Source organism: Neodiprion pinetum, chromosome 1, assembly GCF_021155775.2.
Source record: "Neodiprion pinetum isolate iyNeoPine1 chromosome 1, iyNeoPine1.2, whole genome shotgun sequence".
In the NCBI taxonomy this organism is placed as follows: Eukaryota; Metazoa; Arthropoda; class Insecta; order Hymenoptera; family Diprionidae; genus Neodiprion; species Neodiprion pinetum.
Genome location: NC_060232.1, coordinates 13,998,810 through 14,142,988, shown reverse-complemented (window position 1 = coordinate 14,142,988; position 144,179 = coordinate 13,998,810). Strand labels below are relative to the sequence as shown.

General features: G+C 38.1%; 4 protein-coding genes and 1 long non-coding RNA gene across 7 annotated transcripts; 2 read left to right on the top strand and 3 right to left on the bottom strand.

Moving 5' to 3' along the window:
- Positions 1-565: 565 nt before the first annotated feature.
- Positions 566-5,231, bottom strand: Pbgs (Porphobilinogen synthase). The gene is made up of 5 exons (XM_046624920.2): positions 4,763-5,231; positions 3,844-3,991; positions 3,541-3,760; positions 2,810-3,042; positions 566-1,086 (listed from the first exon to the last, which is right to left on the bottom strand). Exons 1-5 carry the CDS (start codon positions 4,882-4,884, stop codon positions 799-801), a joined length of 1,011 nt encoding a protein of 336 aa, XP_046480876.1. The 5' UTR covers positions 4,885-5,231; the 3' UTR covers positions 566-798.
- Positions 5,232-12,136: 6,905 nt separating this feature from the next.
- Idh3b (isocitrate dehydrogenase [NAD] subunit beta, mitochondrial) lies at positions 12,137-18,393 on the top strand. Its single transcript, XM_046624893.2, has 6 exons — positions 12,137-12,291; positions 12,695-12,757; positions 12,834-13,043; positions 16,074-16,465; positions 16,954-17,143; positions 17,618-18,393. Exons 1-6 carry the CDS (start codon positions 12,250-12,252, stop codon positions 17,846-17,848), a joined length of 1,128 nt encoding a protein of 375 aa, XP_046480849.1. The 5' UTR covers positions 12,137-12,249; the 3' UTR covers positions 17,849-18,393.
- tex (THO complex 3 homolog tex) lies at positions 18,104-23,051 on the bottom strand. The gene is made up of 2 exons (XM_046624765.2): positions 22,584-23,051; positions 18,104-21,966 (listed from the first exon to the last, which is right to left on the bottom strand). The coding sequence occupies exons 1-2, from the start codon at positions 23,034-23,036 to the stop codon at positions 21,184-21,186; spliced, it is 1,236 nt and encodes a 411-aa protein (XP_046480721.1). The 5' UTR covers positions 23,037-23,051; the 3' UTR covers positions 18,104-21,183.
- A 17,275-nt stretch (positions 23,052-40,326) lies between these two features.
- Positions 40,327-122,859, top strand: LOC124217875 (protein Star). Of its 2 annotated transcripts, XM_046624019.2 has the most exons (6): positions 40,328-41,406; positions 50,171-50,365; positions 62,290-62,500; positions 82,344-82,508; positions 102,174-102,365; positions 119,836-122,859. In XM_046624019.2, exons 1-6 carry the CDS (start codon positions 41,240-41,242, stop codon positions 120,019-120,021), a joined length of 1,116 nt encoding a protein of 371 aa, XP_046479975.1. In that variant the 5' UTR covers positions 40,328-41,239; the 3' UTR covers positions 120,022-122,859. The 2 variants fall into 2 exon arrangements, with proteins under 2 accessions (XP_068994275.1, XP_046479975.1); XM_069138174.1 differs by lacking the exons at positions 102,174-102,365; positions 119,836-122,859 and adding an exon at positions 83,891-85,368 and having other exon boundaries at positions 40,327-41,406.
- Positions 64,416-76,917, bottom strand: LOC124217882 (uncharacterized). Of its 2 annotated transcripts, none has more exons than XR_011177714.1 (3): positions 76,704-76,917; positions 76,010-76,250; positions 64,416-64,578 (listed from the first exon to the last, which is right to left on the bottom strand). It is a non-coding gene; the product is annotated as an uncharacterized lncRNA (long non-coding RNA). The 2 variants fall into 2 exon arrangements; XR_006882936.1 differs by lacking the exon at positions 64,416-64,578 and adding an exon at positions 75,820-75,989 and having other exon boundaries at positions 76,066-76,250.
- Positions 122,860-144,179: the final 21,320 nt, after the last annotated feature.

Below are 144,179 nucleotides of genomic sequence, written 5' to 3'. Positions count from 1 at the left end.
ACCGCGCGTTCTGGCATTTCTGTGTAGCGTCGTTGGTATGGGGGTGAGTTTCGGGTGTTGGGGGTCGAGCAACAAAATCGGAGATCCGACAGATTCACCTGATTCAGTGATTTATTGGTTGAAAATAAAATATACAGTACATTCAATCATATTTCAAGCGTATTGTTTTTACGTGACGACTTGGGGGTGGTTTCCGGAGCACGGGTTGATTCTTTCAGTTCGAAATGAGTGTATTGTTCGAGCAACTAATTAGCAACAAATTCTCATCATTTTTTCGTTAATGTTTCGTCATCCGTTTGCCTGGCTTTGCCAACTTTTTTTAAACTTGACATCGCCCTTAATTTCGGCGAAATTACTGGAGCAACAAAATCAAAATTTGGGGAACAAATTAGCAACTAAAGAGCACTAAATCTCCATATAGATCATTTTCGATTTTGATGAAGTGGTTATTCCAGCTTAAGAGACGTAAAACAAACACCGATTGTGAGAAGGAATAATCGAGTTTGGGAAAAATCTATTATACTCGATTAATCGGGAAGAAATAATGGATTGAATCGAAAATCGATTATTTTTGGTCATTCCTAATGCATGTCTGGCTGTATTATGCAATTCTCAGTCAATACTATCAGCTTAGAAACGCAACCTTGCTACAGCTGGTACAGAATCGAATTCAAATGCTTCTTGCATTCAAACTCACCAACTGTTGATAAAAATTAACAGTTCGTATTTTGGTATTTATTCAATCCTAACAAAATTACTGCCACATCGTATGAATAAACAGAATTTCACTAACAAGAACTAATATTTGCTTTTTGGTTTTAACATATCCAAAATCAGTGGCACAAAGTAAGTGATAATACAATCAGCACCGGCTCTCCGCATCGCTGTCAATACTTCATACAGTACACTTTCCAAATCAAGTGCTCCACTCTGAGCTCCATGGTAAAGCATTGCATATTCACCAGACACTTGGTAAACAAAAAGTGGGTACTCTGGATGCGCATCTTTAATTTTCCGAACTACATCCAAATAAGCTAAACCTGGCTTCACCATGAGCATATCAGCGCCTTCTGCTACATCTCTAGCCTGTGAAAAATATAATTAGATTTTAACCATTGTAAAAATGACACCAAGTGTGATTTACGTATACTTCGATCATTGGTCAAGTCGATGAGTACGAATGAAGGAACCATAAGGCAAATTACATAAACCAAAATTATGTTGTGGATCTGCACAAGAGGTATTCCACGTCAGATTAGTGAATGATTGACCATGACATTCTATATTTTTAATAATGATTTTTCCTGTAATAGTATACCTGAAAAACGTCTATGAAATTTTTTATATTTCTTCGATCACCAGTTTTCAGCCCACGAAATCTGAAACCCATCTCAAGAATGATCTAATTGATTTTCAAAAACCAAAGTTGGCAATATTCTGATGCAATTTGAAAATTTTCACAGACTTTTCACAATGGAAGTACGTTGTTTCCATTTTATAATCTTGAAAAATGGTTCAAAAAATACATATTTACAAATTTTACTTTGATGTTAAGTAATCGTCGTAAGTTACCTGCCATGAGACCGAAAGCACCAAGAGTGAACACCAATAGAACATGACGTCACCTAAATAACATGATATGACTGTAACGGTAACAGATTCTGGGCTCTATCATACAAAACATTCGCGTTGAAATATATTGAAATAATATTGAAAGCCTAAAGGAAAAAAAAATGATACTTTTACCCTACAATTTCATGTGAGAGTTTTAAATTACTAGGGATGTGCGGGTACTCGAACTCGGGTTTCGGTCGGGTTTTTTGGCAATCCTGAAATTTTTGGGTAGTCCGAAATCTTCGAGTACCCTAAATTTTCGCATATCTAACTCGAAAGTAATCCATTTTACCCGACCTAACCCGACCCAAAGAATTTCAGTACCCGCACCCCTACTGGTCGATAATAAAATTACAAACGCTCGTATTCGAGGATTAGTTCTCAACCCTATCAATAGTACCGCACAAAAAAGTGCAACTTTCGTATCTTTGTGCTCCATTTACGTACATACTAGGAAATCACTGAAGTAAGTATGTATGTATTTCACCAGCGGCACTGTTAAGAGAGAATGCGGAAAACGCCGGGCTGTAGTATGATAGTGGGGGAAGCGGCACTATTGGGAGTAGCGCCATTGAGACATTATACTGTATTTCATGATGATGTACTAATAAAGCAGGCAGGTATGAAAGAATTCAATAGTATATTCTTCGGTGAGCCGTTAGTCGGATTTTTTGAGAATAGAACCTCCAGAAATCATAATTCCAGCCGGCTACGAAATAGTCCTTCAAATCGTCCGGGATTTCGGAAGTGTCATATGTCCGAAATTTTGAAAATCGCTCTTTACTTTAGAAGTCCCTGTATTTTTGGAGAAGCGAAAACAGCCGTGACCAAAATTTTGTAAAACCCCGCAATTTTCGGCAAACCCGAGATTTTTGAGGAACTCGAGTTTTTGGGCAATCCGAAATTTTCGAGTACCCTCCCCAACCCGACCCAAAGAATAGTACCCGTACACCCCTAGAAATGACTAATCAAATATTTATATTTGATTTTTGAGAATTAATGGTCTTTTTTTCGGTTAAGTTTAAAAATTCATAATATAAAAACGGATAGCTGAAAAAAAATAATTCTCAGGGTTTACATTATCACAGGAAAAAGTCTTGGTAAAAATGAAAAATATCACGTTCATTCCTACACTCAATTGATATGGAATACTCGATAAGGATGTTTACAGTATAAACAACGAATATTATCTTACAGCTGCTCTTGCTGCAAGCCCATTACTACCTGGCGGTAGCTGGTAGCATTTTCTGTCCCCAAATTGCGGAGCAGACTTTGAGGCATCTCTGAAGGGCCCGTAAAAACCTGATGCAAATTTGACGGCGTAGGATAAAACTGTAACTTTATTTGGTAAATCAGCAGCGGCTAAAGCTTTCTTTATTGCTCCAATCCGACCATCCATCATGTCCGAAGGTGCCACGACATGTGCTCCTGTACAGTTTTGAAAATTGACCAAGTATTAATACGAATTCTTAATAAGAATTGATTCAAGGCTTGTCACGTTTACGAAATTTATTTTTCTTGTGAAATTTGTCATCCTATCATGAAATCAAATCAAATCGTTATTTCGGATTTTCAATTATAATTTTATGATCTCCTGAAGTATTTACTTACCGCCATAATCATGAATTATTATTTATGAGGAAATTACTTGCTGCCTGATAAATAGTTGAATATCTAAATTAATGCTTGATTACTAAATATTTTAAGGTTTCATCAACTGTACGAAACTACGAAAATTGCCTGACAGAATTCAGCAGTAGTGGCTTGTGTATAAAAAGGAACCATTCAGATAATTGTGATTATCGAATTTCATCAGTTGAAACATTTTGTACTTATAGCTCTCATATTTGAATTCCAGTTTTCAGCATATTACATACACTATTAATTTTTGAACAAGATTACTACGTTGAATATCTCATTCCTCACCAGCCTGACCATATTTGACAGCAATCTTGCTAATACGTTGGATGGAAGCTTCGTTGTTGATGCGACCGTCAGAGTGTAGTATTCCACAATGCCCGTGTTCAGTATAAGCACATAGGCAAACATCACAAGTGATTAACAAGTTAGGAAACCACTTTCGAAGTACTGGTATTGCTTGTATAACTGGATTTTCACTACTATCTGCATTGGAACCAGTTTTGTCCTATGGTTACAAATTTTCAAATGAGGATGAAAAGACACTTGTTATAATTTCTACCAGAATCATAGCATATCAGATCCTATAACCTTGATCAAGTGACTTGGAACACCGAACAACAGAACCGATTGCAACCCCTTTGCTATCAACGGCTCTAATATTTCTTTTAAAACATTAATTCCATACCGATATACTCCAGGCATACTTGGAATCAGCTCCTTAGCATTGGGTTCATCCCTGAAACAGGTAGTGAAAAATAGGTAAATTGGTGTTTACCTCAATGATGGTTGAGTTATTTAGGAAAATATAGAGGTGTTTTTGTCGTAGGAATGGGAAAATATTCAACTCAGTACAAGAGTTTTATTCAAGATTTCAACTCAAGTGGTCTCATTGTTTGGAAAACCAAAACTGTTCTACGCAACAGCAATACTTACTGGTATGATCAAACTATATTCTTGGTAATATTTTGTTAACTTTTTGTATACTGTAGATGATACTCTACGTAATGTTTCGTTCAATTTGTTTTGTACAGTGCCGAACATATATACTTATAAGTTCGAGTATGCTCTTTTGGAGGGGTAGTCGAATTTGGCACTGTTGTATATATCTCAAATTAATCAAGTCCACGTATTTCAAACGCAAAATAGGGCATAACAATTCCAGTCTACATACAATTCTGAACGAAACCACTGTAATGCATTTTCATTCAATGAAAGAATAAAGAAATTACATAATTACAACGAATTTACTATCTCGATTTTATGAAAATGTGGTAGAGTGGTTTTGTTCAAAATTACATGTAGAATAGCGCTGTTTTTTGCGTTTGAGATACAAGGATGATTCGAGATATGTACGACAACGTCGAAGTCGACTAGGGCACTCCATTAACGTGCCACATTTGAAGACAATTACAATTATGAAACTTTGTCCCGTTGGTGTTTTTAAAAAGGCACGCACGAGCAAAAACGCCATAATGAGTTGGTTTATAAAACTTAAGATTTTACTCACAATATAAAAATCGGATACATCAGATTCTTCGCTGTAATTTCGACGTTCTGTGATTGCCATTGTCGCAATAATGGGTGAAATATCCCACTATGTAGAGTGTGTTTAGCTTTAACTGTTGCCATTTGTTAGGTTTTTAATCATATACGTTTTCAAGTACCGTTGGGCTGGATACTGATATGAATAGTTACGAATGATCTACACTTGATGTTAAAACATACTTTAACATCTTAATGTAGTGTATTCAATGTTTTATTTATCTTTTTAGTTCGAATCGAGCTCCAATTAGATCCGTTCACACTTCAATTCCGGTGTTAACCTAGCTTTAACTATGAGAGGTCGAAACCGACTGTAAACTGTAAGTCGAATATGTAGCGCGAATTGGCATGACAATATGTTAAAATACAGAACTTCTCACAACCTCCGAACCGCAGTTTATACGACGTATTAATGTCGACACTTTATAGAGGGGAGGACACGGTGGGGAGAATATACTAGACTGCCAGCGCTGAGTTATTTTTCGCAACAGCTGCCGGGTCAGAAGCGGATTTGAGGGTATTAGCAGTTTCATGTATTATCAACCAAGTAACTGACCACGCCGGTTAAAGAAGTTCTTCATAACCAACACTGTCGCGTCCAATACGTTGGTAACATACCGTCGTCATTGGGAGATTAAGAAGTTGGGACATTCCACACAAAAAAGATCTACGCAGAAATTATGCAAGAAAAAAAAGAATGTCAATCAAATATGAGTGTCTCATTTAGAGGTGTCCACTTAAAAAATACGTCGATGCTTTTTATTCGATGCAATACATCGGAACCTTGCATGGATGTCTTTCGATACATCGCTTAAAGTCATCGATGTTTTTTCAACGTCGAATACTTTTATGTTTTTTAGCTCATCAAATACAAACGAAAAATATGCGTCAACAAATGTCATTTTATTTATCTCATACCTGTTTCTTTAAAATCGCCAAGAGAAAGTGTGACCATAGTTTACTATTCACCATTTCCAGCTGAATGCAGAAAGTTCGCTGTCTTTCTTTTGATCCGTATAAACGCAGAGCAGCCCCCTGACACCGGCCTGCTTTTCCTATACGATAAATTCAAACGCGTTTTATCTTGGAATCTGAAGTTCTTGAAATCGCCACCAGTAGCGCTGGCTGTTCTTGTGAAACACTGATCTCTATACCTATAACACAGAGATCAGTGCACTATACTAGTGCTGTGGGTAATGCTGTAGCTGTAATGATATGTTTAATTTTATGATACTGTTTGTTGGTTGAGTAGTATTGTATGAGACATGTAGCTTTGTAAGTGAAACAAAAAATTTATAGAAATATTTTATTACAATACCAACAAAAACATACATTTTGAAGTCTTTAATCACTTAACATCAATGCTGTTTAGACAGTCTTTGCAGAAACAAAAGTTTGTAACAATAAATTATTGGCCTAAAAACGGTTCTCTAGCGATACGTGACGGACTTTATTGAAAATATTGAATTTTATACACGATTGTCGGCTAGATACATGTAGAATTTTTTATTATTTTATTTCAAAAAATTGGTTCACTATCAAATAGTTCTAAATGTACTACAATCATCTACAGACGAACTATAAAGGATTCCGTTAATTAGATTACATTAGATTGATGGTATGTCGGCTAAACTCATATTAATTTATTGATGCGAGTGTGAAACCATATTACGAGATCCTCGCACTACCCTGCAGAACTACCATATAATATTATCGTTTTAGTACTATAATCGGGCTCCATATACTTAGCCCAAGCTCATCTACCCCGATTGGAATAATTCTTTCAGAAATCGTTTGTGAATCGTTAGTAGGCGTTTGATAGCGTATTCCCGGCGTCTGATTGTCAATAGTTTATGTATAATGATTGAAACAAATTTTCCTAGGGAATTTGAGTGACGATGGCCCCTAATTAACCGTATTTTTGATTAAACGCAATGTTATCAATATGCAATCGTTTGTACGTCGTTTGTCGGTGTTCGATAAAATATTCTCAACGTTTGGAATCCAGCAGTTTATTTGTAAAACAATAAACAATTCTGTTACAATAATATTTCTGGGGAGTTTTATCGATTGTGGGGAATTTCCCCAGTTCTAGGGAATTTCCCCAAGGCTGATTTTAGTAAGCTTCTATTTTTCATAAATTTTTATTTTTTTAATCCTCAACCGTTTGTAGATCGTTTGTAGGTGTTTGATAGTGCATCTCCGATGTTTGATAGTGCAACGTTCATGTATAAAAATGAAAACAAATTTATTTCGGATATTTGAGTGACGGTAGAATTTTGTCATTGAATAACATTTCATTTCGTTTGTAAGCGTATACGTTGTAACGTGGCGTTTCAGAGCCACCCGTCACAAGGGCACATAACGGAGAGAAATGTCTAGCAAACGCGTCCGTGGCGGGGTACTCCAACCGAACTCGATACGAAATAGGCAATAACTACTACTAACTAATTCATTCTTTGTAAATTCTGTATTTCGCACTCCAATGCACGCTAACAAGGTTCTTGGACGACGACAATCTCGACCACCGAGGGATCAACAGCTACCTATAGTATATACCTATGTGGTGATAAAAACAATTCAAATCAATATGACCGATAAAGAAGACTGATACCGATGGCTCCTCACACGGGTCCGAGTTTGCGTTTGGAGTACACGTTGAATTTTTTTAATTCTAATCTAGATGCGTTTTGGATTCGAAAACTTCTAGTACGGCTAAAATTTCAAAACCGTACTAAATTTGGCACCGTCGTACTAACGTACTGAACAGTAGACAGAAGTACTGAATTTAGTACAATTGTACTAACAGAGATGATTAGGGAGATGTCCAACGCTCGCGTTTTAGGTGATCCCACCAGAGTGGCGCTGAAACGTAGCGGTGAATCGAGAAGTAGAATTTTGTGATCATCGCTTCGGTCGATGCTGCAGAGTTCTTTTAGGGCTACACCAACATGATGATCATAAATATGCTTGGTGGATAATACAATCGCACGTTCTCTGATGTTTGCGTGTGTGCGGTGCTCGTAGGCGAGTTAGAACGTAGTTGCGCGGGCATACCCACACGGCAAAACGCTCGGCTCACGGACGCACGCACACCACACACCGTCGGCCACGAGCGACTAACCCCAACGTTCTAACACACACTGGGTGGATTGGGTGTATATATGGGGCATTTCATCCAAATTCAACATATTCATTCGTTATCGTATGATATAATCATTTATATCAAACATTATATCAATACGGTAACGAATGAATATGAAATATTTGGGCCTCCGGATTTTGTACGTAGGCTCGTAGTGAGTAAAATAATTAGCGGAATGAAAAGAAATATAAGAATGAAGATTTAATAGGGAAAATTTAACAGAGCCTCATTCTATTTTCCGATTTTTCCGATTTTTAATTATTGTGCAGCGGTGTACACTGACATAACAAGCCAGCAACAGCTACAGCTCCAAAGAAAACTAAATGCCTGCGTCCGGTATATTTGTAAACTATCTAAGTACGAACATGTCACTCCGTGCTTTGCTAGTCTCCGCTCGCTCACACTTTGGTCTAGAAGAGAATTTTTCCTGGTCTGTTTATTATACAAGGCTCTTGTGTTAAATCAAAAGCCACTCATCAAAAGAGATATGCGTATTCTTGAACCTCGCGTTCGCCGAGGGGATGTCAGGCAAGACTACTTTGAGCTTCCGCGCTGTCGTGGTGCCAAAGATCAATTGTTCATGATCGCGGCTGCCATGTCTTGGAACCTGCTGCCGGCCTACTGTACGACTCAGCCATCGTTCCAAGAATTTCGTAGAATCTGTTATAAGTATTTATTAAATATCGAATCGAGCTAGATCACTTGACATGTTGTTGTCGATGCTATCATTTTATTTTATCTTGTTACATGTCATTTTTATTTTTTATTTTTGAGTTATAATTGCTGGTAATGTGCGATGTGTGGGTGATGCGAGATATATTGTGTATGGAACACTATACTATATTTAAACCCTGTTTATTGTTTTACTTATGTCTGTCATTTATATATTTATATAAGTCTCGAAATCAGAGACTTGGTAATTTCGAGGAAAGGTGGAGAAATCACGACATGTGAAGTTGCAGTAAATAACTGTAATTAAAAAACACAAAGTAATAAAATGATGTTTACAATTGAATAATGTTACATTAACTAATATTGCAGATGAATATTACATTAACTTTAGCGCCGCACCTGAATCAATCACAATCGTCGGTATCTCGTAGTGATACTGTGATGATAATGTTCATATATTATTAACGGTACTTATCGGTATGTTGTATCCAAAGGTCATAACGAGGATCAGTAGATTGCGGAAAACGATATAAATGCGAATTCGTACTATACCGCCCATTTGTACAGTTCTTATAAGCACAGCGATCATAAATTCGCTCCTTCTTCACTTCATGCGACATGATCTCTTATTCTCAATTTAATTGTACTTTTATTTAACGCATACGAGCACGAACGTGTGGGCTCAACGTGTAAAGCACGAATTAAAACAAAGGTCCGGCGTTCTGGAAAGGGGTGACAGTCAAACAACAGTGTTGCGTTCAACACATGCAACCGAGTCCAATACATGTGTTTCTTTCTTTTTTATTAAAAGTCCATATACGTGCAGTCTAGCCAAGACTACATGATTTCTTTCGTTTGTTTAAGTTATTGCTTGTTGAAAATAAAATTATATTGTTATGTATGTTGTGTTGCTTGTTGTATTTAATATGTTGAATATTCTCGGATACGGCAGTACACACTCGAGTAAAATCAGTATTTCATACCTAATAATATATCGAAAAATATATGGATATTTTATTAAGGTCTTATGGGACGTATATTCTCAACCAAAAGTGAGTCTCGGTGAGAATATTTAATACTTCGCGATGAGATAAGAATCTGAAAAAAATCAATCATAACCAAGATGATAAGCAAATTCATTCTGAATAATAATAATGTCAAAAATTTGTTTATAAACTTTTGAAACAAAAATTTGTTCAACAAACCGCTAGTAAAATTTCTTTTTATTTCATGTGATATGAAGTCTTGATTTTTCTGAATACATATGAATTTTTTTATAATTTTCGTCAATTTTGAAAAACCCATTTTCGCGAATTTTTTCAATTTTTAAAAATGGGTCAAAAGTCCTGAATTTTGGATCGGTTCTCATCAAATGGTTATACATTACACTGAAAAAGTTTCAGAGGCATCAAACGAAGAGTTTCATAAATAGAGCCTTGAAAATTTTTTGAAAACGGAATATTCAAAATCGCCGGAAATTCTAAAAAAAAATTCACATGTATTCTGCAAAATCAATGAATTCATTTCATATGAAATAAAAAAAAATACTAGAGATTCGTTGAACAAATTTTTGCCTAAACAATTTATTACTTGGATAATGGAAAGGAATGAATAACAATAAATAAAAAACAAAATTCGTTTGTATTAGATAATAATAATAATAATAATAATAATAATAAAAATGTTTATTTAATCGGCCGTGGAGCCTAGACTCCTTGCGGCCGTCCAATAAGACAATACATAGAATAATGATGTACACTATAAATGTAAAATTGACACCTTATCAAACTTATTAGTCTCCCATTCAGGTACATCACGGATCTGTTATGTATACAACTAAAGGAGACGTCGAGTAAAAACACAGCGGAATCAACAGAGTCGCTCGTTAGCGGTCATACGGCATAGTTCAGGATAAAGCTATACATAATCACTACGAGATACCGACGATTGTGATTGATTCAGGTGCGGCGCTAAAGTTAAAGTAATATTCATCTGCAATATTAGTTAATGTAACATTATTCAATTGTAAACATCATTTTATTACTTTGTATTTTTTAATTACAGTTATTTACTGCAACTTCACATGTCGTGATTTCTCCACCTTTCCTCGAAATTACCAAGTCTCTGATTTCGAGACTTATATAAATATATAAATGACAGACATAAGTAAAACAATAAACAGGGTTTAAATATAGTATAGTGTTCCATACACAATATATCTCGCATCACCCACACATCGCACATTACCAGCAATTATAACTCAAAAATAAAAAATAAAAATGACATGTAACAAGATAAAATAAAATGATAGCATCGACAACAACATGTCAAGTGATCTAGCTCGATTCGATATTTAATAAATACTTATAACAGATTCTACGAAATTCTTGGAACGATGGCTGAGTCGTACAGTAGGCCGGCAGCAGGTTCCAAGACATGGCAGCCGCGATCATGAACAATTGATCTTTGGCACCACGACAGCGCGGAAGCTCAAAGTAGTCTTGCCTGACATCCCCTCGGCGAACGCGAGGTTCAAGAATACGCATATCTCTTTTGATGAGTGGCTTTTGATTTAACACAAGAGCCTTGTATAATAAACAGACCAGGAAAAATTCTCTTCTAGACCAAAGTGTGAGCGAGCGGAGACTAGCAAAGCACGGAGTGACATGTTCGTACTTAGATAGTTTACAAATATACCGGACGCAAGCATTTAGTTTTCTTTGGAGCTGTAGCTGTTGCTGGCTTGTTATGTCAGTGTACACCGCTGCACAATAATTAAAAATCGGAAAAATCGGAAAATAGAATGAGGCTCTGTTAAATTTTCCCTATTAAATCTTCATTCTTATATTTCTTTTCATTCCGCTAATTATTTTACTCACTACGAGCCTACGTACAAAATCCGGATGCCCAAATATTTCATATTCATTCGTTACCGTATTGATATAATGTTTGATATAAATGATTATATCATACGATAACGAATGAATATGTTGAATTTGGATGAAATGCCCCATATATACACCCAATCCACCCAGTGTGTGTTAGAACGTTGGGGTTAGTCGCTCGTGGCCGACGGTGTGTGGTGTGCGTGCGTCCGTGAGCCGAGCGTTTTGCCGTGTGGGTATGCCCGCGCAACTACGTTCTAACTCGCCTACGAGCACCGCACACACGCAAACATCAGAGAACGTGCGATTGTATTATCCACCAAGCATATTTATGATCATCATGTTGGTGTAGCCCTAAAAGAACTCTGCAGCATCGACCGAAGCGATGATCACAAAATTCTACTTCTCGATTCACCGCTCCGTTTCAGCGCCACTCTGGTGGGATCACCTAAGGCCGTGGTCGAAAATTGACTCACAGTACAGTCACCAATCTTTTAACTCTTTTGCGTTGCCGAGTTCATGGATAGCTCTGTCTCTGTCCTAGGGAATTTTTAGTACTGGCAGTCAATTTACGAACACGGCCTAAAACGCGAGCGTTGGACATCTCCCTACTCATCTCTGGTACTAACACTGGCAACACTGCTTTTGTTAGGTATATCGATAGCCGCTTTCGGAGTCGATAACATTGTCGATAACAGCAATAAAATTTTGTAGCGCAAGCCGTTCAGAGATTCGTCTCCTTCGTGAAAAATGGCGCTACTTGCGAGGAAGGTCTGCAAGGTTCTGGCTCAGGTATTTCTAACTTATTTTACATAACGATTGACAAGCATCGCTCAAAATGCAAACAAAGTTTTTAATTGATAAAGGGTTCACTGATTCCATAGATCACCGTGGAGAATCAATCGGACAATTTTATACGAATTTGGCATTAATCTGAAACTGATAATTCATTTTGCAGTCTACTTAAATAAATTAAAAATATAATTAAATTAAGACCAAATCAGCTCTATATCAATACTCGCTTCTGTCACAGTTTCGACCAACAACCTTGAAATAATTTTGCATCTTGATGCATTATATTTGCTACAATAACTTATTTTATTACATATCTATTTCTTCTCTTCCCCAATTCCAAACTGGTCCCTGATGTTGCTTTGAATGCATCAATTTTATGCATGGATTCTTGGTGCTTTAGGCTGCCCCAAAAGGCCCAGTAGCCAGAAAATTCCATCTGGGAGTTGTATATCAGCAGGACGTAGTAAGTAAATTATTTCACCATAGTGTAATTTAGCAATTTGAATATCACACATTAATTTTTCTGCTATTATTTTCAGGGTGTGCAAAAAGAATCAAGAACAAAATGTACGCTTATTCCCGGAGATGGAGTCGGACCAGAACTTGTCTATTCTGTTCAAGAAGTTTTCAAAGCTGCAAATGTGCCCATTGAATTTGAAACGTTCTTTTTGTCCGAAGTCAACCCAACATTGAGTGCTCCTCTTGAACGAGTCTCTGGTAGTATTGCTAAGAATCGTGTTTGTTTAAAGGTATTTACTTCATTACTTTTTATGAGATATTATTTGCTTGCTGACACTAAGTTTATTACAACCAGTGCTTTTTATTTGTCAGTTTTATTAACTTAAGCACAACTAACATTTCAGTTATGCTACTGCAAGTTGAATTCGCAACTTATATCAAATTTTTATTTTACATCAAGTAGAATTGTGTGTTCATCTTTTCTCTGTGATTTGAATCAGGAATAAGTTTCGTTTTTTTATATGTTAGCGTACTTTCAAGTTATTTATTATGCACATAATGAATGTCACAACTTGTCAATTCAGTATAATAAGAGCAGGTTCTTTTCAGTAGAAAGGTTACAAGTTCATGTTAAAATTGACAAAGTACGTTTTATTTGGATATCTATCATGTACTTTTCAATTTTCTGAAGCAATTTATATGCGAATTACAACAGTGATCCTATCTGATAAAATATGTGCCATTTTCATTCATATCAGTTATCTAGAGTATACGTAGACGCAATAAACTTTGGTATACCATATGAGTGGCAATACGGTGGCAACTGTTTTATGGCCAAGTGCTCCATTGTCGGCTCCTTATCTGATGTACTTTTTGTTTCATGTTTATGTTTTAACTCGCCATGATCATTTCCATTGCAATAATTTCTGCGTAACGTAGGACTTTCTTCGATAGAACTACTAAGGATACAGAAGACTGGGGAGAATTTTTTTATTCACCTCCTCTATAATGCTACACCAGGGAAAAACACTGGTAGATCTAATCAGAACGACAATTAACCCCTGACAGGCAATGATGGTAAAATTTCGGCCCTAAGAATCTTGTTGAACACCTTCAACGTTCATTTTTATTTGTTTAGTCCAACTTAATTAGTTTCATAATACAACCATTTCATACGGAATTGTTTGAACATTAATTTAAAAAAAGAAATCTTTCTAGCTTTATTAAAAAGTGAGATATTTGAAAGTAATTTCCATTGACTATTTTTTACACTCATTGCCACGAGAGGTATACGGTTTGGATATTTACCTGTCACGGGTTAAGGTTGTGAAAACGCAGAATTAGTCATTACATTTAAATACCTATTAATACAATAAAATGGTTTGTTACAGATGTAAGAGGCAACGAAACATGTATTTTATTAACTGATATTTAGTTGAAATAAAAAAGATCGGCGTCTTTCCACCTGCAACTACCATTTTGTTTGGTTCATCTACAGGGTATTTAAAGTGTGACAGAGCAATAGTAGTCAAACTATTGATGATACTCAAAAAAGTTTCAGATGGAAGTTACATTGTTCTAGAAGACTGTCATACTGGACCATCTTATTTCTTTTTTGGTGGAGGTGCTGAAGCTTCGTCAAGGTCAACACCACATTTTTTTTCTACGACATTATTACTGATTGAGGCAAATTCGGTGATCTACAACACAAGGTCATTCTAGGCATGCGAAGTGTGACAATAGTCGAAAAATCAAATCAAATCAAAAGAATTATTTTCAAAGGATTTACTAACCTTGGTTTGTATCTACCTACAGAAGATGCTCGAACTGACGACCCTCGACTTGTGAACAATTGTTAATTTACTGATGAAAAGACCATCTAACTTCAGCTAACATTTGTGGTGTAATTTCAGTACATGCTCGGTGTATTCTTCCTTTCATATCGTCAGGCGTGGTAGGTGCTACCGCCATTACACTTTCTCTGACAAAAGCCCATAAAAAGTAATCAAGTGATGTTGGGTTAAGCTAGGTATCTTCTGTGGGTAGACACGAACCAAGGTTAGTTAATCCGTTGACAATATTTATTTTGATTTGATTTGATTTTTTAACTATTTTCATACTTTATGTGCCTAGAATGCCCTTGTGTTGTAGATCACTGAATTTGCCTCAAAGTCAGCAATAACGTAGAAAAAAAATACATTGTTCCGTTTAAAAAAGTGGTGTTCACCTTGACGTAGCTTCAGTGTCTCCACCGAAAAAGAAATAAGATGGTCCAGTATGACGGCCTTCTCGAAGAATGTAACTTTCATCTCCAACTTTTTTGAGTTTCATCAATAGTTTGAGTACTATTGTGCTGTCACACTTTAAGCTTTAAGTGTAGCTATATTCTAGACTGTGAAAATTACTTGGGCAGAATTTCATTTGAGGATCTTGAAGTTTTCAGCATCCGAACAAACGTAAAATGTTACTCAATTCCTGAATTATTAATAAACAGTAAAAAAACGAAGAAAAGATTTTAAAATATGCATCAGCTAAATGTCTCCTGACAAATAATATTGTTTGTCATGGCTGCATGAAATTAAGGAAATATAGTATACCATTTAATTTCGACATGACACATTGTGTTGAATTTGGAAATTACGAAAAAATGGAATCAAAATAAAGAAGCAAAAAATTAGTACCCGTGCCTTCAATTTTGCAATGGACTTTAATACAAAAATGATTATGCAATGCATAATCCACTATCAAGATCATGAAGAAACATCTGGCTCTGACAAGGAATGTGTCTCAGGTCGATCTCTTTGATTTTGAGTTCATATATATTATAGTGCATCGAAAATTAAGCGACAGGAATTTTTATTTAATCGGCTGTAAAACACTTTGAGGGGGTAAAAATGAACCTCAAAGCTGGGCATCCAACAAGGTGATTTCTTGATGTGCTTGAATGAATCTAATGCTAAAATGTTTCATTCATCAATAGAATCATAAATCATTTTAAGGAGATGAAAATGACCTGCATAGATGGGCACTCAACAAGGTAATTTCTGGATAAAAAAAAATACGTCTTGCTGAGTTTTCGATGCACTACAGTATATATGAATAAAATCAAAATTGGAGAGATCGACCTGATATACCTTTGTTTTGAGATATTCGTATTTAATTTTCGAGTAGCAAGTGTATTCTTATTAAAAGATTCATTGGGATAGCATAAACTAGTACATTTTCGTCTAATTACTGGTAAAGAAATCAATTCATTTAGTGTTAATATTAAATTAAGAATAAAACGAAGACATTAAATAGTGTGAAATTTAATTTTTCAGGGTATTTTGGCAACGCCAGATCACTCTCATACTGGAGAGTTACAAACTTTGAATATGAAACTTAGGCGCAGCTTAGACCTGTATTCTAATGTTGTACACGTGAAGTCTTTGCCCGGTATTAAATCTCGTCATCAAAACGTGGACTGTGTTATAATAAGAGAACAAACTGAAGGTGAGTATTCTGCATTGGAACACGAAAGTGTCAAAGGAGTTGTTGAGTGTCTGAAGATCGTCACTGCCACGAAATCTCAGAGGATTGCTAAATTTGCGTTTGACTATGCAACCAGAAATAATCGCAAGAAGGTTACATGTGTACACAAAGCTAATATTATGAAGCTTGGTGATGGGCTCTTCTTGCGATCATGTGAAGAGATAGCTAAACTGTACCCAAGGTATACACACACACACACATATACATATATGTATATATTTTTTTTTTATCAATCTATGGAGCATAGACCATTTATATGAATATCTCAATATAGGATTGTATTATACGAGGTTGAAGTTCATAAGGAAAGTAACGAAATATTGAAAACTAAAAATGTTATGCTACTTTGGAATTAATTTGCAGAAGTTGTGCCTGCAGAATGAGTAATATTTTGCTTTATCCAAGCTGTAGTGTACAAGTTACTACGTTTTAACAATTTCGAGTTGCAAAACAGCGATTTTTTTAAAATATTTCATATCACCCACATTATGTACTTCAACATTATATTTAACTATCCTATTTAATTTTCTCTATTAATGTTGTTGTGTCAGATCACTCTATTTTTATCTAAAATAAAATAAGGTTTCGTCTATTTTTATCATAATTTTGTTCTGGATCTACTGATTTACATAATTTGTTCACAAAGAAAAATATGATTATTTTTTTCAGAATTCAATTTGAAAAGATGATTGTTGATAATTGTACAATGCAAATGGTGTCCAACCCACGACAGTTTGACGTTATGGTTACACCTAATTTGTACGGTAATATCGTCGATAATTTGGCATCCGGATTGGTTGGTGGTGCTGGAGTTGTTGCTGGCGCCAGCTTCAGTGCGGAGTGTGTTGTTTTCGAACCTGTAAGTATCTTTTACAGTACTACCTTGTTATAAGAGAATATTAGGGTGGTTAAGGGAATAGGATTCCAATAAATTCGTTATCGAAGTGTGTCCCAACTACTGCCTGGAGAGATTGGAAACCGCATGTGTGTGAATGTGTCGATGTTCATCACACTTCTCGTTATAAAAGAATCACAGATATGTACACGAATTCGGTGACTAAACACGTATCATTCGCGGAATCAAAAGTTAGGAGACCTCAGGTACACAGGTAGAGTGGGGGAAGCTATAAAACTAGCTCAAGGACAACGAAGGGGAACTTCTTTTACAACGAGGACTCTTATAATTGGTACTACTGTAACTGGTTCTGAAAAATTTATTATTCTGAACGCTTCTCATTCTCCAGCACAGGCATTTTATCACTGTGAAAACATTGCCATGATTAAAGAATTCATAATGAAATTGTCATTGATGTTCTTCACTTTTAATTTACAGGGTGCGCGTCACACGTATTCAGAGGCTGTGGGTAAAAATGTGGCAAATCCCACTGCCATGCTTTTATGTTCTGTCAAACTTCTAAATCACGTTAATTTACGAACTTATGCAGAACAGATCAGAGACGCTATTAATCGTGTATTGAACGATGGAAAAGTCCGCACCAAGGACTTGGGTGGACAAAGTTCTGCAACTGATTTCACAAAGGCGATTATTTACAGCCTCCGTTAGTTTGATATTAAATTTTGTTTAATATTACAGGACAACCTAGACCTCGCAGCACTTTACACGCATTTAAAGCTGCGAAAAGATATTGCAAGTTTGATATTGATCGAATATTAATGACATAGTTTGTGCATAGCATAAATATTCTCGCTTATATGTGTAACTTGTGCTCATTATTCAATAAATTAGGTCACTTTGTAAAGTATTATTGTAATATTAGAAAGGAATGTTGATAAGTCTAGGTTGATTATCAATATGCAATATTTGTATATAACTATCAACTGATTATGTGATATTCGGTCAAAAACATAGATCTTTGACTTGAAATATTCATGAGACAGAGAATGCATGATCAAGATCTTTGCTTCTATAGTGCATTATTCGATTAATACAGTATTGTCGATTACCTTGTGAATAATACTAGGAAAACCAGAAGTGATGGAGTAGTAATTTTGTCAATAGGTAAATAATTGGTATAGTCCAATTTTAGATGAACACTGTTAATATACGTGAATTGTACAAATAATAAATTATTGTATATCCGATTGAAATTACTGTTTGTTTGTCGGTACTTATGTACAAAACGTTGACAACTCGTACCTCAATGCTGAAAAAGCGATCCAATGTAAACAGTCTACTAGTTTTGCAATCCTTAGTATCCTTCCTTGCCAAAGTTGAAAGCTGAACACGCTCTAGGGAATATACAGCAATATATTTATTATATAATTATGCATAAAAGCAAAGGCCCGAGTATGAATTATATAGGTATGCAACACGTGACAAAATTTTCGATGGTATTTCATTTTGATTGTCACAATCTGCATTCTTTTCCACTCAATACCTATAAAATAGATCATTCACAAATTCTCAAAAGATCATTTTTCCAGTTGATCTAGTATCTTACCATGATTTACTGTAAGAAACGTCTTTGCCGAGTCCACTAAAACCACCAAGGATTTTTTACTTTATTGGTAAGGCAAGTCAAAACATCTGAGTAAATTTTCCTTTTCTAAATGATGAATTTGAGCATTATATCTTTAGAACATGTTTCAACTATTTTAGCTGTACTAGCAATTAGTGAGACTAGTTGATATTTTCCTAGTCTCATTCTTTGGTTCAATACTTTTATTATCTACTAATATTTTTTTGAATACTGTTGGAAAGTATCTCCCCTGCATATGCCATTTATTATTTTCACCAGTGGCCATGTGGTATAGATATGACTTTATACACATAGGGTTTTACCTAGTTTTAATTTCTCTATCATACTATATCCTAATACTACAATGAACACTAATTATTACTTCATTGCTAACAAGATCCAGTAACGTAAACTGCTCGACCTTGTCTTGTTTGACCGGCACTTCTCTTATCGATATTCTACCTTCAAGTTTTTGCACACATTCACAAAATATTTGCTACAGCTATCTGCAGTATTTTTTTTTCTACCACAGTTTTATGTTATCTAGAAATTGAAAGTTACTCCTAATATGAAATTTACTAATTACGTTCTTCCATAACACCCTACTTGTTCCAACTAGGTATGCGATCATTTTTGGATTTATTTTGTTTTTTTCTATAAATTAATTTACACGGTTTACAATTCTTTTGATTTTTTATTCAAACTGCACTATTCACGTTTATGGCATCCTTAAAAATCTTGTCCCTTACGTTAACTAACATCAGTATCCCTATGGTGACAGACTTTTTTTCTTTGTGTAGTGGGATTCAATGGCTTTCTAAATTTCTCTAAGTTCCTTTGCTTCTCCAATTACAAATGTCACATTTGTATTAACATCATTTTGTCATTTTATCTCTATTCTCTTGTCGCAGAAGTGTTCTGCTCTGTTCTTTTACCATCTGTTTCAAGGTTTTGTAAAAGTATTTAGTGCATCTTTCAGTTTTGAGAATATAGACAAATGTTTTGCAACGTGGATTTTTAATACCATGGCTAATATGTCACCAACATACTGCCTCATACAAACAAAGTAGTGATTGATGCAGGCGGAAGTTAGTTGTGTTACTCTTGTTGGCTCGTCCACCACGGGTATAAACCTCTGGCCACAAAGTACTTCCAAGTATTCTGGCAAAAGACTGTTTTGGTTCAACAAATTCATATTTATGTCACCCGTCAGTACTATTTCAGTGTTTTGTATTTTTTTTTTGGATCCTTCAGATCTGTGTCAAGACAGCCATGCTGTTCTTGTGTGAGTAGATTGCTATTCATCCGTGTTGATTTAGTTGATTTATAAAGTACAATTAATAGCATATTTTGGATTTTCACAACTTTTACTTAATATCACAATACGTTTTCGTTTATTGTATCTTGATTACAGCAGATTGAGTAATTGCTTAGGAAGTATGAACTCAGCGTTTCGATAATCAAGGTTTTACAGCAAATCATTATATCTAGGTGTTAATAGTTTTCGTACAGAAATCCCTCTGATTCTTCAAAATCTTTATCGATATTTCGAGTTTGTAGTTGCTGTGCTTCGAGCCATTCACTAGTTTGTAACAATTACAGCTCTCAGACCTGCTGGCATGCTTTTACGCATAGGAGTAGCACTATGATTGTATTCACTGTACTAGTAACATCTACTCATATTTATGTATTCGTATACTTAGTATCTATCTCACACAATGCAAGCAGAACTTTGTGTTAATTTTGTATACATTCCTGGTGAGACTACCGCAAACACAGGTGTAAAATACGGATGATGGAAAGACAGATTTTCAATTTTCTTCAATGTGACCCACCATCTGAATAAGCATATAAAAATAATGTGATACAGAACGTTGAGAGAGGGTGTTCAAAATTTTGTTGATTTGTCAGACTCATGTGTTTTCAAACTAATTTTTTATACATTCGAACTAGTGTAATCAATACTTTCTTGTGAGCTTCAAATTGTTTATAGTAAAAACTGAAAAGAAAAAAACAGTAAGCTTACAGAAGGATCAGTTTAGAGTAGAGGCAATATTCATATTCTTATCTGGCTTTGCATTTGTAAGAAAAGTAATTGACACGTCTCAAATTACAGAATATTCAGATATATGGAGAACATACAGGCATGTACAGTGCTATTGAAGTAATGAACATAGCATTAAACCAAAATAACCCACTACAAAAGCTTCCCTCTTCAACAAATATTGATCAAAATTGCATATGAATTTTAAAATCATCTTAGAGCATTAGGTGTAGAGAGTACTATTTTATCGTGCTATAATGTTATATGTATCATGTAAAGGTATCACACATGAGATCTAACAAAAACGTCATTGTCAAATAAAAATCCCATTTAAAGAAAGTTGACGAAAAGCAGTCAATATGGTAAAATCCAATTTTATTCGCTTGAAAACCCAAAAACTTTCAAGCTTCCAGCATCCCTTTTTCGATCGTAAGTGTCTTTATCGTCACACGCATATGCCAATAAATATTGTTTTGGATGCCACGCCACCGTAAATGTTGCAGCTTCGACCGGTATATCGGCAACTTTTTCTCCCGTTTCTACCTCTCCAATGTCTATGACCAAGTCTTCAGAAGCAGCTGCTAGGAGTTGCCCATCATGAGAGAATGAAATGGTTCTAACAGGCCATTCCAATCGAGAAAATGTCCTTAGGCAACATAATTCATCAGCATCCCACAGAGACACTAAAGCATCAGCTGACCCTGTTGCGAAGTAACGACCAGTAGGGTCAAATTCAATGCAAATGCATGTTCCTGGATGAGCTTTGATTACATGCAGTAGTTCTAGGTCCGGATAGCTTAGAATATGAACACATCCCTGACCATTTGTAAGATAAAATGTGTCCGAATCTTTGTTCCAAGATATTTCATTGACTTCAAAGTTGAATTGTTCCTCGGCACGAATTTTCATTACTCTTGCATCAATGAATGTCACTAAATCCTCCTTGTTGCCAACTGCTATTGTGTTACCATCAGGCGACCAAGATATATTGATGTTTTCACCCCGTGTCGCAATATTTGCTGTGCATTTTTGAGATCTTGTGTCCCAAATACGCATGGTTTTATCTCCACTTGCAGTTGATAGTAGCTCAGGGTGAAATGAGTGCCAACATAATTGATCCACGCTTCCTCCATGTCCGCGAAACGTTGTCTCTTGTTTCTAGAACAAAGGTTTTTGTATTTATACAAAATGCTTTTATATTGTTTTTAAGTGTGTATTGCATGGAGCTTGTATTTGTAAATTTTTTCACTTTATGGGTTCCATGGATCATAAATATACTTGTATAGTTAATTCCACAATTGATCACCTGCATTGAATAATAACTCTATATTGTAGTTAAATTGAATGCATATATTGCATCAAATTTATGAGATTGAAGGTGGTAACAAAATATTTCAGAAAAAATCGCTAGCTTGCAACTTTAGAATTGCTTAAAATGCGATGAATGGAAAATTTTATTTATTCATTTATCAACGACAGTAATTTGCAAATAACGAATTTCGAATCAGAAACGAAAACGTTTCTGTCACAGATTTTTATGAGAAATATATTGTTAGCCTATGAAGCAATAGTCGTGGATGACCCTGTATACCTAAAAACTTTCGATTTATATCAAAATGTTATAAAAATACTGACTCTAATGAGTCAAAATAAGATGACTCTTCATGCGGTCAGTGAAGAGTAAGCACAACATAGTCTTAAACTGCAGAGGTTCATTAAAGTATATCAAATTTATAATACATAAACACGTAAACGCACAGCGAGCTTTTACTCACCAAACGATCGGTTCCAAGAGAAAAAATACAAACACACTTGTCGAACGAGCCGGACGCCAGTAGTCTCCCGTCACAGCTCCAGCCAACGCTGTGTACCTTTGCTGAGTGGCTTTGTTGCTCTTTGATTTTGTTATGTGTTTTAAAATAACTTGTCAACTCGTCGACCCGGCTATTCGACGCTGCCATGTTTATTTGACACAGCTGACCGCACAGCATTGCCAACCTATCAGGCGAACAATTCTTTGAATGGCGCCAAAACAATTCTTTAAAATTCTTCGGGAACCCAGTAAACTTTGACTGAAGATTATAAAGACAGTTACCCCTGGGGTCCCTAAGTAAATTTTTGTGTATCAGTTTTCGGATGGCTTTCGGCGGGCAAGTGTGCCCAAGTGGGCCTGGGAGCGTAGGAGGTTTCTGCTCTATCGACTCTACGTAACGGGCTCGTACCGACATTTGTAGCAGCCAAAGTATGGTCGGTATGAAAGCTTAAGATTGAGACGGTACGAAGTGAGTACGTAAAACTACGTAGCGACTGTAAATGTTAGTACCATAACTTTATCGACACAGTCATTATTTTATTCCAATAATACGGACGGATATGCCTTCTCAATGTGACATAATTTGCCTAAAATCGCTTGCCCTCATTTCTCTGTATTCGACCATAATGTCTTGCAGAATTACATACAACGAATTATTTTAAGACATGAAAAGTTGTCATAATTATCGAAATAATTATATTTGTTACAATCATTATATAAAAACAACAGTTTCGATTCCTGGCTCCGTCGTTAATTTTTCAAATCACCAAAAATTTTCGAATTACATTCTCTAGCATTTTTCTTTCCGCTAAAATAGATATAACGTATTTTCATATCACTTCATAGACGGCCGGGACCGTCTTACGTGGCTTTTAACAAGTAGTGTCATATACTTGTAAACATGTCACATGTATACAAAGATCTATAATTGTGATTTTTGAGACGAATTTCATAATACATATTTATTATTAATTCCTTATTCATCAGAATTGTATGATAAAATAGATCATGCAATAGATTGTGACGTAAATACTTCAAACTTATAATTGTGATTACTGTTTTCTACATTGATGACGTACTTGTGTTGTCAGTTATTAGCTACGCATTTGCTCACAAGGATTTCCAGGGGACGCCACGAGGAGGCCAACTGACATTGCTCCCCCCCCCCCCCCCCCATAGGTCGATCAGCTCGATCATCCCCGTGAGGAGATGCGAAACCGCGACTTAATTAATAACATCGATCAGTTCGATCATCTTCGTAAAGAGACGCGAAACCGCGACTTGGTCAATCAGCTCGATCATCTCCGTGAGGAGATGCGAACCCGCGACATAGTAAATTTAGTCTATAGTTACAAAAATTCTATACGCGCTGCATAGGTTTCTCAACTTTTGAGTATAGATTTTAACGCGGATAAAGTTGTAAACAAGCTGTCGACGATGAAGATCGCATGTTTCGTGTTCAAACCACCCACTACACCTAATTTGGTTCACAGCGGCTTTCATGTAAGGGAAGAGCTCATCTTCGATATCATATTCTCCCCTGATTTTCGGATAACCTACATCGAAAGCCGCGTTTATCAAGTTGACACAAACGAAAATTCCGTTGTTGCTACGCGCAAGTTTCCGAAATCGTTTTCCTCCTTCGTTTCGTATTAATCGTTCTCGATTAATTCTCGATTAATTCTCGAGAAATTATATCAATTTATTAAGCTTAATTACTCGGAAACGGCTTGTCTGACAAAAATCTATAATCAGACCTTTTTTGTAGAAAATTTAATTTTATAAAGGGATAAGTGAACATAAATTTTTTCACTTCAATATTTCGACAGTTCTGACGTAAAACATGAAATTATTACTAACAATCAAAAATAGCGATGATAGACCTCTTAAAGTTAATATTAAGGGCTTAAAATTTGATGAAATTTTTTTTTTTTTGCCATACTGAATGATATGCTCAATATATTTTTCAAAAAAAAAAATAGTCAATTTTTTTGCCCAGTCTACTCTATATGAATGTAAGCGTAAAGAATATTTTGCGAAGTTAGCAGAAAAAATTAACGATGCTAGGAACACACAAGAATTTTGGAAAGCGCTAAATAAATACAGGGTTAAAAAATATGTACCACCAGAAATAACAGGTCAACAATGGATTAGTTTTTATGAGAATTTGCAAAAAAAGATTGAACCGAATAGTAATATGTATACGGGTGTATTAGATCCTTACCTGGACGCGGATTTTACTATAAAAGAATTAAACAAAGTACTAAATAAGTCGAAAAATGGTAAATCGCCTGGGGAAAATATAATTACAAATGAATTTTACCGGAGTTGCCCGCAAAACTGGAAATATTACTTACTTGGTCTTTTCAATAAAAGTTTGCGCGATGAAATTGTCCCTGAAAGCTGGTCAAGTATAATTATAAAAATGTTATTCAAAAAAGGTGATAAGGAAGATCCAGCGAATTACAGGAGAATTTCTCTGGTTAATCATATAACAAAACTTTTCACGTGTTTGTTGGCAGAAAGGCTATATACTTGGGCAGAAAACTGTAAAATATTACCTGAAGGTCAGACGGGTTTTAGGTCAAACCGAAGTTGTATGGACAACTTGTACGTATTGTTTGAAATAATCCATGCAAAACTAAGACAAAAAAAGGGTACATTATTTATCATATTCGTGGATTTAAAAAGAGCGTTTGACACAATAGTACATACGTATTTATGGGCGAAACTTTTAAACATGGGCGTTAGTGCAAAGTACATAAGGAGACTGAAGGACCTCTATGATAAAGCGCATATAAGAACAAAAACTCCAGAAGGTCCAACGGATAGGATAGATATAGCGGAAGGGGTACTACAAGGAGAAATCCTTAGTCCCCTTTTGTTTATTCTTTTTATCGCGGATATGGAGGAATACTTCCGGGAAGAAGGCCTCTACGGTACAAGTTTAAACATTCTAACTAATGTACTATTACTTCTGTATGCTGACGACCTAGCAATAATAGCAAATAATAAAGCTGATGTCGCGAAAAAACTTAAAGTTTTATACAAATACTGCGAAAAAAATGGGCTCACTGTAAATGTAGATAAATCTTACATTTTGTACTGTAGAAAAGCAGGAAAGATACCAAACAACCTTAAATTCTATTACAATACAAAAAATATAGAAATAGTGTCAAATTTTACATATCTTGGGATATCCATATCAGCGTCAGGACGGGGACGCTTGGCAATGACGAGTGCAATAAGTAAATCAAGAACCGCAATAGGCGCCGTAAACACAATTATCTATAAAGCTAGAATGTATGACTTTGAAAGTATTAACACACTATTTAATAGCATGATTTCCTCGATAGCACTATATGCAGCCCCTGTGCGGGCTCTCAGATATACAATCGAAATTGATAGCCTTACCACAGAATTCTATAAGAAGATATTATGCATAAAACGTACAACTCCGAATAATCTGGTAAAGTATGAGACAAACAGAATTGATTTAGCGTATAATATTTGGAAGCTTACTTGGGGCTGGATAGTAAAAGTGCTAAAGATGGAAGAAAACAGATATCCATTGATATGTCTCAAAAATAGATAGAGCTATATAAAAGCGGGTACGAATCTTCTGAATATAATTGGTTTACCGAGGTAGGCAAGTTTATAAAATCATTAGATGAAACGTATATGTGTGTTCTTGACTCGGTTGACGGTAACGAGTGGGAGAGAGTAGGTAAAATTCTATTAAGAAAGTACAAACAAACCTTAACAGACAAAATAAAAGCTCAAGTTAACAGAATTGCCTACATAGAAACTCCAGATCTATATAAGAAACTAAGTAATCAATACCTTCATAGTATGGCCCCGCTAAAGATTAAAAAAGTAATGGACAACTTAGAACGGAAAATAATTATGGTTTTAGTCTATATGTAAATAAAAAAGCAAATAAGTTTAACCCATTCGAGCCTTGTCCAACATATCAGGACGGAGCACACGATACTCTTAAGCATTTTCTAATAGAATGCCCTTTGCACCGGGATATAAGAGGCAAATTTGTGAATAATCTAAATGTAACAATCAATAATCTTAATGTCGTGGAAATATGTCAAACGGACAATCCAATACAACTTAACAAAATTTATCTTTATGTTGAACAATTATGTAGGCTAAGAGAATTACGCAAAACTACCGTTCGACCGCCCGCTCTCGTATGCCCTCCACCGCGTCCCCGCGCCGCCGTTTCACGTTGCCGCGCTGCTGGGATGCGACGCCTCGCGTTTGCCTCGATTCACTAATTAATTTTGATAAAAATAGAGCTCAAATCAGAATGAAAAAATTCATGGTAGACCCTTGAGGTATGGACGAGATATAGTATTTTTTTCAAATCTTAATATTATTAACATTGATAATAAATCGCAAATAAGTAAAACAAGTGTAACTCCGGTTATAATAAAGATGAAGAGGTTTTTTTTTCTCTAATTTTTCGTCTCAAAAACAGAAATAACAATATTAAAAAAAGTTTTTCGTGAGTCAATAATTTCAGCAATAATCCTATTTGTTAAGTAAGAAAAATTTTCTTTCCTTTTTTCCGACCTTTGTCGATGGAAGAAAATTTTTTTTCAATCACCTTAGTAATCTCCATATCTGTAAGTACTACGAGAAATTTTTTTTGCACGCTGTAACCCCATTATGTTGGATTCTATTGGTACCCAAAGTTTTTTCCAAAATCGCTATTTGTTGCCACAATGTACGAGATAATCGAATAATTTTTGGGCTGGTTTTTGAAGCACTAATTTCACACGCGACATGTGAGTTTCGAAGGTTTAAATTTATAATTAAGGAAACTGGATTGAAATTTAAAAAAAAAAAAAAAAATGGCTGGTTTTTTATATTTTGCGGCTAAACTAAATATTATTTTTTAAATGAAAATTTTTTTTTCCTATACACGAGGATGAAACCTACTACTTTTACACCAAACATTTTTTCCTCACGCCGATAGAAAAAAAATTCAAAATAGAAATTCGATTTTTTTATTCAACATTTTTATAAACAATCAGCTGTTAAATTGATATGGCGGCAAAATCAAGGGCTCATTGGTTGAGGTCAAATCTACTTACGAAAAAATCGGCAAAACTGTTCTCGAAAAGAATAGGAGTCAATGCTTACTCGGCTGGACGGTGGCCAGACTAGCAGTGAGCGCCGCTCCGCGGTGGCGCTTATAGATATAAGAAGTGGTTGGTCGTATCATCGAGCGTGCAGCAGTCGTTCGGTGACGTCACAATTCTGGGAATAACGGCTTGACAGATTATCTGCTCCCTTGCCGAATTATACTTTTAGGTGATCATTCGCTCATTGTAAGCGGAAGTGAATTCGATAGAATAAATTTATATATACAGAAATTTATTAGTTTAATCATAATAGAAGAAAACATATAATTGTAAGGTTACTAAACAATATTAAAAAAAAAAAAAATGTTCCTATAGTTGAAAAGTTGTCACGTGGTGGATGATATTGATCACGATGAGCGGCTATCGATGACCGCATCCACACCCAGCCACGATGTTATTATGGCCTATTTCGGGTTCGTAACCCGTCGACTACACGCACGAACGAAGAGCCAGAGGAAATGAGAGGAAGTTACATTGAGAAGTTGAATGTTTGAGTCTACAATTGATTTATTGTCAAATACATGGAGAGTGAAACGAGAGGAAGTGAAGGAGGAAAAAGAGAAGCGAGGTCTTTAAGAGTGAACCACTGTGGCCGCCATCTTTGTTGTCGACGGCAGAGTTGACCGGTGTTCAACGTAGGAACTTCCGCGGTCAGGAGCGTATATATACGCAAAATCATTTATGGTGCCTTCGGGGTCCCAAATTTAGGAAATTTTCTTTGACGAGAATATGTGCAGAACATTAATTCTTTGGTATCAAAAACTGATTCAGCTGTAACGATGTATCTTTTTTTTTACTTTTATTTCTGTGTTGTATTCCGGAACAGAAAACTACTTCACATCTAATCAACGCGATGATATAATAGCATGTGTACACAAAGATCACATCCAACAATTGTTAAATGCATTTAATCAATATCATCCACGGATTAAATTCACTCATGAAATAGAAGCAAACGACAAAATTAGCTTCCTTGACACCTGAATTATCAATTACAAAGGAGCAGTTTTGACTGACTGGTATAAGAAAGAAACATGGTCTGCCAGATATGTAAACGTTCATTCACACCATCCGCTTCAGTTCAAAAAAGTGTAGCAATAGGCTCAAGGTGCCTGTCCACATGAGAGTGAATTCTGAGAGTTACTCTCGAGAATAGTCTCACGACTGTTTCTACGTAAGAGTGTTTTCCGCGAGTTTCACTATCGAGAGCAGTCCAGACAGTGGCCGGAGAGTTACTGTCGCAAATTACTCTCAGGACCATGTCCACTGGAGAGCGTCTGCAACTTGCGAACTACGCGTCACGTCAGTCTTATCCGATATGGCTTCTTATAAACGAGTTGCAGCAGCGATGATAGTTGTGCTCGAAATTCGAGAAAGACTTGACAGAAAAAAAAGAAGTTACTGGGTTAAATCGTGGGTATCACGGAGGCTGCAACTCCGTGTAACTAATAATCTTGTGCGCAAATTGGAAATAGAAGATGCATGTCAGTTTCGAAATTTCCTCCGAATTGTATTTTTTAAATCTCTGTTACGGTATAGTTCAGATTTAATGTTCCAAAACGTCTCATTTTTTTCATACATTTCAATTAAAGCATATGTATCGTCTTTCGTCCAAGTGCGTCGTGCCATCGTAACACTTCTGAGAGCACTGTCACAGTACGAATCAGGTTCGAAATTCTGCGAGTAGCTATCCGATAGCGTGTTCGAACTTGCCCACTGGCGAGTATTGCTCTCGGGAGCGACTCTCGAGAGTTTTACTCTCATGTGGACAGGCACCTTTACTAGACAGATGCATCAAACTAGCTGACGTCCAATTCAGAAAGAAAAATTTTAAATTAGTACGGGAAACTCTAAGAAAAAACGGGTATCCAGGCAAATTGATCAGGCATTTACAAGAACAAAGAATCCACACACATTATAATAGTTGCACAGATGCCAAACCGGACAACATTGATGCCAGTGGACCAAAAAGGAAAAAAATGTCTTGGATCAATTCCTCTCATTGATGGCCTGTCACAAAACATTAAAAAGATACTATCGAAAGAGAACATTAATGTTTCGTATAAAATTACTAACATTTTGAATAATATATTTACATCTTTAAAGTTGAAAACAGCCATACTAGAACAAACTAACATTGTATAGAAAATTAAATGTAAAGATTGTGACAAATGTTACATAGGTCAATCCTCACAGTATTTCAAAAATAGAATAGCAAATCATAAATATGATCTGATTCTTTGGTTGACGGGCATAATTTCGTCTTTCAAAATGTAAAAATAATTGACAAAGAAACCAACTGGCACAAGAGGCTTATCAAGGAAATGATACACATATCCAAAAACAATACTGTCAACAGAAGTACTGACATTCAAAACCTGAGTCACCTCTATTCTGCCATCACTTAAAAATTGTCTTTATAAATTGGCATAAACTGTTATGAAAACAATTAGGCTAATCCACCAAAAAATATGTAAACAGACAGATGACATTCAACGTTTGTTGTTAATTTAAATATTAAGAAAACAGTTAGCTTAGTAAATGTAAGTTGGTATTCACTTCCATTTCGGACACTGTGCAATAAAAATCATACGTGTTAAGGAATGTCGATTTATGTGTGTGAAAATTTTTTTAAAATTTTCAAATTTTCCATTGTAGTTTAAATAATACGATCAATTATCACACTCGACATTTATGTATAATAACAGAATTGAAAAATACTTTGACACAATATTGATAAATAATTGCTAGCCGTTCGATGTTTTTAACGTGACAGTTATTGATCAAATGTGATTCATGTAAAAATATGTGACTTTTTGTATATTAAGGAAACCTGATAATGGTAGGCAGGGTCTGCCGAAACGCCGTATAGAACAATAAAATTGGGTGCTTAATTCGCATCATTTCAACCCCGACGTCATCCAACGAAATGAAATAGCCATAATTATCTACACGGGCACGAACTTCAAACTCATCAATAATCAGTCAAGGCAGGTTAGCAATGTAAGCGAAAGCAGAATGATATAGCGAGAGAATAGTATTATCACAGTGCAATGATTCGAATATACCTTAATAAGCACAACGAGAGCGGATGTGATTTGACCCATGGGGTGGGACACGTGGTGTGTGTCGTCGCCAATTTCGAATATAGTCAGAGAAAGCGGGGCTCCTAGTCAACGACTCTCTTGGACGAAGGAGGTGCGGAGGTTCGCGTCTCCCGTAATCGAACATCAGATACAGAAGATCGAGGAACGTCTTATCAAAGAAAAGTGATCATGGAGATAAACATTCGAAACTAAAAATTAAAAAAAACTCCAAAAACCACATAAAAATTAGAGATAGACGATTTAAAAGGAACAAATCAAATAAACCAAGTGAAACCTAAGAGTAAAGTGCATCGATGAGAGACGATTGTTTACAATTATTTACAATTTTAACAATATAAACTATTTCAAAAAATTTACACATGGAATGAATGAATCATAGAATGGATGAACGAATGAATTTTAAACTTAATGACGGCTCGTGTTTTAATCTATCGATAAAGAAATGAAATTATGCTATACTAGTCGTACCTTATGAAATTTGCGTAAAGTTTATCAATTAATTAAAAATAATTTTTAATTTCAATAAATTCTCATAACAGTAAAAAAATACAGTCAAGGTAATTTGCAGGGACAGCGGAAAATATTACAAATAATAAAGAAAGCAGGAAATATTACATATAATAAAGAAATTAAGAAATACTACAAGTGAAAGAAGGAAGCAAGAAATACAAGTCAATCAGATAATATCAAAATTGACGCGGAGGTTTAGAAATTCAAAGAAACAAGGTACTCGAAGAAATATTCAGGAATTAAATATTATGAAGTAAATATTTTCCCTGGTAACGACACCCAAGAAATTGTTTACGTTTCGGCCCGGGTGAGGATCCTCCTCAGAACGATTATATATTTACAGAACCATAATTAAAACCAAAGTAGGCTCAAAAACCAATGTGAGTTTTAAAAAAGCGATACGAATCTCCCACGCATTCATCTTAGTTTATAAATTAATTTAAACACAAAACCGAAATTTTCAACAGAGCTCGATTTGGTTTTAATTATTGTTTTCTTCGTGTTGTTCATCAAATTTGAAATATCCTATGTTATTACCAGGTAATATCCTTTCAATTATATCGGCACAAGTTGCTTTCGTTAATCTCATAATTCTCTGTACAAGATTAATTTTAAGCAATTCACTCCTATTACCTATTCTTCTTTTCTCGTGACAGATGGTTCCGTAAATATATAATCGTTCTGAGGAGGACCCCCACGCGGGCCGAAACGTAAACAATTTTTTGAGTGTTGGCACTGACCTTCATGTCCAAGGAAAATATTTACTTCGTCATTATTGAGGTCAAGAAATTATTCTTCATTAAATATTATAATAGAAAGTATAAAGAAATACGTAGCGTCTAGTTTGCGATATATGCGATAGATATGAGGAGAAATAACGGCAAGAGATTGAAAAGAAACAGGTAGTCTTAACGTATCAGGAACAGAGATTACAAAAAAAGGTATTATAATGCGATATATTACAAGATAAAGGGACTGCGGACAAATTACGTAACAGTGGTAATAGGGAAGAGAATTAAATAGAAAGATGTTATTCAGTACGGCGCAATACTCCGAATTCCAAGAACGATGTGTTACACTGTGCAGCGATAGAAGATCGCACACGGGGTATTCTTATTCCTTTGCAAATTCAGCAGCAACTGCTACATCTCTGGAGCCATTGAGCCGCCCATTTCACCTGGAAGACCCGTGCTAAGTTAATACACATTCATTCTTCCTCGTTCTATTATACTCACATGGTTAAATTTTGTCACAATACATTATAACAAATCATCTTTTTTGCTGTCATTTAGAGTTATTTATATAAAGTCGAGTCATTTCATAATTTAGTGGCATTCTCAACAGCAAGATGTCCCTTTTTGTCACTTTCAAATTGCTGTGTTAGGCGTATTTTAATTGGAGTGCGAGAGTGCGTGAATGATTTATTCTTACAATTTTGATTAATCCACGTTGACACTAACTTACCCGTTTATCTTCTCTCAGATTGATTCTGAATATACGTAATATTCTTGCTTGAACATATTTTTCCCTAATTTATATGCTTTATTTATTCAATATTCTCGACCTCTGTAAATATATTCTATTTTTTTAGTAGCCGAATAAGATTTCTGGCGTGAAAGGCAAAGGCCATTAAGTAACGTCACGAGTTGACCCAATTTCGGAAATACATAAAAAGATTCACTCAAATCAATACTTCACGCTATCACGACAAGAAAGGCACGACAAGATTTTGTCGAATTCAAGAATTCCCTTGATTGAATCATTTTGATAAAATAACTAAATCAAAATTTTTGAATTGACGTCATCGTATTTGGAACAAATAAGGGGATAATAGATCGAAGAGAATGGCTTCAAACAAAATCTATTTTGTTGGTTCAAGAATTCCTTTCACTCCGTGTATCTGCCTGGGGTCGAGTATTTTCAAAGGGCCTGGCCATGGGTAAAACCACCCCAATTCCCAATGCATTGGATAACCATACGTCCTCCCAGGCCTTTCTCCGAAGGTCCCAGCTCAGGTCGCTTTCTCTAAATTAGGGCAGCCATATTCGTCATCGACTCATTTTGCGACTTTATGATAACATGCCGAACGAATACGGATTCAGATTTATGCCAAATATTCCAGTCAAATTGGATCAAAATATAGCGGATAGAAAAAATAATTAGTAAAGGTCTATAAATTTGTGGAGACCGTTATCTTAGCTTACTCTTGAACATACTAAGAGTCCTGACCTCTAATTGGACGGCTCGATCCGCCATCTTGAATCAAAGGTGCTCCAATCTATTTTTTTTATCATATCTCGACAACTATTGATCCTATCGTCACAAAGATTATTAAAAAAAATAAAGCTCGGTAAATTATCCATGAAAAAAGATTACATTTTTTTCATATCCTTAACAGTTTTTGTATAATACAGGGTATTTGAAAGTATCGATATTTGTATTTCCCGTTCCAAGCTGCCGTGAAAATCACTTTTTCGGTCTAGAACCTTTTTTTTTTTATGTTTTCAATAGTTTTTTAAGATCATTTGTAATAAATTCTTTAGCTCCTCGGATCCGTTCGCCACCGATATCATCTCCATCCAAAACATATTGAGTCGATCGTCCTTACGCGAGAATGTTTGAAAGCTCTGTTTTACAGCAGCTTTGGAGCACAACTCTTTTAAACCTCGGTCAATTTTGTCGGCAGTTTGGCCATTCAGTCGGTTCAGTTTAACAAACTTTTCGAGAGTTACTTTCAGCCTTTGGAAGGAAACTTTCTCCGATTGCACGATAATTTGTGGATCACAAAATGTCAACGCTTTAACAATCCTATATTTGACAGGCGATTTTACTAAGATTTTCGATATAGTTTTTTGCTAAATCATCAAACACTCTTTTCCCAACAACAGTATATCTGTCGTGACGGAATGCCCTTCTTCCGTTGCAATACAAGAAATAAATTAAACATAATAAATAATTTTGTGTATCACCTTCGCAGTATCTCCGCGTCAACGTTTAATAAAAGAACAAGATAAAAGATAAAAACAGAATACATAAACAGTTGGTAAAATCGTTCGAACTATTACTTCTTATCGTGTATATCATAAAATCGTCATTATTTGTATAAAATGTATAGATTAAGTGTAAAAAGAATATAAATAGGTGTATAATGTAAACTTATCAATGTCGATCCGAGTATGATTTTATCCTCGTGTTTGTCCAGTTTCGTCCGTTAATTTATTCAATTTCCCTTACTGCCTTTCCGTAGTTTACTGATTACATATGTTTCTCTATTTTAATAATTCAGGTGCTTGTTTAAATTTGATATACTGGTGACTATGGTAGAAACATTTATTTTTCGAAGAGCTTACTCCACTTTTATACATCGATAAATGATATTTTTTTTTCCTTTACACGTGCCACCGTTTCGGTCATCGTCGAGGGAGTGAGAGCAAGGAATGGTGAGGACGAAACTTATAGGCCTAGCTACGACGGTCAAGCCTTTACATCCACCGACATTCAAATCTTATTATGATTTAGGCGGGCTTATTCGACTGTTACACTGTTTGACTGAGGTTTTTCGATTTTCTTACGGCATCTCGAGTGTCGTAACCAAGATCGATCTGTTTCACGTCAATAAGACTATTTTCATCCCACCAAATTAAGCAATATGTTTTGTGCTTAGTGAACAACCTCGATATTTTGGAGCCATCGAGCTGCACAGAACTTCTTCAGAAATTCGCGAGATCCTGAAAACCGAATGTAGTCCGCTCGAGGCGCTGGTACGTTATTAAACAAATTGTACATTGCTCTCAGAAAATCGATTATCTTCCATCCACTTGATTGATCCTCGACTTTGAATACATTACGCAACGTGTGAATGCCGCAACTTCCCATGTCCAAGAGCTGCGGTTCGTTAGGAGATTCGTTCATTTCGTTTTTCAAATCGGTCAAGAACTTAAGATTCACATTGGGACCACCCATCGATACTTGAATTATTTTTTTCAGATTGAATACAGCCAATTGCTCTTTAAAAGCTGCGAGAAAATCGATTGCTCTTGTGTGACCAAGAAACACCGACCCCAAATACCGGCATACTGCAATACTTACATATAATATTGCACCAATATCGCACGATAAAGCCCACCTGTTCTTCTTGGGCAATTTTGCTTAGAGATTCATCAAACGAAATTGCCAGGAATTCGCTTTCCGTTACATTGCTTCCGATTTTTTCTCGAAACAAAGGTCTCAGCCCGTACACAATGATGTAAGAAAGTTTATTACGCTGCAGCTTTATATCCTGTGCAATTTGGCTATCTGGAAACATCTCGCGAAACAGTTTCGTAGTCTGGCCAGCTGACAACATCGAGAAATGACTGCCTACGGTATTCAGAGCCCAGAGTATTTCGGCTCTTGTCGTACTATCGTTGAGTAAAAATGGGTTTGGATTCGCAGATACCACTTTCCGTAATGCACGTTCCTTTGCGATAATTCGATTCGATTCGTCGTTCTGATTCTCATTTGAGACGTCCGAGGCTTCGTAAAGGCCTGATCTTCAGTCTTCGTTGGCTTAGTGACCGTACCTTCAGTATAAAATCGGCCGCTGGGAGTAGAAATTTTAGACACCATAACCATACAATGTATTTTTCCAGCTATGCGACTCATCAGTGCCTGTACTCCCATGTTACTCAGAGCTACAGTCTTTTTGCAGGGAAAACAGAACGCTGAATGCAGGTCATTTTTACATTCCTGTAACCAGGGCAAATAGGCCTCATCTTTGAGCCAGTCAGAATTTAATACCGCCTTGGCCATTATTGCGTATTTCCACATGTATAAATTAAGTCAACAGTTGTTAATTCAATACGAAAATTTCACTGAACGTGTGATTTTCGTTAACCAGGTGTGAATAATATTCCATATCTCTTTAAGCAACATCATTTACAATAAATAAAATAATTTTTAATTCTGAAAAAATTCATAGCTTGGGAACCAGATCCCGGCCCATGATGAAGTTCACATAAGTTTTTGAACAGTAAGAAAGGATCATCCTCTGAAGTTTTTGTCGAAAAAAATGATGCAGCTTCTGAGAAATCGCAAAAACTAATATTCTTTGAGCTTTTACGGGCTCTCAGCGGCCCCGATAACTTTTTGCATAATTTGGCGTTGCAGTTCACTCAAAACTGAAACTTTTTCATATGCAACTTTTTTTTTATACAATCAATAGTTTCCGAGTAATACTTAATTACACTTCGGACGTTTCCGATTTCCGCACATATTATACCGAATGCTAACGTCTAAGCGTCGTCGAGTAAAAATATAAAAAAAGTCACAAACACTCTCGACAACTAACAGAAAGTTTTCACAAAGTTTAAACAAATTCGAAGAGGGTCAGGCTTTTGGGCAGGTCGATCTGACGTGGAAAGCCTCATATATATGAGGAGGCAAAAAGGTGTACAAAATGAAGATTTTTAGGCTAGCGAATTTATCACTATGCATGCTTGAGTTCCAGAGTTTTTAATTGAGAACAAATATTAATCTGTTGAATAATCTGATTCTAGTTTTTTTTCAAGTGATTTCAGTGTTTGCCTATATATCTGACACTCTACCACACCTGTACACTTTCACTACATTCTGTTATTTTAAAGAGTAATTTGGTAATACAAATATTCAGCAAGAGATTCTTCCTTGCTTTACAACATTTAGACATACCATACATATGCATAATGTTGTGTTCTTGCAAAAAAAGAAAGGGTGAAATTTTTTCACCGTAGTTTTCACTGTACACGTGTAAATAGCATAAAATAGACGGGTTTTTATTTTTATCTTCAGAAGTTCTTTCAACATTGAATGGGTGAAACGACTATGTAAATAATAAAATATGTGTGTCTCTACACCCTTCAATAAAAGTAAAAGCATGTAGATTTCCGACAAAATGTTAATTTCTGTTGACAATAGCGAGAATATAAATGACTTACCTTACTTTCTGGCAGTTCAAATCATTTATTTCTTTATTAATCTCCGTTGGATCGACAAAATACTTTTCTGTAACCTCTCGTTCTTATTCACACGAGCCGGCCGCTACAATACATGAGCCAATATTATTGTAGCAGTTCTGCGGCCGACAAGTAGAAGACAAAACAACGTGATGTCCACGTGAAGAAAGAAGAGGGAGAGTCGATCGGAGGAGTTCGCGTTATAGTACGGGTGTGACTTCACAATGTTGCGCGTTGAAGGTTATAATATTCGCGTCCATCGAAAGACGAAGTGCTCACAGACTAGTGAAAAAAATTTAAAAAAAAGGAAAACTATGCAATAAGTCCTTTTTGTCGAACACTCGAGTAAATTCTGGAAAAAATCCAAAGAATCAACCAAATTCCCTGATTTTTCCCTAATAATTCCAGAGAGTGAGAATTCCCTGAGTTTTCCAGGTTTTCCTTGTTTTCCATATGCGTAACAACTCTGATTTATCAATTGATCAGTGATCAAAATTAAAAATTAAAATTAATAATCAAAATTTCAGTGCGTTCATGTACATTCTACGTTAACGTCAGGCTACTAATTGTTAGTAACGTAAACGGCTGAGAAGCGCACCTTACTACCTCACTACTTGCGCCTGTTATACTTCTAGTCATGAACTACACATGTAATACTAATAAAGATGGATCGAATCGGTGATACGCGCATCTTACCCTCTTCCCTTGTCAGATGAATCCAGGCGATGACGCTACTACCAGTACTAGTCGTGTACTACAATTTTAAATTTTAAATCGTAAAAATCACCAAATTTTTATATTTACGCGAAATATCACGCACAAATTTGATATTTCTAGTCTATTTATATTTTTTTTATAGGTTCTATACCGAGAAAGTGATTTTCACGGCGGCTTGGAATGGGAAATACTAATATCGATACTTTCAACCCTGTATTATACAAAAACTATAGAAGATATGAAAAAAAATTATATAACCTTTCTAAGGATAATTTACTCAGCTTTATTTTTTATAATAATCTTTGTGACGACAGGATCAATAGTTGTCGAAATATGATGAAAAAACTAGATTGGAGCACCTTCGATTCAAGATGGCGGATCGTGCCGTCCAATTAGAGGTCAGGACTTTTAGTATGTTCAATAGTAGGCCAAGATAAAAGTCTCCACCAATTTATAAATCTTTACTAATTATTTTTTCTATTTATGCTAATTCGACTGGACTAAAATCAATAGTCGGCGAGATTTCGATACCAAATGTCTGTTTCAATCTTGAAGTCAATTGATAGCCGCGTTCGATCTAAATCGTGCGGCTGAGGCACTCTGGTGTGGAGAAGAAGAATACAAAGAAGAAAAATGTTGTTTTATCATTTTTGACAGTTAATATGTACTTAACCATTTGACTGATTTCGATCACGTTTTCACCCTGAGGTCATGTGGGCTGTGAATACTAGCCATGCAAGTCTTATTTGAACGGGTTTCTGAGACACGGTGAGATAGGGAAGTAGTTCGACCGGGTAAATAATTCCAGGCTAGCTCTCGCGTTTCATGTAACTTGGCATCGATTGCTGCCGCTAATCTTGATTTCTATAAATACAAATTTATTTCCCCATCATTTGGTGGACATATTACGCACGCGAAATAATATTTTGCTATTTTCTTCTCACGCTGCGCTCCTCCTGTGTGCAACACTGATCACACCAGGGTCTCTGGTATCCCTACTTATGTGCAAAAAATATAATAATTCGAACAACACAAGCTAATAAAAATTTCAGAAAGATTTTATAATTAGAACGTTTGCAATCATTCAACTGATTTTTTTGATCTGATTCTAATGTTGCTTGTATTTATTTTGATCACCCAACTGCGAATCTCCAAAGATTGTCTCAACATTTTACGAATACTAGCTACCCCTGGTTGAAATGACTTCTACGATTTTCTACGAATTTTTAGAGTAATTGGAACATTTCGTATAATCTTGTACGAAAAATTGTAAATACGCATAGTTTCTTATTAAGACTTACCAATTTTCATCAAAAGTTATATTTTTTCAGTAAAAAGTCTACAAGACACTATAATTTTTAAATAATACTAATATTTATATACAAACAATTTTGCATATTTACAATTTTGTACGAAATAATACGAAATGTTCCAATTTCTGTAAAAATTCTTAGTAATAGAAATTTTCACCAGGGACATTATCTCTAGTGCAAATGAAAATAGATGTGTGTAAGTACGGCACAATAGATGTTCGTTAACGATTGCATTTACGGATTATAAATATACTGTAATATCAGATTTCTTGAATATTTTTCAGATAATTTGTGGGGATCTGGTGAGCAAGCGAAATGAGCTTACAGTATTAGAACTGGATCAAAAATATTAGAATTGAATAATTTTAAACATTTCACCTATCAAACCTTTTCTCAAATAGTTGATATCTCAGCTTGGAATTTGTCCAAAATCATTTCCATCACAAGGTACGCATGTTGTTTCATTAGTGTTGACTATCGTTGGTGCAAAAATTCTTGCTGGAAGTTGGTAAATACCAACGGTTCTTTGTCTATACCCAACTTTGGATTCAGCCGATCTGGCTGATCCGTCGGATTCGTCCAGCCTACGAAACTGAAAACGGGCGCGTACATATAATTAGTTTGAGAACTGCTGACTTACAGTTTGAGAACTACTGACTTACCTGGCTTCGCCTCGACTTGGACAGCAGGAGAACCTCTTGCCTATAAACCCCTGGCAGAGCGAGATGCGGCGATCGGCACTGGGCTCCCCTTCTTGGGGCTAGAAAAGGACGAGGCTATCGGACGAAGGAGGATACACTGCGTGCGGTTGTATGCGGTGTATGGGTACACGACATAGTAACGCCAAGCAATAGGCGCACGTATACACACATCTGTGCGTTATACATCGTCGCTTAAATACGTAGAGGCGAAGGCATTGTACCGAGAGCAGCGTCGTCACGCGGCCCAGGTGCCGGGCAGTCGACATTCGAGCGAGCCAGAAGCCAGGTCTGAGTTGGTCTGAGTCGCAGAGCGATTGAAAAGCGGGAAGAACAGGATATTTCGCGGAAACGAAAAGGTGGAAATTCACGCTATAACGAATTGTAATAATGGGACAGGGGTGATTTCACACGCGGGTGAGTCACGCTGCGACGTACGCTAACCACATCCGCAACGTACGATTATAGGAACATCCGCACGTCGTGCAACCAAGTATGCCGAGGAAGCCAGCCAGCCAGCTAGGCGTGCAGGCTGCCGGCTCTCCATGTCAAGTTATGAATTAAAGACCGAGGAACGACGCGGGAGTCATTACGCTGCAGTGAAACACAGCCGGCACGACGCTGACTGATTTTATGGAGTGGTAGTTGTCCGATTATCAATCCACGCGGAGTTTTTTCATTCTCGTTTATCACCACCGGGACGTGTCTTGATTCGGTCCGTGACACTGTTACGCACGCGTTATTCATTGAGTGAGGAAGTGTAGAGTTTACGCGAAAGTGCAGTGTTGTGTACCTACCTAATTTTACTCTGGGTCGGGGGGCCAAAGATCAATGCCTCAATAATACAGCAAGTTTACGCATAGGTGTCGCCTAGCACATGTGACGTGCCTGAAACCTGCGTCTTTGTACGCCCAAAGAGTGAATTGGCTCAATATCCTGCTGCTGCACTCTCTTCTGCAAATGACCGATGCATCGGGGTGTTGAAACGACTGTGAAAATCTCTGCAAAAACGACCCCGCGACATTGTTGCCATTCTCTGAGTTTCTACTAGCGAGTGAAGATAAACCGCTAGAGGCTATCCAGGAATTGACAAGCTCCTCGGTGCCGCATCGCGCATACTTACTGCAGTAAATCGAATAATGGTAATTCCATTTTCGTCGTCAATGACCACGACCTCCGTACCGGCCGGAAATTCCGGCGTGGATCAAGATTCTAGAAATCAGATGACTCCCTCGTTGTACACCATACCGAAGGATTATCTTGACCTAGGAAAAATGCAGGCGGACTACAAAGAGAACAGGGCAAAGTAGGTATTCTGATACGACTCGACGCAGACGCTTGAATTCCTCAACATTTTTTACCATCTTCATGTGATAAAAACACATATTATTCTATAAATCCCTAGTCATACGTTCTGAAAATTATTCATCATTATTAAATGTACACATGATAGTATTTCATGTGGAAGTAACATCTGTTTCCGGCCTCACCTGAAAATCATATTTTACATAGCAAAAAAAAAAAAAAAAAAACCACTCGCCAAAAGATATCTTTTGAGTCCAATTTTGAAAGGTCGTTCTCGAAATGTGAAGTTTTCCCATTAAAGTAACATAAAAAAGATGTCCTTTTTCTAATCGTTCCATTTTAACCGCATTGCAAAATACAGATTTGATTCCGAAATAATTTTTAATAGAATGGAATCCCCTACAACAGTTAAGTTTTGTTCGAGTCATTTAAGGCTAGCTTACGCACTAGGCGGACTAGGCGATCACTCATAGGCCCACCACTAACAATGAGTGGGCTCCACGTGCTTCTTTAGTTGAATATGGTTTGAATTATTTCTATGGAATTCTAATCCTCAAATAATGCATATTGATGAAATTAAAACAAACACAAAATAATGATCTCAATGCTTTAAATCAAGAATATATGTGGAAGGGCCAAACGAATGTGAACAAAGTTTATCCCCGACCCTCACCAAATGAGTTACAGATTTTTTCACTGTTTCTGGTATGCGAAATAGACTTTTAGAAATTGTGTAGCACTCTTGTACCAGCCTTTTAGAATACTGAGAAGAATTTCTAGTTGTGGTAATTATACAACCTTTAACCATTGCCATTTGTTACTCTAACCGAAAAATATGTTTCTGGGTAAAAAATGAAAATGAGTTTCGTAACTAACATTAAAAACTCTGGTATGTGTTGTTATTATTTTTTATTGTGGATACTTATACTGTATAATCTTGTAACTATTGCAACACTTTTATGTTGGTGTATATCAATAAATTTATGTTCAGCTTTTATTCAATTTAAAAAAAGGGGTCAACTAAACAAACAGATTTAATGCTGTAATAATTAGAAACGTGTTCACAAAAATAGAAAAATATTAACAATTATAATCACACTAAACACTTGAGTTTGTCAAATTTTTTTGAAGTCCAACAATATTCAAGTCGATATTGTAACGATATCCACTTTACTAGAATTTTCTACTAACCATAAAAACTTATGAATTCTTCTCAGTGAACAAAATATTTGAAATTTTATCTCTCAAAAAACTGAATCCTTCGCTGCTTTTTGTTACCAAATTGAAAATACAGCAAAGTTTAATGTGCTACATGAATGGCTTGAAAAAAAAATTCTAAATTTCTCGAAATCATTAGGCGTTGCTTAAGGAGGTTGGTGAGCACTTCTCAAGGGTGAGTGTGAGAGGGCCTATCTTATACATGGGCCCGACCGATGGTTCTCAACGTCGTTTTCAACTAATAAAATTTTTAAAAATACTTCAAAGTAAAGGTTTTCGACAAATTATTAATGTAACATGCATCGTTTGTCATCACATCACTCTTTCCAAATTAACTGAATTATATTTCGCTACTATAGAATTCCGAAAAAGTATTTTACGCGCATATTTTCATATTTTTTACTGTTATTCGCAAACGATACGGACAAAGATCTTCACACTTTAAGAAAATTTTCTTGAGGGTACCATTTATATAGTTTTTCATTGGGATACCTACGTTGTTTGTCTGCGATTTTGACGTTCCGCGTCATTTCACCGTATACCCGTCATGTACCACTATAGCGCTCGTGTATAAGAAGTACACCTTCAACTATTAATTACTCGAAATCTATGTAGACCATTCAACGGAGGTTTTGCATAGTAATGTAATTAATATCAATCAATATTGTGTAAAAACATTCGAATTTTCCTAACCAACCTCCTTAAATTTGCTGTGAATTTTTATTAATTAAAATGAAAACGTTTTCACTTGACCGCAAGGTGTCACCACTTAGGAGTTACGATTTTTTTAAACGATAACATTCGTAAAATTATAACTTTTTTAGAATGCAAAATGTATAATAGGTCTTCATGTAACATCAGGTTGCATAACTTTGAATCGATATTCTTGCTAAATAAAAATTTTGCTATAAAACACTGTTTTCAGCCCGGCAGACGTTCCGAAATGAAACTGATAGTCATTTCAAGCCGTGTAGAGAGGTTTAACTTGAGTCAGAGAAAATTCAGAAATAATTTTGGTTAAAATAAAAATCGATTTCACGAGAACAATTCGTTGTCAGTGTTTGCTCTATTGTTTCTTCAAGATCAAAATAAAACGTACAGATTAAGAGATGATCTGGGTAGCATTTCAAGAAATTGCATACTGACTGTAAAAATGTTAGTTACATTTTTTTGGAATGATTCATAATAATATAAGAATTTTACATTAAAAGAATTACCGTATTTGCAAATCATTACATTAAATTTTGTAATGGCCTCGGATAACGAAAATTTTTATGGTGCTTTGAAAAGAGCGCTATAAGATCGTGCTGTGAGTGACACTGATTTACGACGCTATGATATTATGCCCATAGATAAATCAGTCTCATATACATGTGTATACATAGTCCAGTCGAGATAGACAAAAATAGCCTTAAATGGAAATAATTAAGGGGAGCGTTTTTTTTTTTAAACTTCGGCGGGGGCGGGGGGGAGATTTAATTTAATTTAATTTAATTTCCAACAACTTTGGATTCTACCATTTTTGCTCTAAAGTTGTAAATTAACGAGTTATTTTAGAAAAACTATAAAATTGAACTTTAAATCAAGATGGCGCCGAACGCAATGGTGGGATTTTCCCGAAAATCGAGATTTAGACTTCCAACCACCCCCCCAAAGTTAAAAAAAAAAAAAAAATCGCTTCCCCTAATTATTTCCATTTGAATGTCTATCTCGGCTGGACTAACAGGATTTTTGTAAAAGTGCCGACACACGCTCAATTTTTACGTAAGACGAGTGTAACGGACAAATGTTGCGAACAAAAATTTGTGCAGTGTTGGCGTTGTCGGTAATCGCGTAACTCGGAGTCGGTAACTTTCACCAGAGACTCCCGGTATATGATTATACATATATACAGGGTGTCACAGAACTAAGTGACCAAACTGACAGGGGTGCGAAATGCTGTCAAGCTGAGTAAATTAACTGGAGGCGCCCCTGAATTGGCTTGGAAATATACCGTGTGTCTATGAGGAAAGTGTGCACATTATGCGCGTGCGTCAAGTCGTTCGAATTTTATTGGCCGACAGTTACCGCCTGATTGAGCAGCCGACGCAATACCAATCGCGACTGTCAGAAACCGTCCCTAACTGCTGTCGGTGTTGTTACGAAAAACAGTTCGTCGATTCGGAACTGTTCCAAAGTAAAATAAATCAGACACACGTTAATCGTGTCAATCAAATCGTCGGATTCCTTCGACGGTCAATTGATTACTATAATCCGAAAATCATTATTGAATTCGCCGCTCGCGAATTGATGCTACACGAGTGTTAATGAAAGTGACGTGGAGCAAATAATTAACGGTGAAGACTCATTCATGTTTATCTGAATAATTGTAATTGGAATTCAACGGGATACATCAGCTCACGGCAACGATTTCATGAAGTGTGAAATGTGAAGGGCAATCTCTGTAACAAGCGAATTCAGTAAAAAGAAGCAATAAACCGTACTTTTCGCTTAGAACTCGATCTGAATTTCATCAAGTGAAAACAAGTCTGCTTTGATACGTAAATATTTTATTCGAGGTATTTTGATAAAAAAAAAACATGTGCAGTTCACACGTGGTAGAAGTGAAACCTTCAGAAACTAAACTGCGAGAGAATGAGGAGAATGCAGTATCAGGAGTGGAATAATTATTCGTTTCATCGATAGTCGTTCCATTTCATTTCATCGAGTTTCAAATCACTAACTACCGCGCTAATTAAGTTAAGTTTTGCATTTCTGTTTCATCGATATTTCCGTTACACGATAGTCGTTCCATTTCGATTCATCGAGTTTTCCCCCGTTTTTACTCCCGTGCTGAAGAAGTTTTCACTAACGGCGCTAAAGAAGTTTTCACTTCAAAAAACAGTGCAGAGTTACAGTTTATTATTAGTCGTAGCGAAACGTAGCGACAGATTATTGTCTCTGATGTTAATGTGTGTTGAACATAAGTATATGTTTCTAAAGTTTGTTCACTTATTGAAAACTAATCTCTGCAAACCAGCTCAAGAATTTACTGCTTTTTGTATTGCCACGTTCCCCTTCTAACTTCAACGTCGCTGCCTTATTGGTTTGTAAAACTCAATAGTAGTACCTGTTTGAGCAAAAGGTACCATCGCCAGGCTCATACAACACTACAGTATTTTGGACAGTACAAACTAGGCATACGAGGATTATTTTCAAAATCTATAAATAACTTGAAGACTGTAACCTACAGATGTTTGTGTAGAAAATGAGTTCTACGGCACAATTCGTTTATAAAAAGCCGAGACAAATGAATTCTCAACTTGATTAATTCTCATCAACTAGCATGATTGTGAAGCCAAAAGAAGATCTAGGAGCCTTAGCCCTCTTAAAATACGTTTACTGATGTAAATTTTGGTGAAATTTTGGTAGAAATCGATTTTCTGTTTTTTGAATAACTGAAAAAAGTTGAATAAAACGAATAATTCGACAAATATTTAGATTATCGTAGTATATAGGTATATTAAAACAAAAACCTAAACGTTTCTGCAATGAAATTGAATGTTAATTAGATATTTTTTTAGTCAGTTTTGGTCTTATGAAACTTTTGTAATATTACACATATTGTAATAATGGAACAGCTTGTTCATCCATGCTGCAATGAGTGCTCAATTTGATTTACTTGCGCATGGGTTTTTAGAATTTATGAAATTTTATAAATTACCTTTTTTCGTTGGAACCAGTCAATGAAATTTTGTTTCTGATTGTCGGCATCATTTTCATCGAACGGGTCTGAACCTCATCAGATATTATTTACTATCTTTGAAATGCATACTAGTTGTGGCAAGGCTACTGTTTTCAAAAACTGTATGATTGGATTTTGCGAACACGGTTTCCACTGAACTTTTGATTCAAAACTCCCTGGCTACAAATCAAATTCCCTGACTTTTTCTTTTTCCCTGACATTTTCAAGTTTTGCCTGCTTACAGGTTAAGAAGACACCCCGGTAAAACAGCAATGAAATTATTTGGATCTAAGAAAGTCTAAAAGAATAAAGTTACAATAAAAAGAGCACTGGTTCTGGATTCCTGTAAAAAAGAAAGTGCTGTAACTTGTATTTACGGTACTGAGAAATATTAATATTGCAGAAAATGCAGTGATAATTCATAAATAAATGGCGCCGTTGAAATAAGTCATTTAAATGTAGTATTTCTGAAACGTCCTGGCAGCTGCACCAGCCAAATCGGCCCACTAAAACAATCCGGACGGGAGATTTTCTTACTTTTTTATTACTAATTTATTACCACAATACTAAATTTATTACCCTTACTAGTTCAGCGTAATCGTCTTGTGGCGTAGCATTGGTCAAAGCTGCACCAGCCATATCGTAACTTACCTACATTTCACACCATCAAGGTCTACCTTACGTCTAAATTTTTTACTTTTTTATTACGTTTTGAGGATATCAACTAAACATAAGGAATACTAACCCTTGAGGGGGTAAACAGCCCTTATTCCCTTATTCCCTTATTTCATGAATAAATCATCTTTCAGGCTAAATACTGACCGAAATTAATTGCATTCGATGTTTGTTTGCACCTGCAAGCATATAGTCATGTGTCCTGGAGCATTTTCAGACATTAGGGGTGCGGTGGGTTGTTGTTATTAATATACAATTACGCGCTCCCCAAAAACGTCCGGCTACTAACCTAATTCCGTCGAGATCATGTTTTAATCACAAATTTAAGAAATGAAAACGTTAAAAATTCAAACAGAGCTACTAGAAAAACTTTTTTTTCAATGTTTCGATTGTTTCAATTATTCATTCCTGAAAAATTATAAAAACAATTGTTTTCAATCTTCTACTCTGATTGTTTAAAAAATCCTTATAAATTGTTTATGTCAGTATCAAAAATTTGTTTTTGACAATTGCATTGTCGGTAAAAACAATAATTTTCAAGATGAAAATTGTTTCTTCAAAGAAATTTCCTATGATATGAAAATGCGATTTTTCATTGAAAATTTTTTTTATTGCTCAAAATTAATATTAAGGAACCATTTTTTCTTTAAAAATCATGATTTTAAGAGCTTTCCATATTCTACCAAAACAAATGTCTTGGTTCCTTCCTTAGTTATTTATTTAATAAAAATCTGTTATAAACAAATGAACATCCGTACTATATTTTCTTTCAGACGCTCTCAGAAAAAATAAGCAACTACGCACGAATTTTTAATGAGAATATTTTTTCCTCATTTTTCATATAATTTCAAATAGTCCCATGTCTTCGAACTTGCCAGTTTCTGTGGATTATCCATCATTCCGGTGCGAATAACTTGTACATTATTACCAATTCGGCAAAGACACTCCAAATCTTTTCTATACACCATTAAATGACAAAAAAATATTTTCTTAATCAAGGCTTCAACTCGATTATTTTTTAACTTATTCGCGTTTATTTATAAAAAAACATGAAAACATTTTTTTCCGGCTTTTAAATTAAAATATCTTAGAAACTGTCACAAATATTACAAATATTACAAAAATGGCAAGCTCGAATACATGAGAATATTTGAAATTATGTAAAAAATCGGAAAAAAATATTTTCATCAGAAAGTCGTGCATGGCTGTTGTTATTTTTTTTTTTTGTACTATCCAAACAAAAGCATAGGACGGATGTTCATTTGTTTATAACAGATTTTTTATTGAATAAACAATTAAGAAATGAAGCGAAAAATTTTTTTGGCAGAATGTGAAAGAGCACTGCAAATGATGATTTTTGAAGAAGAAAAGGATTCTTAATATCAACATTTAGCGACGAAAAAAATCGGTAATTAAAAAATGCGTTTTCAAATTATAAGGAAATTGTTTAAAGAAAGGATTTTTTTCTCAAAAATCATTGTTTTTCCGACGATCTTACTGTCCGAAACAAATTTCTGATAATGTTATAAACAATGCGTTTGCTTATCAGGATTTTTTAAACATTCAGAGTAAGAGATTTGAAGAAATTGTTTTTATATATTTATCAGTAATAAAAAATGGAAACAATCGGAATATTGAAAAAAAAAATTTTCTGGTAGGGGGGCGTCCATTAATTACGTCAGGTAGTTTTGAGAATTTTTTGACCCCCCCTCCCCCTTTGGTGAGATATTGTAAGATTTTTCTCGACCCCCTCCCCCCTGCCCCAATCTCACGTGAGATTTTCCAAAATTTCTATTTTGGGTATAAAAGCGTTGAATTTATTTAAAAAAAAAAACACAATTTGCTTAATTATTTTTACTTAAGACTAGTATTGCATGAGAATATTGCTGTAATCTTAAATCACAGTGATAAAATTAGATAATAAATAATTAAACGAAAATTAATAAAATATTTATTCTAATTCAGTCCATGGAGACTCGTGCACGGTCTCAAGAGTGACTATTGGAACCAACATATCCAAGCGATTTTCAATGAAATCATCTGCTCCTTCAACTTCGCTCTGATTTAGCCACTCTCAGCCATTTTCGCTTGCACACAGAAGCTCATTTAAATGTATTTATAATTCAGATTAAGTTAGTGTACGATTTTTAAAATAACAGAAAATTTTAAGATACTGAACTATTGCGAAACAGAAATGAAAGAAAGAAAAAAAGGATTCAACCTACCTTATAAAGGAACGCTAAAGTATTTCGAGCCTTTCTCTCCGCCGCTTCTCTCAGAAGCTCGTGGATCTCATGTTGAACGTGCTGAACCAAATCTTCTTTCTTCGGAAAATTATGTTTTGCTGTGTTCCATAACTTTACCACCTGTTCCTGACAGCGCTTTTCTGTCTTTAAGACGTGTCTTTTGACGTGAGCATTATAATAATCTTGAAAACTCATTTTAAATTAATAAAAACGGCGGCTGAATTGTGTCAGATTTTGCCATATTTTATTCAAGACACGTTGTTTACTTTCATCTAGCTTTAGTTTAACTTAATTATAACGCAGTTTCACACCGTTTTCTGCTAGAAAAAATTTCGTGATATTTGCCAAGACCCCCCCTCTCCGCCAAGTGAGATGTAGTAAGATTCGGTTCGATCCCCTCCCCCCCCTGAACACCTCACGTAATTAATGGACGCCCCCTAGCTGTATTAGAATTTTTAAGGTTTTCATTTCTCAAATTCGTGATTAAAACATGATCTCGACGGAATAAGGTGTAACCGGACGTTAACGTTGGGGGACGCGTCATTTTATTACAACAACCCAGTGCACCCCAAACGACCAAAAATGGATCTCGACACAACTAAGTACTGCTAGGAAGAAGTTGCTTTGGTTTTTTAAACTTGAAAGATCATCAGAGGTGGGTAAAAAATATCAACTTTGCGAGATATCGACGGAATCGGGTGAAAACGGACGTTTTAGGGGTGAGTCATTTTATTACCACAACCCACTGCACCCCTAATGTCTGAAAATGCTCCAGGGCACATGACTGTATGCCTGCAGGTGCGAACAAACGTCGAATGGAATTAATTTCGGTTTCATGTGCTGATTGAAGGGCCTAAGATTTCGAAGATAACCCCCATCACTTTATTTTTATATGTTCGCAGGATGCAGCTATCAGGGACACAAGGCACAGCTGGTTCAGTAACGTCATTCGCAGCAGGGTCGTCTCTACCCAGTCCTTCTTCAGTGAGTGAAAAAAAATCTTGGTGTCGACGAGTGGCTCCTTGCCTCGCTTTTCTCGTTGCATTTTCCACGGCGATGGCTTTACTCCTAGTGTGGAGCGAAGATGCCGACAGGAGGTGCGTAATTCGTGGCTTCTTTAGATTATACGTTCTTGCAGCTGCTAAAATCGACATACGCTGGGAGGTGATGTGGGGAATTCTATTATCGAACTGTTTTAGAAATATTTAATCATTCATCTAGTAGATTTGCCTATTCAGCAAAATGTACCTAAACTTTGTTCACCAAGAAAGCTATGAGCGCTCGCATTTCACAATGATATCGAAAATCGATATGGATATTCATGCTCAAAAATGCTTTTTTCCATCGTATTTCCTGAAATTTTGCAATGATTCAGTCGAAACGATACAATTTTCACCGTAATGCTAAGAGTTGTTCACATAGATAACAAGAAAAATAATTTTTGAATTTCCTATGGCAGAAGAATAAATTTTAGAAAACCGTGTAACGATAATATAACCAGAATTGGTTAACAATTTTGATAAAATTCAAAACATCTGCGTCATTGAATGCTTTCTTCAGGTTACAGAAAAATGGAAAACAACAAAGCCGAGAAATAATTTGGATTTTCAAAGAAACATTGCCGTGTTCTTACAACCGCACTCCATAGTGTTTGTTACAGAGCCAACCTTGTATATTTTTTCGTTCTGAGATAGTTTACAAAAGATTATTCGCGTAAACGTTAACGTCAATGACCATACAAGCATAAGATTAATCTTCAACTATAATTTGATTTCCGCATTACCTGCGTTAATAACTCGACTACTTTTCAAATATTGAATACTTTATAAGCAATAGTGCTCATAAAAACTACAGAATATTCTCATTTTTAACAAGAGGTAGCTCAAAAAATAAAATTTGTGGCATGTGTGTATATAAGGACTTATTTACTAATATGAAATTCGCACTCGTCAAAAATGGTCTATTTCATGCACTTTTGCCACGAAAATAACTATTAGAGGTTTCTGGCAGATGCCACTCACAATTAGCTGCTGCATTGTTACAATTTCGCATGCTCACTCGGTTGGGACACACCCACGGTACAACGCGGCTTCATATATATTTTGCCCCCGGGCAATCTCTTGATACTGGTTGTTTTTTGGGCAGGGATACAGCAATTAGTTCATGTATGAGGAACCATGCTCCGAGAAAAAACCTTACACTCAACCACAACTCAACTGGCAGCTCGTTGAACCCATTGACCCTGATAGTTTATAATGGAGTGAGACAAAAGTCGAGTGCTTTGTAGATTCCTCCAGTTAGCGTTATATGATTCTATTTGAGGACTGTCAATCTGGAATCAGAATGGATGTAAGACTACGAAATGCGGCATTAGACTCGGTGAAATTCTACTCTACTTTTTGACCCTTTCTGAAGTGAAAATTTAACGAGTTTATTTTTTTGAGAAATTTCGTTGAAGGTAAACCTCTATAATCGCAAGCCGTGCTATCTGCGCTCCTTTCCACACAAAACAATGATCACCAGTAAACGTTCATTGCAGTACCTCGATGAAGGCTACTGCCGTCCATTGGGTATCTACAAATATTTGTATTCAAAACATGGAAGGTCGGAATGTTCGCAACAATACATTACATTGAACATCCAGTGGATATCAATATAGGGATCTTATAAACGGGCGCTGGATGTCTTGTGAACATTCATTGAATGCCAATAGGATATAAACTTGATCCCAGTGTGGATCCCATGGTCGTCCATGAAATATTAGTATAGTCAATGATGCACAGGCATATCATTTTTCATATGTCACGAATACGTATGCATGTTTCGACAGATTTTATGATATTAAAACACATTTATTGTCGTTTGAGAAACGACTTACTTCAGACAGCTTCAAGGATGTCCATGAGCCTCCATGAGACGTTCAATGTGGATATCCATGAACACACGCCGCATGGATACTACAGGGAAGTCCAAGAGTGTATATGCATGGGCATATCTTCTAAATATATAGAACGAATCTTCTGCAGAGGCGTACCATCAGCTTTTCTCAGGAAGACGACACCCTCTATTGTGCCACACGGAACGATGTCCGGCCTCTTTTGCAAATGACTTAGATGACGTTAAAAACTTATGAACGTGAGATGGGAGCATTTTGTTGACCTAGATGTTCCAGACATTGTCTAAAGGCACTAGGGAAAGCGCAGTAGTGAGAAAAGTGCCCCGTCGCATCTTAGCAGCAATGAATCGCGGCCGAGCTTCTGCAGTGCCGAACTTAACCAAAAGAGGTATTGGGCGATCACTTCGAGCTCTCATAGGAGGAATCAGAAAGCGAGAGGAGTCAATGTTACCTACAACCAAATTACCCGCAAGGGTCGTGGCAACCTGCTACACGGCTGCGGGATTAGAGTCAGAACAAGCGCAAGGGACGCTAGAGATTATGGCTTCGACATCTTCTCGAACAGGTACACAGGCGGGACAGCTTCTAGAAATTTTGGGGCGTCCAGATTGGCGTAGGCGGCGGAGTGCGGCGAGCTCATCACGGAGCTTCCGATTATCCCCTGCCAGCTGCAGAATTTTAACGACATCGGTATCGACGCGAGCTTAAAGAGCCGGTAAGTCCTGAAGCTGCGTGGAAATGTCACCAAAGCGAGCATTGATAAGCAGGTAAAGCTTATCAAGCTGGACAGCAAGTGTTTCATGAGGCAAAGGCAGCACGGTGGATTTTCCGCAGACGTAGTGGTGCCGACCGAGGCGATGGCTGCAACTGCTCGCTCTTGTGCGAGGTCAGGGAGCGGGCAATAAACCTTCTTCTTACACAGCCTGGATGATAGACAGCATGACAAGAGGCATAGCGGCGAGGAGAACGGTCCTCCTCCAAGCAAAGCAAGCGCGTGGAGACATGCCTGCAGTCACGCGTAGCCCATATCAAGATAGTACGGCACTGTAGATAGATAAACTCAGCCGGTAAAGTAGAGTGACTGACAGCAGCTGCACAGCCACTTATGCGGTCCAGCCCAGAGTTGACAGCGGCAATCAGTACGGACGGAAAGAGGTGTAGTCGACAGGAGAGAAGTTGTGATTACCGCAGCAATCCCAAGAAAACCAAGCCAGGAACACCAAAAAGGGCTAGACCATCCTTAGGCGACTTAGGGATGCTATTCTTTTGTCCGCTTTCCGGTCTGTCCTTTGTATACTATAATTCCAGAAGGTCATCTTTGTATTACGGTCACCTCCAGGTACTTGACTTGCTCTCCAGTTTCGTTGGTATACGTTTTCCGGTGAGAATCACCAGTTCTGTCTTTTCGTTGCCAGTTGCAGCCCGTAGTCAGGCATCCACCGTACGACTTGTCTCATCGTCTGGTTCAGTTTATGCTGTGCCAGTTCTGGAGAGCGCTCGACTATCACCGCCGCCAGATCATCCGCGTATGCGACTAGGCGTGCGCCAAGAGGGAGCTCCAGTCCGAGCTGGCTGCGTAGATACCGTTCTAGAAGTCTGGTCAATGTATGGATTCTTGGGCGACCCCTACGGTGATCTCTCGTGTCATTTGCTCTTCGATTGTCTCATATGTTAATCGTCTGTTTTGAAGGTAGTCTTCCCCAACCAGGAGCAAGTACAATAGAACCTCCGAAGTCGCCGCTCAGCGCCTCCAGGATGTCCACCCACCTGGCCGAGTTCAAGGTGTTCTTGACGTCTAATGTCGCCAGCAGCACGATAGGACACGCAGCGTAACAGTGTCTGTCTGTGTCTCAGAAAAAGTCTACCATCTCCTAGATTACTCCGATCGTTGATCGACCCCTTCGGAAGCCGAACTGCTGGTCCCAGAGGCTTCCTGCGTTCTGTATCGCGTCCTTGAGTCTTGGTCTCAGTAATTGTTCGTCCAGTTTCCCTGTCGTGTCCAGTAGGCTCAGCGGCCGGTAGGCCGACGGTGCAGAAGTCACTCTCATCGTTAGGGACAAGGACCAGCTTCGCCGCCTTCCACCGGCCGCTGAAGGTCCTTGTCATCACGCACGTGTTGTACAGGTCCAAGAGTATCTCAGGCTTCAGGTTAGCCATCAGCCAAATAACCTTCGCCGGTACCCCATCGGGGTCTGGCGCCTTATCCGTCCTCATCACGTTGGCTGCTGTGGCGAGCTCCTCCGCGGTAAAGACTAGAATATCACCGCCATCTCGTTGTTGTTGGTTGCATCCATATATGTCGGATGTGTCGCGAATAGTCTGTCGACGATTCGTCGCGGCGTCGTGCCATTTGAGCGTTTTTGAGTTCTCGCGGGATCCAGGCCCCTAGTCTACCGGTTACGATCTTGTAACCCGTACCCCACGGGTCCCGGTCCACCTTCTCGCAGAGCTTTTTCCAGCATCGTGCTTTACTACTCTGATAGTGTTTGTCAGTCGCTTCCGTTTCGTCTTGTATGCAGCTCGGAGGGTTTCCCTTTCGGGTCTCCCGCCAGCCCTCGCTATCCGTCTTCGTTTGGCAGCCATATCAAGCTGGAACCGCCACATTCGAAAATCGAAAAATTTCCTATGGAATAATTAAGGGCTAATTAGAGGCTAATTAAATGCTCTATTTTCGAATTAAATGCTCCGCGTCTTTTAAAAGAAACTTGTGGGGGTGCCAGCTTGATATACACCTGGAACAGCTACACCGGAAAAAAACGGAAAACACGTGAAATTTTGCAAAAGTGTTAGGGTCATAATTAAAGGCTAATTAAAGGCTCTTAGAATTCCTCATCTTTGAATTCGTTGCTCGGCGTAGAAAAATCGGTGTAACTTTTGGGCGCAACAACTTACAGAGTTCGTACGGGCGCTAGAATGACGCTAGAATTAGAGGCTCCCGGAATATCATCCGCTCGAATTAACTGCTCCACCCCCGAGGGGTGGAAACCACCCAAAAACTAGAAAAATCGGTGTAACTTTTGGACGCAACAACTTAAAGAGTTCGTACGGGCGCGAAAATTACTCTAGAATTAAAGGCTCCCGGAATATCATCCGCTCGAATTAACTGCTCTACCCCCGAGGAGTGGAAACCACCCAAAAACCAGAAAAATCGGTGTAACTTTTGGACGCAACAACTTACAGAGTTCGTACGCACGTCAAAATTACTCCAGAATTAAAGGCTCCCGGAAAACCACCCGCTCGAATTAACTGCTCCACCCCCGAGGGGTGGAAACCACCCAAAAACTAGAAAAATCGGTGTAACTTTTGGACGCAACAACTTACAGAGTTCGTACGCACGTCAAAATTACTCCAGAATTAAAGGCTCCCGGAATATCATCCGCTCGAATTAACTGCTCCACCCCCGAGGGGTGGAAACCACCCAAAAACTAGAAAAATTGGTGTAACTTTTGGACGCAACAACTTACAGAGATCGTACGGGCGCTCAAATTACTCCAGAATTGAAGGCTCCCGGAAAACCACCCGCTCGAATTAACTGCTCCACCCCCGAGGGGTGGAAACCACCCAAAAACTAGAAAAATTGGTGTAACTTTTGGACGCAACAACTTAAAGAATTCGTACGGGCGCTAAAATTACTCTAGAATTGAAGGCTCCCGGAATATCATCCGCTCGAATTAACTGCTCCACCCCCGAGGAGTGGAAACCACCCAAAAACCAGAAAAATCGGTGTAACTTTTGGACGCAACAACTTACAGAGATCGTACGGGCGCTCAAATTACTCCAGAATTGAAGGCTCCCGGAAAACCACCCGCTCGAATTAACTGCTCCACCCCCGAGGGGTGGAAACCACCCAAAAACTAGAAAAATTGGTGTAACTTTTGGACGCAACAACTTAAAGAATTCGTACGGGCGCTAAAATTACTCTAGAATTGAAGGCTCCCGGAATATCATCCGCTCGAATTAACTGCTCCACCCCCGAGGGGTGGAAACCACCCAACAACTAGAAAAATCGGTGTAACTTTTGGATGCAACAACTTACAGAATTCGTACGGGCGCTAAAATTGCTCCAGAATTAAAGGCTCCCGGAAAACTACCCGCTCGAATTAACTGCTCCACCCCCGAGAGGTGGAAACCACCCAAAAACTAGAAAAATTGGTGTAACTTTTGGACGCAACAACTTAAAGAATTCGTACGGGCGCTAAAATTACTCTAGAATTAAAGGCTCCCGGAATATCATCCGCTCGAATTAACTGCTCCACCCCCGAGGAGTGGAAACCACCCAAAAACCAGAAAAATCGGTGTAACTTTTGGACGCAACAACTTACAGAGATCGTACGGGCGCTAAAATTACTCCAGAATTAAAGGCTCCCGGAAAACCACCCGCTCGAATTAACTGCTCCACCCCCGAGGGGTGGAAACCACCCAAAAACTAGAAAAATTGGTGTAACTTTTGGACGCAACAACTTAAAGAATTCGTACGGGCGCTAAAATTACTCTAGAATTGAAGGCTCCCGGAATATCATCCGCTCGAATTAACTGCTCCACCCCTGAGGAGTGGAAACCACCCAAAAACCAGAAAAATCGGTGTAACTTTTGGACGCAACAACTTACAGAGTTCGTACGCACGTCAAAATTACTCCAGAATTAAAGGCTCCCGGAATATCATCCACTCGAATTAACTGCTCCACCCCCGAGGGGTGGAAACCACCCAAAAACTAGAAAAATCGGTGTTACTCTTGGACGGATTAAGTTACATGGTCTTTGGAGGCGTTACATTAATCTCTCAATCATAGGCTCTCCGCTGCACAGTTTAAAAGTTTGTGTTTCAGAAAATCCATATAAGTTGACGTAATCCGTTTCAATTTCCAGATTTCGGTCACTTCAAAACAATGCATTATTGAATTGTCTCTGATAACAGAAGAATTTTCAACAACACAAGCCCTACAAAAATCAGCAGAGAAATTTGAGTGAATTTCAGGGTACACAAAATTCTTAAGTGTTCAGTTGATTTCATGTTTTGTCAACGATCAAACCGATTATTCTGTTCTGTTAGTAGTACAAAAGAATTCAAGTTTCACGGGACCGTTTTGCAGTAAAGTTCACTAGTTCGTCGCTATCAGGAATCATGATACCCCGTTCCAATCCATGATTCCTGAGACTATTTTAAATATAGTAATTTCTAGTTTCGCCCGTAACTTCGTGCTGGTGTATAAATGTGGAGTGCTATTGGATCAGGTGTCAACATTGTTGAAAATTGTTCTTCGCTCACAACTTTGCTGCGATAATGTGTTCTGCCCGTATAAGTCAGTCACCGTCATCCAAACCATATTTCACTCTACGTTGACTTTGTTCATTTCCGACGTTATCGCCCCTGATCCATTGAATTGAATCCACCCATAAATCAGAATCGTAAATCAGTAATAATTAATAATAAAAATATTAATAATAAAATATGAGTTAATCATGATCACAAAAATGGAGGCGAACAGAGGGTATTTCGACAATTAGCAAAAAAAGCTTATCAATGCCTAAGCGCTTCGAGTAAATTCATTTAAATGACCTGTGTTAAATTCCATTATGTATCAAAAACTCATCAATTTTATTCGCCGGTAATTGGTTATAAGTACACATTGTTAATATTAAATCTCATCGGTAGGCAAAAATCATTTTTACTCAACAAAATAGCTATTGGTACTCACAGCATGTATGATTTCAGTAGAATGTGTATTGTGTGTAGGCGAACGTGATGTTAGCCATCATGGCATCGCACATCTCGGGAAATATTTCAATTACAAGAGTTTTTGAAATAATCAAAACTGCCATTTTTAACTTTTCTTCTGTGTTGGGAACATCAATCGACAATATATCGACATATTTGCATTCACATCATGTGCTGTAAAGCTATGTAAGCCCTCGCCCTGAAACCATACTCCGTTTTTTCGTACCTCACCACAGGTAAACATGAGCCGTTTGCATTCGCGGCACATTAAACCACTTAAAACTTTATAATACTCAAAATACTGGAAAAATATCTTCTTGTATCTTGAGGTCTTAACTATAAGTCAAATTCGTAATAATATCGAATAATCAATTTTACAACTATTTTGAATGTACAGCTAGATAGTTTAAAAAAAGTAATTTTTTTTACTTCCAAACAAGTTGAGAACTTCCATTTTAGCACGAAAATACGTCTTTCAAAATTTGAGCTCTCAATCTTAACATTAAGAGGTTGCGCATCGCACTTTTCCATTTTTCGTAAGGATTACATGGGAGAAAATTGTTTTTGGCTCATTCTGATTTTCATCACTAGCTAACGATGCGCCGTACAGAAAATTCATAGACATATTTTTGTAGAGAACTGAACGCTGTTCAAGAAAAGACATCTTATCATTTTCTGATAAAGCTACTCTTTCATAAGTGTTTGACGTTCTTACATGACTTTTGACCTCTAATAACTTTTCAACGAGTGAATTTATCAAAAAATAATGGAAGACCTTTTTTGTAGAGCGTTCAATTCTCTACGAAAATTTGTCTGTGAATTTTCTGTACGACGCATCGTAAGCCAGTTATAAAAATAGAAAGGGGCAAGAAGCATTTAGCCCATGTTTTTCTGATGGAAAAAAGAAAAGTACGGTGCGCACCCTCATAATGTTAATAATAAGAGTTCAAATTTTAACAGGCGTATTTTTATACACAAATGGAACATTTGAACCTGTTTGGAGGTAAATATATATATATATATATATATATATTTTTATCCCTGAATAAATGCCTTATACACACCCCGAGATCCGCGTAAGGGCTCTCTCCTGATAGTAATATGAACAACCTCCAACGCACCCTCACGACTGGAAGTTACGGGAAGGTTACAATTACAGCAAAAAAATTGACAAACAATATTTATAGCCGTATACGCGAAACTTATTGTACGCATTAATTGGAACATAAGAAACTTAGGAAAATATCATCTTCCGCCTGAATTCCACGACACGCTTGTCTTCCACCCACATAAGTGGTGAAATTTTGCGAATTTTACCAGTATGTTTGAGTCTCGATTCTTACGGTAAAAGATCTATTACAACTATCCGCCAGAGTTTGAATTTATTCACTGAGTAAACGTATAACATGGAAAAAACAGCTTCACGATGGTCTTCCAATCATTCAGAACACCAACGATCGTCTTTAAGGCAGGTAGAGATGCAGCGTTCTAACCTCGTCGCTCATGTGCCGCATGCCCAACGCAGTTTCACAGTCCTGGACGACCGTCGTTGTATCTTATAGGTGAAACGCTATTTTTTTCGTGTTTGTTATTATAAAAAAAAGCATCGCAATTAATTTCATCCTTGATAATACAAATTTTTTTAGATTTTTTTACGCCTGCTTATATGGGTGAAAGACGAGTCCAGTCGTGAAATTCAGGCGAAAAACGATATTTTGTGAAATTCTTATGTTCCAATCAATGTGTAAAAACACTTTCGCATATGCGTCTATGAATTTTTTTTGTTGACTTTTAATCGTGAATAAGGCTCTCCCGTAAGCCCTCGTCACGGTGGTGCGTTGGAGAATGTTCATATTACTATTATATGTTACACGGATGATTCATTAAATAAATTGATGTTGCCAAAACGACCCGGCTATCGTTGACTCCCAGGCCATAAAAAAGATTGGCAGCTTCTGAAGATTTGAAATTTGGAGTAGGAGTTTTCTTTATATAACGCACTCACTTTCTCAAGCCTGTAGCACAATTTAGACCATTGTGTCTATCTTTCTAGATAGTGTCTGAAAAGAGAAGAAAGGGCTAAGTTCCTGTGATGGTGCCGTCGGTGGCGGTGACGAATAATGTTTATAGTGTGGAGAAAGGTACATACAAAATAATCTCCATCACTCACCTGCAATCCAGACAAGTGAAATCAATAACTGCAAGAACAATGCTTCATTTGCGCTGGGATGACGTTCGTTGGTGACGATGTTGAAATCAAAGTACAAGACACAAAAATTGCGTAACGAATTCACGCGACACGAGCATTTTTTCGCATTGAAAATCCTGGTTCCTGTTTCATCCACCTGCTACGTTGATTCGTAAAGTTCGTGTGTCAATCACACTCTTGTGGGTGGACTGTGAAGCATTTGATTTGTAGGGGCAGTGTATCGAGAGTCGTTGACTGAAGAGTGATTTTGACGCCTTTAGAAACCCTGTAACTTGTTCCGTCCAAGAGTTACACGGATTTTTCTAGTTTTTGGGTGGTTTTCACCCCTCGGGGGTGAAGCAGTTAATTCGAGCGGATGATATTCCGGGAGCCTTTAATTCTAGAGTAATTTTAGCGCCCGTGCGAACTCTGTAAGTTGTTGCGTCCAAAAGTTACACCGATTTTTCTAGTTTTTGGGTGGTTTCCACCCCTCGGGGGTGAAGCAGTTAATTCGAGCGGATGATATTCCGGGAGCCTTTAATTCTAGAGTAATTTTAGCGCCCGTGCGAACTCTGTAAGTTGTTGCGTCCAAAAGTTACACCGATTTTTCTAGTTTTTGGGTGGTTTCCACCCCTCGGGGGTGGAGCACTTAATTCGAGCGGGTGGTTTTCCGGGAGCCTTCAATTCTGGAGTAATTTTGACACTCGTACGAGCTCTGTAAGTTGTTGCGTCCAAGAGTTACACCGATTTTTTGAGTTTTTTGGTGGTTTCCACCCCTCGGGGGTGGAGCAGTTAATTCGAGCGGATGATATTCCGGGAGCCTTTAATTCTAGAGTAATTTTGACGTGCGTACGAACTCTGTTAGTTGTTGCGTCCGAGAGTTACACCGATTTTTCGAGTTTTTTGGTGGTTTCCACCCCTCGGGGGTGGAGCAGTTAATTCGAGCGGATGATATTCCGGGAGCCTTTAATTCTAGAGTAATTTTGACGTGCGTACGAACTCTGTTAGTTGTTGCGTCCGAGAGTTACACCGATTTTTCGAGTTTTTTGGTGGTTTCCACCCCTCGGGGGTGGAGCAGTTAATTCGAGCGGGTGGTTTTCCGGGAGCCTTTAATCAGCCTCTAATTATGACCCTCACACTTTTTTGAAATTTAACCTCGTTCCCGTTTTTTTTTAAGTCTGGTTTATCTCGAGCTGGCACTGCCACAGGTTTTTTTTGAAAAACGCCGAGCAACGAATTCAAAGATGAGGAATTCCAAGAGCCTTTAATTAGCCTTTAATTATGACCCTAACACTTTTGCGAAATTTCACGTGTTTTCCGTTTTTTTTCGGTGTGGCAGTTCCAGGTTTATGTCAAGCTGGCACCACCACAGGTTTCTTTTAAAAAACGCGGAGCATTCAATTCGAAAATAGAGCATTTAATCAGCCTCTAATTAGCCCTCAATTATTCCATAGGAAATTTTTCGATTTTCGAATGTGGCGGTTCCAGCTTGATATGGCTCGTCTGTGGAGAAGCTCGGACGATGAACCGAAAAACTCGCGTCTGTAACCACGCTGCAATGGATTCAAACCTCGCATCAGCACAGAAACAGATAGACATAAACAGAGACTTTTGATTCGAAAGATACTAACTTCTAACTTCTGACTTTCCTTTCCAATGCGAAGCTCATTTACATATTTCACATAATAAATACACAACTTTGTTACTTCTTTAGGACAAAGACTTCCACTGGCGCGGTCTTTACAGGAGCGGATCGCTCGCAAAAAATCGTTAACGTCACAATATATACATAAAATGACTAAATTCTCAAATAAAGTGAATCTCGAAAAACTGTACAGTTTCGTGTAATAAAACAATTGAAATATAATAAAATATGCACGAAATTTTCGATTTCAATGAATATCAATTTGACCAGTTGTCAACTGCGTCATTACGTCAAGTACATTGTTTACGCACAATGAAAGAAAACACAGGCCAAGGAGGAAGAATCCTATTATCACTTCAAAACTTGTGTTCAATACTCTCCATACAACCTGCACTTTAGATAACTATAGCTCCCCGACTACTAAGCCGTTAGTGTATGGAATGTGAATCCGCAAATAGGTTGATCGCGGGCGACGAGTGACGCCATGAATAAAAATGTGTGCAATATGTTTATACTAGGGAATGGGTATCAGATACATCTACTAAAATCCAAATATATAAATTTACTGACGTGCAGGAGGAAGGCTTTCAACATCAATATGACGAAAGAGTACGTACACAGTGTTCCTATGGATAACTCTGAACTGGTAACATATATCAGGGAAGTTCATCTCTTGCCAACAACGCATCAGGATCCCCTTAATTCTACGCAGACGGAAGAGGAAAAGTATCTGTCAAATTTATTCCCGGGAAAACGGAACGGAATTTACCTCGAGTACATCAATAGGGTGAGTCTCGGTAAAATTTACAAACAGACTTCTTTACCTCCAGACCGGTAATATAGCTTTACAGCATTATCATTTATCATTTGCTTCGAGGTTGGTTGGTATATAATCAAGTGCTTGGTAGCTTTGGAAACTTCTTGAAAATAGCTTGAATTTCATTTCTGTAAAACAAAATAACTCATTCTTGTGCATCAAATCCCACGAATTTATTACACAGTTGGAGGCATTTAGTGAGTAATATAGTATTGATCATTTTCACAAATGCATTCAGAAATAATAAGTTGGTTGTTTAGCATTGAAAAGTGATGCTATCGATGTATGTTCATTGTACTTATTCTATATCTGAACTATGAAGTAATCTAGTCCCTTTATTATCGATGAAAGGAAACCCAGTTTGCAAATGATCCTTGGTTCACGAATTTTAGATTATTAGACTACATTACTACGTACACTTGGGGACAATGAATCTGACAATGGGACGGCTAATTTTTTATACTAGACAGTTATGTTGGCAAAACAGAGAAACCTACAGCGCCGTAGTGGCCCAGCGCGAAACAAACTCAATCTCAATAAACATAACGTAACCTATGACCGTCGAAACTAACCTTAAAATGCTTGATGATGTGTCAATCCAACAAGTAATTATCCCCGCGATATTCCAAGGTTGGAATGTCTGAGATGACATAATCACTGCGGTCCCTTTACGCTATCTGTCTTTAACATGATTACAATTAATTTCTGAAGTAGAGTGCCATCGTCAGATTAGTTTTTTGGATGTTCTAATCATTAATGATAACCAGCTTATCAAGACTGACTGGTTCCATAAGGTCACTTGGTTACAAAGGTACCTAAATTTTCATTCTCACCATCCCAGATGATACAGGATTGGAACGATTTATTGTCTGGTTGATAGAGCGATTAGACTATCTAGTATTGAATTTCATCACAAAAATTTGTCCTTGCTTCACCATGGACTACGTAATAACGACTATCCAACTCTGCTTCTTAACAAACTTATACATAGTAAATACAATTCCATGTTGTCGGTGATCAGTTCCAACAACAATAATGGTGTATCTGTTGCACAAGTTAATATAAAAAACTTTGTTTCTATCCCGTATGTTGCTGGCCTGTTCAAGTCTCTCAACAGAATTTTCTCTAAATATAATATCCAATTTTTGGGTAAAAATGCACATGATTTATCCTCTATGTTTGACTCTGGAAAGGGTCTAGTACCCTTGGATATGCGCTCTTGTGTAGTCTACAAAATTCCTTGCAACCAATGCAACATGTCCTACATAGGTCAAACAAGTAGGCAACTACATACGAGAATAACTGAACATAAACGTAATATACATGAGCATGATGATAATTATACAGCGCTGACTAGACACGTTATCGATTTTGGTCACACATTTAATTATTCTCAAGCCAGCATTTTAGATGTTGAACCAATGTTTTACAAAAGGTTATTGTTAGAAATGTGCAATATTGTTGCACATCTCAATTCTGTCGATCGAAGACAAGATATCGAACATCTGAGAACTGTTTACACCTCTGTGATATATCAAATATAACTATTAATTACCGACTGAGCTTGCTCTTGATTTTACCTTCCTAACATTTTCTTACATCTATTCAACTCGTTGAATCTGTGCTTGCACTGATAATGATTGAAGTCGTTCTCCTTTCATTACATTCGGGACGATTCACATGTTCAAAAGTGAGCTAGTCTCAGAATTTGTCGTTTGCGTGATTTTATTCAAATTTACCAACCAAGATGAATGCTTGGGAGTTTCGCGTCGCAGTAGTTGTGTTTTTGTAAAATGAACATTTTGAGTTTTTTCGATTATTCGACCGTTTATTTATTACTAGTACTTGTTGTTTCTTTTTCTTCGAAAATTGAAAGTGCCATGTCATCATCAGGTAATTTCTCTTAATAATATTAGCACAATCAGCCTTGCTTATGACATAAGTCTTCTACATATTAATTTTGTGATAATTAACTGTATTTCATAATTTTTTTCTCTTCGTGACGGATGTTCTTAAATAAATTGTTCTGAGGAGGGCCCCCATCCGGGCTGAAACGTTAACACAAAAAAAACTGTTTTAGTTATGCCCTTCATATCCAAGAATAATATTTACGCAACAATTTACCGAGGTCGAGAAATCGTTTTCGTCATTCATTAATTGTGTCTTGTAGTAAACAATAATTTGAATCTTTTGAAAGTTGTTACTATTAACACATTTATTTCTTTGTTCGTAAAAGAGACGAATAACCTCCACAAGTAATGAGAATAGAAGTGTTTATTTTTGTACTCAACGGTGCACCGTTGCGAGAATTCGCAAAAATTTCGATGTGCAAATTTTAAGAACAATGTTTAGGAAAAAACAATTTGCATGTTGTTGTGTGTATTTGTTGTGCTTGATATTAGTGTGAGGTATAAACTCTAGCGCTCAAGGAAGAATGTTGCGATTTGCGTACCCTTCCGTGACCGTATGTATGTGTGTCACGAGAATTAGCGGATCAGCTGTCCTCGGTGTCAGTCTTCGAGTGTACGTCTATCGCGATACAACGTTGTGTATCGTCTAGAGTCACTCTGTATTTATATAAAATAAATTCTATTTTCTGTTCACGTTTCACGCATCTATATAACGTGTGCAACATTTCTTTATAGAACGTCTCCTCTCGCGTTTTATCAAGGTTACAACTTTATATCGTAACAGGTTAGGAGTCCAGCGACGGTTTTCTAGCGAGAGAATTGAACGGAGAGAAAACGGTTGAGACAAAAGAAAAACGCGGGGTTGCGAGACGCAAGCCGTGGTAGTCGGCCATATTGTCAAAACGTTCGCGAAGGTGAGATCGAGTTTGAAGTTACAAAGAACAGTTGTAAAATGCCTGGCTATATTTCTGTGAGAATTGTAACGAAGTTTGATGGAAGGAATTTTTTCGCGTGGAAATTCCAATTCAAGGCACTTCTAGTGGAGTATGGCATCGATGATGTGGTATTAGAAGTACGTGTAAAGCTGAGTTACACGCAGGCGGAAGAAAACGCGAGAAATCAATCGATCAAGGACAATGCAAAGGCGATGGTTATTATATCATCTTCGCTTGAGGTTGATCGACTCGAGGGTCCTCTGGTTTGCGAAACGGCGAGGGAGATATGAACGAAATTGTCGGCCATCCATGAGCAAAATTCGGCGACAAATCGGCTCCTGTTGACGCAGAAATTTCACCAGTACTCAATGAGCGTAGGCGATACCGTATCGCAGCATATAACGAAAGTGCAGAATATGGCGAGGCAACGTATCGGACATTATCATAATGGCGAAGATTTTGCGGGATTGACGTCGAAATTCAGTACGCTACAGATTGCGTAGGACAGCGTGGACCCTACGAGACAAACGCTGAACAATCTGCGAGAACGTCTATTATTAACGAGGAGATACGTTTGAACGCGGAGAGTGACGGCGCGGATGGCATTGGTGGCGATGAGGATCAGCGGCGAGAAGGTCGGTAGCTCACAGAGGAAGGGAGACTCCAGAAACAAAGGCGTCAAGAAAAATGGTCGTGAGAAGAAGAAGAAAGACATCAAGTGTTACTGTTGGCAGGAGAAAGAACATTTTTGCAACAGTGTGCGTAAAATTCAATTTTACACCTCGATATTCGGGGTGTAAAATACTACTTTTTTCAACACTGTGCGTAAAAATCAATTTTACACCTTGCGGGCGTAATATATAAAATTCGTTTTTTTACGTTCAAACATCCTAATGATATAAAGGAAAGAAAATTAGAGGGCCCTAAAATTCGGGCGTAAAATAATAACTGTAATTTCTTACGCCTGCATTTGAAAATTAAGTTCATAATCGATTGGACACTTCAAATTCTACCTTACCGACTCTACCAATAATATATCCATGAATGTGTGTGTCACCCGCTTCCATGCGTAACCATATAATCAGTCCCGCTTTGATTATCCACGATACAACACGTGCCCAATCTTTCCATATAATCGTTAGTATATAATGAGTGATAGTGACTCTATTCCGGACGGTATTTTGGCAGCAGCTGAAGATGCGGTGAGCCAATTGCTTCCAGATAAATCGAAGATTATTTACCGTGTGTGTTACGATGATTTTCGAAAGTGGATGAAAAATAACAAAACAAACTCTTTCGATGAAAAAGTGTTTTTAGCATACTTTCACGGACTTTCACAAAACTTTGTATCTTCGACTCTATGGTCGAAATATTCAATGTTGAAAACAATTTTGAACATTGAACATACCATAGACATCAGCAGCTACAATAAGTTGCAAGCTTACTTGAAAAAATTGCAAAAAAGCCAAAGTTTTTTCACCAGCTGAAATAAAAACATTTCTAGAGGAAGCTTCTGACAAAGAATTTTTGGCTACAAAGGTAAGTTTTCAAATTTTCGTGTAAAAAAGAAAAGAAAAGAAAACATTCAATTACGGTGAATGAATATTTACATTATCCGTAGGCTGCTCTTATTCTTGGCATACATGGGGCATGCAGAGGTCAAGAGCTTCATGGTTTGACTATGGATAATATTAGAGGATCAAACGAACTTACCTTAAGTGATGTTAGATCGTGATTATGCTAGGCGTCTTGTCCGAATAGATCATTGGTAGTAACGTCAGCTGCTCGATCCGTCACAGATTTTTAAATTAAACCAAAAATTCGCGCCTACGCCTCTAGATGGCGGTGCCACTCTCCCCAGAAGCCCCTGCGCCTTATGATCCGATGCCATTAAATTTGAAAGCCAACAAATTGCATCTTGAATAGATCAAAAGGGGCGGGAGAAACAGGGAGGGTTTGATCTATTCGGACAAGACGCCCAGCATAATCACGATCGAACATCACTTGAGGTAAGTTCGTTTGATCATCTAATTATGCTACGTCGTCTTGTCCTCTAGATCAATGGTAGTTGTTCAAAATTTTATGCAATTTGTATTTAAGGATAATTTGGTGCGTACAATAATAATTATAAACTTTAAGTTGACATTGACAACATCTGTCTCACAGCCATTCTTGTATTTAAGTAATTATGGATTTGGATATCTTTATATTTTTTATCAGAGGTCGATTATAGAATCGCGCAAACACCCTCGATTTTTCCGTCCAACCCGCAGCTTTTCGGATTGTTTCGATGTCTACACCCCTGCGATATGCCGCGGAGGTAACCGCGTGTCTGGTACTGTGTGAACCGAAAGTATTTGTATCAATGCCACTTTTGGCCATCACTTCCTTTATCCACCTTCGTATAGATTGCGTTGTTGCCATACGGTGAGTTTTTTACATGTTATCAGTAAGAAATCTTCGTTATTAGGTCGCAAACCTGCCGAACGCTTGATGTAACAGTCTAAGACCGTAGTTACACACAACTTAGGTTGTTTTTCCAAAAACGGCAGACACAATAAGGGTTGCTTTCTCCCCAGACCCGAAGTTTTTATACGATCTATGATCTTGACTTTAATCTCTGTGTCAGTCTTGTCGATACAGCTTGATCTAATTTTTGACAGCGTTTGCACTCTTTGTGCTGTCACTAACGCCAATAACATGACTAGTTTCTTTGTCAAATCCTCAAACGACAGAGTGTCGTACGGCCAAAGAGTTTTTAGATAGCATAAAACTGGGTCAGGGTCGCAAATTTCTTCATATTTTGCTGATTGCGAGCGTAGCTGAGCCACACCTCGAAAGAATCTCTTTATAACGGCCTGTTGCCCTATATCGCCTATAACTATTAACGCTAAAGCTGATCTCTACGAGTTTAACGTCCCATAAGTTTTTACGTGGGATAAAGAGACGGTTAAAAACTCGAGAACAGATGAAACTGGAGCCTGAAAGGGGTTGGCTCTCTTCTTTTGATAAAAATCCCACCAGAGACTGTAACAGTTGAATTTAGCCGCCAAAGCAGTGACTACGGGACTCAGTAATAGGTAGGTCCGTAGGGAGGGGGGCTTTCACCTAAGCGGTTATATGAAACGGGAGAATCGATCGAGAAGTGTAAGCGAGGGACGACGGGTTCGAATCGATCGAGAAGTATAAGCGAGAGATGACGGATGAGCGGTCGATCGTTATCAGAGTGCGCTCTAAAATAAAGAATCATAACGAACGAAGAAATACAACCGACGAAAATGAAGTAAACGCATACGGATTCCCGATCAAGGAAAAACCACCGAGATATGACGGACGAGGGGATTCAAATTGGCCGGGCACGGAATTAGCGAGCGCAACCGAAGAAATGGGAACTGGGATATGAAGAATATCCTCAATGACATGCTTATGATAAGTTTTTATATATTCTGACCTGTACTATTTTATCTGTAATTTTATGAGTATGCCGTTTATGGAATTTTTGTTGTCCTAGATGTCCGCCGTGCCCATTTTATTTATACAATTTATTTATTATTTTCTGTTATATTTATACTTTTCTTTTATTCGGTTACCATTTATCGATGCATGTCATTCGGTCATACCGACATCCGAAATTCCGTTTTAAATAAAAACAATAAAAAACAATAAAAAAGTAAATTGGTAGCGGATGATTTTCGTTAATTGCGAGAGGCTCCGCAGTTGGAGTTAATCCTGGTCGAAGCAAACCGCGAAAACGAAAAGACCGTTACAAGACTTAATGGCTTCCGGTATTGCTTAATGGTTCCTTCGGACAACGATGCCATCACAACCGGTACGGACTCTTGAGGAACGCCTTTCATGACAAACGCTTGCCCGATAACTTCCCGACAACCAGGGAAAGCGAGGTTCGCAACGGATGGAATTGCCTGCAATTATCAATTAACAAATCATTTTCTGGATGACAAAGGATCGGTTGGCTCACAAACTATTTCTGAAACAGGGGGTACCACGACTGTGTTGGCCAGAAAGGCACAACCAACACCCCGTTTGCTTTCTCAGCAATTATTTTTCTAATTGTTCTGAGGATGACAGCGAATGGTGGAAAAGCGTAGAAATATAAATTTGTCCACAGTATGGTAAAAGCATCTACCGCGCACGCCTCTGGGTCTCTGTGCCATGAGACGAATTTTCTGCACTTTGCATTTACGTTCGATGCGAACAAATCTATGTCGAATTTCCCGAAGGTTGTATCTACTTGATTATATGCCCAGCTAGCTAATTCCTATTCGGTTTCGTTTTGTTTGACTCTCGATTCCTCGTCTGCGTCTTTATTGTCGCGAGAACTAATGTACGAAGCGAAAATCCACAAGTCGCGAATCTCGCACCATTGCCAGATTTCCTTTGACAAATTTGACAACTTTGGAAACTGAATGCTACCCATACGGTTTATGCACGATAACGCCGTCGTATTCTCGACACGAAGCAATATTTCACACGAATGTTTATCCTTGGCAAAGCATTTTAGTCCGTAAAACACCGCTTTTAATTCGAGATAATTAATATGTTCTTTTCGCTCTTCCATGTTCCAAAACCCATGTGACCGATTTCACTCGCAAGCTACTCCCCAGCCTGTTAACGAGGCATCGCTGAAGATTTCCATCTCAAAATGGTCTTCTCTTATCGGGTTGACGCACTCTTTTATATTTCTTGTCCACCACTCTAAGTCTGGGATTAGATTATCCGATATTTCCATGGTTTTATCGTAATTTCCATTTGTTTTTTGCAAAGCTAAAAATTTTTCTCTTTCAAAATTCTTAATGTATAAATTCTCATATCGAACCCCGGGACTGGCAGCTACTAAAATTCCAATAAATTCGGCAAATTTCCTGATTTGACAATGAATGATGGTCTGAAACTTTCTCGCGAGATCTTATATTTGATTTTTGTTGCTTTGTGGTAATCTAAGACAGAATTTTTCCGAATTAAAAAGGAAACCGAAAAGTTTCACTTCTTTCGATGGTTCAAGGACACATTTTTCCATGTTTAATATTAGTCCGGCTTTTTCAATTAACTTCCGAGTCTCTTGAATATTTTTTCGGCATTCTTGTGCTGACTCTCCAAATAACAAAATGTCGTCTAGATAGAAGACAGATTCAAATCCTTTGGACCTCAATTTTTGCGCTATTGGTTTCATGAGTTTCGTAAACACGTACGGTGCTGTACATAGCCCGAACAGCATACAATTAAACTCGTATAACGTGTTTTTATAAATGAATCTAAGATATTTTCTACTAGATTTGTCAACCGGAATCAAGAAATACGAATCCTTCAGGTCTATTGTCGCCATAAAAATGTCTCTTCGCAATAGTCGAATCGCTGTCTTTTTGTCCTCCATTTTAAAATACGGTGCTGAAATAAACATATTCAATTTTTTCAGGTTAAGAATAAAGCGCATATCACCGTTAGGTTTTGGCACGAGAAAGTATGACGAAACAAATTGTTTTTCGCACGGCTCGCATCTAGATATTGCGCCTTTTTTGAGTAATTTACCAATTTCTGCTTCACAAGCAATAATTTCTTGATTTGTTAATCTTGGCTGGCTGTATTCAACTTGTGAACCTGGTTCACTTACAAAAGGAATAACGTAACCCTGTACCAATTGTAAAATGGAGAGATCGTTGGTCAATTTTTTCCACACAGAGAAAAAATTTCGCACACGTCCTGCGATTCTCACCGGGTCTATTCCTTGTGTCGACGATTGTCCTTGTTCCGGAAGTCTTTCGGTTTTGGTCCCTTCCTCTGAGTGCCCCGGTGACTCGCTCCGGAGGGACGGCGCCAGTTTAACTTCTCCGACTGTTGTTCCCTCAAAAAATTGTTTGGTCTTGAGTAGGATGATGCAAACCTGCGATTTCCTTCGCGCGGTGCGTTCCCGAAGTTTCGTTGATATCCAGTCGGTTTAATCAGATCTTTAGATGATTTTTCCATGGATTTAGCCGCCTTGAGATTTTCTGCAAACTTTTCTCCAAATAGCCATGCATCACGTGGACTGTCGTTGGCAATATTTTTGACAATGGGATTTAATCCCGGAATCATGAAAGATTTTCTTGTTTTTGTCATCTCATGATGTAGGTCAGATAGAATTCTGCCTGCATCGGCCAGCTGTTTGATAAATTTTTGCATGTCAACTTCTCGGTCGGTACTCCCTTCCGCGTTCAGTACTTCTGTTAGCGCTGCGCCAATAGCGTTGATGCCAGCTCCGAGTTGATCTTGAGCGGCGTACTGATACGCGTCTTTCTTAATCGCCAACTGTGTCAAGGCCGATTTCATTTCTGGTTGAACTTTCGGCACTTTGGTAAAAGGACAGTTTCCAATTGTTGGATATTTTCCCTGGAGATCGCGCTTTTGGTCTATCGGCAGTCCATCTTGCAATATCTTTGTCCAGCGCTCTGCCACTGCCACATGGATGTCGGGACCCCGTTGATTGTATTTAGATGGGTCGTCTCTCAAAAGCCCCAGTGTCGCTTCGGCGAGCTCTGTTGGTAACTGCTCTTCTTTATTCTCGGCCTGTTTTACCGACATTTCCGTGTGGGGACTAGGACGTGACGAATCTCGCGGATTGCGCTCACCGCCCTCTTTGTCTAACCCTTGTACTGCCGCTACGGACCGTTCACGACTGGAGTGTGACGCATCTCGCAGATGGCGCTCACCACTCTTTCCGTCGGAATCATAGTTTATGGACCTCGAACCGCTTCTTGGATGCGAACGCTCATGCCGCGAATGTGACGTTCGTCTGTTCTCAACAGCGATACGCTCGCCATTCTCTTTGTCAGAGTCCCATGACTCGTTTCTTCTCGAATATCGCCCTGAACTTGATCACCCGTCCTGGTGACGCGGTCTTGAACGCCTGTCCCGATGACGCGATCTTGAAATCCCATGGCGCGAACGCGATCGCCTGATCTCTTCTTCCAGGCATCGTAGTTTTTCCATAAGTAGGTCCCTCGATGAATTTCTATATCTCGGAGAGCTCCCCGAATATGATTCTGACCACGAACTCATTTATGCAATAAAAGAAAACTTTTTAAAATGCACAACTGAAAAATTTTCCAACTCGTATTCTAACGTGACTGTCACGGATCGCACAGAAAAACGTAATGGCGTCGGGGCATAAGGCGGAGGGGCTTCTGGGGAGAGTGGCACCGCCATCTAGAGGCGTAGGCGCGAAATTTTGGTTTAATTTAAAAATCTGTGACGGATCGAGCAACTGACGTTACTACCATTGATCTAGAGGACAAGACGACGTAGCATAATTAAACTACACGACGCCTATCTCGTTGCGACAATACCCAATACGAAAACACATTCACCAAGAACCTTCGTGCTTGAAAGTAAATACCACAAGATCGTGACCGACTACATGCTATTAAGACCGAAACATACACCAATAACAAAACTTGTCATCGGTTACTGCAACGGCAAGTGCTGTAATCAACCAATGAGGAAGAATTTAATCGGTGGTATGCCGAAAAAAATTGCCACACGGTTAGAGTTATAAAATCCTGAATTGTATACAGGATAGAGTTTTAGGCGTTCTTCGGCCACCCTGCTCGTAGATTCGGGAGCTGACATCACGACGTTGAAAAGACATGGTAGATGTAAATCCACGCAAGTAGCCCAAGGGTACATCGAAAATTCCGTGAATAACAAAAGAAACATTGGAAAACAACTAACAGATGCGATTGATGAAGACTCTGATAAAAGTTCCAAGAAAAAATCAAAAAAACAAACTACCGTTATAACAGTTACCAAAAAAACGGTCCAAATAAAAGGTTAATACAAGCATCGAATTATGTTTCAACGTTTATGTAATTATGTTCGACTATAAGTCAAATAAATTTGTTAATTTTCATAATTTTTATACTTTGATTGTTAATTGTCAAAAGATTATTTGACATGGATTTGTTAATTTTTATAATTTTTATAATTTTTATAATTTGATTGTTAATCGACAAAAGATTATTAAACATAAATTTAATGATTTTTTAAACCATCCGATTTATAAACAAAAGTTCTGAAAACGATATTCTGATAAGATTCGATAATGTATCGATGTGATAAATGTTCAGAATAAAAAATGAATTACGTTTTTTGAACTAAAAAATTCGAACTGAAATATTTTACGTGAATAGAAAGTTTTCGTCTCTTAAGCACCCGATGTAAGAATGTATGTAAGGAATGTTTACATGTTGGAATCTTACGCTTCTGATGGGAAACACGTAAGACGGTCAAAGACCGTCTAATAATTGAAATGCGGATATGCATTATCATTAGTTACGAGACAATTCATTGTTGAAGATATAAATTTGATGAATAGGTGAATTCGAAAAATTAACGACGGAGCCAGGAATCGAACCTGGTATCTAGAGATGCTTGACCGGAGCCTTACTCCACTAGACCACCTAGCCGCCCTGACTCTGATGTCGTTAATTCCTCTCATCACCAGTTAGTTCAAATTTGTATGTGTGAATAGAAAGTTTAGATAGAAAAATTTGAACTAAACTGGTGATGAGAAGAATTAACGACAACAGAGTCAGGGCGGCTAGGTGGTCTAGTGGAGTAAGGCTCCGGTCAAGCATCTCTAGATACCAGGTTCGATTCCTGACTCCGTCGTTAATTTTTCGAATTCACCAGTTCATCAAATTTATATCTTCAACAATGAAATATTTTACGTTGAGAGGGACTTCGCCCCCCTCGACCCCCCGGCGGGGGCTTCGCCCCTAGACCCCACCGCGCAGCAAAGTGGTCTGTCAAAGGTCGGCTTTTCCAAGATCTTTGGACACGGGGACTACATTACTAATATTTGACCGAATTTTCCGCACACTGTTGTAAAAAATATCGTATGCACCACAGGCGTACGATTTACCCCCTCGTGTGATCGGCGCAGCCCTCGGGCCGGCTTTGCCGGCCCTCGCGCGCGGCGATCAGCACTCAGGTGTAAAACCGTCATTTACGCCCTAGGCACATAATATACTATTTGCGCGGAATTGCCCAACGCGAAGAAGCACCAGCAAAGGTGACCGTGATAGAGACGAGTCGCGAAGTAGTCCAGACGAATAAGCTATAAAATTGACTGAAAAATATATGTGGGAATTTTGAACATTTTGAAAATTCACAGCTCGTTAACAACTTCGACTCCTAGCTGGAAATTTTCAGCGTTGTTTGGGGATAGAATGAAGTATATTCCCTGAAGATTTCAAGCGATTTCGAGTTGATAGAAAAAAGTTACAGCTATCTGAACACAGCGATTTTTCAGAAATCAGTTAATTTTGCGAGGCCGTATATAAAAAGGAACGTGGTAATTAATAATAATTCGTGTAGGTAGTGATAAAGTACACCTAGACGAAAAATTTTAGCGGTCGATTGGCCGTCTACTTGGAAAATTCTTGACTTGGCAGCGTTTCAAATTTATGCGAAATTTTGCTAGAATAGTAGTTCATGAAAAGGGTCCTAATTAAACTGGATCTTGCTTTGGAGTAAAAAACTATTTTTTTCTTAAAAATACAAGGTCAACGAAGGGGAATGCCGTTTGATTTGAGTCTTCAAGTCCCATAGAGCTCCCATGAAAAAATCGTGAAAATAACTAAAAAATTGAATTATTAAAAACTTCAAAAGTTTCCACTATTAAATGAAGACACCTTACAAGGGATTGCGCCTCTATCTCATTTTCGCAGTCCTCATTTCCTTGTATTTCTCGCGACAAATCATCTACGAAATCAAAGTCTTGCCGACGCACAGGCGGACCACTGTACAGTGTCTCGCATTTTAGTTTAAATTATTACTCGATTCTGGATACGTATTCGCGATTGGAGCGTTTGTGTACTTCGAGGTCCATGGAGGCGGAACCCTCGTGTCAAGTAATTTAAACGAGTTTGGATTGTTATTATTATTTCGCTAGTAATTCGCACGTGAGTTACTATATCCTGTGTGATTGTCGTATCTTTCCCGTTGAGCTCTCCCCCCTTCGTAATATTTTTTTTGATAACCCGAATCGCGTATATTGATTTGTTTCACCGATTGCTTTTGATGACGATTATCTCCGTTATTGTAATACGATTTATTTTCGCGAGATTTTTCTCTCTCTTTCTGAATAGCGTCGAGGCTCCCGAGAATTTGACCTATCGCGGCCCCATCGCTACAATCAACCGTGACTAAATTCTCTCTTACCCAAAGTGGATATAGCTATATTATGTTATAGTATACTTCATATTCCATGATTTGAGGTATAAAAAATCGCGCTTCTTTGACTTGACGATAATAATAGGTCTGTAAGGATTCATTTAGCGCGTAATATCGTCGATCATTCCATTTATTTTTCAATTGAACTCGTATAGGGACAGAATAAAACTCTTCCAAAAAGATTCTTTTAAATTGCTCGTAATCAATCCCATCTGCTTTAGTCTCGAACCATAAACTCGCTCTTCCCTCCAGCGACTGCTCTATCACCACTATTTTTCATTCATTTGATATATTTTTTATTTTAAAAAATCTCTCCACCTCCTCCAAGAACTCTACCGGATTTCTATCGACCTGATCGTGAAATTTCGGAATTTTAAGATCAACCTGAAAGTTTTGTACATTACTTATAATTGCCGTTATTTCCTCAGCACTCGTTGAACGTTGACCTTGATTAGCAGACCTTTGTTGTTGTGCGGTCTCTCGGGCGCTAAGCTCATTGCGTAGCTTCTCAAGCTCGCGCCGTTGTCGATCCAAATCCGCTCGTTCTTCTTCCATCTCCCTACGCCGGGTTCTGTCGTTCTCTCTCTCCTCTGGTATTATCCGCATGTTTTTTTTTGTAGGATATTCTTCGATCTCTCGTCGAATCTATAATTCAAAAATGTTTGTTTTGATTTTCGACCGGACTGTGTCATATATATCCTATCTTCCTTTGCCATACACTACCGACAACGACCGATTTTGTTTACACTTTAATTTTATATCGAGCCTATTAGTTGGGCGCCAAATGTAAGAAATCTTCGTTTAATGATTACTGTTTAATATTCTCACTATACATATGTATATATATATATACGTGTATATTTCAATGAATGACCCCAACGAGATGCGGATATCATTAGTCAAAACCCTCGCGTTATTATTTTATTTCACACATTATTTCGATCTGAAACACTGAAGAATAACTAAATAACAAAATACAGAATCAACTGGTCTTCCGAAAGAAGAATTACATTTCGTCTAAATATTTTACTCCCTTTATAGACCCTCTCATTCACCCCGCACCCTTTCACAACATTGCATTGGATTTCGTGGTCTTACAAAATGGCTCCTTTTACTCATCTAGTGTTGGTGGTTAGATGATTCCCCGTTGGCTCTTTCGGTATCTCTGGAGTGATGATGTCTGTTGATTAGATATATATTTCGTCGACAATGGTCGCTGGCCAAACCACCGATCCCGACGATGTTCGTTGAATCTGGTCACGTTCCCTTGGACTAGGCGGAGAGAGACGAGATCTTGCGAAGTCACAGATGTCGTTCGGCTGGTGTCCCCGGAGCGAAAGAGGTCGATTTATTCCATGATCCGTCCCACTTGGAATCGATAATTTCGAAAGGGAGGGGCGGGCTCGCGACATGCGCCTTCAGCCCCCATCGCCATCATGATCAACTGATACTACTTTCCCGCCTACGCATCGCAAGCGCTCTTGGAGGGCCGGGAATCTTTAAACCTCGTCTGTAATCTTACGAACTTCATATCGCAACACATGTAAAGTTCCTACTTTATTTGAATGTGAATAATAGTTTCTTGATCTCGATAATTTTGAAGTAAATATTTTTCTTGGAAATGAAGGTTAGTAATGACAACTAAAAGATTCTTTACATTTCGGCTCGGGTGGGGGCCCTCCTCAGAACGATTATATATTCACAGAACCATCTGTCACGACAAAAGAATAATAGGTAACACGAGTGAATTGCTTGAAATTAATCTTGTATAGAGAATTATGATACAAACAAAGACAACCTGTGCCGATATAACTGAAAAGAAATTACCTAGTAATAACGTGGAATTTTTCAAATTTGATGAACAACATGATGAAAACAATAATTAAAATCAAATTAGACTAAAAAACTAATGTTAATTTAAAAAAAAGAGGGATACGAAACCCTACGCATTCATCTCAGTCAATAAATTAATTTAAACACACGACCGAAATTTTCAACGGAGATTGATTTTTGAACTTGTAGATCCTCCAGCGTGCAAACGGAAAGAGAACGAAATCAGCAAGTAGTAAGACGCATAGACTATGAGACAACGGGTTAAATAGATACGAAAATATCATAAGAAGATGAGGTCAAGAGCAAGTACAGTCGATAATTAGAAGTTATGGTTGATGTATCACAGGCGTGTAAATAGCGCTGAGATGTTCGATATCTTGTCTTAGATGGACAGCATTGGGATGTACAACTATCTTGCACATTTCTAACAACAACCTGTTGTAATAAATTGTTGTTGTTTCAAAGAATTTTCAAATGTATGCGTTGTAATATTCAAGTTTTATTGAAGTAAATATGGATACCAATTTTCGTAGAGATGGCGGGTATTGTGATGATTTTCTAACGCCGTTTTGAATTCGTCGCTTCGAATTTCGAATTTTCATGGTCAGATCCATGATCAGTGACCTCGAAAATATCTTCCACCGACTTTCGGTGAAAATCGATGGATTTTTCGTTATTGACGTCGGCTATGCTGAATCTGCCATTTTGAACTTTCAAATTTGGACTTCAGATTTGGAAAGAGCACCATCAGAAACATCTAGAAATTAAGTTTCCCTACAATCTGTACATTAGGCCCTATTATGCAATATATTAGAAATTGTAAAAAATGGCATTTCAGGGGGATAGTTCACCTCCTTGAAATTAATTTCAGCCGATATGAAAAAATATGCATCTGTTTGATATAAACGTTTGGCTCAAATGAATCGGTTAAAGGACCAAACTGAGTCTGCGGGAAGAAAAGATATATTGTAAAGAGAATTATAATAACTGAAGTAAGATAAGAAAATTGATGCAAATTGGAAGAGTAGGCGTGGTGTTATAACGTAGCGTGAGTAGTTCTGTATTGGAAGAATCTGAAAAGTAAAGAAACAGTATTAGTTCGTTGTTGATTGAGGAGCTAGTCCAGAAATGTAGGCACAAGTTGGTTAATTTTCAAAGGTGAGTAGACAATATCCAGACTTTAAGGAAATAGTACACATAATGCGTTTCATGATTGTAAACGAACGAGTCGTCTAGAGAATATAGCGCGAACTAGGCGCTGCGGACAAGATTGCACGAACTAGGTGCAATCAAGTACAGTGCATGAATTAAATGCTCTCAAGAAGGTTGCACGAACTAGGTGCCTGAACAAACAACGCACGAACTCGGTGCGGTAAAGTAAAGGAGGGTACTCATTGTCAACCTGTGATTTAACTAAGATATGCGGTCTTGCGAAACTCAAAGCTGATGTCAACTCGGCGGTAGTCAAACTAGCAGTAAGCGTCGCTCCGCGGTGGCGCTTTTATAAGAAGTGGTTGGTCGTATCATCGAGCGTCCAGCCGTCCTTCGGTGGCGTCACAATTCTGGGAATAGCGACTTGACAGATTATCTGCTCCCTTGCCGAATTATAATCTTAGGTGATCATTCACTCATTGAAGGCGGAAGCGAATTCGACAGCGTAAATCCACACATACAGAAATTTATTAGTTCAATCATAATAGAAGGAAACATACAACTGTAAGGTTACTAAACAGCATCTTTTATTTTAGCATACTTAACATTTCTACCAAGTTTCATCAAAATCAGAAGCGGACACTTCGCGGATGTTTCTTGTCAGTTGTTGTAGCATGACTGTCTTTGCTACTAAAGAAAATTTCAGTTTATCTCTGAAATAAAGCTTGGAGAGTGAGTACAAGATGTTTCGGAGAACATTACAAGCTAGAACGTGCTGCTTGTCTTTTTATGTGTGAACCCTGAGATTAGAAAAGGTACTTTTGATCTTGAAGTATTGTCCTGCACCATCCGTGGAATAAAAATATTTTGGTTACCTGGAAATGGGCTCACAGATAATTTATTATTATCTTGTGATATTCGAAAATAGCCCTGTGTCATTAACTAGGTTTTGAGATGTCACTACGAGACTTTACTGACTTTACTTTACTGTGAATAAAACATATGACCGTTCTGATAACAGCGTGTAATATTATTCGAGATGAGAAATTATGAGGATTGTATTGTCGAAGCTCCTTCGTTGCGAAGTTGCCTCGTAGTTTTGTATATATATCTTTTTGGGATATGAGGCATGAAGGGTAAGAATTTTTTTGAATTAAAAATAATAAAAACGTCCCGCATTTAAGCCATCGGATTTTCTATGTTTATTGGCTCTTGTGGGAAAAGCCTTGCGGCATAAAAGCCCACGACGATTTGACAATTGTGTATTTGCATATGTAAGAATGTATAGAGCCCGCTAGCTCGTGCCACTGCGATCTCGCGCGTTTTACGTGTGTTGCTCGTATTGAATTTCGTTTCATTTGCGTATTATTTTCGATTGAATGTTTGTAATGCCCTTTACCGAGGGTTCGTCAGCTGTTGCTGTCCTTTTTGGTAAAGGGCGTATGGTCAAGGGTCAGAGAATCTAGAACCTTACGGCCGCTCACCTCGGCTATTGACCATCGAATGCGTATGGTTTTACTCAGCAGAGCCGTATATGAAGGGATCCAGGGCCCTTTCGGCTGAGCACCACCGACGATCGTCGTTCGATGGACGACCGTGATAAACTAATTCAAAATGCACATTGCGCGCTCGGCTCCTTGTCCAGACGAGATTTGGCATCCCCCGCTGACGCAAGTTGAGCGAGCGCGATTAGCTAGGAGATCACAATGGCCCGAACACATATTATTCTCAGTCACTGAACAAGGATGTTTCAGGAAGCTTACCAGCGTGCACGCATTGATTGAGGGCCGCGCTGCTTCTACTCCGCCGGAGCATCTGATTACTGGTCGGTCAATTGTTCGAACTCTAATGAATTTTCCTCTCTGAAAAGGGGCGACCCTTTAGGAAAAAAGCTCACATTTCTTTTGAAATTATACAAAAAAGTATCGAACTTTGAAGCAAAATGAAATTAATTTTTAGTTTCCAAATATAGACGTCACAAACCTTTTTCCATCCAAATAGTTATGATGTACTAAAAATTGGAGAAGAACCCTATCGAAAACATTTTAGGTGAAATTTTGTACTTTGCATCAGGAAAAAAGTTACAAGTGTTTGAGAATAAGGCATAGCCACAAAAGTCCATAAATTGTATTCCCTCTACCTCAGTCAATATTTAATGAAATCAATTAATTTTTAGTGTGTGAACTACTATCCAATAGGATTACAATAAGCCCACTTATCAGCGCTATCGGATAACTTTGTTTTTTGGGGCTGGTACACTCGAGAAATTCTGCCCCATAATGATGAAATATTTATACTGATTAAGTTTTGAAAGCGGTTTTATTTCACCTTAAAAGCGTTAGGGTGTGCTCTGGCATGCTTTCATTTTCGCACGGAAAAATTGAAACAATTTAGTTATTCATAAAAAAAATTCACACAAGTCTTAGATCTCGTAAGTATTTGAACCAATTCAGTTATGATTCCATTTCCATCCAATTCAGAAAACTTCAGACTATACTTTTAAACTGTTCTATTTTTTGGAAAAAGAAAAAAACATCTCATTTTGGACTATCACTTTGAAATCTAAAAAAGAGGATTTGAGGTACTTTCTGTGTTAGAGATGTAGGTATCACTTCGTACTGTGTCTGTAGATTCGCGAGTATTCACGAACTTGTACGAGTGCTCGCGAATCTCAGTTCTGACCACCGACTTAGAAAATGGACTGCAAGAGCAGGCCAAAAATAATGTCTACCGAGTAGAAAGAGACAAGTAGCAGAACGCGTCTGTTCGTGTCCTTGTTTGAGCTATGTCCATGGGATATTTGATCAATAGCTGTCTTAGAAAGAGACAGCGACTGGCACTAACGATGCTCTATCCTGCTCGCACAACGGCGGCCATATTCTGTGCATTGCTTAGATAAGAAACACGCCGCACATTCTCTGTCGATGGTTCTGACTACCATGTTAGTAGTATAAACACAAATGTGATCGTACTTCAACTGTCGTTATTGAAATGCAAAAAAGACCCTTAAAATCCCTAATAAGAAATATTAAGACAAATAGGGATCAAACAGAGATGGAAGGATCTACCTTAAAGAAGTGCTAATAATTTTAAGCAAACGCTTAATTCTAAAAGGTGGTGTCCATTACCTACGTGAGATTTTTCTATTTTTATTTTGGACCAACCCCACTTCTCTCTTGGCGAATTTTGGTATGATGTGGTGGGACCTTCCCTCCCCCTCACATGAGATTTATACTGTTATTTTTAAATAATTAAATTTATTTGATATGCTCATGTTCTTTGCTTCGTACCACTATATACCTAATATTTAATATCTTCTGTGCCTGGGATTGATTTTGTATTACAAAATGTTATCTGTTATTATAGTGTATATTTTCTGAATTAAAATGTTGACGTGAGATTTTCATACCCCCCGCCCCTTCCTTTAAATAAGATTTGGTGAGATTTTCCTGGACCCCTCCCCCCTACTTTGAGCTCATATAATTAATGGATGCCTCTAAAAAATATGATCAACGGGTTCGTTATACGCAGTGCAGATTGAACATCTACGAATAAAAAGATTTTCATACCTGAGCGTACACTATATCATATCAAAATCTTAGCGAATCGAAATTCTTACCCTAAAATCTGCAAAGGTTCCAAAATGTTCGTAGATCGGTACATGTATTTTCCTGTTAAAATACGATCCTAATGATGGGACGTTTCGACATTCGTCGGCCAACTAACTGATCCATTCATAACCTTCATATTTAGGTGGGAGCTATTTCAACTACGACGTGGTTGGAGTCAAATATGAACTGGAGAGGAGTTCTGGTTCTGACGGATCCGCGGAGCTTCTTCGAGGCACACAGAAGCACTAGAAATACGAAGACAAGAGTTCTACATGCTTGTCTCAGCACAGATAAGGATACCAAAGAGGTGAGACCGTACTTTAAGTACGCCATCTTTCTTGCTGGTACGTGGAATTTGAGTCATGCCATCCATTTCGTCTTCTATAGCACTGGGTAGATTGAATCAGTGATTTTAAATTCATCGCCCAGTTTTCTACTTTGTTTTTATATTTCTTAGATGTATCAAATTATCTCTGCGATGCGGCTTTACATTAATTTAGAATTCCTTACTAAATCTGTTCAACTCGCGTTATTTAAGGGCAGGGGATACTGACACTTGACAGTACAATTTCCAAAAAAATCGAGCTTTGGTTTTTCACAGAAAAGTTATCTTTGAACCCTTATCTATATGTACACAAAGCGTTAACCCAAAAAAAAAAATTATTACTCTCTGTATACTCAATAAAGCGTATATTGTTGCAGCAGGACATATAAAAAACGTACTTTGACTGAGGGCGTATAAAATAGGAAAAAAAAACCATCACATAGGACATGAACACAAGCTATGGAATTAAGGTTCCATAGGTACCTATAGCCACTGCGCTACCGGGTTACTCAAAAACGCTCAGAGCGAGCAGTGTGCTGAAGCACGTCGAAACGTTCGACCGTCCTTTTCTCGGAAATAGTCGAGCGTTTACATAAAAGTTAAAATACTTGTTTACTTATTTTTACAGCTCTTTTATAATGCAAAGTCTCCTGTAAATCGGAGGAGCGATGCACCTTTGCGAGTTCCCCTCTGTAGCAGTAACAAATTTTTTAACGCATATTTTTTGAATGACGGCGTGAAATGGCGATTATCTTGTTTAGGAATACTACAAAATTCCATCATTGAGAATGAAATCGATGTGTGCCTTCACAAGCAAATTTGTGCAGTTTTGAACAAAATATATACAATTATTTGACGTTGGTGACAGCTAAAAGGAAGAAGTAAGGCCTGGCAGTAGCATGCGAGAGATGCTCGGAGGATCCTGATCGAAAAACAGGCAGCAGTAGCAGAGCCACGAGCAGGGCGTAGTGGTTGCCTTGCCTTGCCTAATCACGCTTAAAATGCACCTGTCGAGCACTTGTTGTAGCAGGTGATTTTATGTTGATTACTTCTTCGTGTTTTCAAAGTGTAATGAAAACCGTGAAGTGTACCAATTGTAAAAAGTAAAAGGCGTTCGTGCAAGTGCGTAATGGAACTTATTACTAAATTGCAGTGATTGTGGATTTGTGCTTGTTGAATCTTATTCAAGTCCACGAGTCAAAAATAATAAAAGTTCAAGCTCACCTTCTGCTGTGACCCAAGATATAGTTGAGGAAATCACTTTGGTTGGATTGGGATACGGAGCTCTGGAAATGTGCATCGCCGCAGATATCTCCGTTATGATCGCCTGAACCTACTAATAATATCTGTAATTTCTGTCACAGGAAGCTCATAAGCTTGAGGCACAAGACTTAGGCGAGGCGAGAGAAAATATCGCTCTACACATATCGCAATACATCAAGAGCTACAAGATCAGCCCGTGACAGACATCAGCGTCATCTTTGATGGTACATGCCAGAGCGAGGTCACCCGTCTATGTACGAAATTGGAATCGCGTTGGACGTCGTAACAGGACTTGTACTTCGTTTTGAAATTCTATCGAAGTATTGCTAAATGTGTATGACGGCTTGTATCGAGTTTGGCGAAGATTCACCTCGTTATGCTCTCTGGCTAGAGAGACATAAATCTAGCAAAGAGTGCAACAAGAACTTCACTGGTGCATGAGGCCTCATGGAGGTGATGGCTGCGGAAAAAGTTTGGTCGAGACCCATTGACAAAAATTAAATGAGATTTATAATGTGCTAGGTGCTGCACACACGCTAAAGCGCGCGTCTGACAGTCTATCGGTGCTGCAGCACTCACGTTCATTCTATCACACAACTTGTGAGCTTCCTTCACCTTTTTATGATATGATGATAAACTCTCATTATTATTTTCAATTTTGGGTTATACAGATGGATAAGCATAACACCGTGCCAACTGTCAAACTGACACCACATGCAGTAAGGCACGACGACGATGACTAAATACCGCTATATTCCTTGAAAGCATAATGGTGTGCCCACTGTCAAACTTACATACGACACACCGACCAATCAGACGAGATTCGATCGTCACATCATATTTTTAAGAGAGGACTGGCACCTGTGTTGTATGCAACGTATATGCATGAGGCAAGAAGCGGGCGAGCTTGTTAAAAGAAGCAGAATTGTTTTGATCGCAGACTTGGGCACTAGTGTAGTACCGCTACTATTCAGACATTACTGACTGTATTCTTTACTTGTATAAGCATTATATTTTATAAGCAAGTCCGATGGAGATGCGAGAACTAGGTTACGCTTAGGCGTAAAGGAGATGGGACCTTATGAAGACACTCCTGTTGAAAAGGAAAAATGCATCAACCATGTCGCTAAGAGGCTGGGAACTGCACTTCCTAAGCTGTTTCAAGAAAAGAAAGATGGCAAGGGTACTGGAGCACTGACTGTGACGAAGATCAACACATTGAAAAATTATTACCAAACAGGAATTGTGGACCACTTGGATGACATCGAGGAAATGAAAAGAGCTATTTTGTAACACTTTATCATGCCTTACCAACGGATTAAAAGCCTCAACATATACAATGCCCAACTAGTACAAATTGTTGGTTTTTTACATGAGATCGACGGCTAAACACGAAGTACCAGGACGCCACAAGAATGTGAAATTGATTAACTTCAAATAAGTTACAATTTACACACAGTCTATATTTTGAGATGGAAAATACATGTGTGAAATCTCATTTGGAAACATCAATGGCCCATCAATAAAAATATTCCTGAACTTTATTTTATCCAATTATTACATTCTAAGAGGAAGTTGAGAGTTGATTCCGATTTGCTGCGTGATTTAGTTCTTCCTTGACTTTATAAGATTATTTGAAAATTAAAAATTATGCGAAATCAATATTAAAAATCTTTTATAAACTATGAATAGTAGAGTGAAAAATTTAATTTATTTATAAATACATCCACACATGAGCCGTCATTAGGTTTAAAATTCATTCATTCATACATTCCACAATTCATTCATTCCAAGTGTATATTGTTTAAAACAGTGTATATGGTTAAAACTGGTGGATATTATTGAGATTATAAATAATTGTCAATAACCGTTTTTCGTCAAGGCACTATATTTTTTTTATTGCACTTTTATTATTTCTTCGTTCTATATCGTCTCTTTTTAAATTTGGGCTTGGCTTTTGGAGTGTTTAATTTGTAATTTGAAAGGTATGTCCTCGTAGTTTAGATTTACTTTATTATTTTTAATTGGTCGATTTGGGATCGATTACGATTTCTTTTCAGAGAGCAACACCTCCACACCTCCTTCCTCCTTGAGAGACGTAGACCAAGCCACCTAATTTTCTTCTTAAATTTGCAACCAGGTGCCCCACTCCCTGGGTCTAACCTAATCCGATCGTGCCATGTACAATGAGCGGTTATATTTGAATCATTACAACTTACGTATTTCGATGTACATGAATCTCGGAAATCTGCTGATCAGCTACTCAGGTTTTCTCGTTCAGCTCCCCAATTCCTATGAGTTTATTAGATTTGAGTTATGCCAACTATCACTATGCATGATTGAAATAATTATTCCGATGAGGAATTGGTTGGGGAAGGTCAAGGAAGAAATCAATGCCTGATTATCATTTGATCACGGCGACGTTTCAGCATCGGCCTAGCTAGCCGTCTTTAGGCTCTTTTTTAGAAATACTTTAAAAAAAATTTTGATGTTTACCCACGTGGGTTGGAGGTTGTAACTGCTGTTGAACAGCGCGTTGATATAGAAGTTAGAGTTCGTCTGCTATTGCACATAAAGTGACTATTGAATAGTAACTACATCGACCCAGTCTAGGCGAGTTTACGTAATTTGACATTTTTGCAGGAGTTTAAGAGTTACGATATAATATAAACAGCACACGTACGGCCGTCTTTTCCAGAATACCTGGACGATAAATGAACACTTCATAACCTTTTAACTATTTCAGCATCATCATTAACAAGATTAGGAAAACTGGAGATAAGCTTTCGAGAGTGAAAAACAGGAAGGTATTCCTCCTTAAATGCAAACAGAAATGTATTATTCCTTCGATTCTGAACGTTAAATTTAATTACTTTCCTCATTTAATCAATGAAAAGTCGTTTGAGAATTCAGTAGGTCAATTTCAGCGAACTGTTGTTAACCTAGAAATAGCACATACATATCGGCAAGTGGTTTCTCTTGCACGACAATTAGATGAACAAATCGTTCAATTTCATGAATTAAACCATAAATCTCATAATCTGCTCAGGTTCAATTTGGACATTAACAGTTCTGAGAACAAGTTCCAATTCATAACACAAAAAAACATCAATAAATTGCGGTGGTTAGAACATAACCACCAAAAGAGTGTCGACACTCCGAAGGAATGATGTGTCAATTTAACTAACCAGGTCATACCTACTGAAATCCGGAACTATCTATCTCTGTGTTCAAAATACGGAATACCGTATAATAACAAATGCATTCCCATTAACGATATTATTTGCTTTGTTGAGACAGCACCGGCACATCCTCTGCTATTGCACGTAAAGTGAATATTTGATATTACATCGTGCCAGACTAGACGAGTTTACATAGTTTTACATTTATACAGGAGTTTCAGAGTTAAGATATAATATAAACAAGAATAACCTAATTAACTTACATGAATTGACATTCCCAAGCACTTGAGACGTTCGGTTGTTCGGCGTTTTACGAAAAACATAACGCACAGAATTGTTGAGCGCAACAGAAATTTTCCTATCTAGGCCTTCAGAAAGGTTAGTGAACACTCCTGCACAGTAGTCACTTATCGGTAGGACAAGAGACGTGACCAGGCGCCTCTTAAGCGCAACATCCACGTCATAGGTTGTCATCCTCAACTGATATAGAGTAAACGCGCTACGTTTACACACTTCAGTAATGTGTTCCGTCCATGATAGTGTTCTATCTATTATAACCCCAAGATACTTAAAACTGGTTACAAAATCAATAGGATGACCCCCCAGACTGAGAGAAGGCAGCTGCGTTGCACAGACCACGTTTACATATTTAGAGCTGCCAATAACCATGGCTTTAGTTTTATCTACATTCGGTCTAAGACGGTTCTCTACACTCCATAACCAGATACTCTCAATATCAGCATTAACTAAGGCTAATGTTTCGTTCACTTTAGACGGCAAGCAACTGAGATATATCACAAGATCATCTGCGTAAAGTAGATGGTGACATCGCGAGAGGCAATGGGGGAGATCATTTGTGAAAAGTGAAAATAGTAACGGTCCGAGAACACTGCCTTGCGGTACACCTGTCAGGAGAGGACGTACCCGCGAGGTCGTACCATTAGAATCACGAACCACTTCAAACGCTTTAGAGAAGTTCAAAAACACCACCAAAGTAACCATGCGATCATCAATCGCAATCCTACAGTCATCCACCAAACGCAAGACGGCTGATTGCGTTCCCATACCCCCACGAAATCCAGTCTGACGTGGATCGAGATAATTACCGCGCGCAAGATGCACTGCGAGTTGATCATATACTATCCTTTCAAGCACTTTAGAGAGCGAGCAGAGAAGCGATATTGGCCTAAAATCTGACGGGCCAGTGGGATCGCGAACCTTCGCTATAGGCATGACAATTGAGGATTTCCACAACAAAGGAACCGATGCCGTTGTTAATAGAGAATTCAGAAAATATACAATCAGCGGCATCAGTAGATCTTTTAATGTCTTAAACGCCTGTACCGGAAGGTTATCAGGGTCACATGCACGGGTTGTAATACGTGACAGCGCACTGTTGACACATCTGTTCGTGATCGGTGAGAAAATGAAGGATTCTATCTGCCTCTCGGCAAGGTTCTGGACCACTGGGCAATCATACCGCACAGTCACAGTACTAGACAGAAAGTGTTCATTAAGATCATCGACAGTAATCCCACTAGGTAAAGCAGCCGGTGGTTTTTTACACTTGGCAAGACCAAGGTTCTCCATCTCACGCCAAAACGATCGCGCACCACCACAAGTATTGAACCGCTCTTGTATGTAAGTAGTCTTGGCGGCTGCTAAAGCACGCTTCACATCTCTACGGTACGCGACATATTCGGCGAAAACTTCCACACTGCGAGATCTCTTAAAGGACCGTTAAAAGGCATTGCGCTTTTTCATCAGACTTCTGATATCAAGCGATATCCAAAGCGCGGGTGATCGCCGCAAAGTAAATTCCCTGACAGGAACAGCACAATCCAGTACCTTATTCATAAGGTTATTGAATATTGACAACCGTTCATCCATTGAGGGCAGCAACGCAAACTGTGAGAAGTCCAACGTAGATAGGGCAGTAGAAGCAGCATCAAAATCGACACGATCCCACGGCCGGTATCGAATAACACGTGCCTCTTGCTTGGGCACACCATACCTGACAGCAGCATATATAAGATCATGCCCTGTATCCCCTGTAGAGAGAGAAAAGAAAATATAACAACAAAAAAAAAAAAAGTGAAATAAGATAAAAAAACATATAATAATATATAAAATATTTAAATCAAATCTATACTTATTAAATAACACACGCTGATCAGGATGATATTACTAAAACTAGTCGGCTTAAAACTAATTACACGACCGCGCAGGGCCTTTTATCTATCTCTGACGACACGTGATTTAGTTCTCCGGAAAGCTTTGTAGACAGCATTCCACTCTCTCATGAGCGTCTTAATATTGTCATTCAGTTACGGAACTGGAGTCTTAGCTGGGCTCTGCGAATAGGAGCATGTTTATTTATCGTCTCTAGTACAAAAGTGTTGAGTAAATCAACCTTGGAATCCATCGAGGTAGCAGTAAATACCTGCAACCAGTCGCAGGCTTCAATATCAAGTTTAAAAGCTTGGGAGTTAAAGAGCTTGAAGTTTCTATATGTGATTTCACGTGGTTCAATTCTATGAGAAATAAACAGAAAACTGATACTAATCAGGTCATGACTTGATACAAAGGCGACAGGTGATTGTGGAGAACCCGAGACTTTGGAGAGGTCATTAACCGCGAAGACGTCAAGCCATGTACTCATTGTAGCAGTGTGATGCGTTGGGCGGTCAGGAACAATATTCATACTCACACTAGAAAGGAATGACTTCAGATTATTAGCATCAAAGCTATTCGAACACAAGTCTGCATTGAAGTCACCCATGACAATATTACTTTTATAGGCTTGACTGTACTGCAAGAAAGCTTCCTCAAAATCTGACATGTAGCCAATCTTAGACGGACAATATACTACGGAGAAGGCCATCTCAGATCTACCAGCGCCGGAAATTTCAGCAATTAAAAACTCAGGCCTCGCCGATTAGGCAGAAGTGGAGGTTACAAGAACTTTCGTCTTCAATGATCTATGGACTGTGACGTGGATTTTTCCCGCTTCTCGATCACTCGGAGAAAATGACCGAGAACTTACCGCGTGCACAATAATTTGGCGTCCACGCTGTACCCTGGACCTAAAAACAATCTCGCGAAGTTTGGTTGGGCGCCTGGCGTGATTAACACGTCTCGAAATCGTTAATGCGCTATGCAGCGACGATAAGCTCGGTAGCTCATTACCGCGGAGAGGGGAGGGGTAATTTTTAGGTAACGGGAGAGAGCGAGATACGCAACACCAACACGTTATTTTACAGAGCAATGATAGAATCCACTGATACATTCTCGGCCAACGATGATACAAAAAAAAATATACAAAAAGAAAAATAATTATTTAAACATCGCTCATTGCGACTCAAAATTCACAAAACAAAAAAAAATAATAATTGAAACGCGCTATTCGCAAGTCGTACTCAATACTTAGTTTAACTAACCAAAAAAAAATAATATAACAGAGAAGAAGAAAGAAAATTAAATGGCTAAATCTGGATAACCTCTTATTCCTTCTTGCGCTAGTCGCTGCCTCAATAATAAACAATATCTCCAAAACAGGAAAAAAAAAAAATTTTATTCGACGCGTTTACCGCGTTCGTCCTCTACTAGCTCCAGCGCTAATCGCCAACTTAAGAATAAACCTCTAGATAAAAACTAAACCGAAAGCATAATCGACGCGCTAACCGCGATTGTGGATAAACCCAGAAAATTCCTTGTGCTACAGGCGCTAGCCGCCACCTTACTAATTAACAATAATTCTACGTGCGCCAATCGCCACTTTATCAATAAACAATAATTCATAAACTAAAACCAGAATTTGCCTCGACGCGCTAACCGCGACCAATTAATGAATTTCGGAAGCTTCTTATTCGTGCCTAATTATAACGTATTATTCCGCATCCGAGCTCCAGTTGCAGTCGTCATCCCCGAAAAGTTCGCAAACCGCCCCGCTATTCCGAGCGTCTACGCACGATAATACGCGACCTACGCGAAAGGTGACACTTTTTTTTTATACGCAGACTCGACGCGACCCTATGTAGCGGAATTCGGCCACACTCAATTCAAAACCGAAATCGACTCAGCTCAAAACCGTGACTCTACGCGAGACTTTACTGGAACAAAATTGACTCTACGCATTATCGCGAAACTCAGGCTACGGCCATCAACAAGGAGATCAGCAAACAAATTTCGAGTGCTACTCTAACTCAACGAGGAACTGGCCAACCGTTGCCCGGTGCGCCGATTTAAATTGCACTCGAAAGCGTCCGCAAGGAATTAAAAACGCTTACCGCTTCGTAGCCACACCAAGAACTTGCCTACACCAGTCTCAGCCATTACGCACTCAACTTAATTAATTTTTCTAGATCTCGAACGTGACTTTCGCGAAATGTCGCCAGGACTCAAGTGTCGAACTCCGCAAGTCGGAGCCGTAATACGAACATGCCTCGAACATAGGCGCTATCCGTTGTCCGAAATTCTCCCGCTCTAATTGGCGTTTTCGTTACGAAATTCTTATACGCTAACTTATCGCTATCGTTGACTCCCGCTGTCGCGGGGTGTTGATTGGTTGTTCAATCTCCGGTATCCCGTAGTTCGACAGTGGCGTGGTGACGACTTCGCGAGGTTGCCTGACGTCAGTGTGGTGAGGGGGAGGCTACGGCTCGCCGGGCACCAACGGGAATCTCGTCCGCCTTGGGTTCCCTCGCGGCAGAGCTCTACATTGTCGCTCTCTCCGTAGCCTCGCGCGAGGCCCTCCTGTCATCGCGATCCGTCGCGACTGCAATTCTGTAACGTCGTTCGAATTTGCCGCCGATCCCGTGTATGATGCCGCATGTACTCGAAACCAAAAAAAAACAAAAATCCTGACAAATCGTCTTTGCCAAACCGAAAATTGTCCCCCCTCGGAGTATCGAATGCGTGACTTTTGTCCTGGCGCTCTTTTTCGAAATGATTCGCGGTCTGATCCGCGGGATCCCGAATTTCGAGCTCCATCTAGGGTTCGGGGAACCGTTTGGGACGCGCATCGAAAATGCCACGTTTTAGTACATACGACGCTACACCTCCTCCACGAATACCAGTGCGATCGCAGCGAAGAATATTGTAACCTGGCAAGTGAACAGCCTGATCAGCTATGTGAGATTTCAGCCAGGTTTCCAATACAGCAATGAAACGATAGTGTTTTGAAGAGAAATAGCTCCGAAACTCATCAACATGAAATACCAACGACTAGGCGTTCACGTGAAGGCATGAATAGACTTACACATAGCGATTGATAATATAACACATAGCAAGAAAATGAAAACAAATCGATGAGACATAGCTCACCCCAGCGCAGCTAGATAGACTGGCATAGGTACACATAGTGATAATACATATACATAGATTAAAGACAGAAGCCAGAAAGCCTCAAAGTATTAGCGCGCAACGTAAGTAACGTAAGTACAAGGAGAAAAGCATATTTAATCGGTAAAGCAAATTTTCTAATACGAGCAGGTAAGCGAACAAGTTAGAAGAAACAGAAGTGAGCAAGACTAGTTGCTATGAAGTGTGACGTGGATTTTTCCCGCTCTTCGGTCACTCGGAGAAAATGACCGAGAACTTACCTCGTGCACAATAAATCGGCGTCCACGATGTACCCTGGACCTAAAACAATATCGCGAGATTTGTTGGGCGCCTGGCGTGATTGACACGCCTCGAAATCGGTAATGCGAAATACCGTGACCATATACTCGATAGCTCAGTACCGCGGAGAGGGGAGGGGTAATTTTTTTTTGGGTAGAGAGAAATGCAACACAAGTAAGCCAACGCGTGGTGTGGCCAAATCACTATAAAATTCCAATAATATATTTCTCGTCAGCGATATTACAAAAAAAAATAAAAATAAAAATAATAATACGACTGCGCAAGTCGTCCTTCGCGATTCCAAATACAAAGGTTTAAATTTAATCCAAAAGAAATAAGACAGGGAGAAACAAACCAAATAATAGAAAAAAAGGTGAATAAATCTAGGAGACCTCTACGGCCTACGTGCGCTAGTCGCCGTCTTAATAATACCCTAACTCGCAAAAACCAAAAACAAAATCGGACTCGATGCGCTGCCCGCGATCGTCCTCGACTACGACGCTACTCGTCACTTAAGGACGTTGCCTATGCCTCGAAGAGCGCGCGCAAACAGAGACTCACGATTTTCCTTCTCATTTCCTCATTTTTGAAGATAATTAGGTTCTTAGGGGGTCATTTTGAAGGTAAAGGATAGATCTGTGTCGCCTTTTTTGCCGAATTTTCGATTTCGCTTTCAGATTTGCGTAAAACGTACTTGAAAGTACGTTATGTTTGAAGTGAAACACAGCGGACAGTGAATTTTTTTTCGCAATTCGGCGAAAAAGGCGACACAGATCTATTCCTTATCTTCAAAATGACTCCCTAAGAACCTAAGTATCTTCAAAAATGAGGAAATGAGAAGGAAAATCACGAAGCATAAAACAGCAAATTTTTCGCGCAAAAGGCGGGCGGCTGCTAGCGCCACGACTGCGTTGGCGGGCGACCATGCGAATTACAGGCGAGGAGAGTAGACTCAACACCCCCCACTACAATTCCCCTCCTTCGAATCCTCGTCGCTCGGCACGTGGATAGTGTTCCGCGCTTTCATTTTTGCTTGTGTTTTTCTACAGTGTTTTTTATTATTTCGAATCAGTATTTATTCCCGCGATGGCTAAGAAGAGAGGGAATGTGTCTTTGGAGAAGAAGAAACGACCCGGCATAAAGATTTTGGCTAAATTTCAGGAAAAAATGAGGTAAATCGAATTATTTATATGATTGATGGTGCACCCTCTCTGACTTCGAGATTCAATCACTTGAGTACGAACAATCGCAGGGCTTTAATTTAAGAAGGTACTTTCAAGAGCCGATAGTGCTGTTCATAATAGCAGTATACATTCATTCTCTAGTTTTTTTATACATACGAAAATATAAACTGGAATGCATTGTGACGTGTGGTACTAGCCCGGTTTGCATTAGTCGCTAAAATATGTCATCAATTTGTTACGTGTTCAGGTTAAATGATCGAAATCGATATTCGGCAATTGGCATGAGTGTTTACACTTTGTCGATCATAAGGAATATTCTTATCACTTATTGTGACTACCTAAGTATCCAAGGTAAAATTACAATGTACCTGGCAGAATTTTCCATACAAAGTAAATACGGCGCGTACGTATTAGGCCACTAAAATACGCGCGTTTTGTTTTTAGAAATAAACTTGACGTAATTCTGGGGTAATCATACATGCACACATTACTTACAAATCAGCCACCTACAAAACTGTCATCAAATCAGATACTACTGCCAAGTATAATTTATTTAGAAACTAATGATGATTTGGATATACTATAACTAATGATGACGAAAAAAAAAAAAATTGAAATCAAAATTGAAATTCTAAAAAAAAAACATAAATTTGGATAAAAAAAAAAAAAAAAATTGGAGTACGTGGTACTTGGCGGGCCCATGCTTATATTGCCATTACAAAATTGATATAGCTCGACTTGTATTTTCTTGTGCTTGTTTTAAAAAAGCCCGCCTTTACCACTATCTCCAGTTTTTTTTTTTTCAATAAAAATTATTTTTTTTTTCAATTTCAATTTTGATTTCAATTTTTTTTTTTGTCGTTATAGTATATCAAAATCATCATTAGCTTCTAAATAAATTATACTTGGCAGCAGTATCTGATTTGATGACAGTTTTGTAGGTGGCTGTTTTGTGGGTGGCTGTCAAATTAATATACTTGGCGAAAGGTTTTTGCAACAGAGGTGCTTTTTGGGGATATCAGTACTTTTTGTGGGATTTCGCTTGAACATTTAAAAATTTTGCTCGCTCGCTGCGCTCGCTCGATAGATTTTTGGGATACAGAATTAATATTTGAGACGAAAATAATCGGTGGAAAAGCCAAGTTAGAGCTTTCTCATAATTACATGTATCAGGTCCAAGGTCTTCTACACATTACGAATAGGAAGTGGTGCTATTTTATAGTTTGGACGTCAAAGGGATTGATTTTTGATAAAATAAAACGTGACGATAAATTCTGGACCGAAAAAATGGAGAATAAATGAGCAGATTTCTTTTACTTTTGTTTGTAACCCGAAATCGTAGATTCTAGACGCGCCCGACAACGCTCAATCCGCGAACCCCCTCAAATCATCGAAGCCCAGATAAGGCCGCGCGTAAGAAACAGTAAATTCACGACCGACAGACGACAAAACACTGTAATCTAAATATATGTACATATGTACATAAATATAATAGCTTTGTATATAGCTTACGTGCAATATTTCTGTGATTTATGTTTAGTTAGTTATATGTATTACTGTGCTAAAAATTTGCTAGTCATATCGTTATAATTATATATCTGATTATTCATTCCAGGAATACTTTCTACTTTCCGTACTACTTTCCATAGTTTGCGCTTTCTATAGAATTTATTTAGCCATATAATGTATACAATGCTCGATGCTTTGTTATATCAATTTTCTTTATCAAGATTACTGTCATGTTTCACTTATACTGTTTCAATTTAATTTCTATGAGATCCTTCTCATACAGATTTCGTGATTATGTTTATTAAGTTTAAACGAGTTCAATTTTACTTTTACCATTTTATATTATTTTTCATCATTTTGTATTTGTTTGGTGCAAACCCGATCATGGTTGGGAGGTAGGGACGGATTAGGCGGGTCTCTGTTTGATAGCGACCTCCACGTGGTGAGACCTGGGAGATTGATGATATTTTCGTTGCTATATCATGAATTTGCTCACAGCTATTCGTTGCATTTTCAATTTAAAATGACCTGTGACGACGTCTGGCCGGTATTCGTAAATAGTTACGTATTATTTTCGAGACTGTATTAGGAACAGCTCTCAGCCGATCAAGCTATGCTTTGAGCTGCCTCAAGACAGTCCTGCAAATCGAACCTGACTATGAATACCGGCTATTAGACTATTACCAGTCACGTGATCGCATAGCGTAGAAATACGGACGCCGGTGAATATAATTTTCGTTGAAATATGAAGAATGTATATCTATATCAACATACGTATAAGGAATTCTACGTCACGTCAATCAAAAAATGACCTCGTATTTTTTCAATCTATTCATACTTTTTTTCACATGAAATAAAGGTAAAAAGAATCGACACGCATTTTGGTGTTCGTCCGAATTATGTTTGTTTTCGAAAGTTACAAGACAATCATTCAATTCTGATCCAAAAGGAGCTCGGATATATCCGGTTCTATTCGACGTAAAGACATCATTTACAGTGCATTCGGAAGGTGAACGAATAAGCTTTCATAAAAAAAATGCAATGTTGAACATTATTGAAAATCCCAATTTTTATAAACAATTCAAATATTTGACGATTTTTACCTCATTAATGACAAGTTTTCGAATTATAAAAAAAATAGTTTCGGGTTCCTTATTAAATTCTGTATTACTAGTAAATTTTTCAAGCGGAATCTGAAAGGAGTCTACTTTTTTTTTCTATTATTCATCAGGCGCTGCGTCGTGCCGAGCGCGATACACTGGGCTGTTTAAAAGTATTTGAAACCGAATGCCCGTGAGGGGTGGAAGAGGATAGCCGCGTCACCCGCCCCACTCCGGCGACAGCTCGGCTGCTCCGTCTCACTTGTTTCTTTACCCTCTCTCTCGCCACGGTTAACGCGGGAAGCGGAGTAGCCCGCGCTTTCTAGCTAGGCAACGCCCTTAATTATAAACCGCTAAATAAAACGTGATCTAGATCATATCCGACGCGCTAATCGCAATCGTGATTAAATCTCGCTGATATCTTATTTCTACGGGCGCTAGTCGCCACCTTACTGATGCACAAGAATTCGTAAACTAAATCAAAAAGACGTGACTCGACGCGCTAATCGCGACCAAATTAATAACTCTAGGAAGCTTTTCTGATCGTGCGAGTGTGTAGCGTATTATGACGCATCCGAGCTCCAGTCGTAGTCCCTATTTCCCCAAAGTTCACAACCCTTCCCGCTAAACCAAGCATCTACGCACGGTAACACGCGACCCCCCCCCCGAGAGGTGACCCTTTTTACGTACGCAGACTCGACGAGACCCCGTGCAGCGGAATTTGGCCGCACTCAATTTCGAACCGAGATTGTTCCCCACTCGAAACCGTGACTCTACGCGAGACTTTACAGGGATCCACTTGACTCTACGCGTTATCGCGAAAACTCAGGCTACGGTCATCATCAAGGAGATCGGCAAACGAATTTCGAGTACTACTCTAACTCAACAAGGGCTAGGCCAACCGGGTGACGGTGCGCCGATCTACTTGCACTCGAAATGGGTTCGCAAAGAATTAATAGCGCTTACCGCTTCGCCACCACACCAAGAACTCGCCAACTCTTGTTTCGGCCATGGCACACACACTTCAAAGAGGTTTTTTTTTTTTTTGTAAATTTCTATCCTACTCGACTGTCGCGAAATGTCGCCAGGACTCAAGTGACGAGTCCTGCAAATCGGAGCCGCAATTCGAACATGCCCCGAACATAGGCGCCATCCATAGTCAAAATTTTCCCGATCGAATTGGGGTTCTCGTTACGCAATTCTTACAATCTAGCGTATCGCTATCGTTGAATTCCGCTGTCGCGGGGTGTTGATTGGCTGGCCAGTCTCGGGTACCACGTAGCTTGGCAGTGGCGTGGTGACGACTTCGCGAGGGTACCTGTCGTCAGTTGGGCGACGGAGGGGGGGGGCTACGGCTCGCCGGCCACCAACGGGAATCTCGTCCGCCTTGGATTCCCTCGCGGCAGAGCTCTCCGTTGACGCTCTCTCCGTAGCCTCGTGCGAGGCCCTCCATTCGTCGCGATCCGCCGCGATTGCCATCCAGTAACGTCGTTCGGATTTGCTGCCGATCCCCTGTCTGAAGCCGCATTTACTCGCCACCCAAAAAAAATTTCTGTAAACTATTATTGCCTGATTTATTAACTATCGCTATCGTTGCCATCTAACTTGGCTGACTTGAATCTGGTAACGTAATCGATAATATATAGGACTGATTGACCCGTTAATTTCCCCTGATTTAGGTTTATTCTTTATATTCTTAATTCTTTAATTATCGTGAGCTGCCTTGAATACCGCAACTCTACCAGTTCGTGTGAGTACCTGAGCCTAGCCAGCCGTACAACGGGTTCTCTAGTTATTTTTCGTATTGTTTCGTGTCGTTGTTTGAAATTTAACGCTTAAGCGTCTGGCGCCCAACGTATATGATTTTGTTATAGTTTAGTAGTTTTGAGTAATTTGAGAATCGCGACAAAGTTTCAACGGTGAATCCTCATCTGAGGGTAACAGAAATTAGCGTCACAGTATACATCTGCATACCTATGCAGATTCAACCCTTTCTCCTACGTTTATGCCTATATAGCTATGAAGATTTAACCTTTCATCCGACGTATGTACCATTATACCTGTGAAGATTGAACCCTTCACCCTGCGAATCTATGCCCTTATAGCTATGAAGATTCAACCCTTCACCCTACGTATATACTGTTATACCTTTAATGATTCAACCCCTTACCCTACATATAGTATACCGCAACACGTATGAAGACTTGACCCTTCACCATCTGTATATACATCCATATAGGAATCAGGGATTCAACCATACACATCCCTATACCTACAAAAATCTGACCTCTTACCTTTCCTCCTTTCTTTTTTTCAACCTTTCTTATCTTTCCGCCCCCTGCCAATAAAACTCGAAAATAGGGGTTGGCGCCCGGAGCCCCCCTAGTATACAGGGTGAATCACTTAAAACGTCCAGAATGAGAGGAGCTGAGTCGACGGATCAGGCCGTACCCCTTAGCCAATCTGGAGTGAGTCAATTGAAACAGCGAGAATGGAAGGAGATTTGTTGACGGATTAGGGCGTAGCCCGCGTGTTGATATCAAAGTAAAGTTCGCAGTCTGCGTACAGGTATTCAGTGGTAATACGAAATAAAGTCACGATATGACAACAAGTGAGGGATCATAATAAGAGTTTATTAGCAATTGAATTGTATCATTTCAGAAAGTTTTCGAACTGCTCCCCTCCCTTTCAACACATAGGTGCAGTCGGCTTTGCGTGAACTGTTGCACGGCTTGTAATGTCGCCGGAGTGATCGAGCGACATGCTGCGGTAATTCTATTTTTCAAATCCTCCAAGTTTCGTGGTTGAGTTTTGTAAACCTTGCTTTTAACGTATCCCCAGAGGAAGAATCCAGTGGGGTGAGATCTGGAGATCTTGCTGGCCACGGCGTAATGCTGCCTCTCCCAATCCATCGCTGTGGAAAAGTGGCTTTAAACAAGGAAAATAATTTTTTTTACCCAATTTTTCATACATTTCTGAAACTACGTCTAGTTGAATATCTAATAAATCAATTTTTTTTTGTTCAATGTTTATTTATTTGCTTTTGTCCGTCTTGTACGTATAGGTATAAATAAACGAAAAGTAACATAAAACGTTTAAATAATAATAGATATAAGGCTATTTTTGCGGAAATGTATGGCTGTTGTTAGCAGCATCTCGCATTTCTTATATCTCTGTAAAAATTTGTATGATTGTTTTACTTCTTATTAATTACCGTCTAATTAGTGAGAACTGCAATATTAGTTTAGTCCTGTCTATCTCTAATCATTGCGCGTGGAAAAAAAAAAAAATTTTCTAACAAAAAACCACTACATCTGTCTCTTGGAGCGAACTTAAACCTAACTTAGGACTAAGGTGTATATTATTGTATAGGTGTATACCTACACATATATCTATGTATAGGTATGCCCCAACTCTCTACGGAGTTATAACGTTCTCACTTTCTTCTCTCTAAGAAAGAAAGACAAACTATACAGTTTATTTTATACCTGCGGGACGGCAGGTAACAGATTTAGAACCCGAATTTTTTCAATATGTTTTTAAAATTGTTCCTATCGATTGCTTGTATGTAACATTAATTATTTTTATTAAGGTTTCGTAGGCGCAGAATTTTTTATTTGTGGCTTAGCGCGAGCGTAGAGTTAAAAAAAAATAATTTATATTCAAATGGTCTGCCTTTGGAAAATCAGGGGTCTGGATGTCTGCCTCTGGATTTTCAACGTTTTGATGATGATTCTAAGCATCAGTCCAAGAGGCAGACACGAACAAATGATTTAACACACCTTTTTTTTTACATTTTTTAAGCGCTGTCAATTGACAACTCAGCGCTACCATGGTGGCAGACCATTTTTCTGTGGCCCTTCACATTGTTTTTAATCGAACAATTCAGGTCTGCCGGGCGAACATTTCCTATACACGTTTTTAAATCATAAAAAAAACTTAAAAAATTTACTAGTACAAAAGTCAGAGGTCCGGATGTCTGCCTCTGGATTTTGATCGTTTTCAGGATAATTCTGACCATCAGTCCAAGAGGCAGACACGAACAAATTATTTAGCACACCCTTTTTTTAAATTTTTTAAGCGCTGTCAATTGACAACGCAGGCCTGTCATGGTGACAAACGCGGTCCTTAATGTTTCTTATGGTACAAAATTTGATATTAATAATGTCTGCCTGACGATCAAATCATTTAGAAATTTTGGCACCCAGCTCCCTAGCTATTAGACTACGGTCATCAAGCAAAAGAATCCGCAAAAACAAATTTTGAATACTTTCCGACAACGCAAATTCAAAATGGTTATTCGTCATTCAGCAATCGTTTTCTCTATTACTTTAGAAATCCGATCGCAAGAATATTAGTAACGCTTACCGTCCCACATTCACGCCACAAATTCGTCAACCCCTTCGTGATTTTTCGGCAGCATCATATTTCTCTAGACCACAAAAAAAAAAACTCGCCGACGACAACGTACTCGAGCCACTATCTCGGTCAATCGGCAGAACTAGAGTGATTTCAAAATCGCCGACCTGCCACAACACCGATTTCGTACGCAAAAATTGATCTGCCATGGATTTCGTAGATTGCACAACTCGACGCGTGCCTGTTGGGGCATCGCGATGCAGAACTCAATGCTAGATCGCAATTTTGCCCTCCACGTAGTTCAATGATTTCTTGGGGGTGAGCGGTGTAGTGCTCTTTCATCCCTAGTCGGTAAACAGGCGAGATTGCTACGCGCCGTTCACCAGCGGGAATCGCGTCCGCTTTGGATTCCCGCCATGCAGGGATCTTCGTTGGCTCCCCCTCCGCAGCCTCGACATTCTTCCTTCTAGATCGTCGCTATTCCGCCACTCTGCAATTTCCTCGAATTCGTTCCTAACTTCCTGCTTGATGCCATTGAAACTCAAAAAACAAAAAGCCCTAAATATCGTATTCGCTACTCGCTACAGTGTCCCCTCTCGGAATCTCGGAAGCGTGACTCCGGTTCTGGCACTCTTTTTCAAATCCTTCGGCAATCGATATCGAAAAACCTCTAATCTTAGTTGCGCCTAGGATTCAGGGAGCCGTTTATAACGAGCATCAAAAATGCCACGTTACAATATATACATATATTACATACAATGGGTAGATATGGCGACTCACAATGTTAAAACAGGCTCTTTCAGTTTTCGAAGAACCGGGAATATAACGGGACTAGTCAATTGGGCAATTTGAATGGCTTCCGAAACGTCTTCTGTCAAATCTGATGATCAGTAATTCATATTCACCTTGTTATAAATGGCATCATCCTCTGGTATCACAGCGGACAGATGTTACAGCGCGGAAAGGCATGCCCTAGAATTGAACGGCGTAAACCGTTAATTGTAATATTTACAAAGTACGATATAATGGCTGTCAAAAATGGTAACAAAATGAGGCTGATTAAATACAGATAACTAACCCTGTAAGGACTAGTGAATTTATGTCATCCATAATGCTGATAGTTGTACGTAAACTTGAATATGCAGTATGATGAGCGAACTTAGCGGCCTTCTCGCTCAGATTTAATTGTTAAGAGAGACGTATGGACAGTGTTCATCCATAAACGTGACAAATGTACATAGATCTTCCATTATCGACTTAAGAGATACCTCGATCCGTTACAGAACGAATCAAAATTCGCAACCCTGTAATTTTGTTTTAATTACTGATATTTTGTGGAGAAGTGGCGGGTAATGGATCCGCATCCGTCTACTACTTTCCCCGTTATGAGTTACAGTTTTTAACTTTCTGTTTACTTCTCTGTCGCAGATAACCTATCACCAGGAGCCAGAGGTGCAAGTTACCAAACTGGGCGAAGGTCCAAACAGCCTAGTGAGTCCAGATGAAAGTCTGCCACCAACGAGACTAAAGTGTTTTCCACTGTACAGTGTCTTACTGGCATATAATTGTACAAATCTGGACTACTTAAGTTTAGACAGCCTAGATGCTCAAGACGTACAGGTAAGCAAAGATGTCGTATACTGAGAGAAAATGGTAAAACTCAGTAAATGCGAAAGATAATGGAACTTTATTCATTGGCGACATCGTACCGCGACAATATTCTCGTTTGCGATGCAGGAGAGCCTACTTACTTCTAACAGATCATTAGGTATCGAATCTTTCCGCATCGGATTAAAAATTGGGATTATGTTGTCATGCTGACTCCTTGCAACGGTGTAAGACAGGGACGTAATGCAACGATGGCTCCACAAGTGAAATTTCACAGAAGTTTGGCTATTCTCCACTACTTGCGCTAGTGAGTAATGTGGGCGATTATGTGTGTACGTGTAGCATTGAAATTCGTGCTCATTATCTGTGTTAGTGATTCTTTAATTGCACGAATTTGATATAAATTCTAATCACGCATACTTGAAATGATTCAATTCAAAGATTTTAGTACAATGAAAAATATTTTTACTGTCGTTAAAATAATGCATTATGATCATTTCCGGTGAAATTCAACCCATACTTAACTTGGCAATTTTTTTCTTTGTCTCGGAAAACTTTTTTATTTTGTTGTTTAGCAAATTTCCACATACTTAAGTGATATAATACTGAATACAGTAGCTCAAAATGCCTGCTTTGTGAATTTAACCCGGGAATTCTAATGTCACATTATCACAAAATACCCATTCATAATTGAATTCTAGACGTCAAACGATGATCCAATTGTTCTTTGACTTCAAGGGAAGGTAGAAACCTTTATGGGATGAAAAAGTAGTCCTGAATTCCTTGATTGTCGAACGCGGTATGAAGTTATTGTTGTCTGTTTCTTGCAAATATTGCAGTTTTCAAACTTTGGATACTTTAGCAATTTATGTAGTCATATACATATACAACAAGTAACTTAATTGGGCTAGCGGGAAACGAAAAAATAATCATGGATATACTTGAATTGCAAAGGAAACACGCATTTCTGCACAGTCGATTGGCTGCACACGGTTTACTGTAAGTTTTGGACAAACTATCAGACCTCCAGGATTATACATATTTACCTCATATAATTTTTCATAATTTTGCCATTCAAGTTCGTCCCCATTCATCAAGAAAGATGATCATTTTGAATGAAAAGTACAATAAAAATGCCTGATGGTAGCGCAACTATTAATGAAATTTAATTAAGTGCGGTGTATCAGACAAAGCGTAAGTTATCTTAAAAGGAATAACTTAATTTATTCTTCTTACCTGAAATATTAAATTGTCCCCATATTCTCCGAATGGTACTACCTCCATTAGAAACTATTGTGCGCACACACCCGCCAGCCTTTTCTACTTTCAGTATAGCCTTGAGCACTAAAGACGTCAAGATTCGAAAAGGTGCAGCACCTTTCAAAGCAAACATTGCAGCGGGCTGATGAAAATTTAACATCAGCGGTGAAAATTGAACTACTGAAGCACTACTTGCTTGATTATTCGTCACATCGTCCAAAGTTTTTCACCATAATGAACTTCACAGTCGAATTAATATTTCTTGAGCTGATTTCGATGCTGATTCTTACGCGTATTTCATTAAACATTGAAATACCATTTCACGCTGTTTTCCGAAATGCCCAGTTTTTTTTTTTTTTGTAGAACACTTCATAAAGTTATTGATAGAAACCGCAGCATTCATGAGTTGCCCGTGAATATTTGATTAGTCGTATTGCTATTTCTCAAAATATTATAAGCTGCACTGGTACGAATGTACAATACAAACAAATTAGTAAACATCATTCCCTGTTATATCTGTTACTTTTTTTTTGGAGCACTTGGTTTCTGCATTGCGTATGTATTCCTTGATAAAAATAATCTATATTAACAAAAAATGTCATATTGTGCAAAATTAAATAATCAAAAACATCAATATCAATTCTATCATATTTTCTTACTGTGCTTCACACGATTGAGAATGATAAGACATAAAAAATATTCTCATGACTTGATTGTAAATAGTGTAGGCTATCAATTGGATATTGTCATACCCTTAACGCTCGCAAGATGATTGTGACTATTGTGGGCTATTGAGGAATATTATCGTAGTCTTAACGCTCATATGATAGTTTTTTACCAGTAGCAAAACAAGGGGAATTCTTGACACAGATTCCTACTAGCGACACTTACCGATATTCTAGCCATATTCAAACCCTTTTCTGTGATAACCTTACTACCTCTGTCACCGCGATCGACCCTTGCTGCTCCAACGTTTTATCAACCACAGGTCAAAATCGTGCTGCCTTACCAACAATCTGCTGACATTTTTTGTTAACAATAGATCAAAATCATGCTGTCTCACCAACAATTCGTTCAGTCTTACTATCATTCCCTACCGACAGTCGAGGTATAGCGGAGACGCAAACCCTTCTCTCTGGGAGGTTTCACGTGCAATCGCGCTGCCAATATTAGGGATGTCCTGATCGACATTAAGTGGCTTCCGGTATGATATCAAACATCCTACATTCCACAATTTATAGTTCCACGAACTGTTGGTCGGTCAAGATTATGGTGTGTCATGAACAACGTGACATTCTTTCCCCACGATAATAGTCCAAGTACTGTCTGTCGGTTCTGATATGATATCAACCCTGTGACATTCTTTCCCATCAAGTTCCAATTCCAAATGAATGTGATGGAAAGCTCATGCTATAAAAGGTAGAAAGCTGAAAACTTCAGCATCAGTCCGAAGTTGTTCTTCCGACAACTGAACAAGTATTTTACAAGAAGCGACCAGAACTGTCGATAAAAAAATATTACCGCATGTGCGGCAAATCAAGTTTAAATTTCATGGTCTTTCAAATAACTTTGACGATATACGTATTTAACTCAACCATCAGAACCATTGATTTGTCTAAAGTGAATGAAGTTGCATGATTGGAGATATTCACCCGTCGCAAAAGCTAGCAGATCTTGAAGCTAACTCCGGTTACCAAGTCATTGAACCCTTAGCGGCCACATGGGGTAACACATCACCCCACGCTGAAAAACCTAGTTGTACAAGACATGTGGGTGTTTCAAGACTTCTAACCGATTGTTTCATATTTGTTGAACAGTTCTTCAACATTTCTAATGATTTTTATCGGTCAATTTATAGATGGCGTTCTAAAAACTGGTCATATACGTGAATATTCAGCAAAAATGGTTGTGGCCACACTGGGGTGACTAGTTACCCCACGCTGAGAAAACGAACGCTCAAAGCGCCGCCACGCGTTTTTTCGGCTTCCTATGTAACGGAGTCACATTTCACACTTGTCTACTACCGGTAGATGTCGTTACTTGTATCAATTTCAAAGGTTTTAGACCTCTAATTTTACTTTTTCTGAACCTGGGGTAACTAGTTACCCCGTGTGGCCGCTAAGGGTTAAATTCGTCGAGTCAAGATGAAATTTTGAGACAAAATAGTGATGGATCGGGCAGACGCGTTACGGTTTTCATCCCAAATCGACTAACGAAAGCTTTACACGAAGACTGAGAATTCTTCTAGAAGATGACGGCGTCTAGCAACCAGAGTTGGTTGCTTCTGGCAAGGAACATCCGCGAAATGTCCACCTCCGATTTTGATGAACCTCGGTACGAATGTTAAGTACGCTAAAACAAGAGATACGTATTTTTTTATATCGGCTGAAATTAATTTTTAGGGGGTGAATTACCCCCCAGAAATGCTATTTTGGACAATTCCTAACATATTGCATAATAGGGTCTACTGTACAGATTGCAGGAAAACTTGATTTCTAAGGGTTTTCGATGTTACTCTTTCCAAATCTGAAGGCCAAATTAGAAAGTTCAAAATAGCGGATCCAACATGGCCAACGTCAATGACGAAAAATCGATCGATTTTCACCGAAAGTCGGTGGAAGCTGTCTGACCACGAAAATTAGAAATTCGAAGCGACGAATTTAAAACGGCGGTAGAAAATCATCACAATATCTGCCATCTCTACGAAAATTGGTATCCATATTTATTTCAATCGAACCTGAATATTACAACGCATACATTTGAAAATTCTTCGAAACAGCGAAATAAGAATGAATAATTGATGTGTGTGAAGTTGGCCCAGCACTTTTCGAAAATAATGACTATAAAAATTGTGCTAACTTGTGCCGTCAATCCGCTTTTCCTAACTTCAAAGGATTCCCGAAAAATCACAAAAATCGAAAATCTGATAAGCCCAGCACTTTTGAGATAAAAAAAAAAAAAATTGTGCCGGGTTGTGCTACATTTGTGCTAACTTGTGCCGTACTTAATTTCTTCGAAAAGTCCATGATTCACTAAGAAAAAAAAAACAATTAATCAGGTTGCGAGAAATGGTGCGGGGTTGTGCCGCATTTGTGACAACTTATGCCATACTCTATTTTCCCAAACATTCGAGAAAAGTTGAAAGAATGCAGAAAAATCATCGAGAAAATTGAAAAATTGTCACACGGCTCGGATCTTTCAAGATTTTTGAATTTTTTTGATTGTGCTAGATAGTGCCATATTCGTGCCAACTTATGCAGTGCTCTATTTTCCGAAAAATTCTAGAAAAGTTGAGGAAATCCAGAAAAATCATCGAGAAAATTGAAAAATTGACACACGGCTCGGGTCTTTCGAGATTTTTGAATTTTTCCGATTGTGCTAGATTGTGCCGTGTTTGTACCAACTTGTGCCGCCCTTTTTTAATGAGATTCAGTTTGATTCAATCAAAGACCAATCGATATGATCTATCCCATTCGTATTTCATGAAAGGAAAGAATTTAGCTTAACGTTTTTTCCAATCTCAGTTCTGTTAAAATTCTCATGTCATGTACACGTAGTTGTCGAATAAGTAAATTCATTTACAAACGTTATAAAGATATTGAAAGGAGTTTTTGATTGCTGTAATCGACTCAAATTTACAGTAAGCACATTAAAAATTTAGAAACCATTAGAGAATTGATTCCAATTTCAAACAAATTATTCAAAAGTATTTATCGCATCGGAACTCAGAAACAATTCGAAATTTATTGGGCGCTAGATAATTTAAAATTAAAATAAATCCTCAATTCATCTATCATCCAGAAGAAACTAACCATGAGTCGAATGAAATTCTTTCCGGATAAAACTACGAAAAAGACCTGTGGCAACGTCTTTCAACAATTTCACATTAATTAGTGAACGCTACCCAGGAAATTTTAATTAATAGGGACGAAACTACCAAATATTTTCAACGGAATTCAAAATAAAGTAAAAGGAGGAAGCATGTTGAGAGTGAACAGAAAAAGGATTTATTAGAAAAATAGTGTCACTTGAAATTACACGTGAGACATAAGATTTGTATCTCGTTCAAAATTCAGATCAACAACAAGTTTCGAACGATTCTGAGATTCAGGCCTGTAGAAGTTTGTATCCCTTTTGAATAAAATGTATACGGAATAAACTCCATTGGGGTCAGAATAAAGAACGTCACAATATCAGAAAATTTACCTTCGCACGTATGCAAAATATCGAACGCGCTCAACGACTAAATGAGAGAAGAAGACAAACAGTTAAATTTGGATTTTCAATACAGGGAACATTCGTGGAAGAATCACCTCTGAATAACTTATATCTACATTTTCCTGAATGAAAACGAATAAAAAATTAACTTCATCAAGATTTATTTCCAACCTTGTTTCATAATTTGAGCTCTCTGTAAACGTTATGCTTTTCGGAGGCTAGATTTTTAAGGCAACAGAATTTTCAGGATTGTTAAAAATTATTTTATTCCATTCGTCATACTGATTCAAAGTTATCGTGTCTTAATATCACACATCTTGTCTGGAAAACGCGGCTTACGCGTTGATCATACTTTCCTACCCGCTATGTATGTGCCCCGAGGCGCTCGTCATCTAGCGCAGCGCTTGGCTACTTCGTAGGCGAGATTTCGATTGACGCCACTAGGCGGCGTCTTTTCCCGCGGTTAAAGCTATATGAGAAAGTGATTAGGTGTCGACGCGACTCGAAGTTTGTAGATACCGGTGTTGTATGTTGTTGGTTGGCAAGGTTGTAAGAAAAAAAATAGGGTCGTTAAAAAAAAAGAACGGTTGTCATACTTCATCTGATAAACCTCGTGATTTCAACAAATTCGTAGAATATTTGTTATTTCAGTCTATGGGTTGTCGATGAATATAGTTTTCAATTCGTATTAGACTTAGCGAGAATGGCTCCTGTAAAGGAATTGTTGAAACAGCTCCTGAGTCCTGAATCAGACACATCCTCAATGATGACGGAAGACCCGTTCCCCCTAAAGCTTATGTGTATACGGAAATCAGTAAATTATTAGGAGAAGCAATGTTACTGAAGTACATATACACTGTGATACTTCTAAACAGATACGGCATTCGTGACGCACTTCTTCAGTATCATAATTTACAACGGTAAATAAATATAACATCATCATCTATCGAGGATGATGAATCTTTCAATCGGAAGAAAAAAGAGACAGACATTAACTTTGTCATTAAAATACCGCTCAAAGTGTGGCACGATCTAGACTCTGAAAGAATTATATACAAATCGATCGCTAAGGTCCAACGTAAGTATTCCACTTAGCGTCATGGTAGATGAACAAACGCGGTATTTGAACTGGTGTTTAAAGTAACTAAACTACCTTGTCCCTTCATGTTTAAGCGGTGCACGGTTTCCGAAACGGGAATCTACGTTACGGTGTACGCTTACTGCCCACAGTGTAAGTGTACTTTGATAGGCATTATTGCTAATAAGCCTCCAAAAAATGCTGATGTTCAGATAGAATGCTGTGTATCAGCGTTCGATCCATCGATCGAACATGTTAAAAAACGCCTTCTGAACGGTGAAAAAAGAATCGAAGTGACAGAATCATTGGCAACTGGGTCGGCTACGATTTGGCGCAGAAATTATGCTAGTGATAACATGGATATGTATGACGGCGAACCTCCGAACCTCTATCGGCCAGCGACGTTGCGAAAAGGAAGGCAGGAAAGACGGGATAAATTTTTAAAAGTAAAAGGCACGTGTGCAATCGCAAGTTTGACTAACATGAAATACACTGACTATGTGGGGTCTATACATGTTATAGGTCACGATCCATTCTTTGTCCACTATTGGACCCCCACACAAATGGCGGTGTATATAGATAACCATGATGTTGTATACATCGATGCCACGGGTTCATTGGTGAAGAAATTACTATTACCAAGTGGAGAACAAAGTCCACACATTTATCTTTACCAGGCACTGGTCGATACTGGGACGTATAAAATGCCAGCCTTTCGAATGTTGAGCGCCGCCCAAAATGTAAATGCCATTCAGTATTGGCTTTTTGAATTTTTAAGAATTGGTGAAAAACAGAAATCCGGATTCCCTCTTCCATCAACAGTAGTATGCGACTTCAATAAAGCTTTGCTCAATGCCATTGCAAAGGCATTTGGTCAAAGCTCAAGTCTCAAGGCTTACTTGTCGACGTGCTATGCTCTACTTTCAAATAAATCTGGAATGAAGGTCCCTAAATGTTTCATACGGTTGGATATATGCCATTACATGCATTTCTTGTCACGGTGGGAATTTTGTTCAACACTGAAAAACCCGAAAGTTAAAAAGTTTTATCTTTTTGCCCTAGCATTGCTCATCAAACAAACAATCCTCGCTCGATTCGTGGAATTGGCGAAAAGTATTGCCATTCTGTTCCTTAGCGTAGACGTAGGAAAAGATAGCCTAGGAGAGGAGTTGCCAGCTGAACGTGCCCGCTGTATGATTACCGGGAAGATCAAAGGTCTCGTTGATTCAGAAATCCCCAAAGAACTTCCCGACAACGACGATTGTATTGACGAGTGTGAAACAACATTAGACGATTGTAACGTTGTGACCTGGGCTCATGGTTTAATAGATGATTGTCGCAATACGGTAGCATCGTCAAGCACAGGAGATCAGCCAAACCCATATTATGTCCCAGAAATATGCAAAAAATTAAAGACTCTACTATACTACTTCCCATTGTATACAGGCGTAATGATAGGAGTTTTTGGATACGGTAAAATAAATCTGAGCTCAGCACCTGTGGAATCCGAAATGAACGATGTGAAGCACATTATGTTGCGTAACGAATCTCGACCGATGAGGGCGGACAAGTATGTCGCTACTCATTTGTTGTCGTTCGACGGTCGAGCAAAGCTAGCTGTTGCATCTCAGGATTGGGCAATTCAAGATGACTGCCCGAAGAAAGGTGCATCTAGCTCCATCCAGAGTATAAGAGAATCTGCGACGAGTTCAACTCCAATTCCCCTTGATGACTACAAAGAGCTGGTGGATAAGGTGCCGGCGGAGACTACAGCAGATACGAATGACAACTGCACATCATACACCAGCACTACTCTTGACATAAACGCGGCCACAATCGGACAAAAAATAAGCCATGACTCTTCTCTCCTCGTTGATGAAAAACATGAATTGAATATCGAACACAACCGGAAGGATAAAAATCAATCACGTGGGGTGAAGCGAAAAACGTACCTAGATGCATGTCCAGAATTCGAACTAACCAACTTTTCAAAGAAAAGTCGTCTTGGCCCGGCTAATCTGGAAAATGGCAATATCTGCCCATCGATAAAGCAGAAAGAAAATAGACTTATTATCACAAATACTTGCGGCTTTGACAGCATAACATCTATACTGGCTGGAGCATGCGTAAACGAAACGTTTCACACAGAAATATCAAAATCCGAATCCAAGTTCATGCGTTTACGAAATTTTCTGAAAGATGGTTCCAGTGACAAAATTTACAAAGAAAGAGCTCTGCTGCTGAGTAAAGTGCAACAATTTGAAGCTACGCTTAAAGAAAACATGTTAACTATTGATTGTTATTCAAGCATTGGTAACGTAGCGCAGTACATACTAGTAGATGATCCCAGCTACACGGAAATAAAAATATGCCATATTTGTTCTAACAAAACGATAACGAAATCTATTATTGTGCCTTTAAATGTGAATATAATAGTGAATCATGGTTTGTGCAGGCTGGGCGATGCGATAGTAAACGGTATGCCGAATCACAAATCAGTGTGCTGTAACTAGGAGAAAGAAATAATTTTGACGTACGGATCGCAAATTGTAGTGGAATGTGATCCCACCGAGCTTGGTCTAAAAAAGAAATGCAACCTTGCTGACTTTGAAAAATGTATACAACTGAAGGGGAAGTCATTTTCGCTAGCCGGAGTGGTTGTACGTTATGGAGGACAGGGTAGAAGATCCGGGCATTACGTAGAATATTCATTTCAGGGAACAAAATGGCTTGAATTTGACAAGACAAAACGTAAAATTGCGTCAAAATCTGAGTCATTTCCAGTTGACCCATTCCTAATTGTTTACACTTCAGCCTAATGCAACTCGTGCTCATACATTTCTTTGGCGGCCTTTAAAGATTTTACAGACAGTACTTCAGCGTAGTTGATGGTCATGTTCGAAAATAAGAACGATAACTGATCGGTCAGTTGAACATTGTAAAGAGTTGAGGAGTGCACATGAAATGTGATCTCTGACCGATGGAAGAAATGAGTAGGAAGTGTCGATAAATTTTCATGCACATGGAAATTAAATCTAAAACTTTTCATATTTCCTTTTGTATGTCTATGGTTGTAATATACGGCAGGCGATACGTGACCAATATTTTTCAACTCATATTTCGATTTTTAGTTTTTATATCTCATTCTGTTGACAAGTAATCTCCGCTACGAATAATTACCGGTATTATACTTGGAGTTTTTCTCAAAAATAAATACGTAAAATGAAGCAACCGAAATTCCGAATAAATGATTATTGTTATTACTGGTAGGTACTATTTTACTACTTACAATAGGTTATTCGTGTCAAAGCGATAATATGATATTTAAAATATTTTTAACAAACAAGTTGTGGAATCCTAAATAAGCAACAAGTATTAAATATTCGTATACACTAATGGTTGTATAAAAAAGCCTCGGGATTTTATAATGTGGCAGATTGTCTCATACCTATAATATCATGTATCGGTATATCATTAGACAGCATCTCCAGAGATAACATGAGACAAATTGAAATACAAAGGGTCAGTAAAGACTTTGTCGAAATGACAAAAAAAATACAAAAAAATAGAAAAAAAAAAAGACGGAAAAAACAGTGCTTTTTTGTGTTACTTTTGAACACCTCACAGCCGTTTTGAATTATGCTATAAATTCGAAGTTAATACACAAAAAAATGAACTGAATTTTTTTGCTATCCTATAATTGAGAAACCTACCTAATGTTACTGTTTTGGACTCCCAGGAAAAAAATCTTTCCTTTGGAAGAAGAAAAAAGTGTAAATTGTGTCAAAAAAATTGAAAGATGATTTTTTTCCGCTAGGAGCGAACGAATTAAAAGACAACGAATTGCTATGATAAATATAGCACCCATGGTTTCCATGGTGAAGCAAGCCATGTAATGGAGCTATTCTGCCACTCCAGCCAGCCATTCGCAAAATGCCTTCGTCCTCAAATTTTGTGAGAATCGGATCGCATACATACAGCAATTTACCCGAGTTTGCCCAACCGAGTTGATTCAAAATTTCCACGAGAGGACAAATCAGAATTTCTTTTTTCTTGTACCTACTTTTCATCACGCACGCGATAGAAAAGTATTTGTTTCACATCGAAAACTACCTTCTCCAGTTCATAAATTTTCGATTTTTGGACCCTTTAGCTGACATCATACATGATTCTGAACGGAGGTACATACGTTGGTCTGTCTGTCTGTCTATGTCTCTGTCTGTCGGTTTGTCATAAATACAATTAGGCTTGGTGTTTTGGAGAACAGCTGGACGGATGAAATTATAAAGGATTATAGCTTGTGTTCTGACAGCGAAGAATTATGTTCAATCAAGATCGACTAACTGGTTGGGCGGTAAAGAAAATGAATGGTAATGAAAAGTCTAGGGAAACCTGGTTGACCAAATTTTCGTTTTAGAAATTAAATCAAAATTTTCTGTCAGGGGCATCAAGCGGATCCCCGCCATTCATAGGTTCTGGCAATTTCCAGTATATCATTGCAAAATCCATTCTGTACAACAACGAACATCTTCGAATTTTTTTCGAATTCTTTGGAAAATGGAGCACGGCACAAGTTGGCACAAACATGGCACAATCTAGCACAATCGAAAAAATTCAAAAATTTCGAAAAATCCGAGCCGTGTGTCAATTTTTCAATTTTCTCGATGATTTTTCTGGATTTCTTCAACTTTTTTCGGATGTTTGGGAAAATAGAGCACGGCACAAGTCGGCACAAACATGGCACAATCTAGCACGATCGAAAAAATTCAAAAATCTCGAAAGATCCGAGCCGTGTGTAAATTTTTCAATTTTCTCGATGATTTTTCTGGATTTTCTCAACTTTTCTTAAATGTTTGGCAAATAGAGCACGGCACAAGTTGGCACAAATGCGGTAGAACCTAGCACCATTTCTCTCAACCTGAGTAATTTTTTATTTTTTTTTTCCTCTTGTGAATCATGGACTTTTCGAAAAAATAAAGTACGGTGCAAGTTAGCACAAATGTAGCACAACCCGTTACAATTTTTTTTTTTTTTTTATCTCAAAAGTGCTGGGCTTATCAGATTTTCGATTTTTGTGATTTTTCGGGAATCCTTTGAAGTTAGGAAAGGCGGATTGACGGCACAAGTTAGCACACCCTTAGCACAACTCAGCACAATTTTTATAATTATTGTTTTCGAAAAGTGCTGCGCCAACTTCACACACATGAATAATTAATGTAACTTAAACTGACTACTGATAAAATAATTTGTGCGATGAAGTCATCACTATATAGCCTTCGAATTAGTTATTCATTGTCAGGTAATCAAAGTTGGGTAATCCTATTAACAATAAGCACAGATGTCGTAACCGCACGTTGTAAATTAATAGCGTGATGGTAAAATATTTCGCGGTATTTAATTAAGAATGCACCTGAAGGGTTCAGAGCTAGCGTTAACTAACTCATGACGTTGATAAGGCTCATTCTTCAATACCGTGAGATCTTGAAAATCAACCTTATTAACAATGAGCGTTAGGATCCTCTAGCTCTAAACTCTTCGTATAAGCATTCAATCAAACTGTCATTTATTGATTGCATACATGACATGCGAGATTAAGGATATCCTTTCTATATACACTTATGTTGCGATAATATGTACGTGTTATATGTTTTGCATGTCAGTATGTGTAGGCGATAACTTGCTCAGACTGTATAAAATTACCTGGACGTTGGAAATAGGTATCATCGTCTTTCGTCAATTGACTGTTCTGTTTGGTTGACCAATGGCAATAATTAATGTAATCAGCGTATTAACCCTGCTGCTGGTAGAATTTGGTGGCGTTACGTCCGTGAAGGGGGTGTAAACCCTTACTCCCGAGCGGTAAGAATAAATAGATTCGGCTTCGCTTTTATGTACTGGGACAACCGGAAGTTAGGATGAGTGTTGAATAAACTTGGGTATATTTGATATATCGATTATGTGTTTATTGCATAGCAGTTGTGATAGCGGTAGGAATGAAGGAGTGAAGTGTGTGAAAAATATATAAAAGGTCTAGATGTGACGTTGTTGAGAGTTAGAATAGGAGTGTCTCCAGAGACGAAACGTACGGGTGCAGAAAAGGTGTGAGGATGTGGAAGAAAGGGAATGGAATTAGATGAGTAACGGCGATAGTGAGTAGCGGGACACTGGGTAGGGATAAGAAGACAGGGCAGAGACCAGGATATTAATATAAGAACTGTGGGAGAGTTAGCGAGTAGGAAAATAGTGAGAGGTGGTACAACGGACGTAACATTGGTCCAGGCAACGAGATTATAAGACTCAACCCAACGGAATTGCACCTCAAAGAATTACTACACACAATCATCACCAATTTTCTCGATGATTTATCTTTCCTCGTTCTGCATGAAACGAGATTAGAACTAGAGGACCCTGTTGGAGCAAGTGAAGCAGCAGCGACTGATATTGTTTGGCTTACGGTAGGTATAGCAAGCATACCAGTGCCAGAAAGCTGTACACCCGCTAAAAAACCGCAGTGCATACCCGAAAAGAATTAATATATTTCGAGTATAAACAAGGAACTGTCGATTACTGGCAAAGCGAAAAAAGAAAACATCGAACTTTTGCAGTAGTTCAAAACAGGTTCAAGCGACTCAAGTCTGAACGGCAATTACGAAGATGGGCAGCACAAGTCGGAGCTGGTGGAACGCGTAAGGATAAGTTGATTCGGATTGCAAAATATACGTTTGTTTGATATGTTCGTGGCAGCAATGGAATCGAGATTAACAGTTCATGATGTGGATCTCCGACGTTGGATATTACAAGCAAGGATCAAAGAAAACATGCCATGATTTTTACCCAGACATTCGTGGTTATGGATATTCAAACGAGCGCACCGAATTGTTTCCCGTAAGATCACAAAGCATATAACAAGGGCGAGCATCGCCCAAGAGCAGAACTTGAATGAGCAGTGCGAAACTTTCGTAAAGCGACTTATCGAACAATATGGACCACAAAATGTATTCAACGCGAATCAAAGTGGCTTCCATTTGGAGATACATTCCGGGCGAACGTTAGCTCCTGTCGGCCACAAAAAGATTGAAACTGTGGTACAATCGGTATCTTCGACGACTCACAGTTATACTACACACAGCCTGCTATATCTGCTGATGGAACGCTGCTATCTCCTCTTCTTGTAGTATTGGAGGAATCGAGTGGGGTATTAGGACCCAGAGTGAGAGAAACTATGTTCAGATCACCTAATATTTACATTATGGCTTCCAAGTCTGGAAAGCTTACGAAAGATCATAAGCAAACTTAGCTTCGGGAAGTGTATCTTCCCAATACAGGTAATGCAAGCATCCTATTACTTGATTCATGGAGTGGACAATCCGAGTGCAGTGTTCAGGAAGCAGTACCGGATGATGGATACTTGAAGCTGATGACCATTCCAAAAGGGACTACAGGGCACATTCAACCCTTGGACGTATATGGGTTTCGTGTGTGGAAAAATTTCGAAAGACGTCTTTACGACATGGTGACCGTTCTAGGCTATGATATCAATCTTCACCTACGAGATAATATTCTCAAGATACAATCTCTGACGCATAACCAATTTTCGTCTCCGCGATTTTTAAACTTATTCAAATATTCATGGCACAAAAGTGGATACGTAGATACTAGACCGCCCCGTTTTCAAAGTCCATCAGAATTCTGTTTCGAAACAGACTCGACATTACAGTGTCATGTATGTGGCGAGGTCGCAATAATCAAGTGCGCTTGGTGTAGAAAACTACTTTGTTTGAAACACTTTTTTAGAGAATTTCATTATTGCCGTGACTTTATTCCGTAGCGGAGCTATTCATATCAACAAGGGTTGTTACGATGAAAACAACAAAATATAACCATCATTGTATATGTAGGAATTCACTATGGTTGTACCGTTCAAATAAAATTATATACGATTACCATTTCGATACAATGTTACAGGTGGTACGAATAAAGAAATTCGGAATCATGATACTCCTGCTATCGTTTCATCCCGCCATTGAACCAGAAATGGATGAGTTCTGAAGTACTCCAGAAACAGATATGACTACCAATTTTCGTAGAGATGGCGAATATTGTAATGATTTTTTAAAGCTGTTTTGAATTCGTCGCTTTGAATTTCGAATTTTAGGGTTCAGATCCATGATCAGCGACCTCGAAAACAGCTTTCACCGACTTCCGTTGAAAATTGATCGATTTTTCGTTACGACGTCGGCCGTGTTGGATCCGCTATTATGAACTTTCAAATTTGATCTTCAGATTTGGAAAGAGCAGCGTCAGAAACCCCTAAAAATCAAGTTTCCCTGCAATCTGTACATCGATCGATTTTTCGTTATTGACGTCGGCCATGTTGGATTCGACATTTTGAACTCTCAAATTAGGCCTTAAGATTTGGAAAGAGCAACGTCAAAAACCTAAGCGGATACTTTGCGGATGTTCCTTGTGGGTAGACATTATAGTCAACTTGAATTCATCTACATGTAGAGAAATTAAAAAAAAATCTTATACGACTTCTGTATTCAAACATACTTCTTGTATGAAATAAACGATTACAATTATATGCGTTTGTTACAAAGTGTTAAGATTTGCTATCACCACACTCTTAGCTTACGATACGTATAAAAAAACAGGTAAAAATTACATTCATACATTTGATTTTTATCTCAAGCCTTGATTGACTGTACGTTATGAAAAGAATTATGGGTTTACATTACTAAAAGACCTCTTATGTAAATAAATAATTCAATCAATAAGGGTATGTAGGTACATTCCTTTTCGTCGTAATTGAACATTTCTTTTTTCACATAATGGCACATTTCATATCAATTTGTAATATAAAATGACCCCTTTTGATTTTTGTACTTCTCTACATAATACAAATACGTATTGAACAGATGAACAATAATCTTTTAAATGTTGAAACCAAGTGTTACCTTGTGACACGTATCCGAGAAATGGGATTTCAGCAGTAGTGGTACATTGATTTTTGCGATTCACACAAACTCAAATCTGATAGATCTATGAGACGAAGTTTTTGTATACCTAATCGCTTATCTATTTTCTATGAAATTTACCACACCCAGTCTGAAAAAAATGGGTTTCTCCGATGAAGTGCAATTTTTACTGGTCATACGCGTGAGATATTCGTCACACACAAGTACCTGAGTCGATTTGTCTAAAATTTGTGCACAGTATGCCTTTTTCAATCCTAAAGATCGTCCATAAATTCCAAAGTGAGCTGATTCGCAGTTCTGAATTTACAAGTGACAATGTACATGTCACTATGAAATTTTTTGACCACGCAAACTGTATCTTGGCGATACAGCCATAATAGAAACATTATGATAGATATCATGATATGCAATAGAACCCAATACGCTGATGACGACAATGACAAACACGATGACAAAGACGATAATGACTGCCAACACCCGCCATACCTGTCCCCACAACCCTTTTTGGCTTATGCTGGGTAAGAGGGAGTGGATGAATCAGTAATCATCGTTATGCGGCTGCAGCAGACTTAAAACTAAACTATTTCTCGATAGCTGTATCGAAGTAAATTTTAAACCGAAGAGAAATATCAAAGAAAAAGGTGTATTGAATCAATGCATTTCACGAGAGGATACTTCAGTGCGACCATTTTGGTGCGAGCCATTGGGGTGCGTCATAAAAATATACATCGAATTATATATTTTTTTGAATATTGTGATAATATACGTGTGCTGAAATAATGGATTCGATAAATACGAAAGGTGTAGTTAAACATAGACTATAGACAATCAACAGAGTTTGAAAGCGTTTAGCTTCCCGCGTTCAGGCGCGACAACTCCCAACATACCGTCTTGCTTGATTGCTCCGGTTCCTTCCTCTTTTCTTTGATACCTTCAAATACCCTCTTGGAGGCCGGCTCGAGCGCTCGCCTCTATTGTACCTCACACGTACAAATTTAGGAATTTATTTAAAATACGAGTTCATTAAGTCACTAGGGATTCGAGATTGGAATCAATTATGTCCCGTTAAAAACACGCCTGTAAGACCAAGAATACGACGATAATAAAAGTGGGATGAGATAAATGCTACGTGTTTCTGTGGTTGTTGAGCGGTCATTCAAAAATGTGTACCAGATTCTAACCATACACGTAAGTTTCAAATTTTTTTTATGTTATACATATCGTGCAGCGTCGCGTGAACAGGCAAGATTACAGTATAGGAGGATTTAAGTTCAAGTACCATGCGCTGGTCAGGACCTGAACGGCAACTCGCGAAAATTGTAGCATGGGTCACGTCGTTCAGGTGTCAAATCGGTAAGCTGCAAGGCTTGAACTCGTTCAAGCTACATCTCGGCAAGGTCTTCCGCAGTTTTCTTTGCCCCCTTTGTAAATGCAGGTGTTTCTATCAAACATGTTGAAACGCATAAATAGGTACCTTTCCGGACATACTCGAAAGGGTATGTCTCTATATGTAATATCGACTTTTCAAAAACCACTGATGCAAATCGGTAAACGTGGTTATGTTTTTTTTTTTGACATATTGACCAGCGAAATATCGCACCTTTGCAGACCGACCGCAGTAGCGTAGCGCGTATATGGGGACTGTAACGTAGCATTTCTCGAGCTAGTCGAGTAGCGGTCCGGAAGGTATTTCGGCAGCGGTCTGGGTAGCTTAGTGGTCAGAGCAGTCGCCCGAAAACCGAAAGGTGCCGGGTTTGAATTTCGGTCCAGTCCAAACCGTGAAACATTTTTTCCGGACCCACTGGAAATGCAGGTCGCAGGACATACTCGAAAGGGTATGGCAGGTTTGAACGTAATTAGTGTTATTATCACAGGGAAGATTTCTTGTGTAGTAAAATTGTCTTTAATAATCGCAACCGATCTAACGTGATTTAAATGAACCTTTCAGGTGCTGGATACGATTCCGAGGGAAATGCCGCGAATTTCCGTCCTATCTATTCAATGGAGCCCGCATCACAACGAGGTGGAAACAAAACATTTAATTCAAAAGCTGACCGAGCGAAGGTACAAACACTTTCACACAACGGAGACTGGGAAGATGATATTTCTTTACAATAGACTACTCAAAATTTAAATAGAAATTATTATAGAAGGCTTTCAAGCCGTGGAATTTGATCATGAATCTAGACCAGAATGAGAAACTGATTCATACGCTTTCCCATACCAAATAAGCGAAAGTCATACTTTTCAATTGATCTTTCTAGAAACGGATATATTATCCACGCATGATGGAAGAAGTATACATCTGATTGTGAGTTATGCAAAATTGTGTGAACAAAATTCTTATCGACTCAAGTTTTCGAATTTGGCTGTTTAGAAATTTTGTTTTTAATATTTTGTCTTACATAAGAATTTTGAGTTCCTGCAAACGGGATAATATTAAAGTGATTGCGTAGACGTTTCAGTGTGATTCGCATATGGGTCTATCGTTGTCAAATTGAAAAATCAAAAACCCTTATTATGTTTCTTTTTCATTGGCAATTTTCCGTACGGTAGTATTACCTCTGATTGTCTGTCGTCATGTTTTCAGATTTATTTTTGAACCGTTGGCGAATTATAAATTTCTTTGACTTAAAAATGACGCCTGCACCAATTATCTTGGGAAAATTCATAAGAATCTATCATTCACGACAAACATTTACCAACCAGATTAAAACTGGTGAATCTCTTAGTGTTTTATTCAAATTTTATCATATTTAGTACTTCAGTGATGAGGGTGACCCATAAGAATAAATAAATATCACCATGAAAATAATCATATTAGAAAAGAATATACTATAGCAAAATTTTTTTTCTTCCTTGTGTTGTAATTGATTTTTAACAATAGTAAATGACGTATATGTCACATCGCAAAAAAATACAGATTTTTTTTTCATCCCTACGTGTGCGAAAAATAGCCTTGAACAAATTTTTCCTAGGTGGTGAACAGCGTGAGTGAAAATATAGGAGGCCAACGAAATGTTAATTATAGGTATTTAAATTATGATATTCTTTACGTCACAATATTTTGATTACGTATTACCGTAACTGGGCACATGTAGTTAAAAAATACATCTGAAAAGATTGAGGTTACCAGACATACTCTTACATACGAAAGTGTTTACATATTAGGTATTTCATGCTAACTCGACAGGCGATTGACCGTGGTAACGTTTCATTTCGCTGATTTTTTGTGTCTTTCAGTACCAATTCAAACTAGTCTCTACAACTTTTTTGAGATTGTTATCCAATCGCATCTTTAGCGATCAATTTTTCAAAACTTTTGACTTGAAGGACTTTAAACTTCGAATGAAAATTTCAGCTTAGGCTATAGAATAACGTAATTTTCTTCTTTAACGCACGAACAGTACGATGGTATGAAACGAAATATACGGTACGGTCTGGTTGGATTCGGGCAAACTCTATACCTACTAATGTTGATCGAAATCTGTTAATTCTTTTGTGTGTGTGGTACCTATATGTAATTTTTTTTAAAGTCGCGCCCCTTGAAGTGACATGTATCAAATTTACAAATTAAATTTCAAGTCAGAGTGCTAAAGGGAGCTTAATGATTTTTGGTTGTTTTTTTATCGATTTTGGAAAAACCAATTTTCAAGTGGAAATTATCATCTTCAAAACACTTTCATCAAATTTGTCGCATGGTTATTTTTTTGCGGGATTATTGACCATTAAAAAATAAAGTGTTTCAAAAACTGATCAAATATAACAGGCGAGCAAATCATAAGTATATCATGTATGTGAGTTAGAAGTTCGTGACTGTATTGGTTATATGATTAAAATTTCGTTGGTATCGACAGTCAGTGATGACAAGATGCAGTTCATAGAGAATGATGTCTTTATTACGACGTTTCGGCAGGACCCCGCCTGCCATCATCAGGTTTCTTAAAAATTTAAAAAAAAAAACAAAAAATAATATATATATAAATTTTACAGATATCAATTTAACAATTTACACTTTCAATTAAAATTGTTACACATAAATGCCTCTAATTAATTATCATTGTTAGGTTGTCATAAGATAATAAAATATTACACAGTCACATTTTTAGACATTCCTTAGCTTACTAGTTGTTGCTTACATAGTGTTTCAGAAGGAAGTGACTATCCGTCTGTCATTCCGACCCCCTTAATGTTAATTATAACAACAATGATCTAATGTCATAGATTTGTATAGATGGTTATTGTTGAGCTGGCACTTTGTTTATATGACCTTTCTTACATATGTTTTTTGCGACTTATAAAATATCTACGTAAAGGTGACTTGGATTGTCAATCTCAGTTCTTTTGTTTACAGTATTATTTGTTGGTATGTGTATCATTTCTTTTATAATTCTTTTGTGCCAGTTTGTCTCTTTGTCTAATATTATAACATTTTCAAAATTGAACTTGTGCCCTTCAACCAAGGCATGATACGCTAATGCCGATCTGTCTGGATCATGTGTTTTGATATCGTATTTATGATTAGCGATCCTTTTTTTTAAATGTTGCGAAGATTGGCCTATGTAGCATTTTTTGCAATCTGTGCAATTGATCTTATAAATAATATTGATTTGTTCAAGCGCAGGTGTTTTTGATTTTAAACATGTAAATAAATTATTTAGAGTGTTGGTGATTTTATATGACACATTGATCTTTTCCTTACGCACTATGTCTTTTATGTTCTGCGATAGGCCTTCAATAAAGAGAATGGATCCTATACATTTCTCATTGTTGTTTGCACAATTATCATCATTATAGCTGTTGTAATGTTTATCTATTCTTAGTTCTTGCAGATGTCTAATTAATGTTTTGGGGTAGCCATTTTTCTTTAGTGTTTCCCGTACTAAGTTTAGATTTCCTGTTCTAAACTACCCGTTTGACAATGTAATGCTTCTATCCAGTAAACCTATCGCAACACTTTTTTCATATTGTAGCGGGTGGTGTGAGTAAATTTTTTTTTTTTTTTTTTTTAGAGAAGATTATAACCAAAAAGCGAATGAAATACTCAACGACACCAATACGATGAAAAATTTAAGGATATGACCAATATAATTGAGAAACAAACTAACTATATAATTAATAATATAGCGAAAAAGGGGGGGATATGTGACCAGACATGTAGAATGCTTCAAACACATAACGCATTACCACTAAAAATATATTTTCAACCTAAGGTGCACAAAAAAAATCATCCTCTCAGACCGATTGTGTCAAACATAAACTCTCCCACATATAAGATATCACCCGCTACAATATGAAAAAAGTGTTGCGATAGGTTTACTGGATAGAAGCATTACATTGTCAAACGGGTAGTTTAGAACAGGAAATCTAAACTTAGTACGGGAAACACTTAAGAAAAATGGCTACCCCAAAACATTAATTAGACATCTGCAAGAACTAAGAATAGATAAACATTACAACAGCTATAATGATGATAATTGTGCAAACAACAATGAGAAATGTATAGGATCCATTCTCTTTATTGAAGGCCTATCGCAGAACATAAAAGACATAGTGCGTAAGGAAAAGATCAATGTGTCATATAAAATCACCAACACTCTAAATAATTTATTTACATGTTTAAAATCAAAAACACCTGCGCTTGAACAAATCAATATTATTTATAAGATCAATTGCACAGATTGCAAAAAATGCTACATAGGCCAATCTTCGCAACATTTAAAAAAAAGGATCGCTAATCATAAATACGATATCAAAACACATGATCCAGACAGATCGGCATTAGCGTATCATGCCTTGGTTGAAGGGCACAAGTTCAATTTTGAAAATGTTATAATATTAGACAAAGAGACAAACTGGCACAAAAGAATTATAAAAGAAATGATACACATACCAACAAATAATACTGTAAACAAAAGAACTGAGATTGACAATCCAAGTCACCTTTACGTAGATATTTTATAAGTCGCAAAAAACATATGTAAGAAAGGTCATATAAACAAAGTGCCAGCTCAACAATAACCATCTATACAAATCTATGACATTAGATCATTGTTGTTATAATTAACATTAAGGGGGTCGGAATGACAGACGGATAGTCACTTCCTTCTGAAACACTATGTAAGCAACAACTAGTAAGCTAAGGAATGTCTAAAAATGTGACTGTGTAATATTTTATTATCTTATGACAACCTAACAATGATAATTAATTAGAGGCATTTATGTGTAATAATTTTAATTGAAAGTGTAAATTGTTAAATTGATATCTGTAAAATTTATATATATGTTATTTTTTGTTTTCTTTTTAAAATTTTTAAGAAACCTGATGATGGCAGGCGTGGTCCTGCCGAAACGTCGTAATAAAGACATCATTCTCTATGAACTGCATCTTGTCATCACTGACTGTCGAAACCAACGAAATTTTAATCATGTATGTATAGCGTACGACTAGTCAAGCAAGTATTCTCGGTTGAAGTCCCTCCTTCAGTGAATTAGTCATTTGGAACTCACGTCTGAAGTAAAATTCAACGCCGAATAATTAAACATGAAACTGTTTTTTTCTGGTTACAGTAACGCAACCACATTTTTATCTTACTATGCACGTATAGTTCAGACTATTATGTGGGAATATTGCAATAAAATCAAGAATTTATCGTTCAACGGGCCATACCTTCATTTGGCTGGTACTCTACTATACGCATATGTATAGTAATTTCTAACAATAATATTACTGTAATTTATGTAATACCATAATTGTCTTCAACAATAAAATATAGTAGTCACTTCCAATCACCTTATCTTATGTGATTTTTTATTTTTTATATTGTGATTCTTTTCGTTGGGATATTTATAAATTCTCATGTATCACTTTCGTTAATGCAGTCTTGATTAAAAAAAAGTTAGAAGAAAATTTAAAAAAGTTCATCACCTTTAATTTTGTTGAGAATGTTTGCCATGGGTCATGGGATTTTGGTGAATTTTTTCAAGCCGATCGGCAAAGGCATAATTTCTGAATTGTGAAAAGTTCGAAACTCGCAAATAGTTCAGTGAATCAGAATTTGAAAAATGTAAAAGAATATTTCAGAGGAAATATCACTACATAATGAAAACTCGGCCATTGAAACGGAGATGACGAGGGTCTTTAATTTGTCGATTTCACGAAAGAAAGCCCATATGTATAAGATACACAGTTTCAATGAGTCGGACAGTGATATCGAGTGAGCTAATCTTATTAAGGAAACAGTTAATTGAATGAACGGGCCTTATGAGATTGTAAGATAATATTTTGCTATTATTTAATCTCGTATAGAGAAATAAGAATGAAATGAACCTAATTACCATATGTTAGCATGTAATTAGTTTTTAACGATTAGCCTTACTCATTGACTGATACTTAAACACGCAACTAATGTTTCGTATTACTTAGAATAAACTTTGGGTTAGAAAAAAAACTTTGTATTGACGCATTATGAAGCCTAACACTAATTATTAATATAACTGTTATTTTAATATTCAAGGTATTTTCAGTTTTTCCTATCTTCAGTATGTTCTTATTAATAATCATAATGACTAAAATGATTCTCTTAATAAAAATTCAATATCACTTATCTTGTGATAGTCTTGTGATAAATCATTCCGTGACTAATCCATAACGCACATATTCATATATTTCATCAAAATGTATAACTTGACTTTATATATTCCGTATACTTCTATTACTTTATATTCCACACTGTTTTCTCTTTTATAAATCGTATGCGCCATGCTTACATTATTAGTCTTAGAAGCTACGATCATGGGGTGATTTAAATAATCATCACGTATGACACTATGATCTTTAGTTTATCCTGCAAGCAATTTATTTGAACAATAAAAACCAATTTTATATTTCGAAGATTGTTTCCAAAAATTGACAGCCTGCCACCGTATTTACAGAGGATACACCCGAATATATGGTGGTGATCAGCAAAGTTCAATAAAACTGTGAAAGATAGGGTAAGAATTAGGAAATATTAAAAATTGCTTAATTCAATCAAAACATATGTTTATTAATTGCTGACATAACTTACACACTATATTATCATGATTAGATTGCCAAAGTAAGCACACCAAGGTACCCTAAGTAGAATTTTCAATTGGCTCAGATAAGGCCATTATCGGACTTGCCTTACTACCTGATCAGGTACACATCAGGGTACCTACCTGATCAGGGCCTGAGCAGAAATGTAACGTGCCGTTCTAGAATGCCTTGAACAGACTGAGTTCAGGTACCATGGTCAGACCCTGATTAGTCGGTGATCAGAACTGGATCAGGGTCTCACCACGTGTTGATAAGGACAGGTTAAGATACTACCTGATCAGGCTCAGGCAAAGATTCTACAGAATTTTTTATTTTTGAAATAACATGATTTAATTTTCGTTGGGTGAAACAGTCAATGATGACAAGATGCAATTCACAATGGATGATGCTTTTATTCATTTATTGAGGGCTTGTCGCAGAAAATAAAAAATATACTGCGCAAAGAAAACATCAATGTGTCATATAAAATCACCAACACGTTAAATAATTTATTTACATGTTTGAAATCAAAAACACCCGCGCTTGAACAAACTAATATTATCCATAAGATTAACTGTATAGATTGTGATAAATGCTACATAGGCCAATCTTCGCAACATTTAAAAAAAAGGATCGCTAATCAGAAATATGATATTAAAACACATGATCCAGACAGATCGGCATTAGCGTATCACGCATTGGTTGAAGGACATAAGTTTAATTTTAAAAATGTAAAAATCTTAGAAAAAGAGACAAACTGGCACAAAAGGATTGTAAAAGAAATGATACATGTATCGAGAAATAATACTGTAAACAAATGAACTGATATTGATAATCTAAATCACCTCTACGCAGACATTTTATAAGTCGCAAAAAGCATATGTGTTGAAGGTCATACAAACAAAGTGCCAGTACATCAACAATCACGTAGGCAAATATATGACATTCAAATATTGTTGTTATAATTAACATTAGGAGTGTCAAAATAACACATGGATAGTCACTTCCTCCTGAAACACCATGTAAGCAACATCGTTAAAGCTAAAGGATATCTAAAAATGTAAGTTTGCAATATTTTATTTTCATCCAACAACTTATTAATAATATTTAGTAGTGGCGTTTTTGTACAATAACGTAATTGAAAGCTCTATTTATGAAATTTGTTATTTATTAAAATTTAAGAAACCTGATGATGGCAGGCGGAGTCCTGCCGAAACGTCGAAATAAATGCATCATCCATTGTGAATTGCATCTTGTCATCATTGACTGTTTCATCTAACGAAAATTAAGTCATACAATAAAAACAGTCACGAACTTCAAACTCATTTTGAAATAACGTGACAAATTATGTAGTTCTATATGTATACGAAACTAAGTCTACCAAAAATGAGCACTTGATATCTGTAAATAGATATCTACAAAAATAGTAGAAGGGGAGAGAGTGAGTGTTTCAGATGGAAGGAGATGAGGTTAGCTACTTAAAGGTCAGCAACAGTGCGTAGGAATAGCAGAATGCTTCAAAGTTCACTTATTTGTTATTTATGATTATCATTCGTCACTTATTTTGACTATTCCCTGAGCTTGCGCATTACTTGCGTGATTCAGGCAGTGATAGCCCCGTTTTATATTCAATGCCGAACACAGATAAGTAAAAGTTATTGACTTTCATGCAATAATCGCACCGCAAAAGGAAAACCTGTCTATTTTTGTAATTGTCACACACGCTTACAGTATTGATGAATCTCGGAGGCTGGCATAACAGTTTTACCGCCGGATCTTGTATATTTGATTGACGCGTGCTCTGTCGGTTGATTGTTGAAACGAAACCTGTCATTTTCCAGCCTCTTTTTTTGCGTTGCCATTAGTGCATGAAACTCAATAATCTTTGGTTATCTGTATTCAGTATTGAATATAGAATTGGGCCATCATTGCCTAAATCGCACCAGTGATACGCAGGCATGGAGAATAGTAAAAACAAGTGACACATACACAGGCAGAAGCAATTTTTACTAGATTCTTACGATTTTCATGACTTCTGTCGATCCTGTTATTCATAAATCATCCAATACCAAAGAATCGATCCACTACGTAGCATCATTTCGGAGATATATTCATTTTTCGTCAAAATCGACTGGAATTTTCGTTAAACGGGGTTCCTAACCCAAGACCGGTGTATAACGTATATGATTTTCAAGATTGTGTAGGTTCAGGAGCATGGAAAGAAAGAAATGAAGCCAATCAAGTTTGGAAGTACACAGTTTCAGCTTCAATATAGCAAAAAATAAATTAATCCGTAACATGAAAATTGTGGCTGCTGTGGCCACTGAAGTCATAATGCGCAAAAAGCAGCGTAAAAACGGTAACCATATTTCCAGCTAAACGGAGTATCTGACATACAAAAACCAAAAATCACTTTAAGGGCTGAGGTACCTTCTACCCTTCTATGGAACCGATTTTCAATTGAGTGAAATTTAGTAGAGTTATGAATTTTTTTTATTAGTAAATCACATTTTCTAGATTTTCACCAGTGTCTTCAGCTGTACATGTTGAACATACAGACGGATACTCAATCCGTTTTATAGGAGGTTAGTTCATAATCATATAAAAGTCGTGTATAAATTTCAGGGTGATCAGATGAACGATTCTGATGGAATCGTGGTTATTGTTATCAAAACTGTGGTTTTGAGTGGCGAAACAATCGCATAACGACGAAGCGGGGCTCAACATTTCTGCTCATAACTTCTTTAATTTTGCGAATCCCGCGATCGGCGACCAATCAAAATAAAGATAATGGACCCGACTATAATAATACGCAGAAACCCGAATATCGATGAAAAATTATTTTTGATACTTAGGAACACCCTTAAGCGGGTATATACACTCATATAGTAAATGTCGGAGATATTTTTCAAAAAGTAATTTTAGGAAAAGCAAGAAATATTCACATATGTCAGCAAAAAAAAAAATTTTTGAAAAATTTGCGGAATGGTGAAGTTATTTTCCCGTAATTGTGCAGCTCAGTTCTACGCAATCCTTGATGGTTTAAGATTCTACAATCGATCGGAGGTTCTTACAAAATACTGTATTTCATTTATTATATTGGATGCGATGTTACGTCCGGCGTATTGCTACGGCGTACTTTTTTCAAAATCTATACAACCCTCAACACATGGGAGTGTTTCTTAAATTTCCCTTCTAACACCGTAACGAAAGTTACGGCCATAGATAACATTAAAATATCGTATTGCCTAAACCGGCGAGTTCCACCCCTCCTGGCAAAAGTCACGTAGAGACCAACAATGATCCCTAGTATGAGGTTCAAAATTGTTTTTTACAACTGGTACCAAGAACTGAGATAGGAGACTGCTGAGCTAGTAACAGTGGAGCTCAGCCTAATAATACCTCTCTTTTTTAAGGTAAAAGTATCATTGATATTTAGCATAAGCTATTCATCCATTGTGAACTAAATTAAAATAGATTACTTATTGAGATGTATGGATGAATGTGTGAACATTGTATGTCAATGTCTCTTATTCATATTTTTAATATGTCACCGACGGGATTGAGAATCGTCGGAACACCGTCGGAGAGCGTGTAGTAACGCTGACCATGTGGATTTGGGCACCAGGGGGTCGCCCTCACACCTCATTGGCTAATTACCGTGGTAACTCATTACAAATGCAGCTCCTTGGACTCTCAAGCCCAAAAAGCCGCGTCTTTCGTCTGTCAAGTTGCGAAGTGCGTGGACGTCCCGGATTAGCCCTCTCGAGCAGGAGTAGCGTTGGAAAATCTTAGTTGTGACCGGCCTAAAGTCTCGCGCTAATTCGTCAAATTCGAGCATTCGGTTATTCTGTTAGCCGCAAAAGACTCACTATCTTCTACGTTTCCATCTTTACTGTGCTTTACTAAATCTCATCATTTTGCCAATAGGCATTTTCATGTCATTCCATTTTCCTTAATTAAATTGAGTTCAAAACGAATCAGGTAATTTTAAGTGCTTATAATAATAACTACATTATCATTTTTAATTAATAATCTTCGGAATAATTTTTAACATATATCAAAACCAACAAATTGACACTTTAAAATCATAGCCTTCGATAGTAGAGTATCATTCTAAATCCACAAAATTTACTATCATAATATCTAGTCAAAAGTAAGACTAGAGTTGGTGGCGAGCTTCACTACCCCCAATTAGATCAAACGTATTAATCTAAAAAGAGAGATACAAAAATCACGACCAGCTAGTAATAACCATCGTTCAGGATAGATGTTCTTGGTACCAAATAATAATATCCTTTAGAATAGAATAACACACGATTTGTATAAACTCGAACACTTTATAAATTGTTACTTTCGGCTCTTATGTCATTATCACCATTGATTGTTACCAGACATTTCAATCACCAAATCGAAACAGAATATACCTTACCTTTTACCAGTTGAATCATCTCAAACCATTTATTTTGAACGACGACCTTTTCCCATTTTTATTATTATAAATTAGCCTCAATCATTTGAACAAACCTCACAGACCTGTACAGGACTATAGCAACACGATCCTACAAATTACCGGCTTATCGAAAGGTAGGTCTTTCTTAGTTTTAATTTTTATTCACTGTCGTTACGTGGGAGCATCTTTGATTATTCATTAATCGTTAACTACCACCGCTCAGTACACTGTCACCCAACGTGACACAAGAATTGGTGGCAGCGGTGGGATAGTGTTGCTAAAAGTGAGATTTGTTCAAATAAACAAAAAAAAAAATAAAACAATAACAAAATATTTGTGTTTTTGTGTTAAACTTGAAGAACTGGTCAAACGCACGAAAAACGAAGGTATCTTTCTTTCTAGATAATATTTATATAATTAACGAAAAATTGTGCATGAAACTCTGCGAATTAATACTTGTGTATTTGTATGCATATGTCATAATATCCCGATATCGTATATTGTCGAACTCACCACTGGTCATTTGTGTATTAACTGTGTTCTCAATATTTGCCTAAAATTGGCCTGAATTATTTCGTGTGCATAAACAATCTTTTACGATTTTGAAATGCCTAACGACACGGGAAACCAGAGCGCAGACCGAACCAATGTATCCTCCCTAGACGCGAGTAACGCAATGATGACGTCAATGGCGGAGTGCTTTGCGTTGCAGCACAGTACGTTAAACATTCCATATTTTAACGAGAAAAATATTCGATTGAAAGATTTCTTACGAGACGTGCATAACGGTTCCGTATACCGGGACAATCTCTTGAAACTATACATATAATGCGCATGCGCGAGTTTTATCGGCTGCTCGGGCAGGTTGACCACTCCGAGTTTCAGCTGTCAAACTCTGTTTCTGGCGGCGTTGTAGTTCATACGAATTTTTGAGGTTAGAATCTTAAACAGTCGAGGTAGTGACTCGGAAAGTTGATGCTAATGCTCTTTGAAAATTGGCTTTATTCGACTAAAATGAGAAATCTGTTTAAATGTTGGGTGCTTGGAAGAAAGGCAGCAGGTAGGTGCGAACACTTTATTTAATCATTTTTATTATTTCGTACATTAGAAATAACAATGGAATTTTTATCTATCAACAGGTGATACGGCTAAAATAATTACATCTCTGATATTCACTGTTATCTGCCCATTCAATTTGTCAGACGTACAAAGATCATCGCCACTTTCAAGCAACTAAGCAACTTTCTCACTCTTTTGTGATTTCAGGCGGTAATATTGAATTTTATCATTTTCGAAAATGAGACATTAAACCGAGCGTTCAAGAAATTTAAATATCTCACTATCTGTAACGGAACTGTGAATCTTTTTTTTCTTGAAAATAGTTCAACAAAATTTACGAATAGTCGATAGTCAATGTATTTTTTCTGATTAACAAATTATTGCTACTACTATTTAAAATTTCCGAATGATTATCAGAATTTATTTCGCAAATTTTCAATGATGTTCGATTAAATAAATGAAGGGAACCTAATACTCAAATTGAAAATTCAAGTAATATTAGATTTATTAAAATGATTTTTGTATTTCATGTTAGTGCGGTTCGAAACAAAGAAAATCTAATCGAAAGCGTAGAACTCAGGAATGTAAATCACATCCTGTGACACAAGTTGAAAATCAAGTTTCTCAAAATGCGCCTCAATGTCACAATTAGCTTCAAGGACAATCATGTTTTAGAGTAATGTCAATTTTAAAGTAATGTAAAGATTGTGTCCCTTGTTCCATCAAAATAAATGAATATCTAATTTTTAACAAAGTTTACGAAAATTTTTTTCCAAATAATTTAATCCGATACAATATCTTGTTCATAGTCCTCCGAACATCACCTTCTAACAAGGATATTTGGAAAGAGTCCCTTTGTTGCAGAAACCATTATAAAATTCTTGGTTTTCAATTCGAGCTATTGAATAACTGTGTTTCAGGTTCCATTTTCAATCTCAAAATGGGATTTTTTTTGCTCCAGATAATGCTAACATGAAATGCAGAAATAATTGCGGTACATGGAAATTCACAAGCTTTCAGTCTTAGCGTAGGACCCTATAAAGAGTGTAAAATTGAATTTGGTTTCAAGTTATCGTGCAACTAGCTAGCCAGATGACACCATCAACTAAGATTAAATTTAAAGACATTTTTAACTGAACTTATTTAACAGTTCTAGATTTAGATTGATTCAGTTTGCCTAGCAAAATTCAACCCTACAATCTAATTGAGGACTTGAAAAACTATTCATCTGAATTCAATGCCAAAGAGAGTAAAAGTAAGCTTCAAAATAAGATATCAAATCAAATGGTATAAAGTTTGAAAAACAATGCTGGTCAATAATAATGCTTAAATTACAATGGTGCACAGAATGATTCCTCGGTAGAATGAATTGGCAGCAACGGTTAAGTAACAAACTTATCGCTATTGGCTCGATCAAAGTAAAATGATGGAATATTCAGCCATTATGATCTGTAGTATATCCCGCTCTTCAATTTTGCCTCAACTGATGTTAAGAAGGTGGCGATGGCCTGATAAAATTCACTCTGGCACCTGATGTCTGACGAAACAACCAGGTTCGATGGTGCTAATGATTGCACCGCTCGAGAAACCAGGATCCTTGCCACCTAAACGTTTTGACCATCAGGTAAGGCATAATTGTCCTCGTGTTAATTAAAGTTTAAACTTCGAGCCTGCTGAAAAAAAACGAATTTTATCATTGAATCCATGTTAAAATATTGTCATTGAATCCATGTTAAAATATTGTCATTGTCAAAGATCACGTAATTGGAAATTTACTTACATGCTTCCATGCCTGACAAATTTAGTCCCGCTTTGACAATGAATTATTTCGTACCTGAAAATATTAGAAGCTATTATTATCAAACAGGATCTTTCGGTATTTTTGAAGGCAAAAAAAAAGGCAGCACTTTTTGAAAGGCAACCAATGGCCTGACGAGGGGTGATCAGAAGAGTGGAGATTGGTCTCCCAGTGTTATCGGACGATTGTCTTGTAAGTTATTGTTTTGTTTCCTAATTTTTCATTAATAGCATGATTTACACTGTAATATTAACTGTCGTTCTTTTTCTCTTTTTATTCTTGGATATCTGGTGAACCCTCTTTGTTAACGGAACATTGATTATTGTACAATGGAGCTGCAAAAACTTTGTCAACTAATCAATGATGTCGGTGAGGATTTTTGTGAGTATTGCGTCGGGTACGTTTTCTGTTAATTGCTACTCTTTGTCCTCCTAAGCTTCGTGTTTAAGATGAATAATTTCTTTATTCCTTGTTACTCATTTCTTTTATTTATTTCATGTTCATCGGCACTAATTACTGACTTCTCGAGCACTGCACCGTAACGAATCTACTCTGGAAATATCTACTGGGTCTCAACCATTCATTTATTTTTAATTTTATGTGAATAAAGAATCTGTTCACAATAAACATTGTTTTTACTTACCTACTTCTGTTTGTCCAGACTCCCACTTGTTAATGACATTTCACTTTGAATTTCAGATTTCTTCTTTCAATAAATAACACCCAATTTCTGTATCATTTGATATTTGCTTTTCCGTTAAATTCTTTATTGCGTCGGTTGAATATCTTCCGAAATCAACCACGGTATTGCTGAACGATACTATTCTTCTTAGACAATTCACGCTACGTAAAAATAAACAGCAGCATAACCTCAATCTACGGCTTTACGCGCGAGAGAATTACAGCTTTTGTTTCATTTTGTGTACGTTGGCGCCTTGCTCAGCAGATGAAAACATCACCGCGGCGCGATCTCCCCGACCAATGAGATTAAATTATTTGGCGCATGCGCGTTATATGTATAGTTTCAAGAGATTGTCCCGGTATGTTCCGCCGAATTCGGACAGCGCATACGTAAAGTGCGTGCTGGGAAAACTGCAAGGAGCAGCTCGCGATAGTACGTATGGCGAAACATTCAATACCGTCAACGAATTGACACGACATTTTAAAGCCCGATTCGCGGCGGGGAAAACATATCCGTATTACCAGCAGGAGATTGCAACAATCCGCATGAAGCGCGATGAGACCGTAAGCGATTTTTATGATCAATTAAAAATTCTATTGAGTGGAGCTCGCGTAGCTTTAGAGGACGAATATCAAAAATCGGAGGTAGATGCAGTAATGAAAGTACTGCAGGTAAATGCTTTGGACGCGTATATTCGTGGACTGCCTGAGGCAATTCAAAAATACGTGGAAGGTCGAGTAACAACCCTCGAAGAAGCGTTTAAGTTAGCCCGAAAAACGGAAACCCGCATGCGACAGGGAATTATCTCATCTGGGGAAACCCAAAAGGTCCAAATTGCACGGCCTAACTCGCCTCTAAATTACGGGCAGTATAACGCGCACCGTAATTATTCCGGTTACCCGATTTCAGACGGGGCAAATACGAGAACGAGGAGTCCGTCACCAAATGCGATAAATAGCAGGTATCCGGCGTCAAACGCTAGCGGTCAACAGTCACCTGAACCGCGGGGTTATTACCCGTACAGCATGCCGGGTATGCCTCAGTACCAGCAATTACGTGATTACCCGCGTCAAAGTTGATATCCGCCCCCACCATATTTTAACCCTCAAATGCCGTAGCCGTATTTTCCACGATACGGATATCCTTCCGCGATGCCTGGTCCAACATACTATCAGCGACCGGGATCGCCTAATCCAAATTCGAACAGATCAATTTCACCAAATGGCAGGTGGTTCGATTCAAGCAGAATACCAAAAGCTTAAAATAGTTATTCGAGAGCTCGTTCCCCTTCTCCACGCAGAAACGTTGAAACGGAGAATTTAAACTCCAACGCGACTCGTCACTCAGACGCGACGGCGAGTCAAGCGACATCAGAGCGTCAGCCGACGGTCCGATTTTCCGAACCGTCGACCGGAAAGTACATACGTGTGGACAAAATTGAGAATCGCCGTTAATCAGGATGATAGCTCCTGAACTTCAACAACACGAGGCCATATTTTTGATTGATACAGGTGCGGACATCAGCCTGATCAAAGCTAATATTTTACATCCAAACGCATTGATTGGTTGGTGTACATGAAATTTCGACAATCACAGGAATAACCACGGATAAAATTGAAACTTTAGGTGTAACAAATTTAACCTTGCAAAATCAACCTAGTAAGCTTCACGTGGTTCGATCTACGTTTCTGTTAAATGGCGACGGTATTTTGGGTAAAGATTTGTGAGAATATATGAAACATATATATGTGTACGCCTTATACTCCACTCATATATATATGTGTATACATAGGCTCGTGTGATAAGCGTTGGTGTGCGTGTGCCCCTGTATATATCTTTGTGATGGAGCTGGAACATTTCTAATGAAATGTAACAGTTTATATCCTCTCGTAGGAACATGCCGGGGATCATTTAGATGAGTACAAAATTTATCATGCAGCGTAGCCCGCCTTATGCGCTTGGCTTTCTTATCGGCAGCAGTGCTCAAATTACGCGATTATGCACTTCATATGCACTGTCGCCGAGCCCGGCGAGAGGCCGTGTGAGCAGTCTCAATACTGCTTCCAGGCGTAACGCACGTCTAATTAAATATAATATAACGTTAACGTTTCCTCTTACCATTTGTTGTTATCAATTATCACTCAATTCTCTGTTTGAATAAACATATAAATACATATATAATCGTTGCGCAATATTTGCATGACAAATTTGGCGATCCTGCCAGGATCCGGTTTAAACCAACGAACGCGGCGCGCGTATCAAACGGCCGGATCATAGTGACGAACTTTGGAAGTGAGTGGATAAGCCCAATAAATTCACGCGCAAACCTTCGGCTACGCGTTTATAAGTAATTATTACGAATTGTACCTAGCAAGGGATAGAGTGAAAGGCCGCCTTGCGTAGACAATCAAGGACTGCGTGTAGACCGCTTGATAACCAGGGACTGAGTGTAGACCGCCTGATTCTACACTGGACAATTCCCATAGTGAACTTGTGTATTTATTGGAAAGGAAGCAAGTATAAAATTCTGCACTCTTTAGATACAATAAACTTCGCGTTTAAACCATCTAAGCGAAGTGAAGTGAGAATAAGAATAAGGACACTCAGACTTGAACCGCTCTTATATTCTTGCCCCGGTGCCTGTCAGAGACTCCAGGACACCGAAGCCTCGTACCGACGGCTACCACGATCTTCGAGTGTGATGCTTCACACCTCAATTTGGCTACTCCTAGCATAAGTACAAGCATTTTGTTACTTACTCGAGTCACCATAAACGTATCGAAGGACAAATCGTGATCGAAACTAAGAATTTGATGGTCAAACTTGAATCATTCAAATAAATAAAGTCAAAGCTTGACTCAAGATAAATTTAAAAATAAATTCACAATGGACGTGTACGAAAACAATGACCGGAGATCGGCAGTACCTCCCACTATTGTTGAGACTGCAGAAGATGGACAATCCGTCACTTCTGAATCCCGGTTTGAAGAGAGATTTTGGGATTTGACGAACCAAATGACTCAGCTTGTGAATAGGCTACAAGAAGCCACCGAACGTAATGATTTAACTGCAATGGGCAGATACCGTCTTGGTCTAGAGCAATTAAACGGAGAAAGGTTAACTGCGCGTCAACTTGCTCGCCGCAAAGATTTGCCTATAGAAGAGGTTACCCGTTTTATTCAATTGAGAAATCAAGAACGCCGTGAACACGACTTCATTCGTCGCAATAATGTAGAAATAAATCGAAACTCTGAAACAGTTCCGCCTCCCGAAGACACGCTTGAAAGCGTCACCAACCAAATGTTTCAGGAAATCCAACAACCGAATAACCAATTAACCGAAGAAAACCGTCAAGAGGAAGCTCTTACAAATAGTAATACCAATCGAGAAGCAATCAATAACTATTATCGCTTAACAACTAGCGATGATCCGAATATTTCTAATATTTTGAGACCGCCCGGAAACCATACCGAAGCGATACCGCGAATTCAACTAGATACCGCGCGTCTCGTTGAATCAGAGGTGGAAGGTCCTACTCAGATAGCTCCCTCAACCGTAACAAACCCACCACGTTACTCGGCATTATACGGGCTCGCTCAAAACCGATTGCTGCCACCGACACCGCGCATCAATGAGGTGGGCTCCCCAGCCAATTCAGACTCGGACCATCAAGGTATAAATGCGATGCCAATACCGATCCTTCACCAAAATCGCTCATTAGAAAACGACCGATTCTCCACCGCGCGAGCCAGTGTAAACCATGATATCTTGTCGGATACGGATTCGACACTGCAACGCGTTCTCGAGGAAAGCCGACGTTTATCACGGATGCCGAACGTACGCCTTACACCAAGGCCTAGTCCACAGTGGCCTAATGGTCCGACGGATTACGAAATCCCACGAGGTACTGGTAGCAATACCGGTGACAACGTCCCGAGTCGTCGTCTAGAACAGCAAGAAGAGGATGAACTTCGAAGAGCCTTGGAAATGTCTGCTACTTTACCACATCGTCGTCCGGACACTGTGACGTTCAGTATGTCCCAGTTGCTGAGAGATTCCGAAGCTTTACGCCAACAGCAAGAGATAATGAGGAACATTGAGGAACTTGCGCGAAGAAACCAAACAAGAATTCAACTACCGGCAACTGCGCCACCCCGAGACGTGCTTCCCCCTCGGAATCCAAGAGACCCAGGCCCGTATGCACGAACGGAAGCTTACTTGAATGATGTGAGCCTACGCCCCGATGCTGCCGGAAGATACCCCGGAGAACCAAATCGCCCAGCGGACGAGCCCTATGCGATCCAAGATTTCCTACCCGCGTTTCAAGCCATCAAAATGATTGATTGCAGACTGGAAGGAAAAGCAGGCGAAGACGTACACGCTTGGATCATGCAAGTAAAAGCCGCCGATATGGTAGTTATGCCAACCCAACGTTTCCCGTTTTTGAGCATGGTAATCAGCATGAAGACAGGAGGAGCTCTTCAGAAGACCATCAACCAGAGGAGACCTCGTACAATCCCAACTTTACTCGAAGTCATAAGATCAGCCGTTATTGTCGAGAAAAGTGCCACCACATTGGAAATGGAGCTTGGCAGAACAGGCCAAAAGGGCGACACTGTGGACGCCTACAATCTCAAATTCAATCAGATCTACCAAGACCTCGTAGCTGCCTTCTCGAATCAACAACTACGAGCGAACATCGATCCTAATCTTCAAGACCTCGAAAATAGAGTGTGCCAGTACTATCTGTACGGACTTAATCCGAGGATATTCCATCAAGTCAAAAACCGTCAGTACTTCAAGTTACTAGAAGCCCAGAAGGCCGCGAAAGAAGCCGAAGGCGAGGAATTGAATTTCCGAATGCATCAACAACAGCTGATGAACAGTAACGACAAAGCCTCGAAACCCACGTTTTGGAACAAGTCCCAAATTTACGGTACAGGCAGCGCATCAGATACGCAAAGATTCCAGGTACAACAAAGAACCTCAACGAACTCGCCAAGGTCAACTCCTCGACCACCAGCGTCTGTCCGCCATCACGATGAAGCGGAACAAGATGAAGATAAAGAACTCCAGAGATTTGAATGCCACACCTGTAACACACATCGGACCGCCCATGAACAACAAGCAGTATGTCATGACTGCGGAACCAAAGGACACTACAGCCGGAACTGTTACGCTCCGCGCCGACCACAGAACGACCAACGCCGTAATACTAACGGCAATAAGCGAGACGCAAATTTTCAAAACGCCAGCCTCAAATAGTCCAGTAGAATTAGGAAAAAGGGTGGTTGTGATTGGTGGAAAGCCAATTTTTTGTGGAATGGGTTCCTTTTACATATAGAAACATATTCTGAAGTTGCGCCATCTCAAGCTTTTCCGCACAATTATTTAGAGACGTTTAAATATTCCAATTTCGGGATTTTCTCCTTTTTTAGACCATTTTTCCTCTATTACTCGTAAAGTATCGACCCTACGAGAAAAATGTATAGAAGCAAACTTGTTCAAAATCAAATTTTACACACGGATACGTTGTTTAAAAAAATTAAAAAAAATTTTTTCATCGCCAAATTAACGATTTTCGATGATTTTTTATCGAAAAAAGTACTTTTTTCACACGTATTTTGCAAACAATTGAAATCGAACAATCTTTCTCTGGAGGGTCAGAAAGAGTACATCAAACCTTCATGAAAAAGCATGCGCAGCCCGATCGCTGTGCGCTCGATAGTTTTTTCCGAATATCATTGTTAATTAAGCCCGATTCGAGAGTTGCGTTATCGTAATTGTTAACGTGAGCCAAAATGAGGCCTTCTGAGTTGCTGCCGATTTTTTTACAGATACCTGGGACCTCCCCCTAACGTGTCCAACAAGTTTTACCATCCTATTGCAATTATTATGAACTAGGGAATTTTCCGAAATATGACTCAAATTTGACCTTAGCAACAAATGCTAATAAGTTCGTCAATTATTGTCGGAATCGAATTCGGGAAAGTGGAACAGTTAGAGCAAAAGAAGACGCAACTTTTGAAACAAGACTCATGGTAATCGGACAGTTTGTTTGTTAACTAGAACACTTCAAAGTCGAAGTGACTTTGTTAATTAACAAATTACGATTTCGACATTTTACGAACGCTATTGTCTTCTTTAATATCAGTACTTGATATGCCAAACAATGTTTTTCAAGCTTCTAACTGATTTCATATCGAAAATCAAGTGAACAACTTAGCTTGTTGAGGCAAAAAGTGCGCGGCAGACCGTCGGGCGCCGTGGTGGGGGGAGAGACTCGCCGCAGCCGGCAGGCGCAAAAATCGAATTCACTGTTTCAATAACGTGCGCGCGTTTTTTTTCGACAATATCTCGGGTTCTAATTGACGTATTTTGATGATTTTTTTTTTAAATCGATATGCCGAGTCGTGAGTAACACGAATATCGAATCACATTCAACAAATTCTTTTATTTAAACACTCAAAATCGGACGGAAGTATAAATCTCGATTTTTTTCGTTGCTAATCATTAGTTTATTCATGAAAATTTAGATTTCCATGCTGAGTATTCGTTCACTTTATTATTCATCATTATGATAAAATGAACAAAATACTCCCAAATTTGAAAAATTTAATAATATTATTGCCGTTGATGTATCTAGCGACGAAAATATTTCAATTATTGTAGCCGAAGACGTTGACATTCTGATAATCATGACACAGATGGAAACTGATAAGAAGGTTTTTCTTTTGAAACCAAGTCGGAATTCGGTTCCTCAAAAGATTTTCGATAAACATTCCTGTTCAGTCAGTGAGACATTGAAAAAGTACATTGGCTTTATACATGCCTTCACCGGTTGCGATACCACATCAGCTCTCTTTTCATTTGGAAAATTGAGAGTGGTTAACGCATTGAAAAAGTACGAAGAATTGCTGACAGAAGCCTCGATTTTTTACGAACCCAATGCGTCGCCAGAGTTGGTTGAAAGAGTCGGGATGAAAATTCTATGTTACTTATACGGAGGCAAAAGAGGGATAGAATTAGATCTAAACGAGTTAAGGTATAGATGTTTTAAGAATAATTGTAAGAGAAAGAATTTTAATTTAGCGTCACTTCCACCCACTGAGGCCGCGGCTAAACAACATTGTAGAAGGGCGTACTTGCAACTGCAAGCGTGGATTGGACGGGATGTGGGGGCGAATTCTTAGGGGTGGTCTGTAAAAGACGGTATTCTGCAACCTAAATACACGGATGATTCCTTAGTACCGGAGGATCTACTAAGAATCATCAGCTGCAATTGTCGAACAGGTTGCTCAAAAACTTGTGGTTGCGTGAAACATGGACTGCGACGTTCCGAATACTGCGCCAATTGTCACGGCGAGACTTGCAAGAATCATGCAGAAACTTACGATGAAGTTGACTTGGAAGAAAATGATGACGATGATGAGATCTCGAACATGATAGAGCAACAGATGCAACCCGACTTAGAGCTCGATGAAAGTGACGAAACTGAAAATGTAAGCGACTCCGACGACGAAACTCCTTATAAGAAGCTTCGTAAGATGTAAAAACTATTGTACTTTAGCTGTAAGTTTTATAGTAAATTTAGATTAAGTCTTTGTAATAAATGATTTCTTATATATATGTCTATTTATATTATATGTAAACCTTTCCCAACTATTATTACATATTCCTCATGTGAAAAATGACCATTAAAATCTAAATTTTCATGAATAAACTAATGATTAGCAACGAAAAAAATCGAGATTTATACTTCCGTCCGATTTTGAGTGTTTAAATAAAAGAATTTGTTGAATGTGATTCGATATTCGTGTTACTCACGACTCGGCATATCGATTTAAAAAAAAAATCATCAAAATACGTCAATTAGAACCCGAGATATTGTCGAAAAAAAACGCGCGCACGTTATTGAAACAGTGAATTCGATTTTTGCGCCTGCCGGCTGCGGCGAGTCTCTCCCCCCACCACGGCGCCCGACGGTCTGCCGCGCACTTTTTGCCTCAACAAGCTAAGTTGTTCACTTGATTTTCGATATGAAATCAGTTAGAAGCTTGAAAAACATTGTTTGGCATATCAAGTACTGATATTAAAGAAGACAATAGCGTTCGTAAAATGTCGAAATCGTAATTTGTTAATTAACAAAGTCACTTCGACTTTGAAGTGTTCTAGTTAACAAACAAACTGTCCGATTACCATGAGTCTTGTTTCAAAAGTTGCGTCTTCTTTTGCTCTAACTGTTCCACTTTCCCGAATTCGATTCCGACAATAATTGACGAACTTATTAGCATTTGTTGCTAAGGTCAAATTTGAGTCATATTTCGGAAAATTCCCTAGTTCATAATAATTGCAATAGGATGGTAAAACTTGTTGGACACGTTAGGGGGAGGTCCCAGGTATCTGTAAAAAAATCGGCAGCAACTCAGAAGGCCTCATTTTGGCTCACGTTAACAATTACGATAACGCAACTCTCGAATCGGGCTTAATTAACAATGATATTCGGAAAAAACTATCGAGCGCACAGCGATCGGGCTGCGCATGCTTTTTCATGAAGGTTTGATGTACTCTTTCTGACCCTCCAGAGAAAGATTGTTCGATTTCAATTGTTTGCAAAATACGTGTGAAAAAAGTACTTTTTTCGATAAAAAATCATCGAAAATCGTTAATTTGGCGATGAAAAAATTTTTTTTAATTTTTTTAAACAACGTATCCGTGTGTAAAATTAGATTTTGAACAAGTTTGCTTCTATACATTTTTCTCGTAGGATCGATACTTTACGAGTAATAGAGGAAAAATGGTCTAAAAAAGGAGAAAATCCCGAAATTGGAATATTTAAACGTCTCTAAATAATTGTGCGGAAAAGCTTGAGATGGCGCAACTTCAGAATATGTTTCTATATGTAAAAGGAACCCATTCCACAAAAAATTGGCTTCCCACCAATCACAACCACCCTTCTTTCTAATTCTACTGGACAGGGTCGTGCGTGATGCACAAACAGTACCTCCAACTATATAAGACTTATCGGCCAGGAGCCGAATCTGGTGGATATAGTGTGGGGATCCGGGTCGAGGGCCATCACCACCAGATCGTTCCGGCATGAGGGCTCCGATGAGCGAGGGCGAGGATAACTACAACGGGGAGTACCAGTAAAGCAAGGAGTGAAGTACAATCGGTCGCAAGTCCAAGAGATCGGTGACGCAATATTATCGCACACCTCGATATCGCGGTAGGCCCCCCCCCTCACCAATCGTACAGCACAGCTGAGGGTAAACATCTCCGACCACCTTCCGACGTCCCGATACCTCGATACCTGTCAGCGAGGAAGAAGAAAAACAAGCGTCGAGGGATTATCGCCGCCTACCTGTAGACCAGAGCTACGCGACCTGCTGGCCCAATTAGAATAACGCAAATTTGCTCTCTCTCTCTCTCTCTCTCTCTCTCTCTCTCTCTCTCTCTCTCTCTCTCTCTCTCTCTCTCTCTCTCTCTCTCTCTCTCTCTCTCTCTCCCTCTCCCTCTCCTTCTCCCTCTCCCTCTCCCTCTCCCTCTCCCTCTCTCTCTCCCTCTCCCTCTCCCTCTCCCTCTCCCTCTCCCTCCCTCTCCTCTCCCCTGCTCTTGGATTGGTGAGTACCTGTCTAGTTCACTTTCTGTTACCCTCCTGTTCTGCCCATTTTCTGCTGTTTCCTGCCCGTTTTCGGGCTCTGCTTCGAGGTTTTTTTCCTCCCCCGTTGCTCTCGCAAAAATTTGAGCTATAAATCGTCGTTGCTCTCTCTTTTGAGCTACGGGACGAGGCAATAAACTGAAGACTGGTATCCCATAACCTATAATTCTTGACTGGAACGACTTGGCAGTTGACGGACGATTTTGCTGTTTACAACTCCTACGCTACCTTTCCTCTTCCCATTGGACGACCGCTAGGGAATTTCTCTGAAATATTACACTGAAGCTGGAATTAAACTTTAAGTACCTGTTTACGTGAATGCTTTTTCCTGTGTGCTTCAGCGTGTGCGTGCCTACTGTGAGTGCGATTTATGCGGTGTATTAGTATCTACACGACCTTCTACCACGTCTCTGTGACATTTCTCTCAGCTGGTATTTTTGTTACTCTCATAACACCAAATCGGTTGCATGTCTGATACTTGCTTTAAGTGCAAACGGCTTGTAGCCGGTGAAAAACTCAGGTGTGTCGACTGCTCAAAAAGTTTTCATCCAGGGTGTTACAGATACTATACGAGTAGTAG

Excerpts from the sequence above, each read along its gene's own strand:
- LOC124217875 (XM_046624019.2), top strand. The coding sequence starts at position 41,240 with ATGGTAATTCCATTTTCGTCGTCAATGACCACGACCTCCGTACCGGCC. Across the intron at positions 41,407-50,170 it reads TACAAAGAGAACAGGGCAAA|GATGCAGCTATCAGGGACAC; the intron begins GTAGGTATTCTG and ends ATATGTTCGCAG. Across the intron at positions 62,501-82,343 it reads ACCTCGAGTACATCAATAGG|GTGGGAGCTATTTCAACTAC; the intron begins GTGAGTCTCGGT and ends CTTCATATTTAG.
- tex (XM_046624765.2), bottom strand. The coding sequence starts at position 23,036 with ATGTCGGTACGAGCCCGTTACGTAGAGTCGATAGAGCAGAAACCTCCT. Across the intron at positions 21,967-22,583 it reads CTCTTGGAACCGATCGTTTG|AAACAAGAGACAACGTTTCG; the intron begins GTGAGTAAAAGC and ends CCTTTGTTCTAG.
- Idh3b (XM_046624893.2), top strand. The coding sequence starts at position 12,250 with ATGGCGCTACTTGCGAGGAAGGTCTGCAAGGTTCTGGCTCAG. Across the intron at positions 12,292-12,694 it reads TCTGCAAGGTTCTGGCTCAG|GCTGCCCCAAAAGGCCCAGT; the intron begins GTATTTCTAACT and ends TTGGTGCTTTAG. Across the intron at positions 12,758-12,833 it reads TTGTATATCAGCAGGACGTA|GGTGTGCAAAAAGAATCAAG; the intron begins GTAAGTAAATTA and ends TATTATTTTCAG.
- Pbgs (XM_046624920.2), bottom strand. The coding sequence starts at position 4,884 with ATGGCAACAGTTAAAGCTAAACACACTCTACATAGTGGGATATTTCAC. Across the intron at positions 3,043-3,540 it reads TGTCAAATATGGTCAGGCTG|GAGCACATGTCGTGGCACCT; the intron begins GTGAGGAATGAG and ends AAAACTGTACAG. Across the intron at positions 1,087-2,809 it reads GGCTTGCAGCAAGAGCAGCT|GCTAGAGATGTAGCAGAAGG; the intron begins GTAAGATAATAT and ends TATTTTTCACAG.